The following is a 108139-nucleotide window of genomic DNA, read 5'->3' on the forward strand; positions in this document are numbered from 1 at the left end:
GATACTGTTTAATTGTCATTGAAGAGACCCTAGGTGTCCATTCTCGGGTTCTCTTTCTATGGTGTAGAGACCTCTTTCGAGGTACCATCAAGTTTATACATTAATGATGCAATCAACCGTTTATGTGTGCATGAGTTGATTTACACTGTTAGAAACTTAATCTAAACACATTTTTATGACTCATTATATCACGACTCTTAGTTAGTTGAAAGATAATATCAATGCGCGCAACATAATATCTGACCATGTTATAAGAAAATTGAGCATAATTTGATCAAAGTGTAAATAAGCAATAGTATTAATGTTCGTACAATCAGCTTGATATATAGAAACTTTTGTCCATTACAATTTCATAATCAATGAAGAAGTCAAAGAAACAGATGGAAGAATTATTTCAAAGGAATCATAGCAAGCAACTTAAGCTTTATTTAGCTCTCGTTTTCTTCAGCAAATTTTGGAAAGTAGCCAAATTGTGTTATGCGGAAGGCTTTTAGCCAAAATTTTAATATTTTTAGCATTTTAACTACTCGAAATGCTTGATGGGGTCTCGAGTGGTTATAGTTCTAAATTATGAAGAAAGAAAAAAGAACGATTGAAAATCTTTCTGTGGAGGGATTTTAGCAACAATGCAGATTATATTGCCTCTAATCTGCATTTTGTTTGTAATGACTTTACTTCCCTCACTTTTAATTAATAGGGTGGGTTTAGATCACTTCTTCCTCACTTGGGTTGGGTGTTGGAACTGCAGGCCGTATAAGAAAACCATATACTTTACTAACTCCAACTTTTTTTTCTCGAATTTTCCCAATATTTTGAAGTCTATTTTGCTCTTTCGTTTTGTTTACTGTTAACTCGACATTTCAGCATGTATAGCAGAAGCTACAGAACATGTTCATCCAAGGATCTGTTGCTTTTGTAAACTCATTAGATTAATTAACTGAAAATATGATTTTAGCTCTTGAAACTCAAGTTTCTTTACATAAAATTCGACATAGTCTTTTTAGTTCAATAAAATCCAATGACTAGGCTCCACATAAGCAAATTCATTAATTATGTTTAACTTTACACATTTTGCATTTTCCAGATACCTAAAATACCCCTAATTACAATTTTAATGTATACATTTAATTCTATGCAGATTTGAAGGGAGGGATTAATGAAAAAAAATGTATTAATGTTTAAATTCATTGCATATTAATATATCATAACAAATTGTATGTTAATGCTTCTGGCAAAAAAAAAAAAAACATTAATGTTATACTCTCCTTCAAATTTCGTAATTATTTTTCAAATTTGCATAAAATTAGACAATTTTAATTTAATCTCGTCAGTTTCTTACCAAATGGGAAACTGAAAGGGAACTATGGAGTAATTTACACAAAAATATAGGTAAATTATTTGGACATATGTGTTAGTAATAAAATATTCCCAATATTTGTAATAATGCATGCAAAATAATTTACCTACAAAATAAAAAATGTTATTTGATTCAATATTAATTTATCTGCATTTGATATAATAAAATATAATTGCACTATATATTATTGAGTGTGCCCAATATATGTAATAATGCATGTAAAATTATTTACCTACAAAATAAAGGTATGTAGGTTGATTAAAAAATAATATATCTACTACTTTTTGTTTATGAATTTTAATTTACCTTTTTTTTTTTTTTTTTTTTTTGTACAAACATAATGTACCTACAATATATAATTCCAATTAAAACTAATATATAATTGCACATATATATAGAAGTAAAATGTGCCTGGTATATGTAATAATGCTTTAAAAAAATTTACCTACAAAATAAAGGAATGTAATTTGATTGATTACTCTTCATCCCAGATTTTCGTTCTATGTTTATACACATTCACTAATTTACCCAGTCTTGCTACATGCGGAGCAGTAACTTTATCCTTTTGACTGTCTTGCTTGAATGCATGCATGCATGCGCAGTAACTTTATCCTACTTTGCCGATGATTTTAATTACCATGTGAATTTTACAGTCAAAAGTAAGTTGAATTTGACTGTCAAAAGTAAGTTGGCATGTTTTGAGAGATTAGAGGGGCTCAAAACCATGCAAGACTCGAGCAGCGCAATCAGAAGGAGGTCACAGAGTTTGGTGAGTGTTACTAAAATTTTCCCTTTATACTTATAAACACAGATAGTACAACGACGAATGGCACAAAATGGGCCAGAACACCTTTCGTTCAGCCACCATTACAATGCCAAAAAAGGGCTTACGAGTTATAACCCCAGCACTCCTTTTCCCAGTACAATATCATATACCTAATATGAAGCAACCAAATCCAAATTTTGCCCCTGATCCACATTCTCTTGGACCTCCAATTCTGAAAACTTTGCAAAAACCCCCACCAAAGGTGCTGTATTATAAGTGCAAGCCTCCGTCTGCATGTAATTATCCCTCCTGTCCACAAAATTATCTTTGCAATCAGGCCCTCCAACCAAAGCCCCGACCAAAACATTAGGGTTTGGCTCCTCCCTGGCGTACCAACTGTCATACCCCTGGGTGCACCCAATGAAACCCTTGTTCTCTCTATACGACTCCACGGATGCTCCTCTATGGTGTACCCTCTGAGGGTATTTTGGCCCATATCCCACCAAATAGCTCATGTTCAAAGGATTGGAGCCCAAAATATAATCCACCTGTGATTTAGCAAAGCTGAGGACTTCTTCATAGCCCACCGTTCCGCCATGGCAACTGAGCTTTCCGTTCGAGGTTTTGAGGAAGTCCGAGTAGACTGTTAGGAGGAATGAAGCTGCTGAAACGTACTGCATGTTGTTCCATCGCCTTACGTACAGTAGGCCTGCCGGTGTGAGTTCCACATTTTTGGCCGCGGTATTTTTGTTTAGGCATGAGCACATGTAGTAGTCTGCTTTTGATTTATATAGCTTTAGTATGTGAGAGTGTTTCTTGTGTTTTTCTTCTAAAAGCAACTGCAGAAGAACAAAAAATAAGGAGAATAAGATAGAATGTACTCTTCCATGATGTGATGATAACACAACTCGAACACAAAATCGCGGATGCATAGGCAAAAGCACTCTAGAAGTGAGGAAAATCTTATTCGAAAACCAAAACTGCAAATGAAAAAATGAATTCTTTTAACTGCTTAATCTGTTTTTACTCATTGACAAAACAAACTCCCTTTCTCTTTTATGGAGTGTTTAACTTTCTTAAATTTTGAGGTTAAGGGTGGTAAATGCAACAATATCAAAACTTGATTCAAATATGACTTAGAAACAGCATCGTACATGCAGAAATTGAATGTTATTAAAGATTTAACTCATTTTATTGCCATGTAAGTACGAAAATATGACTTAAACTAAACACCGCAATTGCATATATGAATACTTTTAACCACTTAATCGCTTTCTATTATTCAAACACTTTGTACGAGAGAACAATCATAGTTGTAAAAACCTTTTATTAGCTAAATTTACTTATAATGTGTCATTGATTGTATACAATTATGTGTCATTCTCTTTTATCATATAATTATTTATTTGAATATACAATTGATGATACTATCAATTAATTTTCTCGTACAAGGGAGGTGTATACATCATATGAGGACACCTATGGCACCTTCTTCAACACGTGGGTTGGTCTCTTGATTAACCAAGCTTAGGGAGGTTGTGCTTGTGCTTCATCAAACAAAGGAAGAGACTAAAATGAAAGAACTGCATCCATTCAGTTTTAGAAGTGGGCCATCGCCATGTAAACATCAGGCCCCGCTTTAAGATTCAATACAAAACTGATTAGATCAGCGATCTTTAGTTTACTTCATTCCACGATGACATCTACTGATCTAAATGCAGCACCGTATCATCTCCCCATCTTTTACTTTTACTCCGAGGGGACAGACTCTACTCAGGCATCGTGAAGGAGAAATTTTTCAGTATAATCGGAATAAAGAATAGTACATTATATGTTATTATACAAATAGTAAGATATTTGTGTTAAAAAGTTGGTAATTTAAAAAATGAAAATTTTTACCACTTATATAAAAATACGTGGTATATCACTCGTGTTCTGGTTACAATAAAAAATTTCTGGCAAGGATGACGTTTGTACGTTCTTTCAACCACTCAGGGTGCGAAAAGTGGCGCAACTTTCCTCACCACGACCATGCAAAGCATCATTTTGTACATGGTTTTGTGCAGAAGGTAATTTTTTCCCCTTTATTTTGGTGCTTAATTGAAAACCCTAGTGATGTGCCTTAATTGGGGCTCACTCCGTGTAATAACGAACTTTATAAAGTAAAAGCATGATGTAAAAGTTTCTTTTATCATTTCATGTTCGAATGCTAGAAAAGCTAAATCGCAAAAAGATTCGAGAGAGTAGAATTTGTGGTACCAATGAACTAGCTAGACCACAATCAAAAAGAAAAATCATGGAAAAAAAATCAAGTTATATAAAGTTTAACTCGAGTAATTACGTATAACCTAAATTAATCACATTATTCACCATTTCTTTCATGAAAAAAAAATGTAAATTCAACGCATGAGTTCTCAAGAAAAAGGTACGGGGCCCATCTTTAGTAGCAGACTCCTTATCAACACTCGTAAGGAGCCAAATTACTGTGTCAGATGTATTTAGACGCTTTTTATTTCTTTAAATACGACTACGTTGTAATTTATGTAACGTGAACAGTAAATATGATATGCTGCTTTTGAGTTTGAGACAAGAAGTGAAAAGTTGAGAAGTTACCTTGGAAGCAAGGAGTTGACAGCCAGCGAACTTAACGTCCCAACTGAACTCTGTCATTGCCCAACCAATGCCACCAAAGCTATTAGCCTTGTTAATTACATACTTCAAATATTCCTCATTGTCGGTGGCTTTGTACAGCCACAAAGCTGCCCACAGCAACTCGTCCTTGAACCCACTCACCGACGCATAGTAGCTCTTCACCACTCCCAAGCTCCAATCATACTTCTCCCTGTACTTGTCCCCAAACTCAAACAACTACACATATATCCACCCAACAAAAAACAATTTTTATTTTAACTTAATTACAAAAATTTACTTACACCAGCAATACTGCTCAGTAAAGTCAACTACATACTGTCACGTGCATAACTTTCTCACATAACAATGTGTTATTAACTTAGAGTATTGCCACAGTAACAACCGACTATAGGTTTTGTCAAGATTAAGTTAAATTTGTACCTGCTGGGCGTGGTGTAGGAGGAGGTGGGAGTAATGTGGATTACTTTCCTTGAACACCAAGGCCGCGGCCGCCATTGCAGCGGCGCTCTCTCCGGCAAGATCCGACCCGGGATTTTTCTCGTCTATCTTGTAAGCTTGCCTTGATGTCGTCATGTCCTCCGGCCGTTGCCAGCAGTAATGATCAGTGCCCCCGTCACCCACCTAGGACACACCAAATTGAACTGTATATTAAATGTGCTCAAACAGTTTGGTGCTAACTAAATAATTGATTTAATCACTATGTGTGTAACTGCTAGTTAAAGCAATTAAACGTATCAAAATTGTATGTACCTCTGCCCATAACAAATTGGGACTAGTGTGAGCTTTGATGAAATAATCAGTCCCCCATTTGATCGCCTCCATTGCATGTTCTAATTCTCCGGCGGCCGCAATCTGCTGCCGGTATTCTATAACACTCCAGGACAGCATCGTCACCGTAAATGCCATCGGCAATCCGAACTTGACGTGATCGCCGGCATCATAATATCCTCCTACCAAGTCCACCTACACCAAAAGATGTACACACTTAAAATTTTCTATTAGTAGACTTAATTATGAAATTAAATTTTTGGGACATTAACGAACCCCTTGCTCTAGGCCATCGGTGAGGCCGGAATGGTCGCGCCAGGTGACTCTCTGGTTGTACGGCAGGCGGCCGGAGCGTTGTGATTCGAAGTATAGGAGACTCTTTGTGAGGGCATCACTGTAATCGAAAGCTCCGGCGGTGGTGAAAATGTTGAGGGTGAGTAGAAGAAGAAGAAGATTATGCCATTGTGTCTTCTTCTTCTTCTCCTCCATTGTTCAGTCTTTCTTCCCTCCTATGGAAGTTTTTTTTCTCTTTCTCCAAGAAGCGAAGGGAAGAATGGGAAAAGCCAGCCAGCTCGCTTTCTCACTTTGAAAACATTGTTTGTCAATACTATCTATCTGGTACTAAATTGGTGTTTAGGCTTTGATAGGTCATAGGTGTCTTTGTGCATGTGATTTTCACATGAGAGTGATCTTTGCAAAGGCTTTACTCTCTTTTTTGTCCCGTATAGAGAAATTTTCGGTACGATTTTTTTATTAGGACGCTTTTCATGTTAGATGTAATCACTATAAGTTTAAAATTCAAATGAGACTAAAATATAGGAAATCCTACGCTTTTGTGAGAGGCATCATATGTAGATGACATGTTCAAACATCCTACTTAAGATTTCTTACGGAGAAACAACAATATTTTTCCAACCCTATCTAGCAACATAAGATAAAATGTAATATTCTTATGACACTGGTAGGCAACACAAGATTCTCTGAAGATCCTACATGAAAGATACTCATATTTTTAGACTGTGAATCTACGCTACATAATAGGGTAGTTAATTTTGTATGGCAACGAGAAAAAGAACGATCATATAATCATTGATTATGGGTAGGGTTCGTGTGGTTTTGGAAGATGGGTAATACACCAATAATTTGGACCTTTTAGTCTCTTGGAGATAGGAGTGCCAAGTTGTCACCATGTCTTGTAAATTACTATTTCAGCATCGTTCTATCTAAATTCGAAAAACAACAAGGGTCATGGAAAGAGAGAGATAAAAACAAATGACCGAACAATGTCATCCTAATAAGAAAGTTTCTCTCAATTATAAGAGGTAGTTATTGTCAAGCGAATAATGACTTGTATACTTAACAATTTAGATTAACAGTATGATAACACATCAAAACCAAATTGAATTAATCAAGGGACACGAACTATAGAGAAACTACATTCAAACAATAAGAAAACAAAGGCCACAAACCTTTGATTTTGTTCTTGATTACAACAATCAATCAAGAATGATGGTGTGGTGGCCTTGCACAGTAATCCCACATCATATCATAATCATGGCGTTAGTAAAAAGCTTAACAAATGACAACAAAATTAAGAAAGTGATTACACAAAAATCTCATCAAAACGACAAATAAGTGGTCATCTATTATATATAAAGAGGATGAAAAAGGTGAATAGTGATTTTGTGTCACCATGCTTCAACAAAAAAATTTGAACAAAAATGCCTCCAAAACAAAAAACTTCAAAGGCATTCCAAAATAATACATCAAATAAGATAGGGGCATTTTCATCATTTTAACAGTATTTCTTTAATAATTTGCTTTTTGGTGCTTTTTTTTTTTTTTTAATTAGTACCTCACAATAAGCTATCAATAATGTGATTCAATTTCTTTATTTCTAAACACGTTCCAAACATTTTAAGAGGCATGTAATGCCGGTTATAAAAAAAAGTTTTTAGCACCCGGATAACAATGTAATTAAATAAGTTATCAAAAGATTGTTTTTTTTTTTTTAACAAACAATATTATCTACAGGAGGGGGTGGGCTTAGCCTCAGAATGGATTAGCAATAATGTGATTCAATCAGTTATTTATTAAATATCAACACGTTTAAAATATCTTAAGAGGCTTGTAATACCGTTATAAAAAAGGTCTTTTGCACATGGATAATATTGTAATTAAATTATTTGTCAAATGATTTTTTTTATTTTAATAAACGTATTATCTACACTAAGGGAGAAATGATGTGCTTAGCCTCACAATAGGTTAGTAATAATATGATTCAATCAATTATTTATTAAATATTATTTTCTCTATTCTTAATATAAATTTTATAGAGACCGATTTTATTATATGAATTTAGCTGTTTTAATTGATTTATGATTGATTTCTTCTAGCATGATCTAAAATTATTCATTTATTTCAAATATTTGATTTTTCTTTTATCAATTTATGCATATAAATACATTTAAAACATATAAGTCGCAAATAACACACCATGATTCAAAAAATATCTTCCATACTCGCGTGAGCACGTGCATTCGTGCACGAAGGCTAGTGTTCCTTAAAAGAAGAGGAATTCGGGAAATCTGGTAGTGCTGCAGCTAATGCCTAATTTGCCGACAGTGACGATACCCCGTTTTGACTGCCTAAATATGTTGTCACTGCCTAAATATGTTGTCGGTGCCACCAACCTCCACGTGAGTTGACCATACAAGCCTGCCCAGGTTAGGCTCCTCTGCTTGCGGTGTGACCGGACTGGTGAAAAGGCAAAACCGGCGGAGCCGGTCAAATGGAAGCACCGACTGGCTGTGGACCTGGGCATGTTCCCTCGCCGACAGCGAGGGGAATTTACGTAAACAATGATCAAAATTTGATTTCGACCTCGGCACAAGAAAAATGAAGCTTCCCACCAAAAGTATTGAACGGAAAGTCAAGAATTTTTTCACTCGTTTTTGTTTTTCATGGGTAAAAATACATTTTCTCGTTTCAAATGTGCATGATCATGACCAAGTGAAAATTTTTCATAAGTAATTTTTAACTTGGATAAAATAGAGTTGTCATTCATTTCTTCGTCAAAATACCTTTAATATAGTGAATAATCTTATCTAAACTAATTCTCTCTATCAAACGAGACCTTAATGTCATTACAATATCAAGTATAGTAAAGCCTTGAGCATCAATATGCTGACTTCCAGTGCTTAATTAATCTTGATATGAGGTGGTAATGAATTTCTTACACTCTTGGGTTATGCTCCGTACAACCAATCACTTTATATGTCATATCCAGTTATAATTCCACGTTGCCAGACTCAGTTAGGGTGCATTTTTGTTCACCATTCTCAAGTGATAGTAATGTTTATCACCCTACTTATTACCATTAGATAAATTTAAATGTTGAGATTTGTATCTATCTACTACACATATCTTAAAATTTAAATTCATTAAACGGTTACAGATATAGTGATGAATATCACATCATTTGAGGATGATGAGGAAAAATATTCCCTAACTGATATGATATCTACTGATATGATGAGGAAAAATATCACACGTAACGTAATTCAATCAATTGATATGATATCTAGCTGCTGTTGGGTTAGTGCAATTTTGGTCCATATGATCACATCGATCCAAGGTAGGACTCCGGCCCAACTAGGGCTTGGGACCCAATTGAAAGACTACACAAAAGTGACAAAACACTTGAATTGCGACGGCGGTCCCCAATTATCTTATTCCGTTGTGGGTCCCGCCCCCGACTTTGTCCGACTGAAGATCACGTGCAGAACACGTGTCACTAAGAATCTCCTTTCTTCTCAAATCATCTTGATGATCCTCTGAGTCTCTGCTCACTGTGATCCGATGTGGGTGGCTACCACCGTACATTACCAGCCCGTCCGTCCGGTTCATCTTCACCGCCGGTCCGAACCCGAAACTCGTGTGTCATAATTTTCCGAAACCGAAATCGTTCCATTTCGGATGCTTCGGTGTCCGGCTCCGCCTTAACAAGTATAAAGTTTCGGCGGCGAAGAAGCAGCTCACGGAGTTGGAGCTTTGTGCTTTGTACTTGATTTAATGCTTGTAGAGACAATTAGAATATTACCATGCATAAAGTGCTTGAGAATTTGAGAGCGGGATGTCTCCTGTCCGTACATTTTTGAGTTTGTATAACAAGTGCGGAACAGTATCAATCAAATGTGTGTGTATTTATGTACAGAGGATTGAAGTGCCGTGGTAGATGATAGATTACGTTGAAGTTTCCACGATGAAGATTTACATGCCGTTAAAGCTGGTCGTTTTACTTGATTTCACTCTTGTTCGATTCCTACCAAGTTATGTACGGTGAATACTTGTTACGCCTTTAATTATTTAGGCCTGATTTGGTACTGAGATAATTTTAAAAAAAGCTGGAAGCTGTTTTTGTGTTTGGTAAACATTCAACTTCAGCTTTTTTTCACAGTTTTGGGTGAAAAAAAGCCAAAAACAAGAAGCTGCAAAACCCAACTTTGAAAAACCGATTTTTTTTCACATCTGTTTTACATAAAAGTTTACCAAACACTATAATACTACTTTTTTTTTTTTTTTTTTTCAAAAACACTTTTACAAAAAAGTTTACCAAACACTCTGCTGCTTTATTTTACAACTACTTATTCTCACAGTACAGCAGAAATAAATTTTTTTCAAAGTACAGTAATACCAAACCAGCCCTTAGTCCAAACTAAGAAGGCATCACATCTCGTGAGTTATAATGTTGAATTGATGTAGGAAAATATCCTAATTTCGAATTTTTATTCATTTGTTGATTGAAGAATGAAGGTACCGAAATGAGTTTGATTTGATAAGCCCCCTCTTTAAATTTGTTCACGATCGAGTATATGCATATATGAGCTGGCCTTGTTATTAGGTCAATATGTTTATCTCTTTGAACTCGAGTTTGAGTTCCTAATTTGAAGTAACTGTTGTAGAATATAGTCCTTATAAAAGAAGGAACGGATCTACAACACCATTTTTTCTACATGAGTTTTTGTGGGACTCATTCTGTAATATATTTTAACGATCTGATCCGTCTATCTTTTAGGTTTTTTCTCAAATATCATGTCTACCAAAAATCACTCAAATTTAAAACCACATTGAATTAAGTGCTTAGAGTTTATTTGTCGAACCGTATTTATTCAGTTTTTTCATTACAAATAATTATTTTAGTGGGGTTCGATTTGTCTTTCTTTTTTTTTTAAATATAAAGATAATGTACGAATGATGATATTTTAAAAGATAAACGGTTTAGATCGTTGAAACAGAGTTTCACGAAAACTTGAGTTAAAAAAGTGGCACTACCAATTCGTCGCATAAAAGAATATTAAATTTGAGATTAGCGTTTATAAAGTATAAACACGATATTAACTTTAAAAAGAACCTTTCTAAAATGGATGCTCTAATATTAATTAAAGAAAAAAGAAGCTGATGGCGGACGAGAACTCCAAATTGCCCGGGAAAATTCCAGCTGTCGATAACTTCCAAGTCAGCGTGAGAGTCAGCTCCCCCACTGGGCCCCACCCCGGTCGTGCCACGTGTACGTTGCCACCAACTTGACCGTTTACGCGTCACTTTCCAACGAACGAACGCACACTGCATAAGACTTTAGCATTCGGCAGTTCTTCTCCGTCCGGGAGAGAGTGAATTTTCGTCGGCATTGAAGGCGCCAAATTTTTCTAGGGTTTCTGGAGATTTCGGATGCGCGCGAATGTCGTCGTCGGCGGATACCAGCGACGGAGAGCACGAGGTGGAGCTTATCGTGCACGACCCATCTGCATCGGGGGATGACGGTGGCGTGGCGGTCGCGGACGAGATAGCCCCGCTCTTGACGCAGCCGGAGAGGCCCAAAATCAACATTTTCACCCTCTCTTATCCTCGAGGAACATCTAAGGTACTAATACGATTCCCTCACTTCAATTTGATCCAAAATTTCAATTCTTTTCCTCGAATTTTGTTGGTTAGAGGAATTTTAAATGTATGAAGATGATAATATTTCTAGGGTTTTGATATGTTGCCGGTTTGGTGGTTGTGAAAATTGGGGGAAGTGAAACTATGATTGACTTTTCTTTTTTTTTTTTTTTGAAATTTTGTTCAGTTTTCTAGTACTCCAAATCCAAAAGGAGTTAAACTTTAGTTCAGGAACCAAAGCAGTGAAATTTTGAAAATGCTGGTGATGGTGGTTATGTAGTTTAATGCCTCAGTGGATGGGAGTGATTCATCGGTTTTGGTTCCGTCTTAATAGCCTAGTGATTGTGTTGTCATTTTGGAGGGAAATGTAGAAGGGAAAGTAAAGTATATGAATTCTGCAATGGTGGTTTTTGGTTGATTTGATTGATAGTTAATATTGTGTATCCGTGTATAGGATCAGGTACGGAAACCACTTGAAATGGAGACATCCTCAGTAGCTCAATTTATTTCGTGGGTATGGAGTGGATCGAGATACTCCGGTCTATTGTGTATGGCCATCTCATGCACCATCTACTTTGTCATGGAAGTTTTTGCTGATGTTTTTTCTGGTTAGTAAGTTCTGCATTCTATTCATCACTGAATTGCAAGTTACATGGCATATTATGCACAGAACCTTTTTCCGCTCTATGTTTTCTCTCTCTTTCGCCCTTTTCCATTATATATTATGTTTTTGTTTTATTATGGCAGTTCAGTCCATTCCCTTGCTTGAGGCAGCATTTACAAGGTGTACGATTATCTTGGTATTGTCATTTGTGTGGTTGAGAAAGTGTGGACAGCCAGTATCTGGATTGGCAACTGTAAAAAATCTTTTGATTTCCAGAGCCCTTACGGGGTATATCTCATTGATGTGTTTCATTTATTGGTAAGTAACCTTGTATGATTTTTCTTGTTTCTTTGTTAGGAGTATTTACTCATTCTCTGGTGTCAATGTGTTCATGCATGATACCTGCCTTGTGGACATAAACAATTTCCATACTGTATTCTGCCTGTATGCAAATGCTATGTTCTTTTTACCCATATGATGCTATATTTAGAAATAAATATATGATTAATATTTATCATATAAGAGCATAGAGTTAGAAATAAATATACGATCTCTTATAAGAGCATAGAGTTAGGATAGTGTAGGAGTCTAGGACCCAAGCAGATCAAATAGTAATTCAGCTGTTGGCTCCAATGGAAAAGCTTTTGTTTTAGAGCATCCAAGTATTTGGCTAACTTATGTCTTTAAGTTTGTTTATCTGTCGAGTGTTCTTCATGTGCTTTACAGTATGTTTGAAATGCTTTTCAGGCAGCTTGTGGGCTGTGCCCTTTTAAACTTGATTCTGTAATGGGTAAGTACCACAGAAATAACCAGAAGTTCGCTCATTTTTTTATTTCAGCATTCAAAGGTTACCTTTGTCTCAGGCTATTGTATTGAGCTTCACAACTCCAATTATGGCTTCAGTTGTGGCAAGAATCATTCTACATGAGAAGTATAAGATTGCAGATGTTGGAGGTATGTAGTATATAATGATTATAATCATTGCTTCTCACTCTATTTTGAACATAATGTTGCATATCTGTCTTTTTTTTAAGGTTTTAGCTTCTGGAAATGTTTCTTAGGCTAGCTTTTGATAGTTAGGGAGTGAAGTCTTTGTTGATTGTCATTCATTTTCCAGGTCTTGCGTGCAGTTTCTTTGGTGTGCTCTTCATTTACCGACAAATGCTTACCACACAAGGTACAGAAGTGAGTTAACATAATCTTATATTACATACTGGATGTGGATGATTTTGATGTGTAGTAAGAGTTTAAACAAACTCTTCTGGTCTCTGTCTAAAAGTGAACAAAAATTTGAGCGTCACATGGATGTATTGTGTATATGGTGTGGCACGGCTTATCATGTCTTTTCACTTTAGTGAAAGAAAACTACTCTGAGATAGCAGTCCGCCAAGGGCACGTATACTGTCTTACAAATGAGGAAGAAAGTGTATCTGCATTTTGTGTCTCACTCCTATATTGTTGACAAAAGAAGTTTTAATGTTACAAAATCTAATCCTCAAATGGGGCCTATTGCATGCAATAATGTACATTTTGCGTGTTTCCTATTTCTCTTCCAAGAATTGTGGAATACTAACTTTTGAATTATGCATGAGGATTAGATAAAAATGGAGGAAAGAATACAAGTGTAAGGGGAAGCAGCTATATCTTTGCAGTCTTGGCCGGTTTACTCTCATCCATAACTGGTGGAATCAGCTACTGCCTTACAAGGGCTGGATCAAAGGCATCTGATCAGCCACTGTAAGATTACTGATTGCTTATTTGTAACTATAACCTGCATAAAAATGAATATAAATTATTCCCTCCGCCTTCAATTATCCTTGACTCGATTAATTCTACAAACTTCAAGAAATTATGAAATGGATGATAATGTGCTCTTTCTCTTTTGTCTGCCAAACTTTTGACACTGGAAAATTGCATTTTATACAAAGAGGATAACCTTTATTTAAGAAGTCTATAACTGTTTAGGTTCCATGATTATCCATGCTAGAAAAAAAAAAAAAACATCTAAGAGATTATATGTTATTGTGTTGCTTCTCTTAAATGTACATAATATGTTTACCAAAAAAATATGTACATAATACAGGGGTAAGCAAAACATATTTATTGCATCCAAGTGGTATCTTTGAAATTTTGGAAATAGTTTTATGTGGTAAAGTTATCTAAGTAAATACTCTGTCCAATTTTCAGGTTGACCGTATTTTCATTTGGTTTGCTGGCTAGTCCTGCTTCAGGATTTTGTTTGTTTGCTGTTGAGGTCAGTTGACGTCATGGTTGCAATGCTGTCCGTTGTTCTATTATTATTTCAAGTTTACCATATTCCATTTTTAATGTATCGCTGATTGCCTAGCAACTTAAAGTCATCTACCTAATGCTTGGATTTCGTCGTCGCTGAGAGTCACATTTAGCTTCAGTGCTTTCAGGTTATTATTTTTACATGTTATACACTTTTTAGGTTGTGCTAAATATTTACCCATTTTTTTTTCAGGAGTTTGTTTTCCCAAATTTATATTCATTTTCAGTTATGCTTGTACTCAGTGTCCTGGCCTTTTTCGCAGAGGTGTGGTTCGGAACTATTTTCTCTGTTTTTTTCAATTGTGCTGCTCTCATTTGTAGACTTCTATTTCTCCCATAATGCTCAAGTAGTTATGGACTTCTCAACCTATTGTGCTCGATTTCAGGTGTTCTTAGCACGTGGACTGCAGCTTGAGAAAACTGGCAAAGTTGCAAATGTTATATACATGGAGGTACGTTTCCTGTTCAGATGCCATTACCGCTCCGCTTGATTTGATTATTAATCGGTGTGAATAGTAATGAGATGCAGTAAACAATTAGGAAATCTGCAAAGTGACATCGATGACTGTATTTAATCGGATAAACAAACAAGATCAATTGCTACGATTCATCCAAACATACAAATTTTTAAACATACAAAATGCGTTCATGTTTTTCTTTGTTTCAGGCTGCACTGTCACAATTATGGGGCATTGGATCGTCGAGGATAGCTCTATCTTTTGGTCGAATTATCGGTTGTGTGCTTATTTTTGTTTCTGTTAGTTGCACCATGTATTTTGGACCCGATAAAGATACAGAATGAAAGGTACAAATTCTTCTGATGTACCTCCTCTTGTTCATTAAATTGTATGCACTGACACCTGATTATTTCTCCGCTTCACTAGTTCAATGCAAGATAGCAAAAGCAAAAGTTAGAGCCTTCATTAGCCACTGATTGACATGACTATCTTTTCCTTAGATCATTTGTAATGATGGTTGGGATGAAGCTCAAAGTTTAAAGCTTTAAACCCCTCCCAAACCGTTTTCGGTCATTGGGCAAAAATAAGCCGAGGGAAAACAATTTTTTGGGCTAGATACCTCTAAAAAGGAGCCCATGTAGACAGCCATTTTGCCACTACATGGCTCTTGGTTGATCAACAGTCCAAATAATATGACCGTTGGATCTGTTGGCCAAGGGTCATATTTCAAATATTTATTTTACGTATAATTTAATGGTTGTGAATCTTGTGATTACATGATATCAAATCTGATTGTAAAAAAAAATCATTCAACAACCCAAAGTTTAACGGCTAAAACAATTAAATTTTTTTATCTAACTCAAATTTTACCCAAAAAACTCTAAAACCTACATTGTGCGATTTTTCATTATTTATCGAAGTTTGGATATTTTTATGTTAAATTTTTTATAAAAATAAATTAGAATAGTTTACATAAGAAGAAAAATTATTTCTTTAATAATCTCTGACAAAGTTTTTAAGCGGTAACCAACTGTTAAAAGAGAAAAATTATTTTTTTGTATGATTTAAATTTTCTGACTTGAATTTTTAAACTTTATCAAACGTCGTGTTAAAGCTGCAAAACAAAGAGAATCGGCTTTTAATCCGATAACATCGCCTACATCCTACGACTGCCAGAAATTCTAAAAGGAGCTTTTTTTCTGGCGGAGCCTGAAGTGATGGCAGCCAAATTTGGTAAGCAACCTGTCTTATGTAGAAATTTGGGCTTTTCTCTGAGTTTGGCTACGGACCTCATGCTAAACTGGCCCATGCCTACTTAGCCTGGTACGAGTCCATAGTCCTCCGTCATTTTGATTGCTTGTTGATCCAATGTTATAGAAATTTGAACTACAGCAAGTGATCCAGTTGTAAGTGCACGGATTTTGACTTCTAAAATACAAAAAATCGGGAGGTTTCGGGTTCGAGGCTCCAAGCTGGTGAATTTGCTTGACTGTGGCCAGGGAGAGGCTGAAATGCCTCTGTGATCTTCCGACCCTCCAAATGAGTGAATAACCGTGACTTGCCACCATTTTTCATTTTTTGAAGGGAAAAAAACATTGTAGAAATTTGAAATAAGTCACACATGGGTTAATCAATCCTAATAATTAGACATCGAACTCATTATTCATACTGAGTTGAACCTGAGATCTTCCATCTACAAGTAAAAACGAATATTGTTAGACTGTAACACTAGTGGCATAATCCTCCAACATTTAACAAATGGTTCTTATGTCAAGGTTTAATTTTCAATCAAAATTTTATGGATAACAAAGTACACGCTGCTCGTGCATACTTCTCTAACCTCTCGCCTCATACTATATCCAAACTTGAAGTTGCATACTTTTATTTTATTTTTTTGAACAAACGATATTATTTACATTAAGAAAGAGTACAAGAACAAAAATGAATGATGATGAGTGGGAGAGTGAAAGAGTTATTGTTGCTGAATGGTGGTGTCCTTGTTGATTAACTGAGAGGGAGACCAAGACAGTGACAAGTCCGTCGCAGAAAGCGAAAGAAATATGTGCGGCCAGAGTCATCTGCAAAACCCTCAGCAAGTCATGAGCTCACCTCACTTTATTCCCTTAAATATTTGGTGATATTTTCTTTCTTGGGCAAATCACTCATGATAGCTGTTGGCATTAGATGAGTACGCACGGAAGAGCAGGTCATTACTCTTATGTACGAACATAAGCCGATATACAAAATGTTATTATACAAGTGAAGAGATTGATATATATTTTAATGTCTCTTTATTTTATTATAATACGTAATATACTGGCTTATGTGTCGAGCAAAAATAAATGTATATTGGAACCTAGCTGGTTCCATGATCATCAAAGTTCAGAAAATATACATGTGAACCCGCCGAATGTTTTGTACAGATACCTTTGTAACTACTAAGTGTTTGATATAACACAAGTTAGGCATATCTTGACATGTTACATAGATAACACTCGATAAATTATCTCGATATCACTCATCAAATGTTCAATGAAATGCCACAGTGAAAAACTGAAGAAAAAAAAATTGTGTGCTTCACGCTCTGTTTTTATCTAAAATACTTGGATCTTTAACACTGGGACCACCCAAGATTTGAGTCCTTAATCCATTATTTGTACCAAATACACTAAAAAGTCTTTTTGATATGGCACATGTACATCGCTGCTATATATAACGTTTTGTGTTAGTAATACATTGTTATCATGCGTTAATTGTTTTATATAATAACATTGTATGAGCGACACAAAATATCACAATAATAGTGCACCATTATCGTGTAAGTTGCTTTTTTCTTAATCGAGCCACTAAAATTTGAGGAAAAAAACAGAAGATAAAGAATAAGATCAAGTAATTAGAGTGGGGTGCAGCAAAGAACAAGGCCAAATTACAAGATTTGATTTGATGGTGGGGTTTGGGAGGTAAACAAGTTATTCCAAATTCGGAAAATATTAAAAAGGGGATCAAAGATGATTATTTAATTAATTTGCTTTACAAGAGGGGAACAACATCTGTTGTTAGAGACACAGACACTGAGACACACATGCTTTGACTAACGCATGCAACTTATAAAATTATATATATATATATATATATGTTCATATAATAAACAGGCATTATAATTTATCTTATGCTTCACTGTTCCAAATTACCAGATAATTTTTTCATTATACCAGTGTTTTAAAAAACGCACCTCGATGAGTACTTAGGTGGCTTCGGAGGTGGGACGGGGATGGAAACATCTCTGCCTAGGGAGAGTAGGTGAAAACTCGCCTAGACGCGATCAAGGAGCTCCTTAGGGCCTGCTATGGCGGTCGAAATCCTTGCTTGAAATTTTTTGAGCACCCCTCGAAGTAAGGTTGGGCTTCTAAAGCTCTGCCCTCCTGTTTTTTTTTTGTTGCAGCGGCAGTGTCTTCATGAAAAAGACGATCGCGAAGAAGAAGAAAATTTTTGGCCCGAAACAAAGTCGTTTTGAGCAAGTCTTGTAATCTTTTTTATAACCCACAACAGTCCCCAATTATTTACATCACGTGGGCTTCGCCTAACACCTCAAGCCTTTGGGTTAGCCAGAATTATCGATAAAATGCCTTGGCTTCGCCTCCGTCTTTTAAAACATTATACTATCCAAAAATTGCATGTCCATCTAATTCTCATATAAAAAAATGTTGAGATTACTATCAGGGCATTTTAAGTAGTGATTTTACATTCTAACTGGTAATGCAAGTGATTATTTGGGATGGTTGTAGCCACTTTCTTATGATTTTAAATTTTATGAATTACAATTACGTGGTTGACCAAGAAATATTTAAGTTAAACAACTTGATTATGTGTCTTATTTGCCCACCTAACAAGCGTACCGATAATTACATAATCAAAGTATCTGTATTATAATCAATGCGCACGAAAGATATGTCAATAGTAAATAACGTACCGATATAATTGACATGTCAATTGTCTTGTGATGAAACTGTGTTTTTTTGTTTTGTTTTTGGTCGTAAGCACAAGCAACGAAGCAATCACAGAGTATATGTATGTATATCTGTCCATCATAAACCCTAGTTCAAATGACATCATGCAAACTTTTCGTACCAATAAAAAGCAATTTCAAAAACCCAAAAATTTCGACCCTTATCTATTTTCTACAGAAAAATCAAAAAGTTCAAAGCCTGAAGCCACACTACCCCTCATTTTTAGGAGAGATTTTTCAATGTGATCAAAACACGGGATATTATACCACGTATCATTATACAAATGATGTGATATGTATATTAAAAAGTTAATAATTTAAAAAATACAATTTCTCACCACTTATATAAAAACACGTAGTACGTAATATACCATCCGTATTCGGGTCACTTGGAAAAATTTCTTCGTTTTTAGGCTGGCAAATGCATCCAACAACACAAATATTTTGAGAGAGAGAGAGAGAGAGAGAGAGAGAGAGAGAGAGAGAGAGAGAGAGAGAGTTTTGGCTTTTGAAGATTCTTATCTTGTGAATTTGAAAACGAAACAACAGCTAGCTCAGACGACGATAGTTAGTTTTCGTTTTAGAAAAAAATGGGATTGGATTGGATTTGTTTTTACGTTTTTTAAAATTGAAAAAAAAAAGGATTGGATTGGATTGGTTTTTGCGTTTTTTTAAAAAGTTTTTTTTTGAAAAAAGTTGGAGGAGGGGAATCGGATTTCGTGGGGAAGGGGAGGGAATGTCATGCTGGTGGTGGGAAACCGGGAAGTGGGAAGTGGGAATATATGGTGCAAGGCAGAAGCCGAAAGCTCTAATTAAACACCCGCACGTGCCTTCCCTTTCTTTGACTTTTTTACCCACCCTTTTTACCACTTTGGTCCCCCCTCTTTCCACTTATTTACCTCCCAATGCCACTCTCTTCGCTGGCATTACATATTCTCTCACCTTTCCCTCTCAAAAAAAAAAAAAAAAAAGGGAAGGACAAGTAATGTAATTAAATGCCCCGTCAACTTCTCTGAAAAAATGTAACCGTAATTCAGCTCATTAACTTGCCCCCGGTCCCACCTACCAATAACGTTTCACTGTGGATTACCAACAATGACCTTCTCTTGACCAAAAGTTAAATCAACCAAGATTCCCTAAAAAAAAAAAAAAAAAAAAAGGTGAAATCAACCATCGTCTGGTTCTGTGCATAAATAGCTCTTAATCGTTGATGTATTGTAAAATAGGAGCATATTTAAATGAGATGTTAAATTTAAAACGTTAAATTTTAATTTGATGATTCCCTAAAAAAAAAAAAAAAAAAGAGGTTAAATCAACCATCGTCTGGTTCTGTGCATAAATAGCTCTTAATCGTTGATGTATTGTAAAATAAGAGCATATTTAAATGAGATGTCAAATTTAAAACGTTAAATTTTAATTTGATGGTTGACTTGGCAATTTGATATACTGTCAATATTTTCCTTGCACCTAATGTGCCAAAATTTATTGCTTTATTTATGTTTTTTTTTAAAAAATAATAATAAAAGTTGAGTTGTTGTTGGTTTAAAAATAATAAAATAATACTTAAATATGCTAGCATTTAAGGTAAGTCCAGTTGTCACATCCCGGCCCAAGACGGATCACTTCCCGGGTCCGCTCCATCACCCTAGCACGATATTGTCCACTTCAAATTTTACATCTCTTATGTCAGCTTAGTCTTTTTTTCCATGTCATCTTTTGATATCTCGATTAGAACAAATGATATGTCATTTGTTATTATTATATGTCTATGTGACATTTTTGCATCTCATTTAGAGATGGTCTAAGGAGACTCCCTCAAAGGTGGGGCTCTTCGTGGATTCTACACCTCCTTGTTTTTGGCACAATTCTCATGTCAACATTATAAAATGTTGTGCAAAAAAAAAAAAAAAAAAGTTGTTGCAGAGAGTCTCACTTTGAGAGAATTTCCTTAGCATTTCTCTTACAAAATTCCTTAACCAGAAGTTAAGCTAGTGAACTTTCACAATTAATTATGTGCGTGAGTAGTTCTCGGTTGTCGATGTAAGTAGATTTTCTAATGTGTAAACGATTACATTCACTAACGCATAAATGGCCAATTGTCGTTTTGGTAGAACTCATCTTAGTTAAACTAGAGAGCTCCATTTGGACTTTTACCTACAACCCAAGTATGGTAATGACAGTTGCTCGCATGCACGAGAGTTTATTAGATGTTGAAGCAAATGGACGCTACAATGCATCAATTACTACGTGTAACTGTGTCTCTAATGCTATCGTGGACAACTGTTGCTATCACATGAATTAAAAGTAGTACACTAAAGAACGATTTGTTAATGATGACATTTGTTCGGGACGCGCATAAACAATAAGAAACCGTAAATTTGCATAACTTAGTTCAATTAAAGTTGTTGATAAAATCACGTGACGAGAAATACATTGTAATAAAATTCTGCGTCAAACCCAATGATCAACATGTCATAATTGAATGCTGATGTTATGAGGTTCTCATTCAGAGTCATATAGAGTTCCCATAGAGGTCATAGAGTATCCTTTCCTTGGGCCCCAAAAAAAAAAACCACCCATCAAAAAGATTTGCCGTACAACTATGGCATGGACAAAAGCGTCTTTTCAATGTGGAAGGAGGACAACGGCCCCAAATGGGGAGAGGGCAAATGCGTAATATCATATATAGGCTGTTTAAAGAGAGGGCAGAGAGAGAGGGGCAGGCTGGCCGACGACAGCAGAGAGAGCGTCACAGAGAGGCTTTGCATGTTGTTCCTTCTCTTTTTTTTCTGAGTGTGTGCTTTCACTTTATATCTCTGCAACTTTACTTTATTATTCCTTCTTCTTCTACTCTTTGGATTTCTGGGTTTTTTTGGTTTGTGTGGAAGTAATCTGAGCAGCTCAGCTCACAGGAGGCTTCATCAATGGCTGACATTACCCACCCTCCCATGGATCAGCTCCAAGACCTTGAGTACTGCATAGACTCCAACCCTCCTTGGGGTACTCTCTCCTCTCTCTCTGTTTTTCAGAATATCTGAGCTTTGTGTGTGAAATAACAAATGGGGTTCTTTGGATTTTTCAAGTAGGTTGGGGTTAGCTTTCTCTGCCTCTATCTAAGCATCAATCTCCATTTTTGTTGATCTGGGTTTTGGTTTTGAAGCCAAAGGTTATTGGGTAAGAGAAAAGTGAGGGGTTTTTGCTTTCAAGGTGTTTGCTTTGGTGGCTTCAATGGCTGCTGAGATTATATTTACTGGTATTTGATATTTCTTCTGATAGTGTGAATTCAAGCAATGTCGCATTACCTTTTTCTTTGGGTGTATTTTTTGAGTGTCTGAGTTGTTCAGTTCTGTGAGTAATTAGAAAATCTGGGAATTTGAACATTTACCATCGAGAGACTGGTGGGGAATGTGGTTTTATTATCCAGAAGTTGGAACAAATATAAAAACTTATATGCGTTGTCTGGTGGCTGAGAATATTAAATTTGTAATTACTGGTGAAATGCAGCAACTCATTAGGAAATACAAATGAGGGTTCTAATTACCATTTTGCCCAACAGGGCAGAGCTTCTCCGCTGCTTGTGGAGCAGTTGGAGTTGTGAATCATGCTTTAGACATGGCATCTAGTGGTCAATGTGTGCATTTTTAAGGATTAGGGGTGGTGGGAAAGTATGCAATTTGTTTGCCTGATCTTTCATTTGTATTTATTTGTTGAAGATTTTGTCTTGCAGCTGAAACCATAGTTCTAGCATTTCAAAACTACATCATGATGCTTGGTACGAGTGTGATGATTCCTTCGGCGCTGGTCCCTGCAATGGGAGGAAGTGATGTAAGCCAATCTTAGTGCAAACCAACAAATTTATTCTGCCAATCTTGTTTGGTCACTCTGTTATTTCTTTAAATACCGTTTTCTTGATCATGACCAGGGTGACAAAGCACGAGTCATACAAACGCTACTCTTTGTAGCTGGAATTAACACCCTTCTCCAAGCGCTTTTCGGAACCAGGTTGCCTGCGGTAGTTGGGGGGTCCTTTTCTTATGTCATTCCCATAGCTTATATTGTGAGCGACCACAAATTGCAACGGATTGCTGAACCTCATGAAGTAAGTAACTCTCCTAGTACCCCTCTTCTCCATATGCATTGTGTCTGGGATGCTCGTGGAAATAAATATATGCACCAACAATTTCATGACATTATAGCGCACGTATTGGGGACAAATTACATGCTGATTTACTAGCAGCTGGATCTGGAAGAGTAAGTACCTGAGTTTGAGAGTAATATGCAGAAATGTAGCTTCATTGCAAGCTTACCCTGCAAAATGCGATGTCTCCCAAATGTGGATCATTTTAAGGCTAAATAGGAGGGGGAATGAGTGCATGCGATTCATATGTTTTGGGACTTTAGATATTACAATTCATGTCAACGAAACCTCAATCCCATCAGATATTTATGCCTTGATTTCCTATTTAGCAATTGTACTATAGCATCTTTCTTATTTGATAGGGTATTGAAAGAGATCTTCCCATGTCATGGGTTTGCAGAGATTTATACAAACAATGCGTGCTATCCAAGGAGCTCTAATTGTAGCCTCCAGCATACAAATCATTCTGGGTTACAGCCAAGTTTGGGGTCTTTTCTCAAGGTATGGCAATACTAGAAAATGTAAAAAAAAATTAAGCTCCTATTTTGTAATTGATTGATTCAGCACCATACGGGTTATCTTGCAGGTTTTTCAGTCCACTTGGCATGGCACCTGTAGTTGGATTGGTTGGCTTGGGATTGTTTGAACGGGGTTTTCCTGCGGTAAGTTTTTCTATGAGAGGCAATTTATCATTCCATTAGGTTGACCCCGGAGGAGCTTCTATGCCACGTGGTTTGTGTCTCATTTGGTGCAGCATTTCCTTTTCTGGAGAATCATGAAACTTACATCCATTTGTTCTAGAATATCCCACAATTCTGAAATTTTACTTAAAGAAGACCCCATTAAGCACTTCAGCATATTGTAAACCTTTTGCCATAGGATATTTTCACTCTCAATGAATTTTGTATATCCCATATTTTCCTCCAGAATCTGTCCCCCTTTCATGAACTTTTCTAATATATCGAAATTGTCATGTAATAAGTCCTATATCAACCACAAAATTTAAAACTTGGTGAGAACTGAACCACGTGACGTTTCTAAATAAGCATACTTCATCTAGCTTGGTTTTTTACTATATGCTACGGAAACCACATATTCCATTTGCTGTATTTATATTCATTTTTTTGGAAAATTATGCAAGTATATAATTTCTATGTTTGTTTCAGTTGGGAAATTGTGTGGAAATTGGAATTCCGATGCTGTTGTTGGTCATTGGGTTGTCTCAAGTAAGTGATTTTCTATTAAAATTGCATTGACACGTCTACTAATCGTTTCTTTCCTTGACGAAAGTTTGTCTTTGTTTATTCTCAGTATCTGAAGCATGTGAGACCATTTAGAGATGTCCCAATTTTTGAACGGTTTCCAGTATTGTTTTGTGTCGCTATCATTTGGATCTATTCCCTTATCTTAACTGCCGGTGGGGCTTACCGTGACAAGCCTGTTAGAACCCAAATCAGCTGCCGCACAGACAGGGAAAATCTCATATCTACTGCCCCATGGTATGTCAAAGAAGAATTTGCCTTTTCATCATGTCTTCTGAACTCTTTTTGGTTTTAAGATCTTTATTCCGCCGTTTTAGGTTCAAGTTCCCGTATCCTCTGCAGTGGGGTCCTCCTACATTTTCAGCAGGTCACTCATTTGCAATGATGTCTGCAGTTCTTGTTTCAATGGTTGAGGTATTTATTCAATTTTTGAAATGTGGTTTTCATTCATGATCGCAACGCTGTATTGCTTCACTTATCAACAGCAGCCTCCTTAGTGTGCCATCTTGGTTATGTGGCTTAAGATTTGGGAATATGTCGGTTTCGTGACAATTGCTTATATGTTGCAGTCAACTGCTGCATACAAGGCAGCATCAAGATTGGCAATTGCCACTCCTCCTCCTGCTTATGTATTGAGCCGGGGAATTGGCTGGCAGGTGAATGAATTTTGAAACACCTGCGATTTTGTTATCTATCATGGATTGAGTTAGGTAAATGTTTCATGCATCATGCTTGCATAACTTTAATCAGAAATTTTAATATATTTTTCAGGGCATCGGTATTTTGCTTGATGGACTTTTTGGTACAGGCACTGGTTCTACTGTTTCTGTGTAAGACACCACAATATATTGCTGCAAAGTTTAGTTTGTTGCCTTCTCTGCCATTTAAATTAGCTTGACTAAGATCAGGTTTATGTTTACCAGGGAAAATGTCGGACTTCTTGGACTAACCCGAGTTGGAAGCCGTAGAGTTGTTCAAATTTCTGCTGGATTCATGATATTCTTCTCAACCTTAGGTCAGTATTTAACTCTCTGACATTCAAAGAGGTTTAGAGCACGGTGGAGATGCAGATTTGAATTCCTCTCTAATCCGTTTGTAGGTAAATTTGGGGCTGTATTTGCATCGATACCCTTCCCGATATATGCAGCTTTATACTGTGTCGTCTTCGGCCTTGTGGGTATGTCATGAGCTTAAGCAAGCTTCCTAATCGTTTCCTTCTTTCACTTTCTTCACAAACATTACTTGCCTGTTTGCAGCTTCGGTAGGGTTATCATTTCTTCAATTCACAAACATGAATTCTATGAGAAACCTCATCATCACCGGGCTCTCTCTCTTCCTTGGGATATCTGTCCCCCGCTTTTTCAACGAATATTGGAACCCCTCGCACCATGGTCTCGTCCATACCAATGCTGGATGGGTGAGTAACATCCTAACAAACTCTAGCATTCTGGTTAAGTTCTAAAGACATAATGGCATATCTTGTCAATGAAGTAATACATATCGATCCCGTTAAATGCAAAATGTGATGCCATTTCGTGTGTGTTTGCAGTTCAATGCATTCCTGAACACCATATTCTCATCTCCTCCAACCGTGGGGCTAATCGTGGCGGTGTTTCTTGACAACACTTTAGAGGTGCAAAAATCGAAGAAGGACAGAGGGATGCCGTGGTGGGTTAAGTTCAGAACATTCAGAGGAGACAACAGAAATGAAGAGTTCTACACATTGCCGTTTAACCTCAACAGATTCTTCCCGCCTACATAGCAGCCGGCCGGCACGATCAAGGGAAGTTGAGTGAGATCAAGAGCTCCAGCCAAGCTTATCTAATTGCAAATTAACAATGATTAATCAGGTTGATTAGAGTAGTAATGTATGATCCGAGGATAATTAATTTTAGCAAATGGGAATTTTATTTTTTGTTCAGCTTGTCAATTTTTGGGGACCTTTGTGTCATAGGGTTCAGTTAAAGGTAGGAGAGATTGTAGGGCAATTGGTTGGTCCATATGCTGCTTTTTGTAGAGTCAAATAATAAAGGAATATATTCTCCTTCTCTTAACCAACAGCTTTGAAAAACGTTAAATTATATCGAAACCAAGTATCATCACGCGCCTTGTGTTCTCGGTACATAAATTTTTTTGTTTAAATAAGTTGTATAAGTACACTTTGGTATTGGATTTCGACGATAAAAAGCGCTTCTGACAATTTTGCACATAACATGAAAGTTTTTTCACTCTCTGAAAAAGCTCATACCAAGTGATCTTTCAACAAGTGCTTAGGGTCTAAGGACTTCCAAATCCTTATTCAATAAGCACTTGGGGTTTTTAAAAACACTAAAAGCGATTCTGTTAAAAGTGTTTTAGGGTTCTAAATGAACTTGAAGTGTAATTTAAAATAAGCACTAATTATGTGCTTATTTCTCACATGAAACGCTTTGGTTGTTTTTTCTACATTCACTTAAATATATACATACGAAATCCAATATTTTAAATTTAAATAAAAAAACCCTATTTAATTAAAAAAAATTTGGAAGCCTCAGAAAGCCAGTTATTTGACATCAATAAAAATCAGTCGGTAATTCCAACTAAAACAAAATCCTCATAGGCTCGTCCTTTAACAAAAGAATTTGTTTTATCAAAATTAAATAAAAATTCAAGAAACTTAAAAATGCAATCGCAGTAAATCGGCTCCGTGGACCAGTAAAAAAATTAGGATCCACAGGTTCCTAGCAGAATGCGAAACAGAAGATCCTCGCTCTCCGTTCAATCATAGCACAATATTGGTCATGGCTATTTAGCTACCGTCGTCACGGCATCGAACCTTTACAAAAATCTGATAAATAAATAATAAAAAATAAAAAAAATAATAACTGCAGTGATCGGAAAAATTCAAGACCCTCAGATCCCGTTCCAAATCACGCACGGCGGCGGCAAACCGGAGCCGCGGGCCAGTTTCCCCGGCTAATGAACTAACCATCGGGGGATGGGAACGAGGCGGCCTCCGTTAGCGTCTGGGCGCCGCTGTATAAAGTGTCATACGGCACTTCCTATCACTTTGAGCACTCTTCCTCATTGAAACCAATCGGAAAGATGGTAAAAGATCCTAAAACCCTAGAAATAGACTGAGACACGAATTGGGAAGAGAGGAGAGACTGGGAATACAGACAACGACCAAAGCGACATGCAAATTCGGAGGACGAGAGGGGTTTATATAGGGAAGGTGAAGATGTTTGTAGAACCCTAATTGCCGCATGGCCTTTGTTTTAGCGGGTTGGGCTCTAATTTGGCCCAATTTTTCATTCTTTGTCTTTAATTAAAAGTAGATTTTTTTAATTTACTTATAATATTTACATATATTTAATATAATCGTCATTGTAAAACTTTCCCCATATAAAAAAGAAATAACAAAACAAAAATTGCAAGAAGATTTCTCTGCCCGTTTCTAATCGCTTGGCTGCCACCTCCGATCGATTGCCTAGAATTCATCGAACACTTATCCTCTATTTTTGTCCGATGGACTATCACTTCTAGATTTGTATTCAACACTTTAACTTTGAACAGTAAATGTTATAAACAAGAAAACTTTAACGAAAAGCTATTGGTACTATTCACTTCAACGAAAAACTATATTTTTACACTAAAAATTCAATCTTGGTACTATTCACTTTACCTTTTATTTTGTCTTTATAGTTAAAACTCAAAGTTTTCAAACTATTTTCATTAGTTTTTCTTATAAACAATATAATTTTGAATCCTCCTTTCTATAGTTTATTAGTTTAGACCTTCTATAAAACTATTGGGCTTTAAAAATTGGGCTGAAGAACGGGTCCTGCAGGTCCACCCGGCCGGCCAGAGGGCGTTCGTTGCAAGCAGGTTTGAAATTTCCCAGCGCATTGCTGTCTCTGGAAGCTAGAACACAGTGGAGAGAGACGACCAAACGAAGCAAATTGTGGTGGTTGCCGGAACGGCGTTGTTTGGGTGGCGCGGCAATGTCGATGGGGACTGACAGCACTTGGGTTGGGAAGAAACCGCTGCGGCGCATCGGCGGTATGTCCGACGCCCTCTCCCTCGCTTCGGATCTCGGCTTCTCCGTTGCCGCTCCTCCTACTCAGGTCAACCCTCGCTCTCCTTTCTGCACATTTCTATGTCCTCCATGTCCAATTTCACTGTTTGGCTAGTTTGGACTTCGAATTAGCTCCAACCCATTGTGCTTTTACTGCCATGTTTTAGCTTTTCCTACATTTTCCAGATTTCTGAGCTTAATTTTGAAAACCCAGTTGGAATTAAATAGTTATATGTGAGTAGAAGAAGAAAGCTGATTACTTGGTTAAGTTTGTAATGTGGCAGCTTCCTGATTTGAATTTCAGAAAAGTTTGAATTATACTTTTTTGATGTAGGAAGAGCTTCAGAACTTGTCCAGTAGTACTGGTGAAAAGGGTGATGACTTGATAAAGGTTCTAAGGGACCTTACCTCTGTACAGAGAAAAATAACCGATCTGCAAGTTGAACTCCAAGGGAGAAAGGTGAGCTACTGGAGTCTCTTCTTTCGTGGTTCGAGTTTGCGAGGTTATCTTATCTGTTGAACTGGCTTGAGATTATATTGTCTGTAGGATGATAAAAACGTAGCACATTTGACACATGCGAGTGAAATGGAGAAGAAGTGCGAAACTTTAGCAAGGATCACTACCATTTTGAAAGATGTGATTCAAAATAAGGTAACTCGTTGTGGTACATTGTTGTGTGTTGTTTTGTTATTGTAGTACATCTGATTTATTAGTCGATTTGTTTATCTTTGTCAAATTCTGGATTGATTTAATATCTGTAATATCAAATGAACCATAGCATCTCTTTTTAAGCAATTGTTGCCTTTCCTATCAAGAATACGCTTTTGTATATATGTCCAGGCTAGTAGTGTTATAAACTGATGCTTTGGTTATCATATTCTTTGAAAATTGAATTCTGGTGGCATAGAAGAAAAAATTTACAGTCTTATCATTCGTTGAGTTCCTTTTTATGCCACCTAGATTTTTGTAATGTAGGGCATAATGAATAGTTGACGTAGCTCGTATGCATGTTTAACTCTTAATAACACCCCCCTTTAAATTGTTTCTCAATAATACCTCTGTATTTATTTTGTTTCAAATCACTGGCAGGATCGCATCATAGCCCGTCTTCAACAACCATATTCACTCGATTGCATTCCAGTAGAAGCAGAGTATCAGGTTGGTTATGGTTTGAATTCATGTAGGTTGTCTTGTATTTTACATTCTAGGCTACGATTATATCGGCCTTTTTTTTTTACCAGTCCAAGTGTTTGTTACTAAATCCGTCTTATTTGGAAGGAGTTTAGATTCATCAAAACAACTGTTAGGAACTTGGGACAAACTTAATCATATGTCAAATTGTAAATTTTGCAATAGAAAAGTATGAACCATTTGTTTTTAGCTGTTGTGGAAATATAAATCTGGGACGGACTGCTACAGGACTATTTGTATTTCTTGTGAAAAGACTGTTTTCTTTATGTTTGTGGAATCTTTCGCTCGGGCCTGTGCAGAAACAGTTCTCTGAATTATTGATGAAGGCTGCTGGTGATTATGGGGCCTTGACAGCATCAGTTGCAGATTTCCAGTGGAGTCAGACATTTAAGGAGCCTCCTTCAGTTTGGGGGGTATGATTGCAGAAGCTTTTCGTTTCTAAATTACTGAGAATGCATGTAGCATGGTAGTTCTTTTTCCACGTTATTTGCTTCAATTTTGAGAACATTCCTGATGTTGCTTTGTTTATAAGTTATAAGACATTTGGTTGTGGGCAAGCACAGAGTATGATACTGTTACAATTTGCTGATAATAGCACTAAAGGAATTATTTGCTAATTAAAGACGCGGAGTCAAACATCAAAGATCTTTTAAGGATTTGTATCGGATCTACCATGTACTGCGATCAGGATGTGTGAATCCAGAATGCAGATATATAGAACTTTTACGTTGGGAAATTACTTGTGCATGATGCGATCTTCATTTTGTATAACTGACGCAGGAAATGCTTCGTCCAATTCCTGTGGCCTTAGCATCATGCACCCGGTTCTTTGAAGCAATGTCTGCCATGAGGGAATCATTTTCAACACTTCAGCATCTCAGAGTTGGTCATACTGATGCATCATCACCTATAACACCAGGCAAGGATTCTTCCCGAAGAATACCAGGTGATTCCGAATGCGTAACTCCACCTCCTTGGAGAAGTGAACCAAGCTTTGATGACTTAGCTATCAGAAGCTCAAGGAAGCCTGAAGTCGAGCATCAAGAATCAGAGGATGAAAACAGTGGGGTGGATGGAGCAAGCCACAGGAGATTGTCATGGCCTCCATCAGTTAAAAACAACGGTGTTTAGTCAGACTGACATTCGTTGCCTGTGACTCAGTGTATGTGTTTGTGTGAAATAGTCATTGTAATAGGCCTCTGCAAAAAAAAAATTGTGTGGAAATGTTTTGAGTTAATCCCGCCAAACTTATGTTCTTTTCGTAGGATTTGATAGGCATTTTTGTATCACGAGCAGATTTCGTTGGGTTTTAACAATTGTCGTTAATGAGATTTGAGATTTGAGCTCAAGAAGTGGAGGTTGAGTGTTGAGTGTCGATAAACCAAATGATCATGTGAGGATCTTGTTATTCTTTGACCTTGTAAAAATGAGATATTCAGAAGTCACCACCAAGTTCTCAGTAGCTCTATACAATTATACTGTCAATTCTCAACGGATCAGCCAGGAACTCCAGGAAGGTTCTCTCAAAGCCCCTTTCACATTTTAGGTATTGACATTGAAGTTGGGAAGTGATTTTCACGTAATACTTTTAGCTTCTCACAAACTCCAAATCAAACACAACAGATAAAATTAAACAGACTTGTGCGAGAAACTAAAAATACTTTAAGAATGCACATAATGTTGACGTCTACAACATTTTTTTCGTAATAACTAATCACGTTACTGGTATGTCTTATCAAATTAAACTTTACATAAACAGGAGTTAAAAAAAATAAAATTAAACGAGAGCTATTATTAGCACTCGAATGATGTGGTTCTACACTACTACTGTTATATGTGCAATATATTTCTTCAATAAATAAGAAAAATCTTAGGGCATGTTTGGTACTTTACTTGAATCTAACTTTTTAAACTCATAAACAATTTTCAAGTTTTAGGCCTTAAAAACGTGTTTGATAGGACGATTTTCAAAAACTGAACTCAAGACTAACTCAAAAATATAGTATATTCTTTAAAAATATAAAAAGTGAGTTTTTAGAGTTTTTAAAGTTAAACTTAGTCCTTTATTTTTCTCTCCCTCCTCCCCTCTCACTCCAAATCTCTCTCTTTTCTTCTTTCTCTCTCCTCCAATCCGCTCTCTTCATTCTCTCGGTTCTTTCTTCCACTCCTCTTCCTCTCTATCTCGTCCGATCCTCTCTCTTCTTTCTCTTTCCTTCTCTCCTCTTTCTCCTTCTCCTTCAATCATTTCTTATTTTCTTTCCTCTTTTCTCCTCTTTCTCCTTCTCCTGTAACCCCCTCTTTTTAGATCTCTTTGTCTAGTTTAAGTCGTAAGATTTAAAAATTTTAAATCGCAAACCAATCAAGTTTTTGAGTCTTAAAAAAAATTATTTTCAAGAAATGTTTTGAGAAATGATAAAAATTTTCAAATAGGATACCAAACAGGTCCTTATTTATTTAAAATATTTTCATATGGCATTGGTTGCATCCTGTGCAGTTCGTGTGTGAAAATGAAAGATCAAATGCAAATATTATGTGCCCATCTCAATGTGTTATAGGCTGTAGCAACAAATGCATATAACTTCGCCGCGTTAATTGTTCTAAATTATGCATGCACCTTTCACATCGCCCACCCTAAAAAGATGTACTGCCTTGTGGCCCAAAACGAGGTGGATTCCATCCGAATTCATTTTGTGAAAACATCATAGTCATTCATCGTCTATCGTGCTGTTATAAATTATTTGACTTTTTAATTTACAATTAAACACAAATAGTATTAAATGAAAACAAGCTGCACGATGTACGATAAACGGTTAAGATACGGGAATTCCTAGAATCCCTACAAAGTGGATCGGAGAGGATCTTCTTCCAAAAACGAGGAGCTATAACTTGGTCTGAAGATGGTAATGGTTTGTGTTCGGGTTTATCCATATTGTGTTGTATTCATGTCAAATCATGAGTTGATCAACAAGTAAAACGATACGTAAATTAATATCGTGCAAAAGTAGCATACACGTTAACCCATATAAGAGTCTCAAACACACTACGCCAATTATCATACAATCAACTACACCAAAATAACACATTGAAACAATTCCAATACGTTAACGTGCAACAACAGAAAATCAAAACTTATGTGACCGATTGAAAATTATCCCAAACTTAAGAGCATCTCCAAAGAAGATGTCAAATTTTAAATATAAAATTTGAATTTGATAGCCTAGGTGGCATTTTGACATCTTTTAAAATTTTGCTCTCTAGCCGATATGTCAAATTAAATATTATTTTATTACAGTATTTTCTTTTCTTTTTGTTTTATTAAATTATTATTTTATGCCCCTTCTCTCTCTCTCCCCCCTCTTTCTCTCTCACGCAATGACACTTACAGTCACAGACATCCATCCACTCTTATCAAGTGAACATCTAGATAGAACCTCTCTCTCTCTCTACCATGAAGATGATGCGGTTGCTCCTAATCTCAGTGACAGTCTCTGCCATTGTCTCAACTGTGAACTATTCTTGTTCCCCGTAAGACCTAGGAGCACTTCAATCCATCAGAACCAGACTCACCGATTCCTCATTGGGAATCTTCAACTTCTGGGTCGAAACCGATTGCTGTGTAAACTGGTATGGGGTCAGCTGCGATCCCACAACCGACAGAGTCGTCAACATTAATCTCCGAGGCGAATCGGAGGACCCCATACTCACGAAATCCAGTCAGTCCGAGTTCATGTCAGGATCGATCTCGTCCCAAATTTGCAGCCTCGACCGCCTCACCACCCTCGTTCTCACCGACTAGAAGGGAGTCACCGGCGAGATCCCCCAATGCCTCACCACCCTCTCCAACCTCCAAGTTCTCGATCTCGTCGGAAACAAGATTTCGGGAGAGATTCCGATCGATATTGGCAACCTCAAGATGCTCACAGTCCTCAACCTCGCCGATAACCAGATTTGATAAAAAAAAATTAATAAAAAAATATTTGACGTTGTTGTCAAATTTGACAAAAGGGAAGAACTGTCATTCCATGTCATGCCACATTAGCTTTGGCTTCTCGGTTGAAAGATATTACAACTGTCTTTTTTTACTATTAATGCTGATTTGAACATTTTGACATTTCCTTTAAAAATGATCTAAAAAGCGTGAAATGTAGTGCACCCATTTTTGTACGGATTTCAAGTTATATAACACTTCATGTTAAAAAATGCAAGCTCTAACTACAACTCATGAGCTTTTATCAAGTAACATAAAATAATAATGTTTATATATTATAGTGCATGTTCGATCTTCAACGATTCCTTCTTCCTACTATTTTACCATTAATGTTCGATCTCCACCGATCTCTTCTCCTTATCACTTAACCATTAACCCATTAATGCTAAACGATTGAAGCTGCATTTATTATGCTCAAAGAGTCAAGCTTATTTTTAGTTGAAATAAAATTGATAGAACAATTGAAAACTACGAATATTATTATATCAACGTCATCCATGAAAAATAACATTGCTGCCTTCGCAGCAAAGAAACGAACCACCCCAACTTCAACATTCCTCTATACAAATATACAATTATTAACCAAGTTTGTCAAATATTACAAAATCAATCGAATTATCAAAACAACCTAGACTCTTTGTAATGGAGGGATTTTTTCATGTGACCGGAACACGTTGGTCATTAGATGAATGGAAAGACAAACAAAATATTATATACTTTTGTAACGTGAGACATTTCAAAAAATACCGTATTAACTTATTTATTTCTTGCCATGTATCCCTGTTTTCTCTTTCATCGCATTATTTGTGTGATCAGAAAACCGACACGTATCTTATTTAGATATATGACAGCTCATCATTCTAGTGCGTACCAAATGTAGATAAACGGGCCCCGCGTGACAGATCAGCTGCCAGCAAGTTACAGAAAAGATGAATCATCATCCAACTTCCAATAACATGCCTCATGCATGGCCCTTGACAGCTTTCTCTGTTTTTTTTTTTTCCTTCCTTTCAGAAATTGAGGATTTGGAGCGGAATTGGATCCTCTCCTAGTCCGAGACAAAGCTTTGGGATATCTATTAACATAAATTGTAAAACTTTGATTAAACGGTTATAATTATTATAATTTTTAGAGAAATATTTTTATTTGTAATCGTTGGATCAAAATCTAACTATCCATGTTATTGGATCAGAAAGATCCCGATAATTTTATTCCAAGATGATCCAATTCCATTTGGAGCCACTTGCTTCCCCCATCTTATGAAATTATCCACATCCCCGGCACATGAACGTCACACTGCATCTCTGGCCTTGCCACGAAATCAAAGGTGTTCGGTTCAGATGCGGCCAAGGAGTTCGCGGGTCCCGCTGTTAATCATTGTAATTCCTGATCGTGGTGGGGTCATGCACTATGAAAGGATAGTCTACGATGCAGCGGCCCACAGGCTTGCCAAGAAAGGCCGCATGTCCATGCCAAAAGTCAAAGGTTCAAAACGCTCCATGGTCTAACCAAAGTTACACGGTTTTAAATCTGAACGGTTGCTTTATTTGAATAACTAAGCAACGGTTGAGATTCTTTTTTGAATTTCTCTAATTTATGGGAGAGAGGATACAAATTTGGGATGACACATTATCTTGTTATGTTTGATTCTAAAAAGGGCGGGTGGATTTGAGTTTTTTGGTTTTCTCCTCTAATGTAAAAACTTTATATTCTTATATTTTACATTTTAAAATTTGAATCCTTTCAGTTTTTGACAATTTAAGTATTCGTATCGAAGATAATTGAAGTCAAAACTCGATTCTTATTTTACCTTAATTAAATAACATTTTTCGATGTTGAGCTCGAGAAGTGGAGGATAAGTATTGAGTGTCGATAAACCAAATGATCATGTGAAGATCTTGTTATTCTTTGACCTTGTAAAAATAAGACATTCAGAAGTCACCACCCAATTCTCAGTAGCTCTATACAATTATACAGTCAATTTTCAACAGATCAGCCAGGAACTCCAGGAAGGTTCTCTCAAAGCCCCTTTCACATTTTAGGTATTGTAGTTGGGAAGTGATTTTCACGTGATACGTTTAGCTTCTCACAAACTCCAAATCAAACGCAACAGATAAAATCAAACAGACGTGTGAGAAACTAAAAATACTTTAAGAATGTACATAACGTCGATGTCTACAACACTTTTTTCGTAATAACTAATCACGTTACTAGTATGTCTTATCAAATTAAACTTTACATAAACAGAAGTTTAAAAAAAATTAAATTAAATAAGAGCTATTATTAGCACTCGAATAATATCGTTCTACACTACTACTTTTATATGTGCAATATATTTCTTCAATAAATAAGAAAAATCCTACTTATTTAAAATATTTTCATATGGCATTGGTTGCATCCTGTGCAGTTCGTGCGTGAAAATGAAAGATCAAATGCAAATATTATGCACCCATCTCAATGTGGGGTAGGCTGTAGCAACAAATGCATATAACTTCGACGCGTTAAATGTTCCAAATTCTGCATGCACCTTTCACGTCTCCCACCCTAAAAAGATGTACTGCCTTGTGATACGTAACAAGGGAATTGGATTCCATTCGAATTCCCTTTGTACGGATTTTAAAAATCTTCACATCTTAGCTATTTATCGTGCATCGTACGGTAAAAAATCATTTGATTTTTTTTATTTAAATTAAGTATAAATAGTATCTGACGAAAATTGATCGCATAATGTAGGATGAACTGCTAGTATATGGGGATTCCTAGAATCCCCACAAAGTGGATCAGAGAGGATCCTCTTCCAAAAACGAGGAGCTATAACTTGGTCTGGAGATGGTAATGGTTTGTGTTCGGGTTTATCCATATCGTGTTGTATTCATGTCGAATCATGAGTTGGTCAACAAGTAAAACGATACGTAAATTAATATCGTGCAAAAATAGCTTACAAGCTAACCCATATAAGAGCCTCAAACTCATAACGTCAATTATCATACAATCAACTAAACCTAAATAACACATTGAAATCATTCCAATACCTTAACGTGCAACAACAGAAAATCAAAACTTATGTGACCAATTGAAAATTATCCAAAACTTAAAAGGTGTGAATTGTAGTGCACCCATTTTTGTACGGATTTCAAGTTATATAATACGTCGTGTTAAAAAATGCAAGCTCTAACTATGACTCACGAGCATTCACTCAAAAGTTCAAGCTCGAACTATTGCAAATGATGTTTTACAAAGTGACGTAAAATAATAATATCTATATATTCTAGTGTATGTTCGATCTCCACCGATCATTCTCTCTACCACTTAACCATTAACTCATTAATACTAAACAATTGAAGCCGCATTTATTAAGCTAAAAGAGTCAAGCTGTAGTTGAAATAAATTTGATTGAACAATTGAAAACTATGTATATTATTATATCAACGTCATCCATAAAAAATTAATGTTGTTTTCTTCGCAGCTAAGAAACGAACCACCCCAACTTCAACATTCCTCTATACAATTATTAACCAAGTTTGTCAAATATTACAAAATCAATCAAATTATCAAAACAACCTCTCCTCCTCCTCCCAATTGACACGTAATTACCATAACCAAGTGCCACCACCAAACTTTTAGACTTCTCGTAAAGAAGAAATTTTTCCGTGTGACCGAAATACGTGAGTCATCAGATGAATAGAAAGACAAACAAAAACACATATTATCAATAACGCAGAAACACGTATCTTATTTTGATATATGACAACTCATCCTTCGAGGTGTACAGATCCTCTCCGAATCTAAAAAAAGGGAGCCTAATGATTAAATGATCCGGACAGTTAAAATTTGATCTAACGGCTAAAAATATTATAACTTTTATAGAGGCTCCTTGTTTGTAACCGTTGCATCAAATTTTAATGGTTCGAATAATTTGATTCTTAAGCTCCTTTTTTTTAGATCCGGAGAGAATTGTACTCTCCTTCGAGTGCATACCAAATGTAGATAAGCAGGCACCGCGTGACAGATCAGCTGGCAGCAAGTTACAGAAAAGATGAATCATCATGCAACTTCCAATTAACATGCATCATGCATGGCCTCTGATACTTCTATTTTTTTTCTTCAGAAATTATCCACATCCCCGGCACATGAACGTCACACTGCATCTCTGGCCTTGCTCTATTATTTACCTAAACGACGGTTTCGTTCCAACGGCTGCCTGGGCCCTACCACGAAATCAGAGGTGTTCGGTTCAGATGCCGCCAAGGAGTTCGCGGGTCCCGCTTTTAATCATTGTAATTCCTGATCGTGGTGGGGTCATGCACTATGAAAGGATAGTCTACGGTGCAGCGGCCCACAGGCTAGCCAAGAAAGGCCGCATGTCTATGCCAAAAGTCAAAGGTTCAAAACGCTCTATGGTCTAACCGAAGTTACACGGTTTTAAATCTGAACGGTTGCTTTATTTGAATAACTAAGCAACGGCTGAGATTCTTTTTTGAATTTCTCTAATTTATGGGAGAGAGGATACAAATTTGGGATGACAAATTATCTTGTTATGTTTGATTCTAAAAAAGGTGGGTGGATTTGAGTTTTTTTGGTTTTGTCCTCTGATGCAAAAACTTTATATTCTTATATTTTACGTTTTAAAATTTGAATCCGTTCAGCTTTTGAAAATTTAAGTATTCGTATCAAAGATGATTGAAGTCAAAACTCAATTCTTATTTTACCTTAATTGAATAACATTTTTCGACGTTGGCATAGGAACACGCTACACCTACGTACACCATTTTAAGGTTTTACCAACCAAAGTCAACTTTGCTACGATTCTGACTCTATCCAAACAATACCATTGCCGGCTACTCCGTTGGATAGCAACCACATTCCATTTCGATCCTTCCTTTTAGTTTTATTAACTTTCTAACCCTCAAAATTTTAATGTTACGTCACTTTGATCATTCTGTTAAATCTACTAGCTTTTCCGTTTAATCAGTTACAAAAAATATGCTCACTCACACCATATATGTGTTGTCCGGCTGTTAGCCTTCGCTTTTATTCTTTCAAATTGGACTTGGAAACTTGGAAATTCAAAATTGGGTTGGAAAAAAAAAAAGAGAAATTGTGATGCACGCCTTCACTTTTGGATGAAGTATAAGAAGAAACTATAAAGTATATAGTATATACCCACATATAAAGTCTTGAAATTCTTTACTTTGGTTATTAAAATTGAACGAGAGAGGAAGACAAGAAGACAGTGAAAGAGAACATGAGAGTGAGGAGAAAAGGGAGAGAGGTTGTATTTTATTTTTATTTTTTAAATTAGAGATAATAAATTTACATGTAGGTGAGGTTTAAAAAAAACATTTTTGTGTTATGAAATTACGTTATTGTCTTTAATTTTTTTGTTGTGATAAAAGATAAAGATGTATTATCTCCCTCTTTTGATTAAAAAAGAGAATTTCATTAATATAATTTTGGACATCCACACCCGTTAATTTTCGATCGTCCCATTTAGCCTCGAACCTTTTTCTAGGCCTATCAAAGCATATGGAGTTTCTAATTTATAAAAAAAAAAAAAAAAAAAAAGACGCCACGTTCTCTCTTCCACATTTTTTCTAGAATTCCTCTTTATATATATATATATATATAAATAGTTTATATTTACACGTAAATGTGTGGGCTCCGTTAAATATGAGAGGACGGTAAAAATCAAAACTCATAAAATTCAAGGGCCAAAGCGAGAACAAACGGTATATGATTAAATCACAGGGTACAAAGCATGTAGACGAGCGCAGGCGATAATAGCTCGCGGACACGCAAGTCGCGCGGTAATTTCCCGGATTGCGTCGAATTTCCGGCACGTCTTCTCCCCTTCTCTTCTCTTTAGAAATTTCTCTGACTCTCTCTCTCTCTCTCTCTCACTCATCCCCCAAACGACAGCTACAGAAGAGGAGAGAGAAAGTGGTGGCGGGAAGCACATGAGATCCGCAGGAGGGTCGAATTTACCATTATACCCATCTCCCCGGCTGCTCCCGTCATCCTCCTCATAAATTCCCCCCCAACCGACGTGTCCCTGCCGAGTCGACCCGCCCCCTATCCTCCTTCGGACACGACACCTTCCTCGTCGCCTTCGAATCCAAGCAAATCGTAAATATCCCAGAAAAGAAGGAAAAGAAGGAAATTTAATAATTAAAAATCGGAAACACAATCTGGAAAAAAGATGAGACCTTTGCTCTGGAAACCTCCAGAGTGTTCTTCTTCCCTCCGCCGTTGATTCGTCCACGTGGACTCTCCCATTCTATCTCTTTCCTTCTTCCGGCGTGCCTTTGCCCTCTGTTATGAAGTTCGCCGGTGATTGCTTTCTCTTCTTTCCATGGAATTTCCTTCTCTATCAACAAGGTCCTCCTTGTCTCTCTACCCTTTCTCTCTCTAACATGCATTCAATGTATACCATTGTGTATTTATATGTTGGATTTTGGGTTGTTATTAATTTGTGAAATGGGAATTGTGGGAAGCAGTGTTTGGTGAAGAATTGGGCAGAAAGCATGAATTTGATGAAGAAAGGTGACGGTGGCCGCTGCATTTTCCCCCTCACCGGTTTGCAAATTGGGTAACATTTTTCGGAATTCCACATTCTTTGATGTTTTTATTACTTAATTTGCTTAAATTCTCAAGTACCCTTTTGGTTATGATCCTACAAACACAATATTTCTGGGCCAGAATTGGGTTTTATGGCATAAATTTAATTGCTTGAAAAAAAAAAAATATATATATATATATACACACACACACACACATACACACGCATACACACACACACGCATACACATATATATATTTTAAATTTTCAGCTCTAGTGTGTGTATTTGTTAAGACTGTAATTTAATATTGCTAAATGCAGAGAAAACCTTATGATTTTTCATCTTTTGAAACATAAGATGTACTGATGTTTTCGGGGTTTTTTCTTTTGATGTAAATGATGAAGTGATTTGGTTTGTGCTGTATGGTTGCAGAGACTTGCAGTCTTACCTTTCGGATCTTAGCCTTTTCCTGGCCCTCGAAAGCAAGAAATTCTATATCTTGGTGGACAATCGGCCATGGCTGGGCGACCTAGGTTCGCGGTCAGCGCACTTGTGGCAATTGATGGTTACCAAGGTCAGACTTTAGTCAATAGTCACTACACCCTCATTGATACTCAACTTATTTGTTTTTTCAATTGTATTTTACGGAGGATCAAAGTTTATATTGGTTTGAGTTTTTCAGTCAAGGTTGTCTCCTTTTGCAAACACTAAAGTACGGAAGGTGAGAACGGAAGGAAATGATGCTTGCTCTAGACCTAAGCCTGCAAAACCAAAGAAGCTTGCTAGGTGGTTCTCATTAATCAAGCATCAGAAGAAGGTGCTGTTACCTGTAAAGAAGCTGCGGAGTTCTTTACTTTTAAGCAGGGAGTTGCATAGGACCTTGTATGGTTTTATTGTATTTGAAGTTGCATGGAGCAATGTCCGAGGTATCAATTACATCAATGAGCTTCAGGTATCAATCCTTTTTCTATATCCTTGAACACTTGTTTGTACTTCTTTGTTAGTGCTCGCGTTCCATAGTTTACGTGTCCATTGCAGACTGATACATCGCTGGCTATAGAGGCTAAAGTCATGCAAAGATGGGAATTTGACAGTATTGCTCAAGCTGCAAGCTGCATATCATCGTGGTTCTCAGGAACAGTCTCTGAGCAGCTACAGTTGAAAGAACTTCTGAATTCTGCCATAGGTAGCATTCTTTGTCCTCATGATTCCTTATTTTTTTGCTCATCGACGTGTTAATCTCTTTATGACATGGGGTTTTCCTCTTTTGGCATATGAGCATAGGATTTGTATACGTAGTAGGAATAAGGGGATGCCATTAGTGGTCAATTGTTTGGTTAGTCAAAACAATTAGTGCAGTATTGAAAGCAGTAAGAGAAATTTTAGGGCTAATAATTGACATAGCTTCGTTGAATTGTTTCACTAGGTATGTCCCTTCTAAAGAAAAAAAATATTAGATCTCTGACATGCACTGAGCCTTAAGGCGCGATGTATTCATCTTTGCTTGAATCTGTATGAGTTTTGCTTGAGAATAGAATTCTGTGATACGTATTATGATTTAAACGTTAAAAAGGTCTAACACCAGTGTTAATGGAAGTCAAGATTGTGAGATGATCAGATACATTGTTTAATTACTTGGATAATCTTCTTAAAAGTACTGGGAGTACGGATCCCTTGCAGCTCACAGGGAGAAATTCCTTTTGGACATTTTTCCTTTGATGGTTTATTTGGATAGGTTTATATTTGGAGAATTTCTTTATCTGCATGAAGTGTTGTTATATTGTGCTATTAGATGCCTGCTGGAACTACTGTATCTCTTTTACTACCAATTGCAATGAGGATTCTATAATTTTAATTAAGTTTTGTACTTTTCCAGGAGAAGTTTTCTATGATGCTGAAGAGTATCCAGAGACAGAAACTATGGCCGTTGTTGATGAAAATATCTCCTACAACAATCTGACTTCTGAGGAAGATTCTCTCCACTGCTTCAGTCACAATTTTAGTGATCATTCTGACACCTGTGAAAATAGGGCCGCTGTACCACATTCACCACCTCCACCTACTGGACCCTATAAGAGAAGGAAAATAACCACGTGCATTAGTGGTGGAGTTGAAGTAGATACTTATTCTGAGGAAACGCGCAGCCCTGCCAGTGACTGCGAAAATTCTGAGATGTACAAATGTTACCGTGAAGATGAAATGCAAAATTCTGAGACGTATTCCTGTTACTGTGGAGATGAAATGCAAAACTCTGAGACATATACCTGTGACTCTGAAGATGATATACCAGTGACCGCGAGGGCCTATATCAGTGACTCTGAAGATAGTGTTAAAGCTACTCTGTTCAGCAAAGATGCTATACCTGTAACTGTCAATACCTATACTAGTGAATGTCTCGATGCTGTTGAATCTACACAGTACAGGGATGTGCTGATTTTGTTCAGGTTCAATGATCGTGACCTCCCATTTAAACTAAGAGAAATAATAATGTCTGATCTCCGGTTGCTGACTTTGCTTGAGGCTGGGCTTCCATCTTGGGTTATCTTCCTTCAGTCATACCCAGGGTTTTGCCATATCTATCGCCCGTGGATGTGCCCTTTGGCAAGGGCATTGTATGTGCTGATCTCAGTTGTCACTGTCCTAATTGGATTTTATGACCTATACAAAAATGTTCCAGTTCTGAAGGTAACTGCATCTCGTCTTTGTGGACCTCTATTTGATTGGATAGAGACCTGGTCGATGATATCAAGGATTAAGTACTTGGGAACAATGCTATTTCTACACCACTCTCAGAAAGCTGTTCAGTGCTTTCTGGCGATCAAGAGTACCACTCTCTCCTTTTTTTCAGTACTAGCTCAGCCATTGGCAGAACCTCTTGTGGAGTGTTTTGGATTCCTCCTTCCAGTATGGAACGTGCTTGTTGATGTGTTAGAGAGCCTCTTTTCAGTCATTTGGATTCTGATTGGATCTGCACGCATTCTAGTGGGGAACCTGGTACAGGTTTTAGTGTTTCCAATATTATTTCTCCTGTCAGCTGTCTGGAGCATTGGTAGGTCGTGAAATTCTTTGGATTACCCATCTTTTGATTCAAATAATCAATGGCGTTGTACAATTCACAAAAAAAATCTTGTATTCATGGCATGTACTCTTGTTTGCATTTTTTTGCAGGAACTTCCATTGTATATCCTATATTTAGGATTCTATGGGAAGCACTCTATGCTCCGGTTCGCATGGTCCTTGCAGTAGCCAATGTCATAGCCTTTGTTGGTGCATGTATATATGATATGCTTCGAGATACATGGCAAGTTATTAGCAGCATATTCCGGTTTGCTTCAGCTTCTAAGGCAACTGTGAAAACGGTTGAAGTTTCCATATGGCGTTCACTTTGGAATGACCTCTTTTCTCAGGTTGGAAGACAAAGTATTAATGTAGTTTCTATTTGTAACAGTGTCTGCTAGAATGGTTTTATTGATCACCATTCTCTTCTTTTTTTGGTTTCAGGTTTTCCGTGCTGTCAGGAGTATATTAAATGGTTTTGTTGCATTCTTCATAGCTTGTAACAGGCATCGCCTTAGGTACGCTCTTATTTTCTTGGGAGTTTCAACGAAAAGCCTACGGTACTGTTTACTTTAACGAAAAACCACATTTTTACACTAAAAAGTTAATCCTGGTACTATTCACTTTACCCTTTATTTTGTCCTTATAATTAAAACTCAAAGTTTTCAAGCTCTTTTCATTAGTTTTCCTTATTTTCTTTGGCGTCTTTATCTTGTTTTTAGTGATCTGCATTTTTCTGCTCTGTGGGATGCATACACATTTGTCATGGTTGCTTAGGCCGTCTTTAGACTGTATTTGATGCCCAGGACAGAATATGCTGATGGTGAAGTTGGAGATTTCAATTCTATTGATTTGGAAAACGTTTGCTCGCTGGTAGTTTGTCTTTTTAGCACGAGGTTTTTTGCCTAAGTAGTCACCGGTAGTTCAGCATGATCAATAATATCCCGTTTCTCCCAGTCCTGCAGTACGAATAATTGCTTTTAATTATTTGTAGACCTATGTAAGATTTTGTTACAAGTCTGTGCTAATGATGTTTTTATATGATTGTTACAGCATTTACAATCATATGCAGAAGTTTATCCAAAGAATCCTGGATCGAACCCGGAGATCACGGCGTGAAGTTTCAAGTCGTTATAGGCGCACCGGAGAGACTGGGAATATGGTTAGTTTTCTAATGTGGGACACTTTAGATCATGAATTTCACTTCCCTGCACAAGGTTGTAGCACAGAGATGGAATTGCTGCACCGATAATTGTCAACCGATTATTTTGGTTTTGGCTTTGCAGTTTGAAGTAACAAGGAAAATCAACATTGAATAGCGTTTCCCACAGCTGTTGGAGGATAACACTATCGAGACGGTACTCTGTTTGGGAAGTGCCTGCCGCGTTGTGTATAAAACCACCTTCGACAATGTATGAAACGCTTTCGGCCAAACAAGAGAACGTAAAAGATGTCAAGACGGCGACATGATACTAGAGAATGTAAAAGGTGCTTCTCGTGCGTGTAGCACCCATGTCTACATCATAGGAAGAGCTCGGTTTCTTTTTTGTCCTTCATTCTTTCCAATCTTTGTTTCTATTTGTGATTTGTAGAGGGGCAAACTATGGAATTCAGTGTATATAATAGCGAATGGGTGTTGCACTAACAAAGTTCCTAAAACGCTATTGTGACATCCCAAACCAGAAACACAATGTTACGTGTTTTAACTTTTAACGGCCTCACATGGCACGTCCTTGTTCATTTGGGATGTCACGACGTACCGGGAGTGAAGGTAAGTCCTCCTGGTTAACTAGAAACCATAATCTGGATCCAAACATAAAGGAAAGACTAAATACATAAATGCCAAATCCCACATACAAGAGTTACTGACGTTTTGCAGAACGAGCAACATAAACAAAGTTGATTAACAACTAAGAAATGTCTTAAACAAAACTAAACTCCTATTACTTGACAACCTACAATCCATAGAACAAGTTCCTCCGCTTCCAACAAGAGAATGGTAGCATCAAATCTGTACGGCTCCTCCAGTTTGGTGCAACATTGCATCGATCTCATCACCGTCCTCCATTTCCAACTGAAACACGAAAAATAGTCACAAACAATTAGCACATGAGCAGAAAACGCAAGTGGCTGTGCGCAAATGTGCGTCCAAGTGTTTGCAATCGCGAGTTAATCAATGTGCATCAAGCATTTGCAATCGTGAGCGTGCGTATGTGAGAGAGTGGAGAGGAGGACCTCATCAGGGGTCTGCTCTGCTCGTAGACGACGGCCATCAAACAAGAAGGCAATTGAGTTCATCTCCACAGATTGGCGATCACAATATGCATTCATAAGCTTCTTCAGTTGAGTGCTTCGCTTGATCCTAAAAAACACTTCATTCCCATCCTGCAACGAAATACAAAAGCATTACTTCCATCCTGCACCGCAACATTTCATTCACATACTTTTCATGACGACAAACTGTCTAACCACCACTCACAATCAAATTTGCAATCGCCAAGTAGGAAGAGTCAAACTCCATCACAACAACGGAATTGAATGAACAAAAGTGTTGTAATGGATACACTTCACCAAATCAGTAGTTTGTGCACTAAACTGTCAATCGCATAAAAGGAACAGCGCGAGAACTAAATTCATACGAAAGAGCTGGAGTTCCAAAGGCCATTAAACACAAAACACATCTCCATTTGTCATCACAAACGACTACATAAAACAATGGCAAGCATATTGCAAAACTATAAGACCACAAAACCAATTGCTTGCGAGGCGAAACCGCCATGATCATAATAAAAATAAAAATAAACCAACAGTAGTTTAACAAGAACAAAAGGGGTAAATAAGATATCGACACAATCACAAGAACAGATGGCAGACAACAAATAAAGGAACAAAACAGCAGCAAAACACAGCCTAATCAGAACATCAATCTAATGCCCTAATCCCAGCAAAAAACAGGCTGTGAAAATTGATCAACCCCACTAATTTATGCATTAATTTGCCAAGAAAAATAATTAGCAATACTCAAATCATAACAAATTAAACAGATATTCTTCGAACAAAAGAAAGGGAGAACCCAAATTTTTTCTCAGAACCCAGAAATCTAAAATCCCAAGCGAATCGGAAACCCCAATCAAAATTAGAAACATAAAAATAAAAAAATAAAGTAAATTATATACAGAAGGGTAAAGTTTGATGGTGAAAAATAGAGACCTGTCCTTTGACTTTGAGGTTGATGTGGGCGGCCTGGTCGTTGGGCTTCTTGTCCTCTTCTTGCTGCGGAGTCGACATCCTCCCTTTCTTCTTCTTCTCCTTCTCCTCCTCCTCTGTAATCTGTATGAGAAGCAAAACTAGGGTTCTACTCCTTGACTTTTGTTTGTACCCGCTGTGGCGCTACCACCGACGGTTCGTTTCAGTACCCCCGGCAATGGATTTCTTATACGTGTAAGAGTTTGATTGGTTTCTGATGGGCTTCGGGAGGTTCATAAATCTCCAGTATTTGGGCTCAAATTCTCTATTCATTAATTACACTGGGCCTTTGAGATCCTCCAGGCCCGATAAGCTTTTGGGTCAAGGATAATCAATCTTGTTAACAAGTGAGTTGTTTATATATATATATATATATATATATATATATATTTTAGTATTTTTACACTAAAGGGAAGGGAGTTTGGCTAAGCCACACAATGAGTAACCTAATTTGGTATCGAATTCACCATCCATGAGAGTCGAACGTAAGACCTCTCATTTCCAAGTGAAGAGGAATACCACCAGATTGTAGTATTGAGTGACAGTGAGTTGTTTAGATTTAGAATATAAAGCACGTGCATAAAGGTTCGAATCTCTTGTTTAAAATATTCGCTTGTAAGGTCATTTTCATGAGAGAATTTTCAGGGTGTCCATCGGTCTGGTACCTCTAGTGTCATAATACGAGTAGCTAAAATTTTTTTAACATATTCAACTGTTTTTATCATGACACTTAGGCCATCTCCAACCGAATGAGGGCTAAAGGGCTCGTTTTAGCCCTCAGGCCCTCCAATAAATTAATATTTTAATAAACAGTGCAGGGCCATATTTCTTACCATCTCCAATCGAGGGCTAAAGGGTCGTAGGGCCAAACATAGCCTTGTGACAAAAAATCATATCCAACTCAGGGCCAAATGGGTCATAAAGCCAAACATAATTTATTATTTAAATTTAAAAACTATAGCAACTTAAATTTAAAAACTACAACTTAAATTTAAAAATTACAAATTAAATTTAAAATCTACAACTTAGATTTATAGGAAAATATGAGAATGTTGTTAAATGTTTTTAAAAATGTTTTTTAAGTTTTATGTTGTTAAATGTTTTATTTTTTATTTACGTTGTTTAATGTTGTTTAATGACTTAGGAAGTTATAGGAAAAAAATAAAATTTTTAAATTTAAAAAAAAATTCAAATATAATGGCTAGCTAATGTTAGCTAGCCGTTGCATTCAAATTTGTGGCTCGACCTGGGGCTGGCTGAGTTGGGCCAGCATGTTGGCCTTTAGCCCTTTTTTGTCCCTTGAGGCCCACGAGCCCTTTGGTCTAGCCATCGGTTGGAAACGGTTTTTGGGCTATTTTCGGCCCTCTAGCCCTCTGGACCATTCGGTTGGAGATGGCCATAAGGCTATCTGCAATTGAAGGAGGGTCAAAGGGCTATGTTTAGTCGTATAGTCCTACAAGAAATTATATTTTAATGAACAATGTCAGGGCATATTTTATATCATCTCCAACTGAGGGGCCAAAGGGTCATAGGTCAAACATAGCCCTTTGACAAAAAAACTATCTCCAATCAAGAGGGCTAAAGGGTCATAGACCAAACATAATTTATTATTTTAATTGAATTAATATAGTTAATTAAATTAAACTACCATATTAAAATAAGATTTTCAGACATATTGGAAGATTATTGAAAGATGTGGCCATTTGAAAATTATTGAAAAAATTAAAGGAAAGATTATTGGAAGAGAATATAATGTGAATAATTGAAATAAAATAAGGTAAGATAGTATGAAATAGTGAAAAGTATTTGAGAAATGACGTAGGAAAAAAAATTAGAAATATATATATTTTTAAATTCGTCCAAAAAATAAAACATAAAGGGTTGGGCTCATTAGGCTGGCTAGCTGGAAATGGCCAGCTCGCTAGCCTGATTTGGTGTTTTGGTCAAGTGAGGCTGTTGACTCTAAAAATTACAAAACCTACGTGACGCGCAGGCCGAGTAACTAATAAGCTAACTACGTCATTCGGTTGAATGCGGGGCGTGCCAACTCGTCGGCCGAGGAGTAAAATTCGTTGATGTCGCGTTGAGCGCGTTACTGACTTCTTTATCTTGCGGCTGCAACCGAGAAAGAAACATTCTTGGTCTTTGGGTTCTAGAGCCTGAAGACAGAGCTACTGGTTCTGCGAAGTTCACAAATCGTTGGCACCCGATTCAGTCACCGTGATTATATTCATAAAAGTATAAGCACGTCGAATCGACACCAGATTATACGGACACAAATATTCAAAGGTGATGTATGTCTTGATGGTGAACGTGGTTCAGCTGTCAGAATGCCGAACTCTAAAACTCACTTGTGAATATCCAATCATAAAATCACTCGGCGTCCGGTACGCCGAATGTCGTAACTCGTAACACCTTACTTCGCCAAGAGGGCTGATAAGATGACCCCTGCCAATAAGGATTCGAAAACCCTTCTTGGCCGAGACTTGGATAGGTAACCAGTCGGCCTCGACGCATTGCTGTTTATCCAAACTGAAGGTGCTCATCGGTCGGCTGATTCTACGGCAACAGTGCTGTTTATCCAAACTGAAGGTGTTCGCCGGTTGCCTCCACAGTACTGTTTATCCAAACTGAAGGTGTGTCGGCGGAAAAAAAAAAGAAGGAAAAATCTCAAGATGTTTGAGAGTTTTTGCGCAAGGCAATTGTATGTTGAATTGAAGGTCCTTAATTGTTGCATGATTTCTTGTATTTACAGCACCAACTCCTTGAGATCGAATTAAACTCCTACCCGGATTGGGAGTCCTTGTTTCGTTCCGACTTTACTTCGAACGACCCTCTTCCCACTAGGACTTTGAACTCATCCCCTTTCGGGGCTTTATTCATTGTCAGTCGAGAATCCTAATTGCACCACGACTTCCTCGACCCTCTTTGCTTATCTAAACTACTCCTTTTTGCGATAGGACTTGACCATCCCTGCCAAATGGCCCGGAATCATCAGGCAGCTCATAATATTTTTGACACGGCTTTGGGTCGAGCATAAATCTACACTTGGCCCAACAATATTATTTTGGGCCCAAACAGAGGCCCATAAGCTCTTTGGCCAATCTCTCGGTTGAAGATAATTTTCGTGTTATTTTGAATTATTTTTAGCCTTATAATTCTTTGATCGGATCAATTGGAAATAGTCTAATGTATCATAACAAGTCCTGGCCCATTTAAAAATTTCTTCATCTCCAGCAAAAATATCTATCTGCCAAATTTAGCCGTAAAGTTAACAAAACCAGTCTCACCAAAAGGAATGAGGCTATAGAGATTGGCCTAAATTTAGCCCAGCGCAAGCTACACATACCCAGTCGCCCACCTGCCCTTGGATTACTTTTTCGACGGTCCCACCATGTGCAGCCCACAAATGTGAACTGCTATAGTGCGGCAGCACCGCATGGAAATAAAACGCAGCTGATGTAAGAAGGGCTCTGATATTAGTGCAGTTGAAATCAACGGCGGTTGTTGTGGAATTGGGTCAGGTCCTTTTATTGTTGAATAACTTGAATGTGTTTTGTCATTTTGCTTGCGGTATTGCTTTTGCTCTCCAACAGTCTTGGCATCCTTTTTTCCTTAACAGCTTTACAAAAATGATGGCTACTTAATACTACGAACTAAAAGTGTTTATCTTCATTTATAATTAAGAGACATTAAGTTTGATTTTTGCTAAATGTGAATTTGAACCAATAGCTCATTGTGAGGCTAAACTCATCTTTTCCCTTAGTATAGATAATATCTTTTGTTAAAAAAAAAAAAAACAAATGAAAAAAGATTTAAATTTTTACATTTTAATAAAAAATCATTTACTAATTTTATTTAATGATGAAGACAAAAGAATAAATAAATAAACCAACTTGCGATAGGGTGAGTACCTAAGGGTGGGCAAACGAGCTGGTTCCATGTGGTTCGGGGCAGGTCTAAAATTTGTAAAGACAAACTGGGGTAGGTTCACAAAATTATCGAGACGGGACGGGTGCAAAAGCCTTAGGAAACGGGGCCCCGGTTGGACTTTCCCCATCACTCTTCCATTTTGCTTGCTTTTTCTTTCTTTATTGGCTCTCTATTCCCTTTTTTTTTTCCTTGCACGTTCCCCGTCACTCTTCCATTTTGCTTGCTTTTTCTCCCTCCATAGAAAGGTGCAGCTCTAGCCACTGAAGGATCCAATGAAGGTGCAGCTCTATTCACTTCTTTTATGTTGATGAGACCAAAATCAATCGAATCATTGAATTTTGTTATGGAGGAAATGCTTTATGTTCACAATCTGATGAAGAAACCATCTTGTCTTATGGTTAAAGGCAAATGACGAAGACGATATGGTGGAACACTATTTGGCTGAGAAGTTTGACTCATCAACCCATTATTCGAAAAGAGTCACCAGCTAGATCTAAAAACAACAGGATGACGAAGACGTTGAGGAGGGGAACGAACATGATGACGAAGACCAAACTTAGGCGTGAGTGAAGATTTGGACCCGTGGGGACCTGTAGGAATCGGCCAGTTGCAAAGGGTTGAGTTAGGTCTGGATCCCATTTTAAAATATCCAAAACCCGACCTGCCCCGTCCCGGTCCGTGCCCACCCTTACGCATACCATCCCTTCCCTTCCACATTCCACTTTTTTCTCCCACCATTTCCTCCCATTGTCACCTACACTAATATATATATATATATATATATATATATATATATATATATATATTTTCCGCTTAGAATAAGAAAAATACTTCAAATTGAATTACTTTCTCTAGTTTTTTTTTTGTGGTGTTGTTTCCCAATAGTAGTTATGATGACGAGAAACTTTTCAATGTGCCCGAAACACAGGATGGTACATTTTGTATAAGTTGTGAGATTCTTGTGTTACAAAAATTAATAACATAAAAAATAAAAATTTCCACCGCTTACATAATAATACATGGCATACCATTTTTGTTACGGGCACAAGGAGAAATTTCTCCAAGATGACACCCAAGCTCAAGAAATTGGATGGAAAGCTACATTTATTATTGTAGATATGTAAAAAAATATGACAAAATTTTAATTTGGTAATTGAAAACAGCTTTTTAAATATAATTACTGAGAACATAATCTTCTCAAGGTTTTGGTTTAAATAGTCACTTATGGGTTCATCGTTTTCGGCGCAATGGGTGCTTTTATAGGACCAAAAAGGGTCTAAGTTTCAAACCTTATGAAACTAAACCAAGAATTAAACACTATTTATAAAACTTCACCAACAAGTAGACACTATTTATGAAACTAAACCAATAAGTAGACACTATTTATGAAACTAAACCAATAAGTAGACACTATTTCTAAAACTAAACTAATAGGTGAAAACTATTTATGAAACTGGACTATACACTATTTATGAAACATAATAAAGAATTAGGCACTATTTATGAAAGTGGACCAATAAGTAGACATTATTTATGAAACGAAAACAAGAATTAGGCATTATTTCTAAAACTAAACCAATAGGTGAAAATTATTTATGAAATTAGACTAGACATTATTTATGAAGCCGGACCAAGAAAGAGACACTATTTATAAAACTGTATCAATTACTATACATTATTTATAAAACTGGATCCAATAACTAGACACTATTTAGGAAACATGACCAAGAACTAGATACTATTTATGAAAGTGGACAAAAAATTAGGCTCTATTTATGAAATTAGACCAATAAATAGTATAATACCGTTCAGTTTCATAAACAGTGTATAGGTCCCGCAAGTCAGTTTTTTTTTTTTCCCAAATTGTGTCATTTTCATTAAAATTTAAGTTTTTTTTTTGTCCTTTTTATTAAAATTTAATTCTTTTTCATTAAATAAAGTTATAGTGTGGTTTTTTGTTAAAACAAACTTAAGCTCAATTCCTTTTCATGAATTCCAAAAAATAAGGATAAAAAAACTTTTTTTTTAATTTTTAAATACAAGGCTGGATAAAAAGAAAATTAGGAAACAGTAAAAATTTCCTTTGTTTTCAAACAAAAATTGATGTGTTAAATTCGATTTTTGAGTTATTATTATTATTTTGTCATGTTGAGATTTTATTTTTTTAAATAATGAAAGCGTGTTGAACAACACGTAATAGTAATCAGTAGATGTGTGAGTGTTTATCATAGTTTCTCTTAATTGTATGTAAAGATAACAAATTCTGTAGGGAGTAAACTATAGTCCTACATGACTAGAGATGGTAAAAATCAGCCATGCAGTAATCTTTATAATATTATTTACGAGGGTAAAACATTGTCTGGAGATAAGTTTCGCTCCCAATGATTGAAGATGGTCTTTTTTTTCTTTTTTCTTTTTCCAACTTATAAGGAAGACAATAGATTCAAATGTCATATAATGTGAACAATGGCGAAGTCAGGAATTACTAGGGCTCGGGGGGGGGGGGGGGGAATGGCGGAATTTAAAAGGGTAAAAGATCCCAACAACATTTAGACAACCAAATCCTTTTAAATAATGGACAATATTAATTTTGTTCAATACAAATTTAGACAACCAAATCCATTTTTTATACTCTGGTTCACTATTACAAACCAATAGACATTATCGATCAACTTATAATATCCATTTGATTGAGAATTCAGTAGCAACACAAATTAGCTAGGACATCAGCTTCCTCTTAAATATGCTCTCTCTCTTACCAAAAACAAATGGACTATCAAAATATCAACAAGTTGTGTTTGTCCCAATAACAAAAGGCTCCATTAATAACTGAGTCGAGAAGTAAAAAATGACACCCAAGATGATAGATGTGGGCAAAGCTGGCAAAGCTTGATGGCATTGCCCCCAAGACTATTTAGTTAGATAATTCTTTGAGGCATTAAATCAAACACATGGAGTGTGTATAAAGACTAGCAAAAAGCAGTACGAGAGATAGATGGAGGAAGACTATCAAACACCTGGAGATAGGTGGAGGAAGACTATCAAGCTTTGCCGGCGGCCCATTCCTAATTCTATTGTTTGACGACAAAGCATCAAACGCCTAGGGTTTCAATATTGACCGATCAATCAAGCAATTGGGAATCCCCAAATGAACATAAAAAATAAAATCTTTCAATCCAAAATCTCACATGAAACACAAAATTCAAGTACCCAAACAAACATTTGTGCAAAAACGAATTGAATTGGAGAAGAACGAACCTTTGAGTGTTCGGGGTTGGGAGGAGGGGAAGTGAAATTGGGGCTATTATGTGCTCTGATTTGTTTTGGAAATAGGGGAACGGGGTGAAGACGTAATGGGTTAAACACTCAAACGACATCGTCCCACTTACTTTTTTTTGAAGGGAGTTTTAACGAAAAGGTACTGTTTACTAATTATATTTTTATACTAAAAAGTCAATCTTGGTACTATTCACTTTACCCTTTATTTTGTCCTTATCATTAAAACTCAAAAATTTCAAACCATTTTTATTAGTTTTCATTTTTTTTCTTTCTAAATCACTAAATAAGACAGTGTCGTTTTACTTAAGGATTTAAAAAATAGAACACTATGCTGAAACTCAGAAAACCAGAGTGCGGGTTGGGCATCCATCAATGATGCGGACATGGGAAAATATGTATGTGTTTGAAACAAAAACAAGTAAAAACATGCATGTGCTTTGTCAATATCGTGGACGAACAAAATGGGCTTTTAAGATATGGCCAGGGGAGGGAAGGCGGAAAAGCAACTTCTATAGGCTGCTCTTTTTCCTTTGATATGATTTAATGGATATTAAGGGGGGAGGGGGAAAGGGAGTGTGCAATATGAAATGATTTCAATTGGTCAATCTAAAGGCGAGATTGCTTGTCCATCTCCTGTCTGCATATTTAGCAATCGAGAATGCATGCAGAAGCGGATTCAAAAATTTATATGTGGGAGAGCTTCTCAAGTATATAGGTAAATTTAAACTTAGAACATGAAAGATTTGATTAATGGGAACTTTAACGAAAAATTATCGGTACTGTTTACTTTAACGAAAAATCATATTTTTACATTAAAAAGTCAATCCTGTTACTATTCATTTTACCATTTATATAACAATTGAAAGACCTTAAATTCAATAAAGAGAATTAAAAACATTGCACAAAACCCAGAAACTTAAACATGATGTGCAAAGTAAGCAAGAATTATTTTTATAAATATGAGTTAAAGGAAAAGTTGATAGAATAAGGAGCGGAAGTGAATATTGCATCGGAATTAGAAGGAGAGGAGAAAAATGAGACCTGGTTTAAAATAAAAAAGAGTTTGAATTGAGAACACACTTAAATTAAAAGATATTTGACTGATATGCTGCAACAACATATCTTACAGCAGAAAGAAGAAAAAAAGACAGGATAAGCCTGTGATCTAGTCCCTTAATGGCTCCATCACTGAGAGAATGTCCTTGATTGCGCACCAAAATGATTGCCAAACAATTTCGAACATGTCATATTTTAGCTGCGGGACGTTGCTAACAAATAAACTTTTATGTAATGAATTTGGCTAAGAACAGTTGCCTAATTATAACACCTCTCAATGACAAAAAAAATCATTGCTAATAAGTAACGGCATAAATCTATGATCATAAAAGTGTTGAACCAGTGGTTGGCTTGTTGCTGCCCTTTCCCGTTAAGGAAGGACTGCTCTTTTTGCTAGTAGCAGGTAGAAGCCAACGTTCGGAAAACATCATGACCTCATCTCTTCTATTTATTAATACATTATTCCCCCAAACGTTGATTCCTCTAAATCCCCATGGACCCCATAGCATCCTATGTTAACCTGTTCATTAGTGCCGTTATGCGTTGCAACATAATTTTTCTTTAATTGTCACACCAGGATTCATGCTTTATGTAAATTTGTCGTCTCAACGTCTTTGTTTAGATGTAAGTTTAATTTAAAAATGGTAAAAATGTTGTCTCAACGTCTCAATTTTATTCAAATCCACTGTCACGACATGACCTTTTTATGTAAGTAATGTTCCCGTTCCAAGATTCCAGCTCATTTGACAGGGTAGGTCATAAGTGGGGCAAATCAAAGGAACCAGATCCCTTAGACTCAAAGAAATTGAGTTTGCAAATCAAAGGAACCAGATCCCTTAGACTCAAAGAAATTGAGTTTACTCATTAAATGATCTGAAACATTAAAATTTGATTCCACAGTTATAAATATGAACCTTTTAAAAATTATAATAATTGTAATCGTTTAATTAAATTTTAATAGTCTAAATTATTTGATTCTCGAACTCAGTTCATTTGAGTCTGGAAGGGATTTGGTTCCCAAATGAAACCAAAACAACCAATTATTTAACAACAAAAAATAAACAAAATTTGACGAACCCTAGGAGCATATTACGTGCATTAGGGTATCGTTTGGTATGCAGACGGGACGAGTCGGAACGGGATGGGACGGGATAAGACGGGATAGGATGGAACGGAACGGAGCAGGAGCAAAGATGCCTTTGGATGGAAACAAAGAGGAAGAAGAAGGAGACAGAGAGGTTATAGTTTTGTGTTCCATGGATGTGGAACGAGTCGTTCCAGGGAGGTGAGGTGGAACGAAAATTCACCTAAAACTCATCCCGTGGAACAGCTCGTCCATCCGTTTTAGCCGCACCAAACGTGGGACGAAACGCCTTATCTCATTCTGTTTTATCCCATTCCACATACCAAACAATACCTCGTAGAACGCAATTTATTATCTGCATGTGCAGAATTAATCCATGTAGGTGAAGCTTTAAACGGTCGACTTTGTGGGACAACGTGAGGGGGTGCACCCACCACGTAGGGCCCAAAGCCCAAGTGGAGGAGAAGATAGTCGATTGGGCCGTTGCGTCAAACACGTGGGTCCCGCCATCTCGATCCCCACGTTATTTCGCCAAAGTCATAAAACCACCCCCCCCCCCTCCTCACTGTCACTCACTCCCTCTGCCGTACAAAATTACAAAGATAAGCCAGAAGAGGAAAAAAGAAGAAGCTCTCCACCTTTCACAATGCTCTGCTTCTCCAAGAACCAGAGCATGGAACGCCATGTCGTCGCCGTCCTGCTCCTCCTTTCTGTCTTTTCATCTCTAGCTGGTAAAATGCTTAGCAAATTTACAATGTTCTCCCTCTCTGTATCTTGTAATGGTGTTTTGGATTCTGATATGTTGTTGTTTTGTGATGCGTTTTGCAGATGCGGCCTCGGTCGGAGTGAACTATGGTAGAATAGCCGACAACCTGCCGTCGGCGTACAAGGTGGTGCAGCTTCTGAAGTCACAAGGCTTGGAGCGGGTCAAGGTCTTCGACTCCGACCCGGCCGTGCTCCGTGCCCTAGCTGGATCCGACATCAAGGTCACCGTCGACCTGCCCAACGAGCTCCTCTCCTCCGCCGCCAAGTCTCAGTCTTTCGCTACCAACTGGGTCCAGCGAAACGTTGTCGCTTACCACCCCAACACCCAGATTGAAGCTATCGGCGTCGGCAATGAGGTCTTCGTTGACACCCACAACACCACCAAGTTCCTCATCTCCGCTATGAAAAACATCCACACCGCCCTCGTCCACTTCAAGCTCGAGTCCTCCATCAAGGTCTCCTCCCCCATTGCCCTCAGCGCCCTGCAAAACTCCTACCCATCTTCCGCCGGCTCATTCCGACCTGAACTCGTTGAACCCGTTTTCAAGCCCATGCTAGAGTTCCTTCGTCAAACCGGGTCCTATCTCATGGTCAACTGCTACCCCTACTTCGCTTACGAGTCAAACTCTGACGTCATCCCCTTGGACTATGCCCTCTTCCGTGAAAACCCTGGAGTCGTCGACGCTGGCAACGGCCTCCGTTACTTCAACCTCTTCGACGCCCAGATCGACGCTGTTTTCGCCGCCATGTCGGCGTTGAAGTACGACGACCTCAACATGGTTGTGTCGGAAACGGGGTGGCCGTCCAAAGGTGACTCGGTTGAAGTAGGCGCGAGTGTGGAGAACGCAGCCGCCTACAACGGCAACCTCGTCCGTCGGATATTGACCGGCGGGGGGACCCCCTTGAGGCCGAAAGCAGATCTGACCGTATATCTCTTCGCTCTATTCAACGAGGACAAGAAATTCGGTCCCACATCAGAGAGAAACTACGGGCTCTTCTTCCCCAACGAGCGGAAGGTGTACGACATACCGTTTACCGTCGAAGGACTAAAGAACTACCACGACCGCCGGTCGCCGGTATCCGGAAACCAGCATGTGACTGCTCCGGTCAACGGGGGAGGGGACATGTCGAAGAGCTTGACCGGGAACACGTGGTGCGTGGCGAATGGGGAGACCGGGAAGGAGAAGCTGCAGGCGGGACTAGACTACGCTTGCGGTGAGGGCGGGGCGGACTGCCATCAGATCCAGCCGGGGTCCGCGTGTTATGATCCTAACACCCTGGAGGCCCACGCCTCATACGCTTTCAACAGTTACTACCAAAAGAAGGCACGTGGAGTCGGCACGTGCTATTTTGGCGGGGCGGCCTATGTTGTCTCTCAACCACCCAGTACGTAACATATTACATCCCACTCAATTGTTATTGCATTTAATATAAAATAGCGGCGCATGCTAGTGTTATTATGGTGGTTTTGGTAAAATGCGCCGGATTGAATGGGACACTCTAGTCCTTTGAGAGTCCCGCGTGAAAGCTTGACTCTGGTCCAGGAAACGTTGGAAAGTGGTGCACACTGAGCGCTCCACTCGAGGTCATAGGACAACAAATGGTGGTCACGTGACCAATGTTTGGATGTGCTGTACTTACTGTTTACGTTGATCTTAACTCTGGGGAAAGGGGTCCTCATCAAATCATGGATTTGTAGTATTGAAATTTGATCGAACGATTGAAGTTATTATAACTTTTGAAGTGAGTTTTTGTTTGTGATCAAATTTCAATGATACGAATAATGAATTTGGGAAGGAATTTGGGAAGGTTCATTTTCCTAACCTGGGGTGAACAAAGAGCAAAAGCATAGATATTTGCTTTTCTTGGTAAAATCGTTATATTGTTTTACTAATATAAAACTTTGTTTCTGTTGGTGCAGAGTTTGGGAAATGTGAGCTGCCGACTGGGTACGGAAACTGAAGAATGCAAAAGGAAAAGATGATGGGGGTGTGGTTAGCAATTTTGTGGCAAAGTGGGGTTTGCTTAGTAGCCTAATTTTGCTTTGCTACTTGTTAATTTCTGTTTTAGGGCTATTAACCTAACTATTATGTTCATAATTATATACTTAGTAGTTTCTGGTTTAATTCCTATAGCGTTGTACCTCGAGGATCTTGATTAATTAAATCTACCAAGAATCTATTATTTTTTGGACACGTGCAAAACAATTAGATGCGTTTATCTGACAGTACATTTGGATTTGGATGCTTCCTATATAGTTCATCAATAGGAATCATGGACTCATATGGGAATTAACAGCGATCTAGTATTGATTTTCTTAACAGAATTTACACTGGCTCAGTCCTCCGGTATCTCAAAATAATGACTTAATAACACTGTCTTAAAAATCTTTGTTTACCACCGCTTAGGTGCTAAGCAGTTAGCTACTGTTCTGAAAATTAAGAACTAGGGGTTAGGCCTGTTTAAACATCCGCCTAGAAGTCTATCCAGGCCGGTTTCCGGTTTAGGTGGTGGTTCTCATTTAAGTAGAAAATAGATAATTTTCATTTGCATTTTAATTTTTTAATAAATTGTAAAAAACTTGTTAGATACTTAGATAAACATACATTATATGCTTGTTTTTTTATTTTTTTTATTATGTTTTAATATTTTATAATTTATATGTTGCTCTAATTTGCTGTTTATGTATTTCAATAAATTTATTTAAATTTTTCTAGTCCGCCATCGAAGCTGGCTTTAGTCTGCCGTTTATCTAGCGCCTAAAATCTTTTAAAATTTTACATAATAATGTCTTGCAATTTAACTTTCAACTTAACACTTTCATTTATGATATCAAACCCAGTGTAAGTAATTTTTTCTCGCCTCCTAGGCCATTTGTTTTAACTTGTTTAGATTCTTAGACAAATAGGAGGAGGTGCCGATCACCCAAAGTAAATAGAAACCAAAGAGAATAAGGTAATGATAGCCTTAGCCTCCTTCATGACAACAAAATTGCTGAATGCATCTTACTCAAAAGGAAAGGGTACTCACATTTGTATTTTTTGGACAAGGGAAAGGGTACACACATGTTTGATAAATTTTACTCCCAATGGACGTTTGTGTTTCACAGAACCCCAAAAGTGTACAAATTTTTCTCACATCCACATCCACATCCACCGATGTGCCGTAGGGGCCACCCCCACTCGATACAATGCATTCTCTTTTATTTTTTGGCCAATAGTCACTAGGGTGGGCGTGGTCTGGTTTCATTCTCTAATCGGAATCCGAGAAAAATATTAATAGTTTGGTTTGCTGCAGTTTTACTTAAATTTATTACAAAAATTATAATTTTTAGTTTATATTGATTCCAATTCGGTTAAAATTAATTTACGATTTTGAATACTAGAGTCATTTGAAAACCAAATCAAAATGTTATTCAAAGTTTACTGGGTTTTTTTTTTCTTTTTATTTTTGCATGCTTGCATCAAATACGAGTTCTAAAATAGTTGTACAAAGTAACAAAGTTACAAACAAAACATGTCTTTTTCAAGGAGGATTCTCTCATCTCATAATCTCTCTCGTAATCCCTCTCCTCCTACTTGAACGGTTACAATTAAGCCACGCCAAGATCTTATATTGATATTTTTATAGAGACAAAAAACAAAATGTGAGGAGCGAGGGAATGAAATGAGAATAGGATAAGAGAGAATCATACTCACATTTTCAAATACCAAATCAAAATGCAAATGTCATTGACACCAAGCAAACAAAAAAAGAAACACAATTCAAATGTACATGTACATTCATAATACAAATATACATTCACACATACAAATAATCCACTATGCAGTAAGAATGTCATTGTGAATACAATAATTTTAGCCTAAAAGGGACTATCAAGAGATTAAAAAAGGGGTTTTTTGATACGGGTCCAAAGTAACTAAAAATTGGACCTATTTCAAAAGTCAAAAGTCACTAAAAATTGGACATATTTCAAAAGGTGGCTTATAAAATTGGACCTATTTCAAATTTTCCCATTAAAAAAAAAGGAAAACTAATGAAAAGAGCTTGAAAATTTTGAATTTTAATGATAAGGACAAAATATAGGGTAAAGTGAATAGTACTAAGATTGACTTTTTAGTGTAAAAATGTGGTTTTTCGTTAAACTGAACAGTATCGCGGATTTTTTTGTTAAAACTCCCTTAAAAAAATGCCCGGGAAAAAGCGAAAGAAAAAAATAGGATGTAACTGAACACCTTAAAATCATTCTATCCAAGAAAAATATGAAATCAAAACCAAGATGTCAACTTTTGAGATCTAGAGAGAAAATGACTTTTTTTTTTTTTTTTTCCTTTCAAATATGTTCCTTATATCAATAGGTGAACCATGCAAGTAAAAGACCTAATTGAGAAATGTTGTCGTACAAGGTGAAACCAGTTTGGTTTTCACTACTTATTTAGCGACACAAGTATCAACTATTAAATTTAGTTAATTATTTACATTCATGGTTGTTCTAAGCAGTTTTACCCACATGAAAACTATAATCGGTATAAACGGTTCGGTCTGGTTCTTGAACCTATGTTGACTTTTTTTGCCAACATGATTTTTAACGCTTTATTTTATCACGGTTTGATTCGCTTTTACGATTTCACAGTTTTATACCCACCCCTAATAGTCACAACAAATAGTTGATGAGTTTGTGGAATTTGTTACTGTTTAAAAAAAAAAAAAAAAAGGAGTTTAGATTTGTCAATTTTATTCTTGTTGCTTACTTGTAATATCAGTTTTGCATCAATTTAGAGCATAATGAAAAGTTGTATTCTTCTGGATAAGGATTCTTATTGTCACGCTCTTTTGTTCAAATTGATTCAAGTCACACTAAATGGCCACCACATGATTACACATGGACAATAAGTTATATAAATTACTAAATATTCAATATTTGCTTGAAATTCTTATCGGCTATGTTATTTGGACACATATATTGAATCACTATCTAATATATGTGAGATTCGTATAAATAGTAAGGTCATCTCCAATAGGGAGGGCTACAGGTCTAAAAGTAAAAAAATGACCCGATTTGTTCAAAAACTCATCTCCAACCAATGATTGGGCTATATGTGATAACCTGTCCCTAACTTTACGATTTTATAAATTTTAAGAGTGATTTTACGAAAATGCCCTTAGATGCGAGGATGTTTGACTTTCGTTGATCGTTTGAAGTCACAATTAATGTTTCCGAATAGATCTTGAAGCCACGAGTGCATAGACGAAATCCATTTGCGAATCCGGGTTATAACAATATAGTTACGGACGTTTGAAATTGTTTATTTAAATTTTAGTTTATAAATTAATTAGACTCCCACTAGGTGGGAACGAGAACCAATCAAGGGCTTGGATTTAGCCCAATAAGTTAATGGGTTATGGGACCAATCATAAAATCAGGAGAAAGAAAGAGACCAATCAATTTTTTTAGTGTCCAATTAGAAATTAGTGAGAAGGAAAGGGACCAATCAAGAAGAGAGAGAAGCTCCCTTGCCTTCCCTTTCTGTCGGCCCGACACGCACCGCACACCCAACCAGGTTCTAATTTCGGCCAATTTTCGCCATTTTTTTCGTCGAACCACCACCATCCAACACTTGCAACCTCTTCCACAACTTCCCATCTACCATCTCTACCCAAATTCGAAAGGTTTAAGGTCCAATTCTGTGTAAAACCTCATCAGAACACAGAAAGTGCTCGATGGTGATTCCTTCGATTCGGCGAGTTACACCACCCACCACCACCCTTAATCAACTTCCCTTGGACCCAGGAACAAGACCCAACCAGTTGTAGGGGTGTCAGAACACCGAGGAAGGAGAATCGAAGCTCATCTATTCTAAAGTTTCCGATAAGTTTGAGTGAAATTGGAGCTTTTCCTGGCCAAATTGGATTTGGCCACAGGTATAAAACTTGCTCTTCTTATTGAGATTTTCATTTCTATAAAATTTGAGAATTTTTGGAAATAGTTGAATTTTTTGGCGAGTTGAGGCGGTCGGCGACGCGTGGGCTGTGGCACCCCCTGACCTTCCTAGGCTAAATTTGATTCCCCAATTCTATAGCTGAAGTCTAATTGATGAAATCTCATCGTTTGAACATAATTTTGATAGAGACCACCACTTGATCCTTATATAAATTGACGATCTGACCATTAGATCGTCACCAAACTTTAATACGTAATAGTACATAATATTTAAGGATGTTAGGAACTGACGGATTGGGAATCTACATATGGATCTTCCCGGGTAGGTTTTCTAAGTTTGTAAATCTAAACGTCGGCCGCCACTTAATTTTAGCGATTGGCAGAGATCCGACAGTTGGATCGTTTCGAAACTTTAGGATGTTGTTCTAGAAGCTTATTGAAACTTTTGGGAAGTTACAGATTGGAAATCTAAGTTGCGGATCTGCCGGATCGAGTTACGTAGGGTTGTAGATCATATCGCCGACCTTGGACCAACGGTTGACTTTTAGTCAATGGGTTTCAAATCATTTTAGAATGTCCTTGGGGATGTGTTTTATGTAAGTTATGTGTTCTATTGATAAGAATTTTGAGACGTGATTTGATATTTGTTCTAGGCGACGATCGTTCGTGATGCCTCGATATTCGTGCTAGGGAGTTGTAGTGCGAACTTCAGGTGAATGGGTCTTTTCTTTTCTTTTCTTTTTATAGTGTGTGTGTGTGTGTGATTGATAGTTTCCATTTATGCATTTGAAAAAGAAATTCTTACGCATACCTTTATTAGACTAAAGTTTATAAGAATTAGCGAAATGACGTAATTTATGAAATATGCTACATCTTACGGGATACACAAGTATGCTTCTGATCTTTGATGCCATAATTATAACTACGACTATGAATGTTAGTATGTTGACTAGAATTATTGAATCGTTATGGCATGATTATATATATGTGTAGTTTGCTCATCATTGCTGCACCCGGGGCCAAGACCAGTCTTTCACGTGTATGTTCACCTCTGCACCGCACACTCACCTTGGATCCAAGTAGGTGTTAGTCTTGTCGTACAGGTTTCATTAGGCAACTCCGACTCGTTGGTGACTGCGATTATTGCTAGTTTTCACGTGATTGTAGCACTAGAGCGTACATATACATAGTCTTGTTCATGTCAGAAACTATCTGCATGAACTCGTGTGCCAGGGTAGATTGATGAGCACCTGTTTTTATTATGCTATTGTTGAGATATTGTGATGTGGCATACTTCTGGATTTACTGTTGATTTGCATTTGATTTCATACCTATACGTAGTATGATTTTCTAGAAACTATACATGTTTTACGGCTAGAGGTTACAATGTTTCCAGAAAGGTTTTCATAAAACTTTATTTTCGGGCCCACTCACCCTTGTTTTTCTCCCCTCCAAGTGTTAGTTGCTGAACTTTTGTATCGGCGAGGATTCTTGGCAAATCTCAGTATAGGTGGCTACCCTTGAAGGTATAATCCTTAACCTACCTCAATGTACTTTACTTATGCTCTGTCATCACATGTGAAATGGGTTCATTCTCGCTCACCAACGCACTCTTATATTTAGGGACTTTTAGGTTTAAATTTATTCACATTTTTCACATCACTACACTTTATGGCTTTGTCACCTTCCAGGTGTCGGCCAACACAACTCGATTTGGAGTCCTAATGGACATTCCGGATCAGGATGTGTCATATAAATTGTTGAAGCCCACCAAGTCATTATTTGGCCAAAGGGGCATTAGGCTAGCCAAATGTAGCCCCCTCTTAGCATTTTTGGGATTTAACTTCTTAGTTGCAATAATTGATTTGAATTCAACGACTAGATTTAAAAACATCTAACGGTAGTTTAACTAAATTAACCAATAAATTTAAAGTATAAACTTAAAACTAATAAATTATAAGAGGACTATGTTTAGGCCATTCAGTTGGAGATGATATATATGTATGGCCTGACACTGTTTATTTAAAAATAATTTTTTTGCAGGGTTATAATTCTAGATGGGATCATGTCTAGCCATTTCGATCGGAGGGCCTAAGGCCTTCATGTATTGAATGTGTGTCAGTAAGAATGTCAATTTTGTGTGCCAAAATAATTATAAATGATAATAAGGAGGCTACTACCAACATTCTCTATCTGACATTTTCGTTTTATCTTATCGACTCTTCTAATCATCTAAACGCAGTTATCTAACATATATATACAAAATATGTGGCAGCACAACTTTTCATTAGGAGTTCCCCATTTTATTAAACATGAACAACGTTATTTATTTTTTGAAGTAAATTGTAGCAATGGTCCCTCAAATAAAAATTCATTACCATTGGTCCTTCAACTCATCAAAATGTGTAGCTATGGTCTTTTTCATCAACTTCGTTACAATTTTTTCAAAATAAGTTATGTTGGAAGGACCATTGCTACAATTGGGGTCCCTCAACTCATTGAAACATGTAGGTATGGTCATTTTCGTCAACTTCGTTAGAATTTTATCAAAATGAATTATGTTGGAATGATCATTGCTACAATTGAGTTATAGTTGAGAGACCATTGCTCCAATTAGGTTAAAGTTGAGAGACCATTTCTCTAGTTAGATTAAAGTTAAGGGACTGGTAATTGATTTTTAGTTAAGGGACCATAACTGCACGTTTTGATGAGTTGAGGGACTAATGTTAATGAATTTTTAGTTGAGGGACCATGCTACTTTCGGAATAAATTCAATTTGCCACACATGGGGGCAACAAGTATGGGATACTGGTGATTTGTCTCGAAACAATTGGTATTGTATTTCAAGTTGCAATCCATAGAAAACTTTACAAATCAGAACATCTTTTCAACAGTTCTAACTAATCCCACCAAAAAGTCAAAGCTATTTATAACCAATTAGAAAAGAATTCATGAACTTTCTTTGGTGTAAAGTGTACCAACAAAGTTAAAGAGATTCGACTAAAATCCCTACATTTCGTCCTCTTTATTTAATACTTTATATATACTAACTTCACACTTTTTTTCTTTTCTTTTTTTTTTCATTTTTTTCCCAATAATGGCGGTGGTTGTCAATGCTAGTTCACTTAAGCTTTCGATCCAACCCATGTAACAAGATTTAGGTCAATAACTCCCAAACCATAAGGCTTTAGGGCACTAGGTATAGAACACTCATGAAGACTTAATAATTCGAGCTGAAAAGGCTATGAAACCAACAAATCACCCTGCCCTATGCCAAATCTCTATCGTTTGACGCGAGAATCAAGCAGGACTGACCTGGTTACTAAGTAAAGTCTCGGGTGGAACAATTATTACTTTATTGATAACAATAAGTAACTTTACTTTATTTAGAACAAGAATTAAAAATTAACTCAGAAGAAAAGTAAATGTTTCAATCTCACTCCCCACAAACTATGTTGGTGTGAATTGCAGATTTTGCAAATTACAAATAGTATCTAAGCAGCATTAAATAGAAAAGACATAGTGTGGGACTAATCTTCACTCTGTCCATTTGTTTTAACGTTAGTTGGTGGATAAGAGTACTCCCTATTAAATAGAGTTGGGAAGAGATCATCCGCATCTCCTCTATCAAAACCATCAAATCAATCTGAATTCTTAAAATTTGATCTAATAGCTAAAATTATTATACTTTTAAAGAAGCTTGTTTTTAGCTGTTAAATCAAATTTTAAAGATTCAGATTACTTGATTCAGATTCGGTGACTTTAGTGGAAGAAATTCGAAATGATCTCTTCCCAATAGTGTTCACTCTTAAAATTCCCAACGGAGTTCCTCCGGTGTCTTGTTACACTCTTTTACTCATTGAAAAGTTAAATTCTAGGTTTTAGATGAATATTTTTCTCTACTTTATTCTTCTCACATAGAGGAATATATAAACATATACAATCTCCTACAAACTAGGAAACAAGTATCCCAAAACCACTAGGATACCAATTACATAATTTTATACCAAAAATATCTCTTCATTCCTTATTCCCTAAGATTTCCTCACGCAACACTCCCCCTCAAGTTGGTGCGTAGATATCTCCTAAGCCCAACTTGTCAAGTGAGTTCTGAAACACTCTTGTCGTCACTGCATGCGTTAACACATCAGCTAGCTGGTCTTCGGATCTCACATATGGAATGTCAATTAGCTTAACATCCAACTTTTCTTTAATAAAGTGTCTATCCACCTCAACATGTTTTGTACGATCATGCTGAACTGGATTATTAGCTATCTCTCGCGCAGCTTGATTATCACAATATAAAAACATCGTTCCATGTGGCTTGAACCCAATCTCTGTAAGAAGAATCCTTAGCCATAATAGCTCACAAATCCCATGCGCCATCCCACGGTATTCCGCCTCTACCGTAGACCTTGCCACCACATTCTGTTTCTTGCTCATCCAAGTCACAAGATTTCCTGCAACAAATGTAAAGTACCCTGATGTAGAGCGTCTATCAGTAATGTTCCCGGCCCAATCAGCATCGGTGTACCCTTTTATCTCCAAATGCCCATGTTTCCTGAAAATCAACCCTTTTCCAGGTGCACCTTTCAAATAACTCAATATTCGCATTACTGCAGCCATGTGATCTTCACTAGGAGAGTGCATAAATTGACTTACTACACTAATAGCATATGCAATATCTGGTCTTGTGAGAGACAAATAAATCAACCTCCTTACTAACCTCTGGTATCTTTCCCTGTTTGCAGGAACCTGGTCCGGGTAGACAGCCAAATGATGATTCTGAACTATAGGTGTCTCTGCGGGTTTACATGCCAACATCCCAGTTTCAGATAAAAGATCCAGAACATACTTCCGCTGGGATAAGTAAATACCACCACGGGAACGAGCAACTTCAATTCCCAAGAAATACTTCAAACCCCCTAAATCTTTCATCTCAAACTCAGAAGGAAGATACTCCTGTAATCTTTCCATTTCCTCTGTATCATCACTTGTGACTACCATATCATCCACATAGATTATCAACAAGGTAACCTTTCCTCCCCTGCGTTTGATAAACAAAGTGTGATCCGCATTCCCTTGTTGGTACCCGTATTTCTTCATTGCATCAGTGAATCTTCCAAACCAGGCCCTTGGCGATTGTTTGAGTCCATAAAGAGCCTTTCGTAGTCTGCATACTTTGCCTGCTTTATTCTGAACTTCATACCCAGGTGGGAGTTCCATGTATACTTCTTCCTCCAAGTCGCCATGTAGAAAAGCATTCTTCACATCAAATTGTTTTAACGGCCAATCAAAGTTTGCAGCTAAAGACAAAAGAACTCGTATGGTATTCATCTTTGCTACTGGGGCAAATGTTTCCTGATAATCTACCCCAAAAGTTTGTGTGTACCCTTTAGCAACCAACCTTGCCTTGTATCTATCAATGGTTCCATCAGCTTTGTGTTTTATGGTGAACACACTTTGCATCCCACTGGTCTTTTTCCTTGTGGTAATGACTCCACGCCCCAAGTTTCATTTTTTTGTAGGGCTTTCATTTCTACCTCCATTGCCTCTTTCCATCTAGGATCTTGCAAAGCTTCTTCCACTTTTGTTGAAATTTTGATAGCATCCATTGTATTCACAAAGGCTTGGTACTTGGAAGACAGTCGATGCGTAGAAACATACTTTGCAATTGCATATCTAATTTTCCCATCCGGAGAATACCTGTCAGGAGGTTTCCCACGATTTTGTCTCGGGGGCAATACATAATTACTTTCAATGTTAGTCAAATTATGAGCTTCATTAGATTGGAATAAGCTTACCTCATGGATATCCTCGGGGACACGGACGGGTACAACTAGAGGAGGGTTATTTCTTGAAGTGTTTGAGCTGTCACTACACGGTCCAATTTGTGTGCTGCTGCTCGGTCCAATTTGTGTGCTGCTGCTCGGTCCAATTTGTGTGCTGGACTTAGAAAGGCTTTCGGCCCCTAAGCCCCCAGACCCACTTGTCACATAATCCAAAGTAGACAAGCCCAGATTGGGCTCACATAGGTTGCTGGACTCACGGCACAAGCCCAGATTGGGCTTACACAGGTTGTTGGACTCACGGCACAAGCCCAGATTGGGCTCATCAAATCTGCTGCACTCACGGCTACTTAAACCACTAGAACTCTCGGCTGGCTGGCATATGGTATTATGGCAGGTGTCATCCACCTGTACAGTTGGCAGATCAATCAAACTATAATCTTCATTTGTGCTCATCTCCCCCTGAAGATTATAGTAAGTGTTTTCAGTGGGAAAAAACATCTCTTGCTCGGAAAATGTAACATCCATGGTGACGTACAAATGCTTAGTTGGTGGATGATAACATCGGTACCCCTTTTGCTGACTATTAAATCCCAAAAAAATACAACGAACTGCACATGGATCCAACTTACTGCGCTGATTTTTATGGAGATGCACATATGCCACACAACCAAAGATACGTGGGGACAAATAAAGAGATGATGCTAATGTCACATGGTCAGCAAGAACTGCCATAGGAGTGCGAAAATTATGCACTCGGGATGGCATGCGGTTCATTAGATAAACGGAGTATCTGACGGCATCCGCCCAATAAGAGTGAGGAGCGTGAGCACCAATGAGGAGGGCTCGAGTGGTTTCCAAAATATGTCTATTTTTTCGCTCGGCTACACCATTTTGCTGTGGAGTGTGTGGACAAGTAGTCTCATGAAGAATGCCGTGCTCCTGAAAAAATTGAGAAATTTCGGTATTGATATATTCCCCACCATTATCTGACCTAAGAACCTTAAGGGGTAGAGAGAATTGATTTTTAACCATGCAGTAGAACTGGTTAAAAATTTGTCCAACATCACTTTTATTCTTCATAGTATAAAGCCATGTCATTCGGGTGCAGTCATCCACAAAGATAACAAACCAACGAACCCCATGACTAGTGGCTACTGGAGAAGGCCCCCACACATCAGAATGAACTAGCTCAAAAGGAATTGTTCTTTTATTGAAACTCGAATGATAAGAAGTACGATGACTTTTTGCAAGAATGCAATCATTACACTGAAAATCAGAGTCTGAAATACCACGAAATAAAGACGGTAGCAATTTTTTCAAATAACCAAAAGATGCATGCCCTAATCGACGATGCCATAACCAAATTGTCTTATTCTTGTTCGGATGACCACTGCGCACTTGATTTACGTGACTTGCCGATACATCATCCACATAATATAACCCTCTCCTCTTAGTACCACGCCCAATTATCGCCCGAGTCTGGATATCCTGAAGTAGGCAAAATGTGGGAAACATTAACACAACATAATCTAATTGCTCAGTAACTTGACCAACAGAAAGTAGATGATTAGATAATGTTGGAACAAGTAGTGCATTGTGAATAGACAAAGATGGAGTAAGGGAAATAGAACCTGCTCCCGTTACAGGAGCAACATCACCGTTGGCTGTAATGACATCTTCTTTAGATGGTGAAGTCATGTGATAAAATAATGATGCATCGTAAGTCATATGGTATGTAGCTCCAGAGTCAATTATCCGACCAGTATCTCTCTTGGTGGAAGTTATTAAAACAGTACCGATTTTACCTGAATCTTCTGCGTTGTCACCCATTGAAATTTGATTGATTAAGGATAGAAGTGAGCCCGTTTCTGTCTCCTTGGAAGATGCTTCTGAAATTGGCACCGCAAACTGGGCTGCAGCTATTGGACTTGACGGGCTGGGCCTTAGTTGACTCGCTGCAACAGCAGCTATCCCCCTGCTCCCATCAGATTTCTCTTGTTGGGCCTTGGACCCAGCTTGGCTCCCTGCTGCATTAGATGCTGCTCCTGATCCAGTGGCTGCCATACGGGCCTGTCCAGCCCGTTTGTTCCCCCGTGCCTTTAGCTTCTTCTTCCTTTCCCAGTACCATTCTGGGTACCCATGAATTTCAAAACAGGTCTCTTCAGTGTGTCTTGTTCCATTACAATGATTGCAATGGAGTTTGTCCTTATCAATATCCTCATGGGTTCAGAATGATCGAGAACTTCCATTAGATGGTGGACGAGACCCAGGTGCCTTAGTTGCCATAGCCATAGGAGGTGCTGTCATTGTAGCTTTTGTTCCCATCATAGTGACCAGCCTTTGGGATTCACGTCGTACCAAATTGAAGCATTCTTCGATTCCGGGGATAGGTTTCATCCTTAGAATCTCACTCCGAACTTGGTCAAACACACCATCTAATCCCGCAAGAAAATCATACACCCTATCTTTTGCGAGTTCTTCTTTACGAGTTTTCAAATCTGCTCCACACACCATACGAAGAGGACGTCGTCTGTCAAGGTCCTGCCACACACTCTTTAATTCAGTGAAGTACAAATTAATTTGACGACCATCCTGTCTCGTCCGTGTAGCCTTGCACCGGAGTTCATAGTATTGGGACTCATCAGAACCATCATAAAACATCTGGGTGACACTCTCCCAGATATCTTTAGCCGTGGGCAAGTCTATAAACAGGCCAAGCAGGTGGGGTTCCATGGTTTTGAGCAACCACCCACGCACAATAGCATCTTCCGTTGACCACTTCACATATCCTGGATCATCTTCATCTACTGCCGGGATTTTTCCCGTTAGATACCCTTGCTTACCGAGACCTGAAGCATGAACCTCCATCATCTTCGACCAAACCTTGAAGTTCGAGTCGCTCAATCGATACCCAAACGGAATGGAGTTGACGTTGGATGACTCACCTTGGACCGATATAGTTTGCATGGGAATTATATCTCCAGTTTTGATGTCTGCCATTGCACGGACAGATGTGCAGGTTATGTATATTTGTTTTTTTTTTTTTTTTCTCTGTAGCTTTGTTGATTCCAAAGGCTACGGTGGTGTGGTTTCTGGGTTCAAGATTTGATGAACACCAAAGTTTTGACGGCTAGGGTTTTTTTTTTTTTTCGAGACGAGACAGGTCGAAACCTGCTCTTGATACCAAGTTAAATTCTAGGTTTTAGATGAATATTTTTCTCTACTTTATTCTTCTCACATAGCGGAATATATAAACATATACAATCTCCTACAAACTAGGAAACAAGTATCCCAAAACCACTAGGATACCAATTACATAATTTTATACCAAAAATATCTCTTCATTCCTTATTCCCTAAGATTTCCTCACGCAACATGAAATCCCAAACGAACACTAAAAACCGCTCGGAATCCCAGTTGATTGGAGCACCGAGAGCCAAGCTGGCAGAAGAAGATGGCGCACGGCGGCGGACCAAGGCAGGTGAAACTGGACCGAGAGAGCGAGCTCAGAATCGAAGTCGGCTACGACGCCCCTCTCAAGCTCCGCCTGCTCAGCGGCACCGCTGGGATCTTCGGCACCGAGCTCCCCCCTGATTTCTGGCTCACCTTCCCGCCCAGGCTCAAATTTGCTGTAAGCCTTCTTCTTCCCCTAGTTCTTTTCCCAAGTTTACATCTTTTTAATAGAATTTGGGTTGTGAGTTTTGATTGTTAAAGATTTTGAATTGCATTTCTGTTGTGGGTTTTGGTTGTTGAAGGTTTTTACTTGGAACGGAGCAACAATTGAGATGGAGGGCAGTACGGAAACGGAGTACACGGCTGATAAGGTATTTCACATGCTTGTTATCTACTTTGGGTTTTTTACTTTTTGCTCCGGATGCATTTGTCACTAATGAGAATGTGAATGGTGTCTGATTCAAATGTTTGATTTTTCAGACTCCAAATATCAGCTATGTGAATGTGCACGCCGTACTGGAAGAACGGAGACACCGCGCTAAACCCTTTCCGCCCGATGACCCCAATTCTCAGGTACTAATTGACACTTGCTCACTTCTTTGTTGGGGAAAATTAGTGCAAATTTTTCAATGTGTTTTAATTAGTGTCATTCTTTAGTGAACAAAAGTGTTTGATCCTCAATTGCCAACTCTGTAAATTTTTAGAAATGATTGAGATAAGCTTTTGGCGCAAGTGCATCTACTGTGTAGTAGTGCAAGTCCATTTTTAGGTGCATATTACCTAGGATTGTTGTAATCCTTACTAATTGACTCTCTGTCTGTCGCTTATAAGCTTCTTTGTGGTTAGGGCCCAAGGGTGATTGTTGTGGGACCAACAGATTCTGGGAAAAGTACCTTGTCGAAAATGCTTCTTAGTTGGGCAGCTAAGAAGGGATGGAAACCTACTTTCGTCGACTTGGATATTGGACAAGGAGCTATAACAATTCCAGGATGCATTGCCGCTACTCCTATTGAAATGCCTATTGATCCGGTTGAAGGAATTCCTCTTGATATTCCTCTTGTTTATTTCTATGGGCACACAACTCCTAGGTAATTGATTTATAGCATCTTCATATGGACCTATCATTTCACATCGTTTATTAATATCTGATACTAACATATAAGAGAAATTCTTGTATTGCTAATTTAGTGGAAGTCATGAATCCATAAAGATCCATTTTTTATCCAGTAATAATGTAGATTTATACAAAGTGCTTGTGAAGGAGCTTGCTCAAGTGGTAGAAAGACAACTTTCTGGGAATGCTGAATCTCGAGCTTCTGGAATGGTGATCAATACCATGGGATGGATAGAAGGTCAAGGCTACGAGGTAATTTTTAGGCTGCTTGCACTTCAGGGATGGCTGGTGACTTACTATTGAAATGGTTGTTTTAATGTCATATATTTGAAATTCTAGTTTCATTTTCTTGCAGTTGCTTCTTCATGCAATTGATACATTCAATGCCAATGTTGTCTTAGTTCTGGGCCAGGTACATCCCTCTAGTTTGAGTTTTCTTTCTTATTATGATTTTACCGTACTGGATTCTGCAAGCATTTCTTCTCTTCCCCCCCTCTTTGCTATTGTTGCTTGACTCTGTTACAAAGTTCGTCTTGGTAGCATAATGCATCCTTGTTTGCAATACATTTTGATGTTTTAACAAAATGGTTGTATATGTAGGCTCCGATGACAGTACATATATTTCTTTTAAATTCTCAGGAAAAACTTTGGAGCATGATCAGAAATGTACTAAAGAACAAGCCTGGTGTGGACGTTGTAAAACTTCAAAAATCTGGGGGTGTTGTATACAGGAATGCCAAATTCCGTCAAAAATCCAGGAGTCATAGGATAAGGGTAAGCATCAATATGTTGCCATTTAATCCTTGTTATTTGTTCTTCCTGAAGAAAAGACTCATGTGCGCTGATATTTCTAACAGGAGTAGTTCTATGGCCTTGCAAATGATCTCAGCCCACATTCTAATATCGCGAATTTTAGTGACTTTTCTGTCTTTCGGATTGGTGGCGGGCCATGGGCCCCACGTTCAGCTTTGCCAATTGGTGCAGAGCCTGCTGCGGACCCTACAAGATTGGCGCCTGTGAATATTAACCGGGATTTGCTACATACCATTCTTGCTGTTTCATTTGCCAAGGAGCCTGATCAAATTATTTCTTGGTAACTTGTACCGATCTATCTGATAGAGAAATAGATAATGAATGACTGAAGTATATGACATTGATCAGTCTCGTTCACTTTCATTTGAACTTCACATAGGAAAGTAGATGGTTTTACCCCCTCACTGTCACAAGAATGAAAATACATAGTAGTATTGTGGTATTTCTTGCTTGCTTTTCCGTCTCTGGAGATAGGGATGCGAATTTGACGGTGACATTTTGTATTTCAGAGTATGATTCGTAGTCTGTAGTCTTAAATATTTACTTTTTTGGTTTGTTTTGCAGTAATGTTGCTGGGTTTGTCTTTGTCACAGACGTCGACATTCAGAGGTTTGTATGGTGAACAACTTGCTAGAAACACTTCTTGTATTCTGGTTTTCGTTGTTCTAACCCAATATGCGGCGTTACAGGAAGACAATTACGTACCTTGCACCATCGGCGGGTGAGCTTCCAAGCAAGTATTTGATTGCAGGAACCGTGACATGGCTTGAAACATGAAGTCGATGAGCCAAAACCCCAGTAGTATCGCTTTCCAGTGGATGTACGTTACTGGCTTATGTAAGGAGTGCAAGTTGTGAGCTATCTAGGCGTAAAATTAGTTTTAACGATGTATCCCAAATACGACAACAGATTAGAGTATTATTGTCGTTTTTTTGCATCTTAAATTTGTTATGCAAGTCTTGTTTGTCGTATTTTATATTATACTAGAATTTAGAAAGGCGTGCCAAAGCCTGAATTACTAGAGCTTGGCAATCACAATTTTTTTTTTTTTTGTTTTTGTTTTCTGTACAAGATATTTAAACGAAAGACTAAGGGATGGAGAAATAAATTGGTTACGAACTACTAAGTGGCATTCAGGTATTGTTCAACTGTGATATAACCTATAAGTTAAGGTAGCCCTTGCAATATGAGCTCTTTCAATTTATCCCAGGCATAAAAAGGTGCTGCAGCTGCAGCTGCACTTCCACAAAATGCTTTCAAGGATTAAGTTGCAACTCTCACAAAACAAACCGTTCACAAGACGAAAGCGAACCACCTGAAAGCCAGTACCAGGATCTACAATAACATAATGAAGGCAAGAGTTCCGGACAAGAGGGAAACATTGTCCAGAAGACCTTAAATTTCCTTGTACTACAAGCAAACAGATAGAATAATTTCCTTTTAATTTTTACGATTGCTGTGTGTAGATGACCAAAGCGAAATATGTTTGAGCTCTTTACAAATTCGGATTGCTGATTTATTTTTTCAATTTGAATGCAGCTTTGTCCAATGTGCTTAACTAATGGAAAGGAGCTAGCCTTCAATAATAAATTCAATGTCACACTAACTAAAGTTTTGAATTCCAGCTCAAGGCAATAGAACACAGCCCAAGTTTTTCTTAAAGAAATTCTTCTCAAAAAGAAATTTCTTAAAGAATTTGGTTGTCGCTACCGTTCAACCTCCTCATCAGCTCCCTCATTTTGTCACGGCCATAAGCAACAGCGTCAGTACACAGTGTTCTTAGCGTTTGGTAGGATTTGGTCCCAATTATCGCAAAATATACGGCCCAACATGTAAGAGTAAACCACCCGAAGGCTGGAACGAGGAGGAGCACCAGTAGCACCAACGCAAGAGTTCCACACAAGAGGCTGATGTTGTTCATGAGTTCATATATATTTATACTGTTGGAAGCTTGGAGAATGTTGGCAGTCTGCAATGTCCCCGCGTAAGTGAGTAAATCAGCAATCAACATCACAACAGTGTTGTGGTCTGTGACAAATGGAGACGGTAAATTTCCGGTCGCATGCTTCACCTGGAGGAGAAATCCTAGGATGTTGAGGAGATGGAATATACATTTGTGTGCTGCCGGTGGAGATTTGTACCGACCACCCTCCTCCATAGTGCTGCTGTATTATAAACAACACAGAAAGTTAATGAATGGGAAAACATTACTCTAATGATATCAGGAGTTCCTAATTTTCAATTCTTCCATATTAGTTAATGACGTTGACATGTGTCATCAACCGTTAGAATATCTGCGCACAACCCAAACTCATTTGCTAGCTAATTAAGAAGATGAGCTTATAAAAGACCCCGTTTCATATACATATTGATGAGAAGGCATGTTACAGAGTATCTGGAAACCAAATTTATTTGATCCATAACTTGGACCTGGAAATTGAAACGAAAAAGGAGGTTACGCAGAGTATCATAGATAGATTAACAAGATTGTTTACTGTTTCCCTTATGCTTTACAATCAGCTTCTGACGAAAGAGTAGATGCAACATTAAAATATGATAACTAAAGAAAATGTACTAACCCAGCTGAGATTTGTGGAGAAGTTCCGACGTTCATAGGCATGGCCGAAGAGGAACGCGGCAGAGTTGGGGGAGGGAAGGAGGAGTGAGAGAGAGGAGGGAGGAGTTTGCAGGATTTGGAGGAGCAGAGGGGGTATATATAGGAGAGAGAGAGGAGGGAGGAAGTCAACAATTCCTACTCCCCTCAACTCAACAGGATTTACAGCCCTGTCAAATTAACACAAATAGCTGCTCAAATTTACAAGCTCTTGGCCGTGTTGCTACTTTGAAGGTGGCAAAATCCTATTCATACTACGTCAAGGTGGCAAAATCCTAGACGCAACTATTAGACCACATGTCCTCCAATGTGGTAAAATAAGCACATTGGACAAAATTTCCACAGGGAGGGAGGAGTGAGAGAGAGGAGGGAGGAGTTTGCAGGATTTGGAAGCCAATAGCATTTGCTTGAGCCAAGCAAATGCTTAAGGAGTTTATCAATTAATCAACCGTAAACAATAATTTGTTCGATCGTTAGCAAATGCTTAAGGAGTTTATCAATTAACCAACCTGCAAAAGTACACAATTAGACATAGCAAACACCAGCTGTCCACCCCTCACACATTCTCTTCAGCTCCTCGAACGTAATTTCACCTCGCTCATATCCGGCGTCCACTCGCTTTGTAAAGGTTTTGGCATAACCTTTACAAAACCTTTTTGGTAGAAATTTTGTCCAATGTGCTTATTTTACCACATTGGAGGACATGTGGTCTAATAGTTGCGTCTAGGATTTTGCCACCTTGACGTAGTATGAATAGGATTTTGCCACCTTCAAAGTAGCAACACGGCCAAGAGCTTGTAAATTTGAGCAGCTATTTGTGTTAATTTGACAGGGCTGTAAATCCTGTTGAGTTGAGGGGAGTAGGAATTGTTGACTTCCTCCCTCCTCTCTCTCTCCTATATATACCCCCTCTGCTCCTCCAAATCCTGCAAACTCCTCCCTCCTCTCTCTCACTCCTCCTTCCCTCCCCCAACTCTGCCGCGTTCCTCTTCGGCCATGCCTATGAACGTCGGAACTTCTCCACAAATCTCAGCTGGGTTAGTACATTTTCTTTAGTTATCATATTTTAATGTTGCATCTACTCTTTCGTCAGAAGCTGATTGTAAAGCATAAGGGAAAGAGTAAACAATCTTGTTAATCTATCTATGATACTCTGCGTAACCTCATTTTTCGTTTTCAATTTCCAGGTCCAAGTTATGGATCAAATAAATTTGGTTTCCAGATACTCTGTAACATGCCTTCTGATCAATATGTATATGAAACGGGGTCTTTTATAAGCTCATCTTCTTAATTAGCTAGCAAATGAGTTTGGGTTGTGCGCAGATATTCTAACGGTTGATGACACATGTCAACGTCATTAACTAATATGGAAGAATTGAAAATTAGGAACTCCTGATATCATTAGAGTAATGTTTTCCCATTCATTAACTTTCTGTGTTGTTTATAATACAGCAGCACTATGGAGGAGGGTGGTCGGTACAAATCTCCACCGGCAGCACACGAACTTATATTCCATCTCCTCAACATCCTAGGAGTTCTCCTCCAGGTGGAGCATGCGACCGGAAATTTACCGTCTCCATTTGTCACAGACCACAACACTGTTGTGATGTTGATTGCTGATTTACTCACTTACGCGGGGACATTGCAGACTGCCAACATTCTCCAAGCTTCCAACAATACAAATATATATGAACTGATGAACAACATCAGCCTCTTGTGTGGAACTCTTGCGTTGGTGCTACTGGTGCTCCTCCTCGTTCCAGCTTTCGGGTGGTTTACTCTTGCATGTTGGGCCGTATATTTTGCGATAATTGGGACCAAATCCTACCAAACGCTAAGAACACTGTGTACTGACGCTGTTGCTTATGGCCGTGACAAAATGAGGGAGCTGATGAGGAGGTTGAACGGTAGCGACAACCAAATTCTTTAAGAAATTTCTTTAAGAAAAACTTGGGCTGTGTTCTATTGCCTTGAGCTGGAATTCAAAACTTTAGTTAGTGTGACATTGAATTTATTATTGAAGGCTAGCTCCTTTCCATTAGTTAAGCACATTGGACAAAGCTGCATTCAAATTGAAAAAATAAATCAGCAATCCGAATTTGTAAAGAGCTCAAACATATTTCGCTTTGGTCATCTACATACAGCAATCGTAAAAATTAAAAGGAAATTATTCTATCTGTTTGCTTGTAGTACAAGGAAATTAAAGGTCTTCTGGACAATGTTTCCCTCTTGTCCGGAACTCTTGCCTTCATTATGTTATTGTAGATCCTGGTACCGGCCTTCGGGTGGTTCGCTTTTGTCTTGTGAACGGTTTGTTTTGTGAGAGTTGCAACTTAGTCGTACCAATACTTGAAAGGATTTTGTGGAAGTGCAGCTGCAGCTGCAGCACCTTTTTATGCCTGGGATAAATTGAAAGAGCTCATATTGCAAGGGCTACCTTAACTTATAGGTTATAGCAATGTTGAACAATACCTGAATGCCACTTAGTAGTTCGTAACGAATTTATTCCTCCATCCCTCCTTAGTCCTTCGTTTAAATATCTTGTACAGACAACAAAAACAAAAAAAATTGTGGTTGCCAAGCTCTAGTAATTCAGGCTTTGGCACGCCTTTCTAAATTCTAGTATAATCTAAAATACGACAAACAAGACTTGCATAACAAATTTAGGATGCAAAAAAACGACAATAATATTCTAATCTGTTGTCGTATTTGGGATGCATCGTTAAAACTAATTTTACGCCTAGATAGCTCACATCTTACACTCCTTACATAAGCCAGCAACGTACATCCACCGGAAAGCAATACTACTGGGGTTTTTGCTCATCGACTTCATGTTTCAAGCCATGTCACGGTTCCTGCAATCAAATACTTGCTTGGAAGCTCACCCACCGATGGTGCAAGGTACGTAATTGTCTTCCTGTAACGCCGCATATTGGGTTAGAACAACGAAAACCAGAATACAAGAAGTGTTTCTAGCAAGTTGTTCACCATACAAACCTCTGAATGTCGACGTCTGTGACAAAGACAAACCCAGCAACATTACTGCAAAACAAACCAAAAAAGTAAATATTTAAGACTACAGACTACGAATCATACTCTGAAATACAAAATGTCACCGTCAAATTCGCATCCCTATCTCCAGAGACGGAAAAGCAAGCAAGAAATACCACAATACTACTATGTATTTTCATTCTTGTGACAGTGAGGGGGTAAAACCATATACTTTCCTATGTGAAGTTCAAATGAAAGTGAACGAGACTGATCAATGTCATATACTTCAGTCATTCATTATCTATTTCTCTATCAGATAGATCGGTACAAGTTACCTAGAAATAATTTGATCAGGCTCCTTGGCAAATGAAACAGCAAGAATGGTATGTAGCAAATCCCGGTTAATATTCACAGGCGCCAATCTTGTAGGGTCCGCAGCAGGCTCTGCACCAATTGGCAAAGCTGAACGTGGGGCCTGTGGCCCGCCCCCAATCCGAAAGACAGAAAAGTCACTAAAATTCGCGATATTAGAATGTGGGCTGAGATCATTTGCAAGGCCATAGAAATACTCCTGTTAGAAATATCAGCGCACATGAGTCTTTTCTTCAGGAAGAACAAATAACAAGGATTAAATGGCAACATATTGATGCTTACCCTTATGGATTTTTGACGGAATTTGGCATTCCTGGATACAACACCCCCAGAATCTGTTGGTCCCACAACAATCACCCTTGGGCCCTAACCACAAAGCAGCTTATGAGCCACAGACAGAGAGTCACTTGGCAAAGGATTACTACAATCCTAGGTAATATGCACCTAAAAATGGACTTGCACTACTACACAGTAGATGCACTTGCGCCACAAGCTTATCTCAATCATTCCTAAAAATTTACAGAGTTGGCAATTGAGGATCAAACACTTTTGTTCACTAAAGAATGACACTAATTAAAACACATTGAAAAATTTGCACTAATTTCCCCCAACATAGAAGTGAGCAAGTGTCAAGTAGTACCTGAGAATTGGGGTCATCGGGCGGCAAGGGTTTAGCGCGGTGTCTCCGTTGTTTTGTGAGAGTTGCAACTTAGTCGTACCAATACTTGAAGGGATTTTGTGGACGTGCAAATTGAAAGGAAAAAAAAAATCAACAATCTGAATTTGCAAAGAGCTCAATGATATTTCACTTTGGTCATCTACATTTAGCAATTGTAAAAATTAAAGGAAACTATACCATATCACTTCGCTCATCTCCTACAGGTGCTGAAAGACCACTTGGTTCATGAGTTGGCATCCCTTACCTTGCCATAGACAAACATCGAAACCCACAACCAAGTTCACTATAAAATGCACAAAATAAAAAATAACCAAACCCACAAATTTAATCGAACAATTCTACAAAATCTAGAAAAATTTACTAAATCTCACGGATAAAATAACCTCAAAAGCACCCAGAAATCTAGAAAAATTCCCTAAACCCTGAATTCTCTAAAACCAGAAATTTAAACGAGAAATTCTACAGTCATAAAAACTTTACTAAATAAATTTGACCAATTTAATGTTGTCTATATTGAGGGAAAACCAATAGTAATTAACTAGAAAATATGCTCGCGCGTTGCTGCGGGACCTGAATGCATCACCTTGAACTACATGAATAAAACACATTTTACCTGAATAAATTCAACACAATCATGAATGAACAGAGGGATAGATGAGTGAATGAGGTCGGTAAGATATGCAGCTTCGTTTTTATATACATTCAACTTAGCTGACATGAAAATACATTGTACAATTAACAGGACGAAACTGAACGTTGGTTTCCCTAATAAACAGAAGAAAGAGAAGCAACATGATCTTCACACAAATCTAGCCCCTGCAGTCAAGGTGGCAAAATATATATCCTGTAGGTTAGGCACATGTTTTAGCAGTTGACAAAAAAAAATAAAAACTGTTTCATTCTTATTCTAGGATCTAAGTTTTCAAGCACAAACATGCAAAGCAAAAAACATGCAGGATGCCCGTTTCCATAAGAAACAGAAGTTTAAGAAGTGCATTTTAGTTTAGAGAACACATATGAGAGAAAAATCCAAAACTCAAGAATATGATTGTATTACAGCAAATATGATTGGGTCGTACTCGAGGATCAAATGGGGGCTTGAGATTTTGGTAACTGTGTAGAAGAAAAAGAACACCAATGGAACATTCCTAGAAACTAACCCACAAACCCATCCAAATCAGATCAACTAATCAACCAAATTAGCCCAATCAGTAACCCTAAATTTACTCAACCAAATTCCCCAAATCAATAATCCTTAAGGATAAGATTATTTTTAACTATACATAAATTCACATGCTAGTCATTTGATACATTTAACTAATTCTGCAAGTTGTAAATGATTAAGAATAATTTAGAATGATACCAACTTGATTCTAGCTCATCTGACTCCTCTCTGCTCTATATTTGAAAAGCTGAGTAGCCAAGTTTGGAGAAGTCCTTAAATAATCACTATCTGAGGATTGAGAATAACCTACATTCACATTGCACAAAATTCTATGGAAAAGGGGACAAATTAACATAATTAAAATAAGTATTAAGATGCAAATATTCTCAAGATAAATTAAGCAGAAAAATGAATACACTTTGCCAATTGTCAGACACTGCTAATTGCCAATATAGCAAGATAATGAATTCCGTGAACGAAAAAAAATGATTTGCAACTTCAACTTACCATGCCAAAGAAGCTCCATAAAACTAGTAGCTTCCTCCTTACTTCATGCATCCGTTGATCATGGAAATTATAAAAATCCATCCAATCAAGAGACAATGTAAAAGTTGTGAGAAGGTGAATATGCAACAAAGAATCTAAGATATACCTGACAAATTTGTGATTCCAATATAATTTCACACAAAAAAAGATCAAATTTTGATTCAAACAAAACAATCTCATCTGTTACAGATCGGACCAACCAAAAAAAGATTCTATTAACATGATTTCGAACCCAACTATAAAAAGGAACTTTATAGCAGCACAATCAATATCATTTCAACCCAACCAAAAAGAAACTGATTGTATGTCATAAGTTTTTAAACACGGAGAAAATGTATCATATTTCATGACTAATCAAAAGCTTACAAATGTCAGGTAAGAACATACGTAAGTTCAAATGCAAGAATGCAAATGAAGACAATTCACTCCATTGTGTTCAGCAAGGGAATAAAAAGTGACAAAAATAGCATGATCGTGATTCGTACCTTTAACTTGATCTGATGGTAGGGCATTGAATGTTGACTGAACAAAATTTTGCAAGTAATGAGGTTGCGTAAAAACTTTCACCTAAAAAGTTAAATCCACCATTATATGAAGGTAAATAAGGAAAATCCAATCCAATAATCACATCAATCTGAGAAGTGTATTTTAGTTTAGAGAACATGCGCGTATTTTCTAACGAAAACATAAGCAAATATGATTGGGCAGAAACATGATAGTAAAAAATCCAAACCTCAAGAATATGATTGTATTACAGCAAATATGATTGGGTCGTACTCAAGGATCAAATGGGGACTTGAGATTTTGGTAACTCTGTAGAAGAAAATGAACACCAATAGAACATTCCTAGAAACTAACCCTCAAACCCATCCAAATCAATCCCTCTCCTCCTACTTGAACGGCTACAATTAAGCCACGCCAAGATCTTATATTGATATTTTTATAGAGACAAAAAACAAAATGTGAGGAGCGAGGGAATGAAATGAGAATAGGATAAGAGAGAATCATACTCACATTTTCAAATACCAAATCAAAATGCAAATGTCATTGACACCAAGCAAACAAAAAAAGAAACACAATTCAAATGTACATGTACATTCATAATACAAATATACATCCACACATACAAATAATCCACTATGCAGTAAGAATGTCATTGTGAATACAATAATTTTAGCCTAAAAGGGACTATCAAGAGATTAAAAAAGGGGTTTTTTTGATACGGGTCCAAAGTAACTAAAAATTGGACCTATTTCAAAAGTCAAAAGTCACTAAAAATTGGACTTATTTCAAAAGGTGGCTTATAAAATTGGACCTATTTCAAATTTTCCCATTAAAAAAAAAAAAAGAAAACTAATGAAAAGAGCTTGAAAATTTTGAGTTTTAATGATAAGGACAAAATAAAGGGTAAAGTGAATAGTACTAAGATTGACTTTTTAGTGTAAAAATGTGGTTTTTCGTTAAAGTGAACAGTATTGCGGATTTTTTGTTAAAACTCCCTTAAAAAAATGCCCGGGAAAAAGCGAAAGAAAAAAATAGGATGTAACTGAACACCTTAAAATCATTCTATCCAAGAAAAATATGAAATCAAAACCAAGATGTCAACTTTTGAGATCTAGAGAGAAAATGACTTTTTTTTTTTTTCTTTCAAATATGTTCCTTATATCAATAGGTGAACCATGCAAGTAAAAGACCTAATTGAGAAATGTTGTCGTACAAGGTGAAACCAGTTTGGTTTTCACTACTTATTTAGCGACACAAGTATCAACTATTAAATTTAGTTAATTATTTACATTCATGGTTGTTCTAAGCAGTTTTACCCACATGAAAACTATAATCGGTATAAACGGTTCGGTCTAGTTCTTGAACCTATGTTGACTTTTTTTGTCAACATGATTTTTAACGCTTTATTTTATCACGGTTTGATTCGCTTTTACGATTTCACAGTTTTTATACCCACCCCTAATAGTCACAACAAATAGTTGATGAGTTTGTGGAATTTGTTACTGTTTAAAAAAAAAAAAAAAAAAAGAGTTTAGATTTGTCAATTTTATTCTTGTTGCTTACTTGTAATATCAGTTTTGCATCAATTTAGAGCATAATGAAAAGTTGTATTCTTCTAGATAAGGATTCTTATTTTCACGCTCTTTTGTTCAAATTGATTCAAGTCACACTAAATGGCCACCACATGATTACACATGGACAATAAGTTATATAAATTACTAAATATTCAATATTTGCTTGAAGTTCTTATCGGCTATGTTATTTGGACACATATATTGAATCACTATCTAATACATGTGAGATTCGTATAAATAGTAAGGTCATCTCCAATAGGGAGGGCTACAGGTCTAAAAGTAAAAAAATGACCCGATTTGTTCAAAAACTCACCTCCAACCAATGATTGGGCTATATGTGATAACCCGTCCCTAACTTTACGATTTTATAAATTTTAAGAGTGATTTTACAAAAATGCCCTTAGATGCGAGGATGTTTGACTTTCGTTGATCGTTTGAAGTCACAATTAATGTTTCCGAATAGATCTTGAAGCCACGAGTGCATAGACGAAATCCATTTGCGAATCCGGGTTATAACAATATAGTTACGGACGTTTGAAATTGTTTATTTAAATTTTAGTTTATAAATTAATTAAACTCCCACTAGGTGGGAACGAGAACCAATCAAGGGCTTGGATTTAGCCCAATAAGTTAATGGGTTATGGGACCAATCAGAAAATCAGGAGAAAGAAAGAGACCAATCAATTTTTTTAGTGTCCAATTAGAAATTAGTGAGAAGGAAAGGGACCAATCAAGAAGAGAGAGAAGCTCCCTTGCCTTCCCTTTCCGTCGGCCCGACACGCACCGCACACCCAACCAGGTTCTAATTTCGGCCAATTTTCGCCATTTTTTTCGTCGAACCACCACCATCCAACACTTGCAACCTCTTCCACAACTTCCCATCTACCATCTCTACCCAAATTCGAAAGGTTTAAGGTCCAATTCTGTGTAAAACCTCATCGGAACATAGGAAGTGCTCGATGGTGATTCCTTCGATTCGGCGAGTTGCACCACCCACCACCACCCTTAATCAACTTCCCTTGGACCCAGGAACAAGACCCAACCAGTTGTAGGGGTGTCAGAACACCGAGGAAGGAGAATCGAAGCTCATCTACTCTAGGGTTTCCGATAGGTTTGAGTGAAATTGGAGCTTTTCCTGGCCAAATTGGATTTGGCCACAGGTATAAAACTTGCTCTTCTTATTGAGATTTTCATTTCTATAAAATTTGAGAATTTTTGGAAATAGTTGAATTTTTTGGCGAGTTGAGGCGGTTGGCGACGCGTGGGCTGTGGCACCCCCTGACCTTCCTAGGCTAAATTTGATTCCCCAATTCTATAGCTGAAGTCTGATTGATGAAATCTCATCATTTGAACATAATTTTGATAGAGACCACCACTTGATCCTTATATAAATTGACGATCTGACCATTAGATCGTCACCAAACTTTAATACGTAATAGCACATAATATTTAAGGATGTTAGGAACTGACGGATTGGGAATCTACATATGGATCTTCCCGGGTAGGTTTTCTAAGTTTGTAAATCTAAACGTCGGTCGCCACTTAATTTTAGCGATTGGCAGAGATCCGACAGTTGGATCATTTCGAAACTTTAGGATGTTGTTCTAGAAGCTTATTGAAACTTTTGGGAAGTTACAGATTGGAAATCTAAGGTACGGATCTGCCGGATCGAGTTACGTAGGGTTGTAGATCATATCGCCGACCTTGGACCAACGGTTGACTTTTAGTCAATGAGTTTCAAATCATTTTAGAATGTCCTTTGGGAATGTGTTTTATGTAAGTTATGTGTTCTATTGATAAGAATTTTGAGACGTGATTTGATATTTGTTCTAGGCGACGATCGTTCGTGATGCCTCGATATTCGTGCTAGGGAGTTGTAGTGCGAACTTCAGGTGAGTGGGTATTTTCTTTTCTTTTTATAGTGTGTGTGTGTGTGTGTGTGTGTGTGTGTGTGTGATTGATAGTTTCCATTTATGCATTTGAAAAAGAAATTCTTACGCATACCTTTATTAGACTAAAGTTTATAAGAATTAGCGAAATGACGTAATTTAAGAAATATGCTACATCCTACGGGATACACAAGTATGCTTCTGATTTTTTATGCCATAATTATAACTACGACTATGAATGTTAGTATGTTGACTAGAATTATTGAATCGTTATGGCATGATTATATATATGTGTAGTTTGCTCATCATTGCTGCACCCGGGGCCAAGACCAGTCTTTCACGTGTATGTTCACCTCTGCACCGCTCACTCACCTTGGATCCAAGTAGGTGTTAGTCTTGTCGTACATGTTTCATTAGGCAACTCCGACTCGTTGGTGACTGCGATTATTGCTAGTTTTCACGTGATTGTAGCACTAGAGCGTACATATACATAGTCTTGTTCATGTCAGAAACTATCTGCATGAACTCGTGTGCCAGGGTAGATTGATGAGCACCTGTTTTTATTATGCTATTGTTGAGATATTGTGATGTGGCATACTTCTGGATTTACTGTTGATTTGCATTTGATTTCATACCTATACGTAGTATGATTTTCTAGAAACTATACATGTTTTACGGCTAGAGGTTACAATGTTTCCAGAAAGGTTTTCATAAAACTTTATTTTCGGGCCCACTCACCCTTGTTTTTCTCCCCTCCAAGTGTTAGTTGCTGAACTTTTGTATCGACGAGGATTCTTGGCAAATCTCAGTATAGGTGGCTACCCTTGAAGGTATAATCCTTAACCTACCTTAATGTACTTTACTTATGCTCTGTCATCACATGTGAAATTGGTTCATTCTCGTTCACCAACGCACTCTTATATTTAGGGACTTTTAGGTTTAAATTTATTCACATTTTTCACATCACTACACTTTATGGCTTCGTCACCTTCCAGGTGTAGGCCAACACAACTCGATTTGGAGTCCTAATGGACATTCCGGATCAGGATGTGTCATATAAATTGTTGAAGCCCACCAAGTCATTATTTGGCCAAAGGGGCATTAGGCTAGCCAACTGTAGCCCCCTCTTAGCATTTTTGGGATTTAACTTCTTAGTTGCAATAATTGATTTGAATTCAACGACTAGATTTAAAAACATCTAACGGTAGTTTAACTAAATTAACCAATAAATTTAAAGTATAAACTTAAAACTAATAAATTATAAGAGGACTATGTTTAGGCCATTCAGTTGGAGATGCTATATATGTATGGCCTGACACTGTTTATTTAAAAATAATTTTTTTGCAGGGTTATAATTCTAGATGGGGTCATGTCTAGCCCTTTCGATCGGAGGGCCTAAGGCCTTCATGTATTGAATGTGTGTCAGTAAGAATGTCAATTTTGTGTGCCAAAATAATTATAAATGATAATAAGGAGGCTACTACCAACATTCTCTATCTGACATTTTCGTTTCATCTTATCGACTCTTCTAATCATCTAAACGCAGTTATCTAACATATATATACAAAATATGTGGCAGCACAACTTTTCATTAGGAGTTCCCCATTTTATTAAACATGAACAACGTTATTTATTTTATGAAGTAAATTGTAGCAATGGTCCCTCAAATAAAAATTCATTACCATTGGTCCTTCAACTCATCAAAATGTGTAGCTATGGTCTTTTTCATCAACTTCGTTACAATTTTTTCAAAATAAGTTATGTTGGAAGGACCATTGCTACAATTGGGGTCCCTCAACTCATTGAAACATGTAGTTATGGTCATTTTCGTCAACTTCGTTAGAATTTTATCAAAATGAATTATGTTGGAATGATCATTGCTACAATTGAGTTAAAGTTGAGAGACCATTGCTCTAATTAGGTTAAAGTTGAGAGACCATTTCTCTAGTTAGATTAAAGTTAAGGGACTGGTAATTGATTTTTAGTTAAGGGACCATAACTGCACGTTTTGATGAGTTGAGGGACTAATGTTAATGAATTTTTAGTTGAGGGACCATGCTACTTTCGGAATAAATTCAATTTGCCACACATGGGGGCAACAAGTATGGGATACTGGTGATTTGTCTCGAAACAATTGGTATTGTATTTCAAGTTGCAATCCATAGAAAACTTTACTAATCAGAACATCTTTTCAACAGTTCTAACTAATCCCACCAAAAAGTCAAAGCTATTTATAACCAATTAGAAAAGAATTCATGAACTTTCTTTGGTGTAAAGTGTACCAACAAAGTTAAAGAGATTCGACTAAAATCCCTACATTTCGTCCTCTTTATTTAATACTTTATATATACTAACTTCACACTTTTTTTCTTTTCTTTTTTTTTTCATTTTTTTTCCCAATAATGGCGGTGGTTGTCAATGCTAGTTCACTTAAGCTTTCGATCCAACCCATGTAACAAGATTTAGGTCAATAACTCCCAAACCATAAGGCTTTAGGGCACTAGGTATAGAACACTCATGAAGACTTCATAATTCGAGCTGAAAAGGCTATGAAACCAACAAATCACCCTGCCCTATGCCAAATCTCTATCGTTTGACGCGAGAATCAAGCAGGACTGACCTGGTTACTAAGTAAAGTCTCGGGTGGAACAATTATTACTTTATTTATAACAATAAGTAACTTTACTTTATTTAGAACAAGAATTAAAAATTAACTCAGAAGAAAAGTAAATGTTTCAATCTCACTCCCCACAAACTATGTTGGTGTGAATTGCAGATTTTCAAAGTACAAATAGTATCTAAGCAGCATTAAATAGAAAAGACGTAGTGTGGGACTAATCTTCACTCTGTCCATTTGTTTTAACGTTTAAAATAATCTTTGAATATTAACTTAAAAAGAAGGAATTTTTGAACTAACTCATAACCGAGAACGATATTCGAAGATCCAACCGATGTGGCTATACCAAAATCCCCTAACAGGACTATGAGGATCTTTCAACGTGTCTGTAAATTGGTGGTGAGTTCAGTGTATGCTTGCCCATTCAAGTGCACTTCTCTGGAAACAGGAAATAATGGGTATAACAAAATCTGATACAATAACATAGATAAATAGAAGTAATATACATACCTGAGATGATAAGACTGCACAATAGGCAAAAAAGTGTTCAAGCCATTTGGGAAGCTTGAAACTCCCGGTGAGAAAGTTGCATGTGCTAAGAGAGATTCACATTCACTCCTACGACAAGATAGAGTGCAACTGCTACCCAAAATGCAGGCCAGTGAAATGAAATGGAGCTAAAAGGGTATGCAAATGCAAAGCTAAAACGACAAGTACCGAGCCTATATCCACGAAGTTCCATTCCCTCCCCAAAAATTCTACCCTCCACTGCGTCACCCACTCTTTTATTGGGCTTGTTGTTGGGTAGATGGTAAAGTTGGGAATAATATCAGTATCATGTTGGCAGTCCCACATCATTGGGGGAAGTTAACAATGGTGGCTTTAAATATGATTACCCTACTCTAACTAATACCAATGCATTTTGTGGTAAAACCCTACACTTGATGGATTGGGCAAATGGTAAAGTTAGGGACAATATCGGTGTCGTTAGAATGGAGCCTCTGGGCTCGTCAATCTAAAAAAAATTTCAACATGGTAATAGAGGCCTGCTTTATGTTGAGCGACCAAGCTTGTTTCCAGCCTACGCTTCCTTGTGACAAGCTTTTGGCTTGCACGGGCCCGTAACAGTGGGCTCTGATACTATGTTGATTTTTTTTTTTAGATAGATGGGCCCATGGGGCCTTACTCTAACTACACCGATATTGTCCCCAACTTTACCACCCACCCAATCTATTAGGTGTGGGGTTTTACCACAAAAAAAACATCGATATTAGTTATAGTAGGGTAATCATATTTAAAGCCACCATTGTTGACTTCCCCCAACGATGTGGGACTGCCAACATGACACCGATGTTGTCCCCAACTTTACCACCTGCCTAACAAGATGAGCCCGTGTTGAATTTTTTTTTTTAAAAATGGATAGGCCCGAGGGGCCTTATTCTAATGACACTGATACTGTCCCGAACTTTACCACTTGCATAATCCGTCAAGTGTAGGGTTTTACCACAAAAAGCATCGGTATTAGTTAAAGTTGGGTAATCATATTTAAAGCCACCCTTGTTGAATTCCCCCACCGATGTGGGACAGCCAACACATCCTCTCATGTGTAACCCCATTCAGTGGTTCACATGTGGAGATCCACACATCGACAATTGAAACTCAGAGGTTGGCTCCAATGGAGTCCATGCTTGTTTTTAGTCTTTTTAGGAAGTGCCTCTTAAGAACTTAGATGCCGGCTCTATGTTAAGAGTCCAAGCTTGTTTCCAAGCCCACACTTCCTTGTGACAAGCCCTTGGCTTGCATGAGCCTGTAACTGTGGGCTCTGATACCATGTTGAATTTTTTTTTAGATCGACAAGCCCACACTCCAACGACACCGAAAGTAATCATATTTAAAGCCATCCTTGTTGACTTCCCGCACTGATGTGGGATTGCCAACACGACATCGATATTACCCTTAACTTTACCACCTGCCCAACATGCCCCCTTATGTGTAACATTATTTAGTGGTTCACACGTGGAGATCCACATATCGGCAATTGAAACTTAAAGGTCGGCTCCAATGGAGTTCAGAATTGTTTGTAGTCTTTTCAGAAAGTGCCACTTAAGAATTCAGAGGCCGGTTCTATGTTAAGAGTCCAAACTTGTTTTCAAGCGCACACTTCTTTGTGACAAGCCTTTGGCTTGCATGGGTCCGTAACCGTGGGCTCTGATACCATGTTGAAAATTTGTTTTTTTTAGATCGACAAGCTTGAGGGGCCCCACTCTAACGACACCGATATTGTCCCCAAGTTTACCACCTGTCCAATCTGTCAGGTGTGAGGTTTTACCACAAAAAGCATCAGTATTAGTTAGAGTAGGGTAATCATATTTAAAGCCACCCTTGTTGACTTCCCCCACCGATGTGGGACTGCCAACACGACACTGATACTAGATCGACGAGCCTGGGGGCCCCACTTTAACGACACCGATACTGTCCCCAACTTTACTACCTGCCAAATCCGTCAGGTGTGAGATTTTATCACAAAAAACTTTTGTATTAGTTAGAGTAGGATAATCATATTTAAAGCCACCCTTGTTGACTTCCCCCCATCGATGTGGTACTGCCAACATGACACTGATAACGTCCCCAACTTTACCACCTGCCCAACACTTGCCACAAAACCCTAATGCTTCTTCTGTATAGTGTCAGGAGTATACATGGAAATGAATGAAGAATATAGTTTTATAAGTGTAAGAATTTTTGGATCCGCAACTGACACAAGCACAATCACAAAACATTTAATGTCACAGAGTCGTAACAAGTGAAGATTCATTTATGTTCATATCTTTTCTAAGAACTAGCACTTCTCTAATAGTCCTTGAGTACATTTTCATCACCTGCACATGGTACATTCTTAATGCAAACTCGTAACTCGTTAGGAATTTTAATTATATTCTTATCACATTGTAAACGTGAATTTCGTATAACAAATGAGACAAGAACACGTGCACAAATGATAAATTAGTATTCATGAATTTAGGGCTACAATCTCTATTTACACAGATTGATCCTTTGATTCGATCTTGGGGTTGTAGAGAATGTGTGTATGGTCGTTGATCCAAGAGTTGCGATGACTTAATCTCGAATGAACGGATGTCGCAGGGGTTGGCTTGTTGTGATGAAAGAACTGGCACATGTAGTGGTGCTTGATGATTCCTCACGGTTTGACGAGGAACGCAAAGAGTTTTCTGAGTCTTCTGGATGTTTGAGAGTGTTTGGGAGTTTGAAGCTCTGAGTGTGAGAATGATTTTCTGACATTTTCTTTGTTTTGGAGCCTTGTATTTATTGGCTCTTCAAGTCTTGACTACGGTTGAATATGGTCTTGATTGTGGACTTGATAATTGACGAAAGAATCATAACTTGACTTGTGGCTTGGTTCATGATTTGACATTTTAAATCAATTAATTTGTTTCAATTTAAATGAAAATTAATATTAATTCTTTAATTATTTTCCACCAAATGTCGACACATGTCACTTTTGATGATTCGTCCGGTTTTATTGAGTCATATGTCATGTGTACGGTTTGTAACACGCATGATGTATGCCACGTAAGCTCTGATATATATGTCGCAATTCAATGTGTTGGTAAATATTTATTTCACCTTTCACAATTAATTGATGTTGAACGAACCACTTCGATTTATGAGCTTTGATTGCTACAAAACGCTCAGTTTAGCATGCTTAATTAATCCAAAATATTGTTCAAAACCCACCACTTCGGTGAGTTTTCGATCGGTGTGATTGTAACAGCATTGTTTTGGTCTTCCCTCAATCTACTCATATTATAAATTTATAATTTTATGGGACACTTTAGATGCGGTCTTTAACTATCAATATTTTTTTACTGAAACCTTGTTGGTTTTCAATTTTTAATCGAATTCTCTGAAATTAATGTGATAATATATTTCTATGTAGGTTACTATATTTTTTAAATTAAAAATTAAAATTTATAGTTGTTTGTATCAATGAGATTTTAAATTTAAAAAACTCATAATTTGTGGATTAAAATGATTAAAATATAAATTATACTCTCTAATATATATTGTGTGTGTCTATATATATATATATATATGTATGTATGTATGTATATAAACATGGGTACATTCATAAAAAATTAACAAAAAAATTATTGTACCAAAATATAGGTTGTCACATCCCGGTCCGGGGCGAATCATTTTCCGGGCCCGCTCCACCACCGTAGCACGATATTGTCCGCTTTGAGCTTACCATTCCCTCACGGTTTTGTTTTTGGGAACTCACGAGCAACTTCCCAGTGGGTCACCCATCATGAGATTGCTCTAGCCCCCTTCTCGCTTAACTTCGGAGTTCCTACAGAACCCGAAGCCAATGAGCTTCCAAAAGGCCTCGTGCTAGGTAGAGATGAGAATATACATATAAGGATCACTCCCCTGGGCGATGTGGGATATCACAATCCACCCCTCTTAGGGGCCCGACGTCCTCGTCGGCACATTCGCGGCCAGGGTTAGGCTCTGATACCAAATTGTCACATCCCGGCCCGGGGCGGATCATTTTCCGGGCCCGCTTCACCACCATAGCACGATATTGTCCGCTTTGGGCTTACCATTCCCTCACGGTTTTGTTTTTGGGAACTCACGAGCAACTTCCCAGTGGGTCACCCATCATGGGATTGCTCTAGCCCCCTTCTCGCTTAACTTCGGAGTTCCTACGGAACCCGAAGCCAGTGAGCTCCCAAAATGCCTCGTGCTAGGTAGAGATGGGAATATACATATAAAGATCACTCATCTGGACGATGTGGGATGTCACATGGGTACATTCTTCAAAACCACACAAAAAATAATAGATATTAGGCTTAATAACATTAGTAAATTTCTTTGATTAAACTTGACATGGATACATTCTCAAATCAAGAAAAAGAATGTACCCATATAAGTTTAAAAATGGATTAGAAAAAAATTGAATAGATTTTATATACATTTTACTACAACAAATTGGTATATTTAAGAATGGGTACATTTTAAGATTAAAAATTTGAAAAATTACATGAATGGGTACATATAAGATTAAAAAATTAGAAACATTTTTATAAAAAATTAAGGGGTACAAACTTATTCTAATTTTTTTTTTTAAATTTTAGAATTGATTTGAATTGAAAATTAGTTATGAGTTTAATAAAGGTGTGAGTACTTAAATCCTAAATTAATTATTAATTTTTATTTTAAAAATTATGTAACTGACATGTAAATTCACTATTGCATTGATGTTAGGGACCTCGAACAAAATCTAAAAACTAATAAGGTTTCAATCAAAGAACATTAGTAACTAAGGACCATATACTAATTTCTCCTTATATTTATATATTCATATCATACTCTAGATACATGACATATCAACTTTATGTTTAGCCATAATGTCTAACGTGTGGGTTGAATATTGTTTTAGCACAATTAGGCACTTTCTACCCAGTGTTTTCAAGTTTACTTGGTATTATAATGGCCAACACATGACTTGTAATAACTCGTCCTGGGATTTACGGAAGAAAATGGGTATTTTTGTATTTTCACTAAGTTAAGGGATACCTTTCTTTTTAAAATTGTTTTTTTAGCCTTAATTGGTGAGCCCAAGGGGCCCATCCCTGTTTTGTCCCCGGTTCCTTTCCCTTTTCTTTTCTTTTTCTGAAAAGTCTTCTCTTCTCTCTTCTCTCTTTCTTCCTCTGTGCTCTTTCTTTCCCCCCTCCTCTCGGTGCTCTTTCCTCCGACAAGAACACACACACACACACACCCATGCCCACACCTATAGCTCTTTTCTAACCCTGTGGTTGTGTTTTGGACGTCAAACCACGAAGAAACCACCTCGGAGACATTTCCCAGTTTTCCGGCGAGCACCGCCCCTTTCGAGGCAATTTCCGGCCAAACCACGGCGAGTTGGCCGGCGTGCGAGGTATCAATCTCTTCGTCTCGCTGAGTACTACAACTTTCCTTTTTGTTTCACCCAATTTCATTGAGTATTGAAGAAGTTACACTCATTTGAATCTTACCCAGTTTCCGGCGGACACCCGTGGCTTCCAGGCTGTTTTCCGGCCAACTCCGACCACAACGACGGAAACCAAGGGTATATTTCGATTCCTTACCTTCGGGGCTTCAATTTGGTATATTGAATGACATGCTTTGGTTGAGTTTTGAGCTCCAAAGGAGCTTGGGAATTTTCTGGCTGAGTTCCGGCGTCCTTCTCCGGCGCACCCAGGCCTTCGGGCCGTTCTCCACCCTCACACGGGCCTTAGGCCTGTTTGGTCTCTGGCCCAAAACCCTAAACCTTTTCCTTTTTATTTTTATTTTGTTTCATTTTAAAAACCCAAAGGCCTTAGGGCCTTGGTTGCAGCCCAAACCCATTTCCCCTTTTAAATTAGGCCTTGGGCCGTGAGGTTCAAGCCCAAACCCAACCCACCTAAAACCTAAACCCATTTACCCTAACCCAAACAGATGATGGATGACTTTATACTATGAAGTTGATTTTCAATATATGTATGTTCACTGGTTTTGTACTTACCTAGTGGTCCTTTCCGCTACGGGACGTAGGGATAGATCCGGTCCGTCCCGGGCGACGGTTTGGTGTTGACATAGGGCCTGGAGTGTGTTTTCCTCTGACTGTCTGCTCAGAGACGGGGAGCCGGCAAGGGGCCTGAAGTGCATTTTCCTCTGACTGTCTGCTCAGAGACGGGGAGCCAGCATGGGGCCTGAAGTGTTATATCGGACATTCACTAGTGATTACTATTTTTATGCGAATTATGATTTGAGACATTGCACGACATGCTAGATTTCGGAAAACCTATGTTTCTCATTATATTTGTGTTTTCATAAAACCTGGGGGGTTAGTACATTGATAACTGTTTTATTATATATATATATATATATATATATATATATATATATATATATATCAACTTGGTCCACTCATGTTTGTTTTGCGCCCCCTTCAGGACTTAGAATTGAGGCATACAATCCCGACGTCCAGGAACTTCCGCATCGGCATCTTCGAGTCCTCGTGGTGTAGGACCCACTCCTTTGTTTCATTCAATTTTATATTATTTTCTTCTAATGTTCTAGATTAGAGGTGTGCTCTGAACACGGTCCTTATTTGCATATTCATTATTCTTTTATATTTATAAGCCTTATTTATCACTTGTTTTTAACATTTGCACTTAATAAATGGCTTTCGTCATCTTCGGGTGTCGGCCAGCACGTGTCTATCCTGGTATTCGGGGAATATCGGAGTCGGGGCGTGTCATGACTCTTACATGGATGCTAAGTTATTAATAAATATTGACCATTTGCGTAAATTTGTTAGTATTGTAAACCGCAAGAATAAACTTTAACACCATAAAATCACATTACTTAAAGTGACATCTCGATGTGGCACAACTACTATTTAGGAATTCTTCCTTTTATGAGAAGGATTTACATGACTAAGTTTACCCGCCCCTTCATCTTGGAGTATAAAGTTATGTGTAAAACCCATTTCACATAACCTTGTATTAATAACTTGAAACGCCACAATAACAGTTGCCAACTCGTACTATGAAACTTGTTCTCCAATTTCATCAAACACATCCTCAATGTGAACAACACTATTTATTTCATGACTTCAAAGGGGCTACATAAAACAAAATTTAACACCACATTACAAGCATAACCAACATAGGACATTATTTATAATTAATTTGGTATAATTTGGTAAGTTGGTAACTAGTGACATAAACGTATTTTCTAGTTCAAAAGCTTCAAAGCTTTCCATTGTTGACTTTTGCGTCGAGTTGTTTTTCGTTGCTGATTTGGTGGTTGTTGCTGGTTAACATTAAAGCTCTTCGATTCTTCTGAGTCTCAGTAGGAAGCTTTACGTCCGTTGCTAATCCAACAGCTTCAAGAAATCTTATTACGTACCAAGTAATATCAATTTGCCACCACTCTAGGCCGTGCCGAGCTGAGTGTTCAAATGCATGGTGATTGTTATGCCAACCTTCTCCATGCGCCAGCAATCCAATTAACCTAAACATATTTGATTAACTTTACTATTAATTGCTATGTAATTAAATGAGAATGCATTTAAACTACAAATTAAAATACAACAATACCAGTTGTTTCGAGACAAATCACCAGTATCCCATACTTGTTGCCCCCAAGTGTGGCAAATTGAATTTATTCCGAAAGTAGCGTGAAGAAAAATTACTGACCTCACACCCTATATAATAATATAAAAAACACAGCAAGAAGAATATTTTGATTACCAAAACAACAAGAATATTTTGATTAACAAAGCAACAAGAATATTTCGATTACCAGTCCCCAAACCAGCAAGGGTGATCCTCCCAAAGCGTAGAGGAGAACTCCAAAACCAATTGCATGAAGGGGGTACGTATAATGAAGAAATCTATAGAATGGCTGCCTTTTCAAGTCTCCAACATTCTTTAGTCGTGCTTCATACTGCACAGTTTTAAAGTTAAAAAAGATCATCATTTATGCGTCGATATCTGTAGACACGTGATCAGATTATGTGATACGAGGAATAGACGCAAAGTTGTATAGAATTTAGCTTGAGCAATAGTTATAAACTTGTGAGAGGTCTAGATATTTTGCGTACACTTCCAAACCGAGAACGATAATCGAAGATCCAACCAATGTGACTATACCAAAATCCTCTAACGGGACTATGAGGGTCCTTCAATGTGTCTGTAAATTGGTGGTGAGATCGGTGTATGCTCACCTATTCAAGCGGACTTCTCTGCAAACATTTAAAAAGTACAATGGGTCTAACAAAATCTTCTCTGCAAACATAAATAAAAGTATATTTACCTGAAACGACTCCACAGTAAGCAAAAAAGTATTCAAGCCATTTGGGAAGCTTGAAACTCCAAACATTTAAAAAGTACAATGAGTCTAACAAAATATTCTAAAGTACATTTACCTGAAACGAGAGGACTCCACAGTAAGCAAAAAAGTATTCAAGCCATTTGGGAAGCTTGAAACTCCGGTGGGAAAGTTGCCTGTGGTAAGAGAGATTCACACTCACTCCTACGACAAGATAGAGCGCAACTGCTACCCAAAATGCAGGCCAGTTGAAATGAAAGGGAGCTAAAAGAGTAAGCAAATGCAAAGCCAGAACGACAACTACTGAGCCTATGTCCACGACATTCCATTCCCTCCCCAAAAATTCTACCCTCCACTGCGTCACCCACTCTCCCATTGGGCTTGCCACAAAACCCTAATGCTTGTGCTTCTTTTGTATCTTAATGACTAATGAGATTGCATGGAAATGAATGAAGAAGCTAGTGTATTTATATATTCAAAATCTAATCATTAGGTGGGCAATGCATTTTTTTTTTCTTTGGAGTAAATTTTGTTTAATACTTAAAGAAAAGAGTAATACTAGGATACCATTATTTCTTTTTTATCATATTCATGTATCACGTACGTTATATGACAATTAACACATATAATCAATATCCAACGAAATATACTTATTAATTAACATGATATGTACATCTTACTTGTCACATCATGTGGTACATGAGCATGGTAAAAAAATATGGTCTCCCAAAATATATTTTTTTTAAAGAAAATGACGTAATTGATGACCATTTGGTTTAAGACACTAAGAAATAATATGGTCGCTATTATTTCTTTTACAATGAGGTTGGTAAAAGACTTATGAGTGTCAATGAGGTAATTATTAGCTACTGCTAGGCTTTTCATCCCATCTCATTGTGTACAACTAATATCAATGACTATCGTTAAATTTCTTGTAGACGTGTAGCAGTGATATTTGTTTTTACTATGTTAAATATCAAACTAACTTGAAGAAGAAACAAACTCATATGGTAGGCTACTTTCATCAACTATTTTTCGTATTAGTTTCCTCTTAAATCTTATCACGTGTAGTTCTTTTTAACTTGAATGGCTAAAAAGGTGAGAAAATAACAGTTGACAAATTATAGGACACAAGATTTTTATGGCTATGTCTTTGTGCAATAATATACATATAGGGTTCAAAGTTTGAGGTGAGAGAAATCTCGTGGGCTATGTAGCCGAACCCATCCATCCCCTATAGTTCACGGCCCTATATAATCTGGTAAAAAGCAAACTATCCCAAGAAAACGACACTCAACTGCCCAAGCATGAAAGCAGCCAGAAGGCCCAAGAGAAAGAAATTCAAACCAGAGATGGCCCCACGAAAGGAAACCCAAAAAACCAAACGCGGGCATCTCCCTTCACACTCACAAAGCACCATTGGATGACCAACTCTCTATACCACATGCACTTAATTATACGAATTGGTGTCAAGCTATCCAAATGATGATCTAGTTGTGGTTTAATTCAATATAAGAGGAATTTAGTTTGGTTTCAGAGTCGGTCAAGCCGCTTACTACTAATCAATACCTATAATCTAGAGCATGTCATGTTATCCTTCTTGAATCCAACTTTTTGTTTTTAAAAAATAATGAATGTAGCTAAATAACTTTATATTCATAAGTTTCAAAAACAAAATTTGGATTCAAGAAGGATACCAAACAACCATAAACTATCCGTGCAAACACGAGTTTAGTCAAGTTGGCTAGAGTAGTGTGCTCCTTCTTATATATCCACATTTGAATCCTTGTCTCATAGTTTAGATAAATTTAATATATAATTTTCTCTGTTTGTAAAATTCTTAACCACATGCTGTCACTATGTAGACAATTAAATGCTTCAACATAGTTTAAGTTCACCTTTGACATGGTTATTATGTGAGTGTGTTGATTGATATATAACTGCGTTACAATGTAACAGTTATACAAAAAAATTACTGGCGAATAGAGCTTTTTCATAATCACAATTAATAACATTGCTCTTGCCCACCTGCACATGCATGGAAACTAAACCCCAACCACACACTCCCCCCCCCCCCCCCCCCCCTCCCGCGGTCCCCCCAAAAAAAAGGGTCCGACTAATGCAGGCCAAATTTGACAAAATATGTGTTGTCTTTAAAGCTAAAACTCTTTATTTCAAATCAAGATTACTTCAAGCCTTTAGAAATCAAAGACTTGTGTATTTTGTCAATGGTTACTTTACATAGCATGTGGAGCCATTAATTTGGTGACTTTCATGCATGTTGTATTATTTGGTTCGTTGCACACAGTAGTTCAGCAATTATTTGGAAGATCAAAGAATTCTGGGGAAATGGGGTTAGCAAGGGATTAATAATGCAGTGGGACGGGCTAGCTGGAAAAAAAAAAAAAAAAAAAAAAGAAGCCTTATTAATATAATTCCTGTTAAGCTGTGTGTATAGAATTTAATTCAGAGTCTGCATTAGATAAGCAGAAGATCCATCAATATGATATATATATCTCTGTTCTTATTAATTTCTCCACCGGTATGGTGGATGTGGGTTTACTTATCCGGGACCTTTGCAAAAAGTTTTCGGTAGTTGATGACAAGATTTTAAAGAGATAAATATCAGCGATTCAGTTCTAATCACTCTATCCAGCAACTTGCATTTTACAATCTGTACATACTAGAGGCGTGAAAACTTGATGCATGCGATGATAATAGGAGTAGAATCATTGATAATTGATTTTGTTAATTCTCCGATCGCTGTGGAATTCTTGTATTCTTACACAATTGGTTTCTCTATGCTGTGCTAGCGAAAGCTCCGTTTATCTTTATGCACTTACAGTTTCAGTGTATGGTTCTGCATTCGAATAGTGAAAAATTCAAATATAATCTTAACGTAATATAAAAGCAGAACTACTTATATACATATGTATATGTATAAATTTCATACATTTTTTTTTACTACCTAACACTTCTGAATTTATCCATAGAATTATGACATGACACAGATGGAGTCTTGGAGATATAATATTACAGTGATTTTATTCTCACAGATGCGCGCGGAGTAATCTTTGAACTAATTATTGTCTAAAACCCAGAAGTATATTATATCGATCATTCCATTTTCTACTTTTCCTTCAAGCTTTCCTCATTGATTTTATTGGATAAAGCTCTTCTTTTCTTTTGAGTCTCAGTCGGAAGTTTTACGTCTGTAGCCAAACCAACAGCTTGAAGAAATCTGATCACGTACCAAGTAACATCAATTTGCCACCATTCAAATCCATGCCGAGCTGAGAACTCAAATGCATGGTGATTATTGTGCCAACCTTCTCCATGTGTCAGCAATCCTAAGATCCTAATTCAGAGCTAAAATTGTTATCCATGTAAATCATAAAAATATGTTAATTTCATCCAAAGACGCATGCATGTTGCAGTATACGCTAAAATACCAGTTGTTTTTAGACAAATCACCACTGTCCCATACTGCTTGCCCCCATGTGTGGCAAACCGAATTTATTGCAAACATAGCATGGAGAAAAATTACCGTCCTTACGCCCTACAAAACAAAGAAACCCTACTTAATTAATTATTGCAAAAAAATAAAATAAAATAACTGATCAATTTTAACAATCAAATGGTAAAAAGTGTTAATTAGTTTTTTACCATTCCCCAAACTAAAAAGGGCATTCCTCCTTTAGCATACAATACAACTCCAAGAGCAATTGAATGAAGGGGGTACGTATAATGAAGAAACCTATAGTATGGTTGACTTTTTAAGTCTCCAACGTTCTTTAATCTAGCTTCATACTGCAAAAATATTTAAATTTAAGTTTAATAAAATTCTAGTTCATAAGTGTTATGAGATGTATGTAGTTATAAATCTATCTCTCATCACATGATAGTCAACTAATTAAATTTGAGTAAGAGATAGAGAGGTTTATACACTTCCAAACCGAATACGATAATCAATGGTCCAACCAACATGACTGAACCAGAGTCCTTGAATGGGACTATGGGGGTCTTTCAACGTGTCAGTAAATTGATGGTGAGCTCTATGGATGCTCACCCACTCAAGTGGACTTCTCTGCAAACATAAACAAAGTCTACTAAATAGTTTCTCGACTAAAATCGTGAATTATAAAACTACAAATAAAATCCACAAAAATTTCCCCAGAAACATTATATTTCGACACACCTGAAGTGAAAGAACCCCACAATAAGCAAAGAAGTATTCAAGCCACTTTGGAAGATTAAAACTCCGGTGTGAAAGCTTTCTATGGAAGGATAGGGTTACACCTACACCTGTAATAAAATAAAGTGCTACGGCCAGCCATAAGGCAGTCCAGTTGAAATGAAACGGTGCTAGAAGAGCAAGGTAATGCAAATAGGAAAGGCCAGCCAAAGTGGCGATATCGACAAAGTTCCATTGCCTCCCCCAAAAATCTACATGCCACTTCACCAGCAACCGATCCCAATCTATCATTATATCGACAAAGTGTGTTTTGATTTGTAGCGAAGCTTTTTATTTAAAAACAATTTCTTTAGCAAATTAGTTTTTGGTAAACTCTACGTACGTACGTAATGAGATATTTGCATGGAAATGTGTAGTGATGTGTAATTATATATAAAGGTGGGGTGGAACTTGCAGTTGCAGGGAGGAAACTCATTTGTTTATATTACGTTAGTTGTTGGAAAACGACTGTCTTTGCCCCTAACAATATCACACAATTCACAAAAGCATGAATTTTAAAATGGAAGTGAAGAACGGAAGTACTTCTTTGCTCCAATCAAAACACAATAGCCAGCTAGCATTCATTTGAACCTTGAAGTTATACTTCACCTTATCCAAATAAAATGATTTTATATAGTTTTTAAAAATTAAAAACTCTTAAATAATAACTATTCATAGCAGAAGTACGGTGGCACATCCCAGCTCGGTTCAACAAACAACGTAATCACTTACTAACTTAATAAGTTTGTGATTTTGTAATAAGAAGTTTTCGGTGTAATTAAAAGTGAAACAACTCAATATAAATTTTGTTTCATTTTGTTACGAAAATCGATGGAACGATATAGAGATACAAAAAAGAACTTGCACATGATTTTTATAGATTTGAACAAAACGTATAATAAGGGTCTCAAGAGAAATTCTTTGGAGGATTATAAAGAAGAAGGGAGTATGGGTAGTATACATCCAAGCAATAAAAGATATGTATGATGGAGCAAAAACAGCAGTATGTAAGAACTCATGAAAGACAAATTGAAAGTTTTCCCATAACCATATGACTAGGGCTCAACTTTTAGCCCTTACCATTTTGCATTGGTAATAGACAAGTTAATGAGCATATTTAAGATGATATCCCCTTGTGTATACTTCTTACAGATGCTATAAGCTGATAGATGAACGCATAAGGGAGTAAATGCGAAACTTAACCTTTGGCGGAGCCTAAGCATGTCAAAGAAAGTATATAGATGGCAGGTTCAGTGGGAATGGGGGTCCAAATAAGATAAGGATGAGGATTGGTCAGGAAGTACCAAAGAGTGAACGCTTTCGTTATCTTGAATCTATCTTGCAAAAGAATGGAGAATTAGATGTAGATATTAATCATAGAATACAAGTTGGACGGATGAAGGGGAAGAGTGCATTGGGTCTGTTATGCGCTCATCATATGCCATTAAAGCTAAAGAAGAAATTTTATAGGATGACAATAAGGCCAACAATACTTTATAGAATGGAATGTTGGGCAGTAAAAAAGAAACATGTGCGTAAAATTAATGGGCACATGAGAAAATATAGTATTATGAACGAGGAAGTTCGAGGTAAAGTGGAGTGGCTGCAATTTAAGATAAGATGAGAGAAAATTAGTTAAGATGGTTTGGATATGAACCAAAAACCTACAGATGCTCCGATTATGAAACAGTGACTCGAGCTAAAAGGGATAAAGAAAAACCTAAGAAGACTCGGAAAGAGACTTTAAGAAAATATATGAAGTACTTGAAACTAATGAAAAACTTGGTACAATACCGAGCGTAATGACGTTATAAAATATGAAGTACACTACTAGAAATTTGGCTATAAGCCACCCTTTTCATTGGTGGCTATTGTCAAGTGTTGCCACTCACATTGGTGGCAAACCTCTATGGTCACCAAGCACCCACTAAACTAGAGAGTGTGGTCTATGTAGAGGATTCTATTGTAACAATGGCTACCAATATTGCATTGGTGCCTTTCCTGCATTGCCACCCTAATTCACATCGGTGGCAAAGTTAGAAAATAATATTAAAAAAAAGGATGCCCTGTGTGGGCACCCAAATTGGAGTATCATATTTCTTTTTCTATTTTTGGTGAGAAAACAAATTGTTATATCATTAAAATATAAGAATACAACTATAAATTTGCATAACTGATATTTTATAGAATTTTGTACAAATGTTGGAACCAAACTTTAAAAAGTCTTCGACCCCTTTGTTTCCAAGAGCTTAATCATCTTAATAACTTGAATCTGATCAGCTGCAGCCTGCACCCAAAATCAAACCCACAAATTTTGTAAGAATAATGTTAACTCAAGTCCAATTGAAAGTGATTAGAGTTGAGGACAACACTGAGATATGATCATATAAATACCAACGAAAATTAGATTTTCAAGGGGTTTGCAGTCATAATTTACCGTACAAAAATCTCCATAAATTCACTGCAACCCTTCTGCAACTTCAACTAAGAACATATTAAATTGACAAGTTCATGAATATGCAGACCACCTTCAACCTTGAAACAACAAATGATCTCCCAATCAACGTGGGTACTCAAGAACAAGATAAGGAAAGCATAGATACTATATTTATGACCAATAGGCAGAGGACAAGATACAACAAAGCATTTACATATGAATGAGGGAGAACATAAATGAGAATGGAATATCAGTGAAGAGCGCGCGCATACTTACACATATAAATGCATTAACATTTCCTCTTTTTTCAGAAACTCAAAAAGTCAGGAAATTCCAATACAAGAGATCACCAACTAATGATCAAGGCAGCTACAAAACAGAAAACAAAAAAGTGAGTTCTAATTGAATTTAATTTACATATACCTACACCATTAAGACTTAGTAATAAACTAGCGCTGATGCCCGCGCGATGCTGCGGGTCATCAACAGTGACATTATTTTTCAATAAGATATGACATTTTAATTACATAATAGAAAATGTTAGAAGACAGAAATTGTAAAAGGGAAGTTGATCATAGTAACTCTTGACAAAAACCTACTTGGCAAGGATGAAAAATTGGTGAAAATAGAAACGATCAACAAAGAAATCCATAAACAAATTAGTAACCTAATTTATATAGCTCTAGGATGAATTATGTTAATTTTTTTATATAGGAGTATAACAGAAGGATGGAACAAAACATGTTCATTCTTGAGAACAGATGTAATTTTGCACACTGCATATATGTAGACTAAGGAGAGTGGTAACATACCTTGTAATTTGTGCAAATTAGGATTTTCATTCAAAGAACTATAATAAACACAATTAAAAAAAGGTGATTCAAACTAGTTCTTCTCTTAAGGAAATTACTCACAGTAGAAATTCTGAATGGACGAAGCTTTGGCTTCCCTTTTTGGATATACTTGATTAACTGGGAACCTTTTTTTAATGCAATGAATGCCTTCATGAGAGAAATAGAGGAATATTAGGTGAAAAGTATTGCCAAATCACACAGAGATCAAAATCTTGAATATATATGTTTAACCATATCAAAGTGAGTGTGTGAAAGGGTGTAGTCTGCATAATGGGCAACATTTTCACTGCTAGAAAGTTGGAAACTAAACTTCTACACAGATATTTGGTTTTTATTAATTCCCTTCTGGAATCAAAAAGCAAATTGTTCGAGTAATGCAGGTAAATTTGATATTCATATGCGTTGATCAATGCAAGATGGTTATAAGTTATAATTGTATCGTATTAACACCAAAATGATCATAAATGTTTATAATTGTATCGTATTAACACCAAAATGATCATAAATGTAAGTGTTCGTATTACGGAAGTAAGGAACTTACAACAATTGCTATGAGCTCTACCAGTAGTCACTCCAAGCACCGTATTATGGAAGTAAGGAATTTACATCAATTGCTATGAGCTCTACCTGTAGTCCCTCTAAGTGGCGCAAGGGCTAAAATTATAAATAAGAAGTAATTTAAACAGTTTAACTTAATAAAATATTGTAATTTAAACAATGCCTGTATATTCAAACATCCCAAAATAGGAATGAACTTCCAGAAAAGATGTGCATGAAAATAAACAGCATTACTCACCCATTGAGTTGGACCATCGAACTGGAGTGTTAGAATGATCATCATGTACCTATGAAACCCAAAGGAAAATCTTAGCAACCCCAAAGTCTGTATGTAAGCGTGAATAAGTATGCGTATATGAATCTATTCATAGTGAAGAAGACTACCTTAAGAAATATTTGCATCTGCAGCTTCATATGGCCATACAACTAAAAGCCCCGTATACGAAAACAAACTCTAGCTGCACCACAAAAGGAATATGATTCTTCTCTTGACTTGTATTTGCATTTGTTACTGTAACATTTACAGACAGTGTACATAAGCATTGATTCGATTATTCTAAAGAAAAAAAGCTCTTATTCGATAATGCACCAAATCCTATCCAAAAACCAAAAGGCTGCCATATCCCTAGATTAACAGAGCATCTTTCTTTGTTCCAAAACAAACTGCAATTTGGCTTGGGTAAAGTAGAAAGATTACCAGATACCTCGGGCATAATCTCGACTCTGTTCCATTATTCGAGCATTTTACTGTCCTTTTAGTTCCATCTCTCAACATTGGATATACAATAAGACAGTAAAAACAAAAATTAGTGATAGCTATTACATAGTGAAGGAAAATAAGACATTCGCATAGTGATAGTTATTTACTGTCCTTTCTCATCATAATCTCGACTCTATTCCATTATTCAAGCATTCTACCGTCATTTTGGTCCTACCATATGTGAATGTCTTCATATACATGTCAGCATATATATATATATATATATATATATATATATATATATACACATACATATATATATATATATATACACACACACTGAATTCTGAAAGCAATGAGAGAAATATACCTTTGGGGTGTTGATGCCAAACAGGTGAGTGAGGGATTTAAGATGTTTGAGAGCAGGAATTTTTGAGCAATTTGTGTGAAAAAGTTGAAGATCTTCGAACATAGTGGAGTGAGTCGGCCTGGACTAAAATAAAGAGGATGAACTTTAGAAAGTAGAAAATGTTGTTGTTCAACCAATCTCAAAAGTAAAGAAACCATACTATTAACATATAAATAAGTTTTATATATCAATGTTTACTCAAATTGACTTAAATCTGCTGTCGAGGGGTCTTCATTGCTGCGACCCTCTCCATGAACTTGCTGCAATTGTTTTTCGTCCTTTCCTCCCTCCCTCTCTCCCTCTTTTCTGCACGCCGCATGCCTTCCCTTCATCGAATCCCTCTCTCTCTCCCTCTCTCGCTCTATCTCTCATCCTCTCTATAAGCCGCATGCCTTCCCCTCACCAAATCCTACACCGAGTCGTCGATCCCATCGAAAGGGTTAGGGAGGAGGCAATGAGTTGAGCTCAGGGAGGAGAGAGAGGAGAGAGAGAGAGAGAACGGCCGGGTTGAAAATTAGGGTTGTCTAACTTCGTATTTATTTGGGGGTGAAACTACTGTAGAATAGGATTATTAAATGAAAAAACAATTATTTTTGACAGATAAAAAGGAGAAGACTGAAAAAGAAATAAAAAAACAGGTCCCAAAGTTGAAAAAACATATAAAAAGTCTTTGGTGTAATTTTAAGAAATAAAGTTAGTTAACAGACACCAATCATTGGTGGCTGATTTCTTAAGGCCACTGATATCAGTGGCATCCCACTGTAAAGCCACCAAAAAATAGTAAGAGTAGCATCTTTATATCTATGGCCACCAATTGCGAAGGGTGTGCAAAAAATGGTGTGCAATGAGCATAATTCTAGTAATGGTATTTGGGTGGTTAGTTTGTAGCTAGCACTTCCAAGTTGTCAACCAACCCCTTGACCTTGTGGATAAATGTTATCAACTGCCCCTTTAAACTTACATGACTTTCTTTGCACACTTCCAAGTTGTCAACCAACCTTTCCATCACCACATTTTGAAAAGAAAAAAAAAACTTAAAATATATCATTACATGGATTTTTGAAAACTCAAAGTAAACAATAAGTATATTTCCACTCATCTGAATTAAAGAGTTTCTAACTTGGATACATAAAATTAAGCACATTATTTTAGCCAACTTAAGTTTGTAAAGAAACGCACAATTTACCAAAAAACTTAACTTGATGAATAAAAATGTCAGTAAAAAGAATTTTGGACTTCATAAAATTTTTGGAATGTATATTGTAGTTGATCATTTTCATGGAAGTGATTTAATTTAGGCAATTAAAAACCCTTTTCTAGCTACTCAGTACTACGGTCTGGTGATATTCCTCTTCGCTTAGAAGTGACGTCTTAGGTTCGAATCTTGTGGATGGCGAATTCGCAGCCAAATTATGCTACTTATTGTGTGGTTTAACCAAACTTTCCCTCCCCCTAATGTAAAAATGTTGATGTACTAAAAAAAAAAAAAAAAAAATCAAAACCCTTTTTTGGAAAAATATATAATGGGGAATTTTAACGA

The 108139-nt window shown here is 37.3% G+C and overlaps 12 protein-coding genes, 2 long non-coding RNA genes and 3 other non-coding genes across 20 annotated transcripts; 7 read left to right on the plus strand and 10 right to left on the minus strand.

The window, feature by feature from the left end:
- Positions 1-2139: 2139 nt before the first annotated feature.
- On the minus strand, positions 2140-6125 carry LOC137740053 (endoglucanase 11-like). Its single transcript, XM_068479842.1, has 5 exons — positions 5820-6125; positions 5526-5738; positions 5196-5396; positions 4737-4991; positions 2140-2962 (listed from the first exon to the last, which is right to left on the minus strand). The coding sequence occupies exons 1-5, from the start codon at positions 6030-6032 to the stop codon at positions 2294-2296; spliced, it is 1551 nt and encodes a 516-aa protein (XP_068335943.1). The 5' UTR covers positions 6033-6125; the 3' UTR covers positions 2140-2293.
- A 5017-nt stretch (positions 6126-11142) lies between these two features.
- Positions 11143-15295, plus strand: LOC137741023 (uncharacterized). The gene is made up of 10 exons (XM_068480831.1): positions 11143-11466; positions 11938-12091; positions 12231-12405; positions 12926-13041; positions 13205-13264; positions 13686-13824; positions 14275-14341; positions 14573-14644; positions 14766-14831; positions 15047-15295. Exons 1-10 carry the CDS (start codon positions 11284-11286, stop codon positions 15179-15181), a joined length of 1167 nt encoding a protein of 388 aa, XP_068336932.1. The 5' UTR covers positions 11143-11283; the 3' UTR covers positions 15182-15295.
- Positions 15296-21579: 6284 nt separating this feature from the next.
- On the plus strand, positions 21580-26251 carry LOC137740255 (nucleobase-ascorbate transporter 1). Its single transcript, XM_068480102.1, has 14 exons — positions 21580-21843; positions 22571-22668; positions 22766-22942; positions 23382-23482; positions 23568-23643; positions 24148-24207; positions 24293-24480; positions 24561-24657; positions 24813-24899; positions 25015-25073; positions 25167-25258; positions 25343-25420; positions 25500-25660; positions 25793-26251. Exons 1-14 carry the CDS (start codon positions 21768-21770, stop codon positions 26003-26005), a joined length of 1563 nt encoding a protein of 520 aa, XP_068336203.1. The 5' UTR covers positions 21580-21767; the 3' UTR covers positions 26006-26251.
- Positions 26252-26765: 514 nt separating this feature from the next.
- LOC137741236 (small nucleolar RNA snoR77Y) lies at positions 26766-26846 on the minus strand. The gene has a single exon (XR_011069264.1). It is a non-coding gene; the product is annotated as a small nucleolar RNA snoR77Y (small nucleolar RNA).
- Positions 26847-26903: 57 nt separating this feature from the next.
- On the minus strand, positions 26904-27059 carry LOC137741245 (small nucleolar RNA snoR2/U65). The gene has a single exon (XR_011069272.1). It is a non-coding gene; the product is annotated as a small nucleolar RNA snoR2/U65 (small nucleolar RNA).
- A 189-nt stretch (positions 27060-27248) lies between these two features.
- Positions 27249-27315, minus strand: LOC137741246 (small nucleolar RNA U49). Its single transcript, XR_011069273.1, has one exon. It is a non-coding gene; the product is annotated as a small nucleolar RNA U49 (small nucleolar RNA).
- Positions 27316-28061: 746 nt separating this feature from the next.
- On the plus strand, positions 28062-30749 carry LOC137740890 (AUGMIN subunit 2-like). Its single transcript, XM_068480694.1, has 6 exons — positions 28062-28349; positions 28635-28760; positions 28848-28952; positions 29391-29459; positions 29792-29905; positions 30273-30749. Exons 1-6 carry the CDS (start codon positions 28227-28229, stop codon positions 30621-30623), a joined length of 888 nt encoding a protein of 295 aa, XP_068336795.1. The 5' UTR covers positions 28062-28226; the 3' UTR covers positions 30624-30749.
- Positions 30750-39369: 8620 nt separating this feature from the next.
- LOC137739005 (uncharacterized) lies at positions 39370-44769 on the plus strand. Of its 2 annotated transcripts, none has more exons than XM_068478478.1 (10): positions 39370-39858; positions 39978-40069; positions 40473-40614; positions 40723-40992; positions 41079-41226; positions 41917-43089; positions 43209-43447; positions 43542-43615; positions 44151-44259; positions 44384-44769. In XM_068478478.1, exons 2-10 carry the CDS (start codon positions 40005-40007, stop codon positions 44414-44416), a joined length of 2253 nt encoding a protein of 750 aa, XP_068334579.1. In that variant the 5' UTR covers positions 39370-39858; positions 39978-40004; the 3' UTR covers positions 44417-44769. The 2 variants fall into 2 exon arrangements, with proteins under 2 accessions (XP_068334579.1, XP_068334580.1); XM_068478479.1 differs by having other exon boundaries at positions 39370-39810.
- A 144-nt stretch (positions 44770-44913) lies between these two features.
- On the minus strand, positions 44914-46508 carry LOC137739006 (small ubiquitin-related modifier 1-like). Its single transcript, XM_068478480.1, has 3 exons — positions 46308-46508; positions 45333-45482; positions 44914-45171 (listed from the first exon to the last, which is right to left on the minus strand). The coding sequence occupies exons 1-3, from the start codon at positions 46383-46385 to the stop codon at positions 45103-45105; spliced, it is 297 nt and encodes a 98-aa protein (XP_068334581.1). The 5' UTR covers positions 46386-46508; the 3' UTR covers positions 44914-45102.
- Positions 46509-56252: 9744 nt separating this feature from the next.
- Positions 56253-58650, plus strand: LOC137739162 (glucan endo-1,3-beta-glucosidase 12-like). The gene is made up of 3 exons (XM_068478677.1): positions 56253-56426; positions 56524-57846; positions 58382-58650. The coding sequence occupies exons 1-3, from the start codon at positions 56342-56344 to the stop codon at positions 58420-58422; spliced, it is 1449 nt and encodes a 482-aa protein (XP_068334778.1). The 5' UTR covers positions 56253-56341; the 3' UTR covers positions 58423-58650.
- An 11769-nt stretch (positions 58651-70419) lies between these two features.
- LOC137740427 (uncharacterized) lies at positions 70420-71193 on the minus strand. Its single transcript, XM_068480300.1, has one exon. It carries the CDS (start codon positions 71191-71193, stop codon positions 70420-70422), a length of 774 nt encoding a protein of 257 aa, XP_068336401.1.
- A 224-nt stretch (positions 71194-71417) lies between these two features.
- Positions 71418-73621, plus strand: LOC137740428 (protein CLP1 homolog; the record flags this gene model as incomplete). Its single annotated transcript, XM_068480301.1, has 7 exons — positions 71418-71824; positions 71949-72017; positions 72127-72219; positions 72493-72734; positions 72874-73012; positions 73116-73172; positions 73361-73621. Coding segments are annotated over exons 1-7 (1038 nt in total), but the record flags the coding sequence as incomplete, so codon positions are not given.
- Positions 73622-73623: 2 nt separating this feature from the next.
- LOC137740430 (protein CLP1 homolog) lies at positions 73624-75082 on the plus strand (the record flags this gene model as incomplete). The annotated part of the gene is made up of 3 exons (XM_068480302.1): positions 73624-73853; positions 74138-74182; positions 74263-75082. Coding segments are annotated over 3 exons (363 nt in total), but the record flags the coding sequence as incomplete, so codon positions are not given.
- Positions 75083-78656: 3574 nt separating this feature from the next.
- On the minus strand, positions 78657-79777 carry LOC137739771 (uncharacterized). Its single transcript, XR_011069109.1, has 3 exons — positions 79514-79777; positions 79185-79229; positions 78657-79104 (listed from the first exon to the last, which is right to left on the minus strand). It is a non-coding gene; the product is annotated as an uncharacterized lncRNA (long non-coding RNA).
- Positions 79778-79837: 60 nt separating this feature from the next.
- On the minus strand, positions 79838-82805 carry LOC137739772 (uncharacterized). Of its 3 annotated transcripts, none has more exons than XR_011069112.1 (5): positions 81902-82805; positions 81597-81700; positions 80407-80512; positions 80191-80274; positions 79838-79916 (listed from the first exon to the last, which is right to left on the minus strand). It is a non-coding gene; the product is annotated as an uncharacterized lncRNA (long non-coding RNA). The 3 variants fall into 3 exon arrangements; XR_011069110.1 differs by having other exon boundaries at positions 80407-80473; positions 81593-81700; XR_011069111.1 differs by having other exon boundaries at positions 81593-81700.
- Positions 82806-96323: 13518 nt separating this feature from the next.
- Positions 96324-97811, minus strand: LOC137740431 (palmitoyl-monogalactosyldiacylglycerol delta-7 desaturase, chloroplastic-like). Its single transcript, XM_068480303.1, has 4 exons — positions 97505-97811; positions 96880-97023; positions 96675-96781; positions 96324-96588 (listed from the first exon to the last, which is right to left on the minus strand). The coding sequence occupies exons 1-4, from the start codon at positions 97781-97783 to the stop codon at positions 96324-96326; spliced, it is 795 nt and encodes a 264-aa protein (XP_068336404.1). The 5' UTR covers positions 97784-97811.
- Positions 97812-100536: 2725 nt separating this feature from the next.
- On the minus strand, positions 100537-101893 carry LOC137740997 (palmitoyl-monogalactosyldiacylglycerol delta-7 desaturase, chloroplastic-like). Its single transcript, XM_068480804.1, has 5 exons — positions 101606-101893; positions 101354-101494; positions 101074-101217; positions 100860-100966; positions 100537-100765 (listed from the first exon to the last, which is right to left on the minus strand). Exons 1-5 carry the CDS (start codon positions 101891-101893, stop codon positions 100537-100539), a joined length of 909 nt encoding a protein of 302 aa, XP_068336905.1.
- Positions 101894-108139: the final 6246 nt, after the last annotated feature.

This window comes from Pyrus communis, chromosome 7 (genome assembly GCF_963583255.1).
Source record: "Pyrus communis chromosome 7, drPyrComm1.1, whole genome shotgun sequence".
Classification (NCBI taxonomy): Eukaryota; Viridiplantae; Streptophyta; class Magnoliopsida; order Rosales; family Rosaceae; genus Pyrus; species Pyrus communis.

Coding starts and splice junctions, on each gene's coding strand:
- LOC137740890 (XM_068480694.1), top strand. CDS start 28,227: ATGTCGATGGGGACTGACAGCACTTGGGTTGGGAAGAAACCGCTGCGG. Junction 28,350..28,634: donor TTGCCGCTCCTCCTACTCAG/GTCAACCCTCGC, acceptor TTTTTGATGTAG/GAAGAGCTTCAGAACTTGTC. Junction 29,460..29,791: donor CAGTAGAAGCAGAGTATCAG/GTTGGTTATGGT, acceptor GGGCCTGTGCAG/AAACAGTTCTCTGAATTATT.
- LOC137740427 (XM_068480300.1), bottom strand. CDS start 71,193: ATGGCAGACATCAAAACTGGAGATATAATTCCCATGCAAACTATATCG.
- LOC137740997 (XM_068480804.1), bottom strand. CDS start 101,893: ATGATAGATTGGGATCGGTTGCTGGTGAAGTGGCATGTAGATTTTTGG. Junction 101,495..101,605: donor GTGGGGTTCTTTCACTTCAG/GTGTGTCGAAAT, acceptor TTATGTTTGCAG/AGAAGTCCACTTGAGTGGGT. Junction 101,218..101,353: donor ATCGTATTCGGTTTGGAAGT/GTATAAACCTCT, acceptor ATATTTTTGCAG/TATGAAGCTAGATTAAAGAA.
- LOC137739005 (XM_068478478.1), top strand. CDS start 40,005: ATGAATTTGATGAAGAAAGGTGACGGTGGCCGCTGCATTTTCCCCCTC. Junction 40,615..40,722: donor GGCAATTGATGGTTACCAAG/GTCAGACTTTAG, acceptor TGAGTTTTTCAG/TCAAGGTTGTCTCCTTTTGC. Junction 40,993..41,078: donor ATTACATCAATGAGCTTCAG/GTATCAATCCTT, acceptor TGTCCATTGCAG/ACTGATACATCGCTGGCTAT.
- LOC137739006 (XM_068478480.1), bottom strand. CDS start 46,385: ATGTCGACTCCGCAGCAAGAAGAGGACAAGAAGCCCAACGACCAGGCC. Junction 45,483..46,307: donor ACCTCAAAGTCAAAGGACAG/GTCTCTATTTTT, acceptor ATTTCGTTGCAG/GATGGGAATGAAGTGTTTTT. Junction 45,172..45,332: donor CAGAGCAGACCCCTGATGAG/GTCCTCCTCTCC, acceptor TTCGTGTTTCAG/TTGGAAATGGAGGACGGTGA.
- LOC137739162 (XM_068478677.1), top strand. CDS start 56,342: ATGCTCTGCTTCTCCAAGAACCAGAGCATGGAACGCCATGTCGTCGCC. Junction 56,427..56,523: donor TGTCTTTTCATCTCTAGCTG/GTAAAATGCTTA, acceptor TGCGTTTTGCAG/ATGCGGCCTCGGTCGGAGTG. Junction 57,847..58,381: donor TGTTGTCTCTCAACCACCCA/GTACGTAACATA, acceptor CTGTTGGTGCAG/AGTTTGGGAAATGTGAGCTG.
- LOC137740255 (XM_068480102.1), top strand. CDS start 21,768: ATGGCTGACATTACCCACCCTCCCATGGATCAGCTCCAAGACCTTGAG. Junction 21,844..22,570: donor AGACTCCAACCCTCCTTGGG/GTACTCTCTCCT, acceptor TTTGTCTTGCAG/CTGAAACCATAGTTCTAGCA. Junction 22,943..23,381: donor GGATTGCTGAACCTCATGAA/GTAAGTAACTCT, acceptor ATGGGTTTGCAG/AGATTTATACAAACAATGCG.
- LOC137740431 (XM_068480303.1), bottom strand. CDS start 97,783: ATGGGAGAGTGGGTGACGCAGTGGAGGGTAGAATTTTTGGGGAGGGAA. Junction 97,024..97,504: donor GTGGAGTCCTCTCGTTTCAG/GTAAATGTACTT, acceptor AAAACTGTGCAG/TATGAAGCACGACTAAAGAA. Junction 96,782..96,879: donor CCTTGCTGGTTTGGGGACTG/GTAATCGAAATA, acceptor ATTATTATATAG/GGTGTGAGGTCAGTAATTTT.
- LOC137740053 (XM_068479842.1), bottom strand. CDS start 6,032: ATGGAGGAGAAGAAGAAGAAGACACAATGGCATAATCTTCTTCTTCTT. Junction 4,992..5,195: donor TCCTACACCACGCCCAGCAG/GTACAAATTTAA, acceptor ATATATGTGTAG/TTGTTTGAGTTTGGGGACAA. Junction 2,963..4,736: donor GTCAACTCCTTGCTTCCAAG/GTAACTTCTCAA, acceptor GTTCTTCTGCAG/TTGCTTTTAGAAGAAAAACA.
- LOC137741023 (XM_068480831.1), top strand. CDS start 11,284: ATGTCGTCGTCGGCGGATACCAGCGACGGAGAGCACGAGGTGGAGCTT. Junction 13,825..14,274: donor AAGGCATCTGATCAGCCACT/GTAAGATTACTG, acceptor TCCAATTTTCAG/GTTGACCGTATTTTCATTTG. Junction 14,832..15,046: donor CAAATGTTATATACATGGAG/GTACGTTTCCTG, acceptor TCTTTGTTTCAG/GCTGCACTGTCACAATTATG.